At 39.9% G+C, this 141308-nt stretch overlaps 9 protein-coding genes and 1 long non-coding RNA gene across 13 annotated transcripts; 5 read left to right on the top strand and 5 right to left on the bottom strand.

Moving 5' to 3' along the window:
• Window positions 1-19737: 19737 nt before the first annotated feature.
• Window positions 19738-35898, bottom strand: ltn1 (listerin E3 ubiquitin protein ligase 1). Of its 2 annotated transcripts, none has more exons than XM_031754122.2 (32): window positions 35744-35898; window positions 35359-35565; window positions 34013-34111; window positions 33415-33645; window positions 33280-33332; window positions 32987-33167; window positions 32539-32712; window positions 32190-32380; window positions 31818-31965; window positions 31470-31727; window positions 30966-31277; window positions 30382-30600; window positions 30223-30264; window positions 29910-30099; window positions 29568-29807; window positions 29315-29468; window positions 29026-29176; window positions 28656-28866; window positions 28362-28518; window positions 27984-28088; window positions 27743-27870; window positions 27507-27642; window positions 26885-27029; window positions 26369-26585; window positions 23887-24124; window positions 23651-23728; window positions 23329-23515; window positions 23031-23196; window positions 22394-22614; window positions 21066-21260; window positions 20667-20834; window positions 19738-20540 (listed from the first exon to the last, which is right to left on the bottom strand). In XM_031754122.2, the coding sequence occupies exons 1-32, from the start codon at window positions 35783-35785 to the stop codon at window positions 20478-20480; spliced, it is 5307 nt and encodes a 1768-aa protein (XP_031609982.2). In that variant the 5' UTR covers window positions 35786-35898; the 3' UTR covers window positions 19738-20477. The 2 variants fall into 2 exon arrangements, with proteins under 2 accessions (XP_031609982.2, XP_039474561.1); XM_039618627.1 differs by having other exon boundaries at window positions 32987-33164.
• A 1249-nt stretch (window positions 35899-37147) lies between these two features.
• Window positions 37148-43861, bottom strand: tmem135 (transmembrane protein 135). The gene is made up of 15 exons (XM_039618770.1): window positions 43663-43861; window positions 43196-43323; window positions 42320-42412; window positions 42139-42172; window positions 41978-42043; window positions 41661-41707; window positions 41542-41583; window positions 41313-41441; window positions 41154-41223; window positions 40855-41022; window positions 40662-40725; window positions 40460-40536; window positions 39879-39977; window positions 39704-39771; window positions 37148-38927 (listed from the first exon to the last, which is right to left on the bottom strand). Exons 1-15 carry the CDS (start codon window positions 43798-43800, stop codon window positions 38777-38779), a joined length of 1374 nt encoding a protein of 457 aa, XP_039474704.1. The 5' UTR covers window positions 43801-43861; the 3' UTR covers window positions 37148-38776.
• Window positions 43862-48967: 5106 nt separating this feature from the next.
• LOC116331437 (ferroxidase HEPHL1) lies at window positions 48968-64842 on the top strand. The gene is made up of 20 exons (XM_039618588.1): window positions 48968-49265; window positions 50969-51213; window positions 52777-52989; window positions 53260-53472; window positions 53709-53963; window positions 54670-54838; window positions 56207-56340; window positions 56490-56621; window positions 57062-57267; window positions 57562-57706; window positions 57877-58089; window positions 60575-60791; window positions 60909-61048; window positions 61125-61250; window positions 61342-61448; window positions 61547-61781; window positions 63029-63168; window positions 63302-63455; window positions 63558-63578; window positions 64429-64842. Exons 1-20 carry the CDS (start codon window positions 49090-49092, stop codon window positions 64485-64487), a joined length of 3300 nt encoding a protein of 1099 aa, XP_039474522.1. The 5' UTR covers window positions 48968-49089; the 3' UTR covers window positions 64488-64842.
• Window positions 64843-66581: 1739 nt separating this feature from the next.
• slc43a2b (solute carrier family 43 member 2b) lies at window positions 66582-77448 on the top strand. Its single transcript, XM_039617922.1, has 14 exons — window positions 66582-66630; window positions 67507-67812; window positions 70051-70345; window positions 70490-70545; window positions 70645-70721; window positions 72726-72818; window positions 73156-73289; window positions 73449-73645; window positions 73742-73885; window positions 74634-74766; window positions 74934-75066; window positions 75562-75635; window positions 75750-75873; window positions 75950-77448. Exons 2-14 carry the CDS (start codon window positions 67653-67655, stop codon window positions 76109-76111), a joined length of 1782 nt encoding a protein of 593 aa, XP_039473856.1. The 5' UTR covers window positions 66582-66630; window positions 67507-67652; the 3' UTR covers window positions 76112-77448.
• A 2029-nt stretch (window positions 77449-79477) lies between these two features.
• pitpnab (phosphatidylinositol transfer protein, alpha b) lies at window positions 79478-96596 on the top strand. The gene is made up of 12 exons (XM_031754134.2): window positions 79478-79708; window positions 85561-85591; window positions 89771-89916; window positions 91015-91106; window positions 91748-91755; window positions 92261-92335; window positions 92728-92811; window positions 92940-93017; window positions 93580-93690; window positions 94521-94643; window positions 95569-95651; window positions 96159-96596. The coding sequence occupies exons 1-11, from the start codon at window positions 79692-79694 to the stop codon at window positions 95614-95616; spliced, it is 813 nt and encodes a 270-aa protein (XP_031609994.1). The 5' UTR covers window positions 79478-79691; the 3' UTR covers window positions 95617-95651; window positions 96159-96596.
• Window positions 96597-97757: 1161 nt separating this feature from the next.
• Window positions 97758-101560, bottom strand: LOC120442134. The gene is made up of 3 exons (XR_005614504.1): window positions 101454-101560; window positions 100573-100763; window positions 97758-97785 (listed from the first exon to the last, which is right to left on the bottom strand). It is a non-coding gene; the product is annotated as an uncharacterized LOC120442134 (long non-coding RNA).
• Window positions 100721-109249, top strand: inpp5kb (inositol polyphosphate-5-phosphatase Kb). The gene is made up of 13 exons (XM_031754139.2): window positions 100721-100803; window positions 102228-102270; window positions 104570-104674; window positions 104790-104898; window positions 105266-105382; window positions 105697-105872; window positions 105967-106078; window positions 106153-106262; window positions 107384-107597; window positions 107680-107817; window positions 107919-108002; window positions 108091-108195; window positions 108415-109249. Exons 2-13 carry the CDS (start codon window positions 102236-102238, stop codon window positions 108481-108483), a joined length of 1374 nt encoding a protein of 457 aa, XP_031609999.2. The 5' UTR covers window positions 100721-100803; window positions 102228-102235; the 3' UTR covers window positions 108484-109249.
• A 1889-nt stretch (window positions 109250-111138) lies between these two features.
• nle1 (notchless homolog 1 (Drosophila)) lies at window positions 111139-118143 on the top strand. Of its 2 annotated transcripts, none has more exons than XM_031754135.2 (13): window positions 111139-111240; window positions 111775-111931; window positions 112068-112288; window positions 112464-112543; window positions 112633-112709; window positions 112796-112893; window positions 113703-113895; window positions 115687-115822; window positions 116190-116236; window positions 116321-116523; window positions 116660-116819; window positions 116903-116973; window positions 117119-118143. In XM_031754135.2, the coding sequence occupies exons 2-13, from the start codon at window positions 111794-111796 to the stop codon at window positions 117129-117131; spliced, it is 1437 nt and encodes a 478-aa protein (XP_031609995.2). In that variant the 5' UTR covers window positions 111139-111240; window positions 111775-111793; the 3' UTR covers window positions 117132-118143. The 2 variants fall into 2 exon arrangements, with proteins under 2 accessions (XP_031609995.2, XP_039474650.1); XM_039618716.1 differs by lacking the exon at window positions 111139-111240 and adding an exon at window positions 111274-111444.
• Window positions 118144-119212: 1069 nt separating this feature from the next.
• Window positions 119213-123869, bottom strand: slc25a1a (solute carrier family 25 member 1a). 2 transcript variants are annotated; one of them, XM_031754114.2, is made up of 9 exons: window positions 123467-123869; window positions 122946-123053; window positions 122770-122869; window positions 121944-122082; window positions 121779-121863; window positions 121576-121680; window positions 121342-121457; window positions 121188-121261; window positions 119213-121071 (listed from the first exon to the last, which is right to left on the bottom strand). In XM_031754114.2, exons 1-9 carry the CDS (start codon window positions 123696-123698, stop codon window positions 120957-120959), a joined length of 1074 nt encoding a protein of 357 aa, XP_031609974.1. In that variant the 5' UTR covers window positions 123699-123869; the 3' UTR covers window positions 119213-120956. The 2 variants fall into 2 exon arrangements, with proteins under 2 accessions (XP_031609974.1, XP_039474651.1); XM_039618717.1 differs by lacking the exons at window positions 122770-122869; window positions 123467-123869 and adding an exon at window positions 123162-123190.
• A 699-nt stretch (window positions 123870-124568) lies between these two features.
• LOC116331470 (F-box only protein 39) lies at window positions 124569-132334 on the bottom strand. The gene is made up of 6 exons (XM_031754159.2): window positions 131749-132334; window positions 127006-127177; window positions 126041-126349; window positions 125603-125827; window positions 124865-125041; window positions 124569-124773 (listed from the first exon to the last, which is right to left on the bottom strand). Exons 1-6 carry the CDS (start codon window positions 132192-132194, stop codon window positions 124648-124650), a joined length of 1455 nt encoding a protein of 484 aa, XP_031610019.2. The 5' UTR covers window positions 132195-132334; the 3' UTR covers window positions 124569-124647.
• Window positions 132335-141308: the final 8974 nt, after the last annotated feature.

Below are 141308 nucleotides of genomic sequence, written 5' to 3'. Positions count from 1 at the left end.
AGCGATAGCTTTGTGTGTTTGTGTGGGTAGCGTGTAGTACATGTGCAACTTCTTGCAAATAAATGCAACTGAGTTATGACCTTATTTGGATTAACAGGAAGGCTTTGTTGTATAGCAAGGGCTTTATTAATTCATGAAACTATCATGCTGTCACTCTCCCTCCTGAGGTGATTAATATGTCTGTAACAGAAGAGAAGTGAATTCCCTCAGGAAAAATATGCACTATGAATCCTCTTTATCATTTATCTATTCTGTGTATTTGTATAGCATGATAAATCAATTTCCATTATACTCCTAGTCACACAAAGCTGTACTTTGTACAATGGATGACCTGCCACATTATTCCATACAGGGTATGTAGTCATATTAAGGAGTAACTATATTCAATAAACATTGCTGTTTTTCCTTGTAACATATTTGGACAAGAAAACATCTTTAAATCATCATTTCAAAATAACATTAATAGTTGTTATATTCTTGTATGAAATACAAGTAACATTTCCACCACTGTCCTTTACAGCTATGATACAATGAAGTCTGTTCTGGAAAAACTGCATTTTCTCTGCAAGTCTACTGTTTTTTGTGACCACATAACTCTATATTTGTGTTGTCTATCCAGAACACATTCTACCAAAAAGATCTGATCTTTGCCTTTATCTTCATCTGCAAACTGTAGTTCTGATGTTCTTTATGGGCAGCAAAGGCTTTTTTGTTTCTGGCAAGCCTCCCATGCAGGTCAAATTTGTGCTATCCCCTTTATGATTGTAGATATAGTTGCTTTGACTCCAGCAGCTGCAGAGTTGCAAGCAGATCCAGTGACTCTGTTTTGCAGAAAACAGTCCTGGGCAAATTGATGTTTGTTTGAAATCCATACACATGGCAGAAACTGCATTTAGACAGGGTCAGCATTGAACCTTGAAGCAGACAGGCCACAGCAGCAGAGGACCACACCTGGTGTCACTCCTGTCAGCTAAGCACAATTCCCACAGCTTGCCAAAACTAGACAAAAGAAGACTGGAAAAATGTTGCCTGGTCTGATGAGTCTCAATGGCCATAGGGCAACTTCAAGCTGTTATTTCCAAGAAGCAATGTTGCAACAAAGAAATATCGACAAAACACAAATTTCCTTACTTTTTGTGCTAAGTTTATTTTCTTTCCATCATTTAAACACCGGAGCCTAACTGAGTGTTGTTGCTGACCATGTCCATCCCTTTACGACAACAGCGTACTCATCTTGGGATGGCTGCTTCCAGAAAGAGCCCACAGAATTTCTCTGAGAAATGTTTCCACCATCTTGTGGATTTTGAGGTGTTTTCATACCTGCTGTGTTTAGTCTGTTTAAATCAAGCTCTGTTTCATCGGAGCGCTTGTTGCATTTGATGTGAACAGTAATCGCTCTCGGCTGCAGACCAAAACAAGGCCCTTTTAGAGGAGGCAGTCTCAATCCAGTTCAAATTAAACTCCAGGGCAGTTTGTTTATGGTGTAAACGTGATCCGAGCTTGATCTGACCCAACTACCACTGTATGTTGCAAGTTTCAACAGCAACACATGCTTTGCCGGGGTGGCTGTAGCTCAGGTGGCAGAGCAGGTTAGCCACTAATCAGAAAGTCAGTGGTTCGATCCCAGGCTGCCTCCTGGCTGCATGCCAAATATCCTTGGGCAAGATACTAACCCCATGTTTGCCTACTGGTGGTGGTCAGAGGGCCCGGTGGCGCCAGTGTCCGGCAGCCTCGCCTCTGTCAGTGCGCCCCAGGGCAGCTGTGGTTACAATGCCAATGGGTGAATGACTAAATGTAGTGTAAAGCGCTTCGGGGTCCTTAGGGACTGAGTAAAGCGCTATACAAATGCAGGCCATTTACCATTTTGTTTTCTGAGAAATTGTCTGTAGAGGCTAGCAATTAGTAGTGAAATGAACTTAAAGTTCTCCAATAGTCTAGAACACACCACTTTCTAAGAATTACGTTCTCACGTGGTCTGTAGTGACACATTTTGGTTTGCTTGGGCATAGCCTGCCTATGTCTTCACTAAAACCTCTGTAACTTTGGTCTGTTTCACTTCAGCACCATCAGATAATGCCCATATGTTGATTTGTTATTTTCTGGAGTTTATTGTCCACCACTGCATATTTTCAAAAGGGTCATATGGTATAAATTTTATTTTAAATGTAGCTGAGGAAAAAATTTTATTTTTCTGTTACTTTGCAGGATAGTATTTGCTGTAATATTTACATTTGATGAAGTCACACAAGTGTTAGCTTTATAGTGATATCAATGTTGTTTACACAAAGTTTCTAAGGTGCAGAAACTTTGTCTTGTGTAAACTATGAATTTTCAAGCAGGAACAACCATGACCCTTAGAGTTTAAGAGGTATCTAAACTATTTAAGAGGTATTTAATAGGCATCTTTCAACATTATGACAGCATTAAAGAACATACAGAATTATCTTAAAATTAAGTGAAATTTAAATAAAATATTTGAATTTTTGGAGTAGATACAAATCCACACCGGTCTTAGTCACTCAAAAAGAATGTAGCACATTTTTTCCCTGATTTTATTCGGTAAAGCAGGGTTCATGTCCTTCATGTTCTTTCCAGCGCTGATTTTACTTCACAGCACTAAGACATGCCAGATAGCACTTCAGCATAACCCTGTATGAGAACCAAATAGATGCTCATGCAAACTATACAGAGCAAAGGCAAGACTGAATAAGTGGAGGAGAGATATACAGATAGAGATGAATGAATGAGGTGAAGGGCTAAAAAATATCTTTCTCTGATGGGGTGTCAAAATCACTTTCCACTGATGTCCCTCTTAACCCTGAATGTGTCAGCGTGCACGCACATGCGCACTGACACATTTCCATACACATACACAAGCACAGCTATTCATTTTCTTGAACCATCTGGTTGGAGTGTTTAAAGCCAGTTTAGTGAGACCAGCACGGATAGAGAGAAGTGAGGGAGAGGGGGAGCAAGGTAACACAGGGGTGAAGCAAGTGAAAAAACTCCAAGGAATGAGTGAAAGTGTCTTTTTTGGTCTTGTTGTCAATCATTCCACAGCTTTAAAATTCAAAACCAGTCTGGATTAAACAAGTACAGTGAGTTTTGGTAAGCTACAATACAAAAAAAATAGCATCTAAATATTTTGTGCTCAGCCTCTGGAGGAAAACATTACACCCCGAGGCAGCGTGTGCCCACAGGGGGCTGCTGTTCATTTTTTAAAAGTGCAGCTATTATGGTCAGACAAATATCTGTGTCAGCCTACAAAGAGTAAAACGGTGCATTTTGAATTAATGCAAAAGAATTATTGATTACCGTGCCATATACCATTCAAGAAACACACACAAATGAGCAGCTTTATCATGGGCCCATTCAGGAGATGTCCAATTTCCCCTCACTAGTCAATGATAAGCATTCTCCTTGCCTGTCACTCAGGACTTAGACTGATTCCCTCTCAGCCCATGAGCCCAATTTAGACTCCAGAAGAATCTATCACACAGCGATGTTATCTGCAAGTAACCCAATCTCCCCATCATCCCTCGATCTGTCTTTCTCTCCATGTCTCTCCCCACCTAGCCGCTCTTTTCTTTCTCTGTTGCTACTAATCCAGCTTGTACCCTTAACTGTTTCCCTCCTCTGTCTTTCATCTCCTGCCGTTCCAGAGGACCTCACAAACTAATCAAGCGTGGAGAGAACTCCCACTTTGCATACAGAACGTATACTCCCATGACAAGGGATAGCGAAGAAAAATGTCTACATCCCTTACATATGAAGCCTTTCAGCAACGTGATGGATGAGTTGCATTTAGCTTCAGCAAACTTTTGAGACATTTCACTGATATGATTTGATTAATGGCCGGGCGAAGACGTCCACTACAAGAGTGAATCTATTGAGGAGGGAAATTCCCTCCAGAAGATCTCAGATGAAACACTTAATGGCTGGTTCTGTCAATCAGCCCCTCAAACATACTGAGTCAAAGCATAGCGAGAAGATTTATGTTATCTTCCAAACAATGACACCACAGAGAATGCATCTCTTAGTAGAAATTACAAAACATGTTTTTAGTATAGTCAGTATCGTAAATGGCGATTGCCTGGTGGCGTGCTGCTTTTCTAATGGGCTTTAGAGAAATAACAAAGGAGAAAAAAAGGAAACCATAGGTAGTAGAGCCTGGAGACTCTGAACCCAAACAAGCCTGCATCACCTGTCAGCACTAAAAGTGTAGACAAGATATTAAAATCCTTAATTATGAAAATTAGGTGTAATTTCAGCTTTGATGTTGCAGTGCAAAGACCCTAATTAAACTATCTCTTAGGGTCAAACGTCTTCTTATCATCAAGGGATAGAAAATTCCTCGGGGATTGCGACCTGGGAGTAAATCTTTCAGTAAGAACCAGATGTTTCGGTAAGTCAGAGTTGCATCCTAATTTGTTGGAAAAATGTGTCTGTCAGTGGAGAAGAAGCCACATAGGAAGTCATTACATATGAGTCCCTTGTGCTACTACACTGTTTTTACTATATCATATTTATGATTTTATATCACATGATTATAACTTAAGTTCTCATAATAAGGCATCATGAGCTCAAATTAATTGTTTATTTAGTGATAATTTTGAGGGGAAAAAAATCTTTATGAAACAGAAATTCATTATCGGAAAGATCGAAAGTAATGATTATGAAACACTAACTCATGTATATGAATAGGAGCCTTTTACTATGACGCAAAAAGTCACAGTTATTAGATAATATCATGTAATAATGGGGTACTGTACAAAATTATGAGAAATTATGTTGTTATTAAAAAACATTAATGCAGCTCAGTTGCAGTGTATTTCTAACAGGACAAGAGACACTTGTGCAAAGAGTACAAAACTAAGAGTGCAGTAATTTTCCTTACTAAGTATCCTAAGTCAGGCCGTCTGATGGAAGGCAAGCACACCAGAAAAACTCTGAATCATCCACATCATTAAACTTACACTCTGCTCAGCTCTGCATATTTAGGGTCTCATTAAAGGTATGGTTTGACATCAGGTTTGATGTCAGTGCAGTTTCCTGCTGCATCAACATTTTGGGTTTTTTGTTTTTTTTACAGTTTTATTTATTTTTTTAGTTTTTTTATTGTTGTTTGTTGTGGGGGGCGTTTGGGGTTGTTTATGTGTTGAAGTCTGCCACTGAAGCCCAAACCAGGAGTCATTAGACAATTTTCAAAATTACTGTGTTGTTCTCTGCCACTGAATGCAGCAATTATGCTTCTGCTGATTGATTTTTCTTTTTGTTAAAAGCATAAAAGACACCAAAGAACACAGTTTATATATTGCAAAAACAAATTACAGTTGAACTAGTAGATGTAATAGTAAACTAATTTTTCTTTATAAGGCATAGTTTGAGAATGTCTGTTTTTCTTTAAATAAATCTAATTATTATTAAGTGAGAGGGTGACAGTTCTTTTTTTTAATATAAACTTGAAGCTACAGTTCACTTTACATGTCAGAGTTTCTGCAAATGATAGGAAAAAAATGTGTTTTGCTGCTTTTTGCCATTCTGAAGTTGCATTTAAAAGGAAATCTATTGATCTGGATTTGTAGACTAGAGTTTTTGAAAGATTTCAGGTTACATAAGAAAAAGATAAAAGAAGAGCTGTAGAAGTCAATGGTATAGTTATTGACCTTAAGCTTCAATCCATGCATTTAAATGGCTTTCTCTTTGTCAACTAAGTTTTTTTCATTTCTTTAACATGCTGTATCTTTCAGTAGAGTTGAATGGCCTCTGATGCTTTCCTCAGTGTTCTAATAGGTCACCTATAGACAGGTAGATATATAACTCTCTCTTTATATATAGGTATATGTATACGTAAATGTCAAGCAGCATTTTCAGTGGAAGACGTTAATTCAGAAATCCATGCACCTCCTTTATTAGTGGTAACTTGTGAGGCCTTGGCATTGTTGTCTGTATTTTTCTTTTAAATAGGGCCAGTGAAAACACAATTTAGTTAAAAGCAAGTGTTGCTATGCTGTAAGCATAAACTCACTTAGCTTCAAATGCTGGAGAAAGATTTCTTGTGGTAGTCCTCCACTAATCCTGCAACCCAATCTTACAGACAAACTACAGTTGTACCACTGCTAATAAAACAGCAAATTAGAGCAATTTCTTACTGTGAGTTCAATACCGAATTTAAGGTACATTATAGCAACTAGCTGCAAATAAATGGCTTATTGTTAGTTTATTGAAAATTTACTGCTAGTTGACTGTAAAAATGACAGCAAGGTATATCAGCATGTTTTGTGTATAGCAGAAATCTAACAATATCATTATTGTGTGCGCTAATGCTATTGTCACGTTTTGATGTATGACATGATTGCATGAATAAGTACATTCTAGTAATGTGTAGCACATCCTGGATTTTATGAGTCTCAGATTTGAGTTGAGGGTTTAAGCAGTAGGGCAAGATTATTTTAGTGACAAAAACAGATAGGCCATTCAAAATGATTAACATAAAACGCAAAAGCTTATTTTGTATTTTTGATGATTGCAATAATATTGAGTTCTTGTTTTTTGTTTCATCTATATCTCCTGATTTATGAGTCGTTTCCTGTTGTAGTCTTGTCCTCGGTGTTTTACTTTCAGTTATGCAAGTGCGTTAGTCTCTCCCCGTGTTCCATGTTCTAATTGTCATGCTTGTGTTGTCATGTCTACGCCTCTCTGTGTTTCCTGTTTTATTTTGAAGAGTCTAGTGTTTCCATGTTCAGTGTGTTTTGTTTCACTACTCCCTGAGGTGTCATGTTCATTTGTGTCAGCTGTCTCCCCAGTTGTTTCCACTTTCCTCATTACCCTTCTGTGTATTTAAGTCCTCTGTCTTCCTCTGTTCAGTGTCGGGCCATCTGTTTGTCTTCACATCAAAGTCACGTTAGTAGAATTTCTGCTTCCAACTGTTCAGGCTCTGATTACATTTTTGCATGTTCCCATTCAGTTTCATGTTCTTGTCTTTTGTCATCGTTTTCATAGTTAGTATTAGTTTTCCCAGTCGAGGTTTTAGTTTAGTTCCGCTTTTGTTTTCGCCTTGCCTCGTTTTTCCGTTTTTTGTATCAGCCATGAAAAAAGCTCGTTTTTTGTTTAAATATCAGTTCTTTTCTCCCATGTCTGCTTTTGGGTGCGCTTCATAAACACACTGGTGATCCCTGTCGTGACAAAATCAGTGAAAAATATAAAAGCAGTAAAGCAAGACAATTTCAAAATCATTTGGACATAAATTAAAAATAGTTATTTCGATTTAATTTAATTTTAATTTGTAATTAAAATTTTAATTATCTAGTTTAATAAAATGGAGTGGAAATAAGAAAAGTCTTTAGCCTTGATTTAAAAGAATCAAGAGTTGCTACTCGTCTGCAGTAATACTATGCAATATGTATTGTCACATATTTTAAAAATATATGTGACTACAGACTCCTATATCTCAGTTCCCAATACAAATGTATGAGGGGAACAAGCCTTGTGCTTACATAATGAACATGCATGCATCCTTTGCCTTAGGTTGTGAACTGGTTCTACAACTTGTTAAAAGCAATACCGCTGCAAACCTGAGGGGATTATTTATATGTAAGGCTTGTAAAGCCACATTAAACTTTGCAAAATCTGTTCTTCCTTTAATGTTCTTCCATGTGAAGCAGCACGTCTTGTATTATTCTTAGAAGTCTCGCATGTATTGCTTACAAAGACTGTGAAACAGATATCCATCAAACATGTCCTTGCAAAAGTCACATCTTGGCCTGCCATCACCAAACAAACGACTGCTTTGCCTTCATCCACCTCTCTTCCTCTACTAACTCTACATAGATCTGTATCTACTTTGGGGAAAAAGGCCATCTTAGCATGTCATGTTTTTTAATATCCCCCCCAGTGCCCCCTATAAATATTTATTAAAGATGTACCATTAAGATGTGCCAAAAAGGACCTGTGCCAGACTGTAAGCAAACACCTTTTGTTTAACTTTTGAAACGTATTTCTAGCTTAGAAGCCAAACTGCAAACGCTATAAGGGAGCAACCATGCTCCAGCATCATGGAAAGACATTTGGAAACCCTTGCAGCAATAAGCCTGGACACGGCTCCCTTCAGTGTAACATTTTTCAAAATCCTGAAACAGTGTGAGCAGACAAAGCAATGTCGGATTTAGAAGTAGTACAATAAAGTTCATAGACAAATAGTTAGAGGATGTACTGTAATTCCAGAATGGTTTGAATATAAATACTTTTAGAGTTTACTTAAAATTGGAGACTCGACATAAATTCTAGATAAAAATACAACTTGAAATTTTTTTAAATAATTTAACAATATATTTTACTACAACTGTGTTCAGACACTGATTAATGATTTATAATTTCTCCTGATGAGACTAAAGACCAGTTACCTTAAATTTAAAACTTTCTGTAAATTGTTACTTCAAACAAAGCTTCAGGGGAATACTGTAAATGCCTAAATATCTGAATGACTGATATGACAGAGATACTTTACACCAATGTATTTTTATGGGCTGTACCATCTTTGTCCTCTTTCTTTCTTTCCCCTCTCTTCACTTTTTTGCCTGTTTCTTGCCTTTCCCCACTCACACCACATCACATCTCCATTTGGCTGCTGTACTTTCTGTCCTGCTTCATTCTCCCTCCAAGGCCCAGCCTGGCCCACTTTAGATCAGCTGCCAAAGTGAAAGTATGTTTCAGTTTGCCTTTGCACCCTTGTGCCTGTGTGCGTTGCATGTATTGTGTGCCAACAGTGCGTTTATAAGCTACAATTTTCAGCTCAACCCTGATTAGGTTACACAGACTACCGTGGATGTTAAAATTATTAGAAAAAGTGTAGTTCTGTGTCCACTGCGAGGAAAAAATAGATTGATTAATTAATTTTTATTTTTTTTTAAACTGAAATTTTCAGCATCTGCAGCGACTCTGATATCATAGGTTCCACTGTTTTGGGAGGGGAAGGTTTGAAAGTACAAAAAAAGAACTCAAAGTAGCAGGCAGATGATTTCTGTATAATCTGCACATCAATACACATTATGCACAGTGCAGGGGAGGTATCCAAATGCAAATGAATATGCAACCCGAGTAAAACCTAAATGTAAATCAAAAAGCATAGAACATTACTTAAAATCAATAGAGATCAAAAGGGCATGGCATCAGACATATCTCCGGGCTAAGTGGAAAACTGCATATAAAATAAGTACCAAATATAATCGAAAGGACCTGCAAGATGTCCTGTCTTCTGCACAACTTGAGCGTTTTTAGCTGCGTGACTGTAATGCATGAGGTTTGAACTGCCATATGGTTAAATTAGCGGGGAGTTTGCCTCCCTGTTCTTCTTTTTCTGGAAATCTGGCAACGTATCAACGAATGGGTGAAAATTCTTCAAAGTGAGCTTGATTTTCTGTGCAGTCAAGCAATTAACTAATCAACACACTGGCTGCTTTCATTCTCTCAGTGTTGTAAGCAGATACCATTATATCATATTTAGAAATGAGAACAAATTTGTTTGCTATTTGTTTGATTTGTGCTATAAATGTAATTTACGCACATAGAGGGGAATGGGGAATGTTTCTATAACTGAACTGAACTGAAGCATCAAACATGCTTTTGCTCATTTGACTGTGCTAGCAATAAGAGATACTATACAAGGATGCATTACTTTTACCAGTGTTTTTAAGTGTTTGCTACATAGTAAAATCAGTTGACCCCCTACTCACCTGGAACACTCACCTTTGCATGGCTGGCGACTGAATCGTGCTCCAGGGTATCTTTACTCCAGACACTTTTAAAAAATGTGAGGGGGGAGTAAGGCTGGGAGGTAATTTTAATGTCCAGATCAAACTTCTTTCAATCTTTCAGCATGATGAATACTAATGATGAGACTGCAGGCAAGCCTTAGATGTGTTTTATAGCCCTCCCGATGCCTGTAAAAGTAGTCGAAGAGAAAAAATGATTACCTCATTCTCCATCTGTCTGAGGGACATGCAAATTAGAGTGGTCAAAGGAAGGTCGCAGGAGGGGGTCAAAACATTGTACAAGAGTGAAGTGAAGGAAATTGTGCCCTCGTCATGTCTATAAAAACATCTCATGCCTATTCTTTGAGTCAAGTTTCAAGCTTAGAGCAGAACCACAGTCACCTCAGGTCATTTCGTGTTCAAGTCGCTACATAAAGTCTGTATCGGGTTTTGACTGTTTCAGCTCCAATAAACAGTAGTTCAGGGGCTGAATCATGCAATGCTGACATTTCAAAAACAACACATTTATAGGACTATATCTTCTAAAATCGAGACGGAAAGAGGAAACTAAAACTAAAACAGGTAATATAGCAAGTGATTACAAGCAGGAGTGTGCATATGCTTTTCATCAGAATTATAAAGCCGTATTTACACTTTATATGGTTTTATAAATCTCAGTCACTGTGGACGTGGACACATTTGCAAACCTGATTTCTACTCCCACAGTTGCAAATCGTGAATACACTCATTTTACCAGGTGCACCTTGCTAGTATCTGGTTGAACCACTTTTGGCTTTCAGAACTACCTTGAGACCAGAATTTGAGATCTGTAGCCTGGACAACTAATGCAAGGCATGATGGATCCATGCTTTCATGTTGTTTACAAATTCCAACCCTACCATCTGAATGTTGCAGAAGAAATTATCAGAGAGGCAATATTTGTTTTTGCCTGTATCCTCAGTTTCCTGTTCTTAGGTGATAAGTGTGGCACCGGGTGTGGTCTTCTGCTGCTGTAGCAGATATCCTACAAGGTTTGTGCATTTTGTGCATTCACAGATGCTCTTCTGCATATCTTGTTTGTAACAGGTGGTTATTTTAGTTGCTACGGCCTTTGTATCAGCTCAAAACAGTACGGCTATTCTCCCAGGACCTCTGACATCAACAAAGGCATTTTCACCCAGAGAACTACAGATCAATGGATATTTGAAGAATCATTGATGGATGGCCCTCATGTACTTTAAATAAAAGTCCAAATGGACAAATTCAATAGGTGCCCGTCATCACCTTTTACAAACATTCATCTCTTCCAACAATAAAAAACAAACCTTTTTTTATTGCCTTACTAAGTGCATGCTGGCTGGACAAGATCTAATCAAGATCGGACGCTTTGCACAAAATCTAATCATGTCAAAATTAACTGATATAATTCTGACATGATCAGAAAAAGAAGAATTATGAAGTTGCACTTTAAATACTCTCAGTGTGCTCGCTCTGTTGGATAGACTCCGCCTAGAGTGATAAAAATTACTCAGTCTTTGGTTCATATCCATGCATACAGAAATAATATGGCTATAATGTAAGAATGGTGTTCTTATTCTACGTACTGTGTGTGTGTTTTCATATAATGAGAGTGAAAGGAGATAAAGTAAGAGTATCCGCTTCAGCCGGTGTTCATGCATTCATTCATGCAGAGTTTGTCTGTGCATGCTTACATGTGAATTTGATGATGTACGTCTTTGTGTCTTCTGCATGGAAATCAACAATAACATTATAACCCAGGGGAGCCTATTAAGAGTAGACCTCTCCAGCGTGGCTGTGTGTGTTTAAAAATAGGAGCCATGTGTTAGAGTGATGGGTGAACTTCCCCGGCTCACTCAGGGGGACTCAATTAAAATGAGCAATTTTTTTCCCCACTTCCCTAACCCACAGTACGAGGACTCAGGTGCTGCCTTCAAGCATGGCATTTGTGTGAAGGGGTATGTATTTCAGTGTACTTGTATTACTCACACTGGGTTAGTGGTATATGGCCACATTATAATAACTAAACTTCACCATTAAGACTTAAACTTTAATGTAAGGGCAGGTTTAGGTTAATCTCTAATCATCTTAATTTAAGTTTGCAAATTAAGTATTTCTAACCAGACGTGATGCATTGCCATATTCTTGTTTTGAATGATGCCCTCAGAAATTTCTAAAACTGAATAAGAAAGACTCAAAAGGTGCCACAGTTGAATCCAAAAAAGGTGCAGTAAGCCTGTTTCACCATCCCATACCATCCCACATGCTTTATTGGTTGTACTATGATCCCTTAACAGTGTGTGGTGTGCTATCACAGTGGGACAGCTGTGAAGCCATGTCACTGGAGCATACTGCCACAGTGGCACCATGTTAATTCGACTGTCAGCGTGTTCATTATAATACCAGAGAAAATGGGACGGAGGGGCAGGGACACACTCTGTTCTGGTAAAATCCAACCTGGTGTAGTAGCATGGTTGCTTAAATACAGCACATTACAGTAATGACAGGGTTTCTTATCTTCAATATTGCACAGAGAAACGGCACATGATTACTGGCAGTCAAACAGAGGAGGGAAAAATCTGAATGACTACAAATTAATTCCCCACGTTGCCTTGTGCGGATGTGTGTTTTTGCACAGTCCAAACGAAATTTTGACTGTTTTCTAGACCATGTGAAGCTAAACGTAATCATAATAGTATTGGTTGACTGTTTTACATGAAGGCTGCACAAAATCCATATAAAACACTGGTAAGTGTCATGCTATGCTGTTTTCGTTTCACTAAGTAATGGTTGACAGTTAGCCTTCAAAACAGCATGGCCTCTTTGTGTTTAGTCAGCTAAACTAAAGGGGAAAAGAAGAGTTTTAATTAGTATTTTTTATGTTACTGACAATTTATGCAAAATCCATACAAAGTCAAATGTTTTTTGATCAAAATATTCAATTTGGTTTTTGTCATGGTGCTAAAACCTCATGTTAACAATGCCCATTGCATTGTTTTATCCATGGTAGCTCAGTATTATGGTAATATGGTGATATGCATGATTGAGTTCTTCATGTTATTGCAGTGCAGCAAATACAAAAAGCCCACAGCTCACAGAGAATTGTAAATAAAACAAACTATACCTTGGTATTGATACGTCTTGGCTCTGTAGGACTTGAACCCTCACTGCGTCGGTCCTATCAGCTGCTAAACTGTGCACTGTAAGGAAGCATTTAATGACCTTGTCTGTGCCGTGCCAAAAGACCTTTGGATTATTTATTCCTTGCCATGTCTTTAAAAAGAAAGATTTAACCCTCTGTTATACTGGATTACATAAAATATTTTAATCTATTGGATTGTTACCTTAAGTACTCAACTTTCCAAAATGAAAATGTTATTTTTCCGCATGGCTCATCAACTGCAACAGCAACAGTGCTGTGCTGTAGTAAATATAAGGTTTACAGTATATAACTGTTAGTTTAGTGGTTTTATTTTTGTTTGTTTGGGGGGGTTTTTAACCATCAAACTGTTATTTTAGTGTTTCTGCTGTTGCCTTTTAATATTTGTTGTGCACATTCAGTAAGCAGTTTTGTCTTATGGTTTTTAGGCTGTTGTTGCTATGTTTTAGCTATAGTTTTATTGCAATGCTCCATAGTCTTTGCACCACATAATTATATTGGTGCTGCATTCAGCATGTGAGCAGTTTATACTAATCGATGAATGTGTTTAATCGCTGCTCATCGCAACATGACTGAAATGTTTTAACCCCGTTCTTGATCACACAAACACTGGAAACCTCATTGCAGACACAAACACAAGTTGATCAATTGTAAATAACATTTGTAACATAAGAAAACAGCTAGTAGCTTGCTGGTAATATTTTCAAAGAGTTTGCATGTACTTTACTGTTCGCTGCAAAGTTCTCTGTATTTTTACAGCAGGTTGCTCCACTCTAGAAATGGCTTCCGTATTTATGCTGCTGATGCAGGCAGAGGTATAAGACTGTTCATTTGGAGATAGACCCGTACAGCAACCAGCGGGACTCCACTTTGCAGCTCTCACACTTGAGACTCAAATGGCATTACTAACTCTGTAATCTAATCATTGGCCAGTGTAGTAATGTGGTCCACAGCACAAGCCCCGGGAAACTCCTGGGCATACAACCAATTAATTAAGTTAATTGCATGGTTCGCTTAATTGATTACCTTGTTATTTTTGCTAGCCTTGATAAGGCTCCATTGCACAGTGAGATAATGTAGACATAATGTGAGTATTAGCCCATAGGCAGCACTGGTTTCAGGTATCTCTTTCTCTCTGCTCTCCGTGCTCTCCAGTCTGTCAGTGAAATACCAAAGTGTGCTAGTTGTGCAGTGAATGAGTAATTGATGTCAAATTATCATTGCATTATCATAAGCATAATTCGTTTTATTTATTAGCCATTAGCTCAATACAGCCAGTGCAACAGAAAAATGATAAGCCGGGTGTGAGTGTGCATGACTGCTGCTGACTGATGCCAGCAGGACTCAGCTATGCTAATGTCACTAAGACAAAGGTTGTGTAATAAAACACAAGAGGGGTAAATTATGTTTCAGATCAACAATTATCTTAATAATGATAGTTCCGAAATAACACATCTAAGACTCAAGTGTTACAAATTAGCCGTTTCTCTCAGACAGAGAAAACAAGAGCTACAGTGGCGTGTGTGCATCCTTCAGAGTAAAGGTTGTTAAAGCCAGAGGCATTTATCAGTGGAATGGATTGGCCTCAGATTTGGCCTCAGACAACTGTCATATCAGCACTGCTTTAGGGTAAGGCAACCAGCTTCTCTCTTTTCCTCTCTACTCCTTATCCCCGACTCCCTGCTCCAGTTCTCCATTATCTTGTAGCTTCTTCTCTCTGTCTTCCCTGTCTGTCTTGTCCTAATCTCCCACTCCGCCCTTCTGCTCACTCATCTCCATGCCTTTCTCCATCTCGCACTGTTCCTCCCTCCTCCCTCTCTCTCCTCTGGTCTCTCGTCTGCTGTGTGTATGAGGGATGACTCTTCCTCCTGGCCTGATTATATTAGCTCCCTGGCTTCACTCTTTTCTGACAGCTCTGACCTTGTAAGAACTGAAGAGTAAGATGTCCACTTTTACAGCTGTAAAAAGCTGCACTATTACTTTTTTCTTCTTCTATACCTTCCAGTTTTACACTGGAAGATAGCTGCACATAAACACATCATCATCGGAGGGATCATTAAGAAAGGGGCTGCCAGCACCAAAACATCTCACTTCAAAACTCCATCTATTTATATCCAAAGGAGCGCAGCTGGAGGTGAGGGGTGGGGGATTCGAGATGTTTTTTTCTTAACTTCCTTTGTACAAAACTTTGCTTTAATGTCCCATAATGGCTTGCTGAATTAGTAGCACCATCTACCTCACAAGCACACCTTATACGCGTCTTATAAAAACCAATTACCATACCCCATCATGCTCCATGGCACCACTAAATGAACTCATTAAATACACCTAGGATTACAAATCAAAGTAATTGCCAATTAGGATTTACTTAATTGTTAAAAAAAAAAAAAGTCAAGAATTTGATGCTTTCTCACTCAGTTTGCGGCAGTGCATCAGGTTATATCACACTGTGTACTTGTTTATCGGCCAGGCCATTCTGATGATTTATAGAGACGAGTACAACTAGCCGGGATCAAATTGTGATATACTCACAGCAGTAAATGCCACAGCTGAGGCGGACGGAGACAGGTAGTGCTGTAACTAAAAAAAGGTAAACTCATGACTCTATCTCTGAATTGTATCAGGACAACCAATGCCAAGGTGAGCTCCAACTTTTGTTTGAGTTTCGAGCGTTTCTGAGATCTGTCTTCTGAGCTGAAAATGAAATGGCAGCACTGTGAGTCTGGAGGCTACTTTAGTTCAGGGCTGCTTTGAGCTAATTCCTAATGTCAGAAGGCTACGATGACAATATAGCAGCAGGTGATTAGCTGAGGGCTCATCAAGTAAATATTTATCATGTTCACCATCTTATCTTAACACAAGGAGGAGTTAGAGGTGGTGGAAATATCTGTATTTTTTTTTTTTTTTTTTTTTTTTAAGCTGTTAAAATACTTTAAGGTGCCAGCATCAAATTTCATATTATCCAGGAGCTGGAGACCTGCAGGTTTTCAGTAAAAATAGCAGCTTATGGTGACACTAGAGTAAAAAAAATTCCTGGGACCTCTACAAGTCCTTAAGATTCACATCTGCTGGCTATGGATGTCTGTAGAAAATTTCATGCAAATGGATCCCATAGAAATTTGAGTCTGGAACTAAGCTGCAGATCCCCTGCCAACACTGCCCTCCCCAGTCTGGATGATTAAAACAGGCGCTAATTGTGGGATTTAAATGCAGAACTATATTTTGGAGTTTTCTGTGTTTTCTGGTGCACTGTCTGTGGGGTATGGTAAATGTCTTGTTACTCTGCAGCATGATCTATCTAAATGCCTTGGGCTCAGCTATGGAAACACCAGCCTCTCTTTAAAAAAGTGTGGCCATTTAAATAGAACACTAAATCAAATTTTGCCACAGGGAATGGAAGCCTATTTTCTTACCCCCCATCACTATATATAGAACATTTGTACAATATATGGACATGCCTGTGGGTTTCTCTCAATATAGAGATCGGTAGGTGAATTTTTGCTGCTTAATTGCTTCCTTTGCACCGAGTCACAAAGAGCAGAGTAGATCCATCCCTAGCCTACTGCTTCAGAAAACAATAGCGCTGCAGAAGGGGCTGAGCAATTGCCCATTTAGCTCGTGTGCAGGAGTTAACACATGCAACCTAAAATATTCAAGAAGTACCACTCATGCGTTTGTCCTAGTTGCATCTAAGAGGATTTGGCCATGCTCACATTCCTTTTAGGGTTCTCTTGGGCTGTTACTTGTAGACTCGGGGCCCTACTTTGTGGTTGGTTGACTGAAGCTGCATGTAGAAGGTTTACTGATGGGGCAAACAGCACACAGGCGGTCGTATTTGTTGGCACACATGTGCTTCTTGACTGTGAATGTCAGTGCTTATCAGAGTAATCATGGGAAAGATAAGAATAGCAAATATATGTTTTCAGTAGTCATACAAATAGATTATCCAGGCACAACGATCGAAACCAGTTATATATATTTTTTCCTAGTAAAACAACATCATGTCATGATATATTCCATGTCTCTGTAATTCTTTACCTTTTCTCTTATCAGTTTAGTCTCAAGACATAGATTCGTTTTAAATCTACTCACAGTGCTTCTGGATCACAGCCAGTCTTTTGAAAACAGCAATTTCAGTCACCCGGTCTTTGCGGTCCTCCACTGCTGCTATAACATGGCAGCAGTAATAGAAAACTATAAAAGGCCTGTGCGCGATGACAGAGTAATAACAGTAGATTTAAATTGTGGCAGAACAGGCAAGCCTCTCCCAGGCATAATGACTAATACAAATGCATGTCTATGAGCCAATAGACTGAGGTCAATAATCATTGCTTTTTTTAAACTTCATTATATGAACACAAAATGTTAAGGCAAACCACTTTGGTTCAGCCTAAATGAACCCCAGAAATTCCCAGGATTAGGTCCAAATATATATAATTTGCTGTACGATGGGGAACATGGGAGAGAGCTACACAGAGAGATGAAGAAGGTGAGGACATGCAGATGCCAATGAAATTACTGTTTGGGATTAATTTCAATAAAACTAATATGAGTAGAGTCATACTGACTGTGATATGTGTACGTGTAAGATACACACACACACACACACACACACACACACACACACACACACACACACACACACACACACACACACACACACACACACACACACACACACACACACACACACACACACACACACACACACACACACACACACACACACTAATTCAAAGCCATTTCCAGAGCTGAGCAGTTGCCTGCAGTGTTGCGGAGTGGTGTGACTGTGATGGGTCAAGCCTCCTACAAATGGTTTGGAATCCTAATAGTCTCAAAAATGGGTCAGAGAGAGCTAAATGAGAGCTAACTAGGCCTGGCTAATTATGAAGTAACCAAGTCTACATTGATCAAGCTCAAAGGCCAGAGAGGCCACTGAACTGACTTGTTGTAGACAGGGTTTCTTCTAATTAGCTTGCACTAGTACAGCAGTTTCATGCAAGTGGGTCAGTGTACGAGGACAGCAAACGAATGGATGGATGGCATCAAAAGCTCTTTTAGTGTTTAGACGAGAGATGCATGTGACATCTGATCTATTGTCTCGATCTAAGGTTTCCCAATAATCTGTAGAAGCAGATTAGAAACAATTAACCTCTGCAACTGTCCTATTCAAAAGCTGCTAGCATTGTGACTTAAAATATGAATCAAATTCATTAGAGTAATTAAAGATAGTAGGGTAATAATCCCTCTGTGATCTCTTTTTAATTTCCCCTTTTAAATTTCACATTAATTATTTGGATGAAATGAAAAACTATTTGTTTGAAAAGTAACTTGAGACAGAACATTTTACAACAGAAATTTGATCCTTCATAGGTAATTTAATCTCCCTAGACAGACCCAGAACAATAATCCCTTTTCTTCTAGGTTAATATGGCCACATTTCCTCAAATAGCACCTCTTAAGTCACAGGACGTCAGCCGGTCTTTGTGATAATACTGCCATCTTCCGGTGAGGATTGACCTGGTTCTGGTTTGAACAAGCTTCAAACAGAACTGTATTGTAGCTCATAACATTTGCCCCACTGCTTAATCAACCAGATAATGAGCAATAAGATTTGAGGCTGTTGGTGTGAGTGTTTCTGTCAAAACTCAGGAGGGAGGGGGGGGGGGGTGTGGTATAAATATTTATCCATGGCAAACAGATCAATAGCTATTAAAAAGGTCAAGGGCAGATGATGATGGATGCTGGCTGTAGGTTATCGATAAATTCTGGCTGCTATAATGAATTACAAATCCACACATGCCTGCGCACACGCATAGACAGCAGACCAAATGATAGGGATTAATTCATTGATCATGCTTAATCTGTCATAATTAATTCCATAGGAACAACTGTGATGAGAGCAAGCCTCCATTAAACAGATAAATTATTCAACATGAGGAGGAGGTGGGCCCAAGATAAATGAGCTTGGGAGACTTGTGCAGCAGTCGCAGGCTGAGGCTAATTACAATCTTTTCTGGGAAACTAGCACAGGTTACTTACAGTTATAAATGCATGGGTATAAAATACTATACAAGTGTAACTAGAAGCTAAGGTTCACATAACAGTTCATGGAAGCATACGCGTGTCATTTAAGCTGACTTTAAATAAGGTTTTCAGGTGATGCATGCCATAAATATCACCCTTGTTAACCTATATACTTTAGACACTTCTCTTTAGCAGGTAGTGGCCCAAGTCAGTATCACATCTCTTACCATATGTTAAGTCATGGGTTTATCCTTTAAGCCATACATTTTTACAGTTTGTTCCTCCTGTGAACATATTGTCTTCAGTTACAGAATCAAGCCCTGGGCTCTGCACTTTCCTAGCTAACAAGAAAAGTGATTTTATAGATGATGACTGCAACAATACACCAGAGGTATAAAACTTTGTAGATTCAAGAGTAAAAGTCTGTGCATGCAAAAGGTGAAGAAATACAAGGGCAGTCTTTTTTTTTTTACCTTTATGAATCCCCGCATATGCACTCTCCTCTATTGCATGACTCAGTCATCAGAAAAACTGATATATTTATTTATCATTCTCCACCTGGTCTTTGTCTGTAACATCCTGGGAGACTTCAAGGCCAGCCTTTTGTGTTCATATACAAAAGCAACTTGCTATACGGTATACATCACCGTGAATACTGATGTAACAAGCATAAACTTTTGACAGTAAAAACAATATAATTTTCTATGTGGAACACAGCTTAAGAGTTTTTTTTCCTGTGTCTATTCTTTGTTCAGCTCTGCTGCATTGAATCGAAGGCACGCATTAATCAAATTGTATTTTATTTACTTTCAATCACCATTTACAGCTTTATGCAGGCACAGGGTGGACACATACCATTAAGTTGCACTATATTTTAGAGTAATCGTGTTCATATTAAAAACCACCTCAATGAAGCTCTCGTTCATGCGTTTCAGAGATGAAATGCATGAAACCAAATCACACATCATCTTTGTACACTCCTAAATATTAGGAAAAATTGGTGAAAGTCATCCTAGCCATTGTAATCCTTCAACTAAATCTCTCTTTTTTATTTTTTACGTTTACAGACCTACTAATTAAAACAGCTGCTTCTTAATGAAGGAAGCACGACCAGCTCTCATTTTTCAACTTTGCAACTTTTTTTGTTGCACACCTGATTTTTAAAGATGGAACAAATCAGACTACAGAAAAAAATTGAAAAATCAGTGCAACACCAGCAGGGAGCGGCTGATGCTGGATATATACAGTACAGTAATGCACTGGGATAAACAAAGCAAACGAACCAACTGTACTGTGAATACAGACAGAAACGTTCTGAAATTATAATTAGAACTAGATTCTGGTGGATTTTACATTCGATTTCCGCATTATTTTTTGATCCAAACGAGGCCGTTCATTTCACTGATCTAATAAGTTCGACCTTAAGTTTGAGTTTTGTAATAACCTTCACATAATCACTGTCAATCCAGCTGCGGCTCATTAAAAGAACAGTCGTCTTTTCAGCCAAGGTCATCAGACTGCGTTTAAAAAAAGGTCTCTCTGCAGAGTGGACAGGTGGACTTGTTGCTGGAAGTGAACCATTTGTACTGTAGCAGGAAGAAGAAAAAAACTTTTGTTACTAATAGACAGACAGGCTGCAGTTCATGGTCAGTGATCTCTATAAAGACTGATAAAAGATAAATGAATATTTATAAAATATATCGATATCTCACCAAACACGCAGAGTGGAACTTCTTTTTGCATGTGCGGCAAGCCTTCTTCGGCAGAGAGTAGTTGGATCCATGGATAACGGAGAAGCAGATCATGCAGTCCTCTATTCCCTCAAAACGCTTATCCACATTGTTCTTCCACAAAGCCAGACCCTCCATTATACTGCCATTCTAAAAGAGCACATATAATTACATTTTCTCAGTGGTTTTGTATTCTTTTTCTTAGCTGTCATCTGAAAAGAAAGTATCTGCACAGCCCTGTAGTGCCAGCACTGGCCTTTCTACTCAACAAACTTTACTTTACCAGGATATAATACAAACAACAAGGGTTGAAAAACAGCCAACCAACTTATTACAGAAGCTTCTTGCATATATACTTTTTGTTTGTTTCTTTTTGTGTACCTGATGTGTTAGGTAGGTGCTCAGCTGTAGCATCCAGTTCCTCCACTGCTGTACGGCAACACCCACACGCCTCCCACTCTCCACAGCGATAGAACCCAAAGGGTAGTTCTGTGGAAGCTGAATCACCAACTCAATGAAGATATCATCCACAGAATAGGTGGCAATCACCTCCCGTGCTGCTGAGCGGGCCTTGACCTGGGGCAAAAAGAAAAGAAAGAAAAAAGCACATTTTCACCGTTTTCACTGGGGGTCTTTCAGTTAAACAATCAGCCACCTGCTATATAATTAAATGCCAGGATCCTACTTAATGAACTGAATGCATTATTGTCAAGTGAGAGTTCATTAAATTCGATTTAACAGAAACTATTGTTTGTGCATCATTATACTGCAAATGTGAGGCAGGTGTAGTACTGCAGGATTTGTTCATCTTCAGTGTTTATTACTACAAAAACCTTTTACCACAGGCTAAGAAGAAGGCATCTGCAGATTTCGACAAGATCACGTAAGTAACTGCAAACGGTTCAGTGCAGAGAAGATGAGGAATTTCACATAGTAAAAGAAAAGAAAAAAAAAAGCCCAGAAGCCAGCTCAGAAAAGTTAAACATCTGGACTGTAAACTGCAGAAATGCCATCGTTTACTACGCCTCTTCCCGAAGTAGGGTTGCGACCCAAGGGAGCTGCTGGTTATTGTTTCATTATTTTTTTGTATTTTTCTGAAAATGCCAGAGAACAATCTAAAAAAAAAAAAAGTTATTATGTGTGAATACATTTTCCTATTTAAAATGTAAGACGAGTGGGCTATTTCAGCTACACTAGTGTGTTCAGCTCATATACTCGGTCCCAGGCTGTGTGGCTGAGTTTCATTGATTCTGATTTCTATGATTCCTTCATGTTAACTTTGTGATGTTAAAAATCGAAAACACGAGAAGCAGTGTGTCAACAGCGGCTTCATAAAAGCCATTTAAAATGAAGAGAAGAGGTCTCGATGTGTTTTTGGCAGTGAGGATGTGAATAACGAAAGCTTAAAAATGAACAAAGTAGACAGAGAAAGTCATTCTCCGCAGTGGAGGAAACACTCATCGTATGCTATTATTGCATTTTAAACGACACAATTTATAAAAAGCTGAAAGGGCATATTAGAATTATATTAGAGTTCTGCAATTTTTTTTTTTTATACCAATTAATTGCACAAGGTTTCAGATTGTAACTTGAATAGAAAAAAGAAATCTGTACCAACAAGACAACTAGGCAGAAGATGACAGATTTGGTGCTCAAACTAACTTGGAAATTTTAAGCTCTTTAGCTAAGTAATAACTAAGTAAACTTACAGTCATGCTGTCAAACATTTGAGTGCTGGTGTGGACAGATGAGATTTCCTGGGCTGAGAGAACAGGACTGATGTATTTAATCGTGAACTTCTCCACAGCTGCGCTCACTCTCTTCTCCTGGCTATTCCACCACAGTCGAACCATGGCAGGCAGGTCTTGCACTGTGCTGTAGTACACACTGCAAGCCAGGTGAGGGAGCTCCCACTCAACACTGTCACACTCTACAGGGAAGAAGAACAGGAGGTGATATTTAAATCTCAGGTTTAAGTACAAAAAAAGGCTACATATGCGCTCAAGAGAAAGGTTGAGAACTCCTTTGAAACTCCCCTATAAGCCGTGGTTACAATAGGGATGAGGGAAGTGAGAAATCGATACACAAACTGGCTTTGGTGATACAATACCAGTGTATCGTGGTAAACAGAGAGCAAAGCGCAAAGGTGCTGATTTTCCCGTTATGAACAATCCTAACCCTTGTTTTTCAATGGCCACTGAATTAACCGATGGGAGATACTGTGGAAACAACGGTTTACTGACAGTCACTGGTCAACACATTCACTTGTGAACCAGCACTGAAGTCTTGGTAATTCTAATGGGTTAAACTTTGTCTCGTAACTGTAGGTGTGTATATGTTGCTTACTGTCAACAGCCAGATTCAGGCTCTCTGTGAAGAAGGTTTTGGTCTCCCTTGCCTCTGCCTCCTGGCCTGGATAGGCCGGGTTCTCGGGCATCAGTTTGAAGACGTGGAGAAGGAGTTTGTTAAGGGAGCAGCTTCTCTTAAGGTATTGGGCATAATTGGCACGCAGCTGCAGAAATTATTAAGACAAGTTAATATTTTGAAAAATACCCTCATCAAATCTCATTCTCACCACAGAACTAATACGGCTTGCTCATATTCTGTCAGACAGTTAAATTTAAAATTCCATCTTGTGACTCACATGGGACGGTGAGGATTTGAAAAAAGTGAGAAGGAGCTTCCAGGACAGCAAGTATCCTAGTATGCAGGAGTACTCCACACTGAGAGGTTGGACCACTGCAAACTCTCCCACCTGAATGCCAGACAGGATGTTATCACACAGCTCTTCACAGGTTGACAGGATGGCCATCAGAGATGCTGGAGGAGACCTGAACACAAGATCTAACTGTAAGAATCGCTTAAAAATTGACCTAAAACAAAACCCGACAATATTTTGTATATGACAAAGAAAGTGGAAAAGCAACCATTGCATCTGTGCAACAAGACGATCCCAAATGACTTACAGGCATGGCTCATCTCTGTCGTCCTCAGATTTATTGTTGTCGCCTTCTCGATCACACTCAGGCAGCTGAGGCATGACCCTGCATTGACAAGAAGAAAGTACATTCATTTTTTATACCTTACCGTATACGTGAGGGGACTATGTGCAAACGCCTGCAGGCGCTTCAGTTTTCAGGACAAATACAACACTGTAATTATGACCCACCATGAGGGCAGTTTAACTTAACAAAATCCTCACTTTTCTAATATGTGGTAGACGGCGATCTGAAGAGGTCTGGCCTTAAACAGGAGCAGAGGACAGAAAGTGTTGAGGAGTGTTTGGAGAGGCTCTGGCAGGTTCGTCTTCTGGTCCGCTATGAAGCGCGGTGGCAGCGAGTTTTGGGTTAGCTGCTGCACAGGTACATGCGTCAGTGCAACACCGACTGACTGCAGTACTGCCAAAGGGAACACGGGGTCATCTGGTTCAGCAAAGGCCTCTGAATAACATAACAAAGAGAATGATTAGAGTACTACATACAGGACTACGTAATGTTTTAGCATGTACATCATCTTCCGTAACCATATAATAGAGAGATACGTTTTTTTGGTATTAAAAAAAACAATTACTTGCACTCATTATGCACTTGTCCATATGTAAATAACCGACATTAAATATCACACATGCTATAATACTGCATCCACAGATATATTAAATGGTATACAGAAATTAAAACATCTACATATAAATGAATCTAATGACAGTGAGTTAATTCCACTAAATTTGAAGTCCTTTACTGTCAGGAGCTAAAACATCTGTCTTCTTCTTCAACCGATCCACTTTATTTGATTTGGCACAGATTTTGCCTCTTCAGATGAAACCCTCTGAGGGACTCGTGTCTGCTCTAGGTCTCAAACCAGGGATCTTTCACACATTAGGCAAACATGTTAACCACTACACCATGAAGCCACTGAGGAGATTAAAAAAACCTCTGGAGATTCATATTGCACACTGTCTGCCACCTGTTTTTACTTTAAACTTCACACATGACAAGTAGGGTTCCACTCTCTGCATTCCTATCGATTTAAAAAGTGTGGTTGTTTGCAGTGAGACTAGTTATGACATATCTGCATTTTACCTTTACTTTGAACAAATTAAGTTTCAAATAAAAGTGCTTGTGGGACAGAAAGAAAAAGAGATTTGTATAATGGTTTAAAAAAGTGTTTGCCCACTTCCTGATATCCTATTTTTTGTATGTTTGTCCCACTTAAACGCTTCAGTTCATCAAACAAATTTAATATTAGACAAAGACAACATGAGTAAACACAAAATGCAGTTTTTAAGTAAAGGTGTTTATTATCGGTGGGGTGGGGTTGATTACTGCCACACCTGTTCTCAATCAAGAAATCACTTAAATGGGACCTACCTGACAAAGTGGAGCACAACAAAAGATCCTCAAAAGCTAAACATTATTTGAGACCACAGTGAGAGCCATTATCAACAAATGGCAAAAACATGGACAGCGGTGAACCTTCTCTGGGTGGCTGGCTGACCTCAATTACCCCAAGAGCACAATGACGACTCGTCCAAGAGGTCACAAAAGACCCAGAACAACATCCAAAGAACTGCAGGCCTCACTCGGCTCAGTTAAGGTGAGTGTTCATGACTCCACCATAAGAAAGAGACTGGGAATGTCCTGCATGGCAGAGTTCCAAGACAAAACCTACTGCTGAGCAAAAGAAACATAAAGGCTCATCTCAGTTTTACCAGACGATTCCCAAGACTTTTGGGAAAATACTGACGAGACAAAAGTTGAACTTTCTGGAAGGTGTGTGTCCCATTACATCTGGCGTAAAAGTAACACAGCAATTCAGAAAAGGACATCACACCAACAGTAAAAAATGGTGGTGGTAGTGTGATGGTCTGGGGCTGTTTTGCTGCCTGAGGACCTGAAAGACTTTCTGTGGTAAATGGAACCATCAATTCTGCTGTCTACCAAAACATCCTGAAGGAGAACATCCGGCCATCTGTTTGTGACCTCAAGCTGAAGCGCACTTCGACTGTGATCCAAAACACACCAGCAAGTCCACCTCTGAATGGCTTAAGAAAAACAAAATGAAGACTTTGGAGTGGCCTAGACAAAATCGACGACCTTAAAAAGGCAGTTCATGCTCGAAAACCCTCCAATGTTTCTGAATTACAACAATTCTGCAAAGATGAGTGGGTCAAAATTCCGCACAGCACTGTAAAAGACTCATTGCCAGTTATCACAAAAGCTTGATTACAGTTGTTGCTGCTAAGGGTGGCCCAACCAGTTATTAGGTTTAATCAGCTCATTTATTCACACAGGGCCACGTAGGTTTGGATTTGTTTGCCCTTAAAATGCCTTAATTTAGAAACTGCACTTTGTGTTAACCTGTGTTATCTTTGTCTAATATTTAAATGTGTTTAATAATCTGAAACATTTAAATGTGACATACATATAAAAGAAGAGGAACTCAGGAAGAGGGTCAAACACTTTCACATCACTCTCTGCTCTTGCTGATAATGTTTGTCCAACTTTAGAGTCGTGACTGAGGTATCAACTTTCTTCCACAATTTCTGACTGAATCTCTGGATCAAAAATGTACTATTCAGTTACACAGAGGATATGTGCTATCTGATGTTTAGCAAAATTGAAAAAAAAAACAAACCCCAGCAACTAAGAATGTGTTACTGTTTGTAAAATAATATCCACACATACCTGTGATACTGACAGGCAGCAGTAACAGCAGGTTGTAGATTCCCTCTACAAAGAAATCTGTCCATTCGCCAGCCAGTTCTGGTGGCAGCTTGTCTGCTATATTGGACGAAGATAATGTTGTGAAGAACTCATTCAGCTTCACTATCAATCCAGCGTTCTCGCACACAAACAGCTGCACCCATGGGTTCCATAGACTTCCAACATTCTCACTGGCAGTCTGAGATTGAAAGCAAGCAAATAAAGTCGAAGACTGTGAGAAATAAACATTCTGGGAGTAGCAAAGACTAACAATTTAAATACAGTGACAACAAAAAAAACAGCCGTTTTCACAGATAAACTCAAAACAATGTTTGGGACTCTGCAGTGCGAAGACAGCTGGGGGATAATCCGTTTAATGCCTGATCGTACCGATTTGGACGTTTCTGTTTTCGCATGATGCTCTGCGGGTTAAAGTTTAGAAGGATTTTTAACTGCGGTGTATGTGTGAAAAAGGCTCATCTATGAGATACATCTCACCTCCAACCATGCCAACATAGAGCACAGCAGGAAGTCCCACTGGTTTCCCCCTAGAATTGCTGGACAGCGAGTCACCAGCCAGGACAGGAACCGCATGATCTCCACACTAAGGTTCAACTGCTCTGAAGTTGCTTTGGACAGGTCACTAAAACAAGTGAAATAGAAAAAAGCAGTCAAAACCAGTAGAAAATACACCAGTAAGCCACACAATTTAAAACCAATTGTAACCGTTTTTAACTTTATTGAAGAATATACCATTCTTTAAAAGAATTGACCAAATCTGGTATAAACTATATCTAATTTAATCTTACCTTATCTTATAATAGGACTTGTTTTCCAGCATATTTTACAGATACCAGTGGTTCAAGGGGTATGTGTCAAATTAACATTCACGTGAATCATCTCGTTTAGCAGGTACAAACCACATTTTACCAAGAACCCCCTATAAGACTTTAGCATTTTGGAACTGCTCATTTGCTTCTTACTTTATCCCATGACCCCTGGAATACGATAACCAATGTTATGAACTTCAGCTGTCGAGGGTTTTGATATTGTGCCTAATCAGTGTACACAAACTTTGTGTTTCGAGAGATTAAATAAACAGCTTATGCAGTTACATTACCAGCTAAAGAGGAACCAGTCCTCCCTGCTGTTCCTCCATTCCATCACAGTGGCCAGGATAGCCTGCACAACCATGTCCTCTACTTCTGTGCTGGCATTCAGACAGCACAGCAGCACTGCCAGACACCCATACACATCTGAGACACACAGGCACAATTATTATTCACTCCTTCAAGCACAAAATAACTATGTGTGCATTTGTATAATTTGTGTGTATATTCATATGTGTGTTCTTACTTTCATCCTCCTGCCAGTTGACTAATCCAGCAGTAGCCAAAGCTACAAGACTCTCCCTGTCTTCATTGCTCATACTGGGGCAGAGTACCTGGAGCGTGTTCAGTTTGCTTTGAGACACTGGGAACAAACTGGTCAAACACAGAAAATTATGAATATGCAACACAGCTACAAGAGCAGCCACATGACAGCTCTGAGTGTGAAATCCGTGAATTTAAACAATTTTAACTGATCAATTGCTGACCTGTTTGCACTACCATAAAGCTTCCTCACTGCTGCACCTTCCAAGCTGTTGCTGTGGATGTAGTTTTCTAGAGTCAGAGACCACAGACCTCCCTCTGTCACTGACCTAAATGGCAACAAGGCAATTAAAAAAAATAAATAAATAAATGACTGAATGGTGTTTAAAATTACTGCCTAGAAAGTGAGATGTGAATCAAAGACAGAGCTAATAACATAAATGCGATATTTCCAGTACAGCTGAAAACTCAATAAATCAATGTTACCCATGCCTTCAATATGTATAAAAGCTTCTGTTTATACAGAATTTTACGACACAGGTCGGTCTTGCCAAGTACTAAATGAATCTGTTCTTTGTCAGGAATTAGTGAGTAAATATCACCTCGTGTAGAGAGTCTCCAGCAGGGTTTTAATTGGAACCCGGCCATGAAGCCCTTCTGAGAGGCCCCAGTCAGTCAGCATGTTGTGATATGTCGACACCATCGTAGGGCTGTAGTTTAACTCCTTACACCACTGCAGAGCGTAAAGCAGTTCTGAAACTAAAAGGGCACCAAAAAATGGATTAAACATTACAGTCTGTCAAATAAAAAATACATCATGTAGTCTCGAAATAAAAACAAAACAAAAAACTAAGTTGAGGGAAAACTGTAGCTCATGTTCTGTTCAATTTGTCTACCTGTGTGTGTAAGGTTTTGTTGAAGTGAAGGACTTTCTGCCTCACTCTGGCCACCATGTGTGAATGCAGCACTGTGTGCCACCTTCCCTAAAAGAGCACAGGCACAAAGGTGGGCTGGCAGCTTGTTCAACTCCCTGAACTTCCACATGTCCATGGAGGGTTTTTCACAAACGTCTCGCAAACGACTAGACAGTAAAGGGCTTTTGATCCACTGAAGATACAGAGAATAGGAGTAGAACTATGCATTAGTATCAAATGTTTAATTGCAGGCTTTAATTCAAACAAATTTTTTCCGCTAAAATTATTTGCCCATTGTTTGGCAGCGCCCAAATTATCCTTTTAGTAAAGGTGATACATTGGTGTTACTGACCTGAGGAGGTAAGGCCTGCCTGATTCTTGTCCACTCTGTCTGGCTGGGCATCAAGAGGGTAAAGAACTGGATGATGATGGAGGACGCCTGATCACAGACGGAGATGATCGACTCCACCATGCTTTGTACGGCCAAACCTAGAACCTGTATGCTGTAACAAAATAACAGCAGGAAATTTTTATTACAACAAGACAGGAAAAGATTCTTCAAGTATGCATCACATGCAATAAACAGGTCAGAATTTGTTCAATTACAGATCAATTTATTTTTTTAAGAAGCATTTCCTTACCCTTTCATATCAAGTGGTGTGGCAAGCAGCTGCTTCCTCACCCAAACAGCTGCACTGTGCAGGAAGCCGCCTTCTTTGACCTCATATTCACAGTGTTGGACCAATGACTGGACCCCAGCCACGCACACTTTCTTCAGTTTATGTAAAAGTGAGTCTATCAAAACAATATCACGACAAATAAGTTTTGTTTTGTTTGTTTTTAAATCATACCTGTCAAGTATGCATGAGGCTTGTGCACTGTGCAAATACCCACCAGATAAGTGAGTGTGCGCCTGATCTTGAGCAGTGAGCTGGAAGACAGTGAACAAGAGCTCCTCAGCGGAGACAAGAAGAAGGCAGTCTTGTACAGAAGAGAAGAACGTGGAAGCCACATCACAAATGAAGGAGATGAGTGGCTCCATGTTGCCTTTATCTGATAGGCTTTTGGTCTCAGATAGAGTGGCGTGGAGTTTCTCCAAGATTTTCTCCATGTACACCTCTCCGATCAGAGACTCTGCATATGTAAAACAGACAGAACACGTGATTTTTGAGTAAAACAAGCAAACAAAAAAGTCTTTTTTTTTTTTTTTGTAAAAATGTTTGATTTTGTGTTCACCATTGTTGTGATGCTGAGAGAGGACCAGGCTGATAAGCGTCCAACTGTGGCCGCTTGTAGACGAGATGGAGTCGCAAGAGCTGCTCCCCACCTTGCAGAGCTCTTCAGTCAATCCCAGGAGTTGTTCACCCAGAACCGAACCTTTTAGCCAATCACTGCAGCTCTTCAGAGTCTCTGGATCCGTACATGCCTGACAGGAAAGATAGCAAAGCAGCACAGACAGTTCCAGCATCATAAATTTGATATATACGTAGGGAACAAGCTGAAGAAAAAAAAAAAAAAGGAAAGAAATGAGTGAGTGAGTAGTACATACCCTCTGAATAATCTGCAGGATAATTCCCCATGACAGACCCATCTAGAAACCAGAGTGAAGAGTGAAAATATTAGCACAGGAAAAAAGTTTGAGATGAATCTCCAGCAAATGTGGGATCCTGATGAAGACTCAACATGAAGTTTCACATCTGCATCTCACCGTGGTGATATGGTTGAGGATGCGGTTGGTCTCCTGCCCACTGCAGCAGTAAAGCGAGCTGAAGACCATCTCCACCAGGTGTTCGGTGTCAGTGCGCCCCTTTTCAGCCAGCCACCCCACCACCCGCTCCAACAGGAACTGCACTGCTGGATTATTCATAATCCCCTCATCCCTCTGCTTCTCGTCTTTTGTCATTTTGTCATCCAATTCAACCAATGTCTAAGAGAAGCACAGTTAGGGTGAAAAAATGAAACCTTCAATGAGCTATAAGAGCTGGTAAGGATGAAATCATTTTCACTATTGAATCCAACGGGTCATACAAGGGTTCTTTCACATTTAAGACTTCATTAAAATTACAGATAATTAACGTTACCGTCAGCAGTTTTGCAAATCATGACACCTATTTGTAAAAACAATGTTTTCACAGATTTTGCAATTAAGAAGACAAATTCATTGGGTGTAAAAAAAAATAAATAATGATTAGCAGAACACAACCACTAAAAATCAAAGGAAGGAATAAATGATTGGCATTAAAATACAATTCTCTGCAATTAAAATAAAAAATAAAAAAACAAATGACTTACACTGAAAACTCTGGGGGTGTGGAAAGAGCGCATAAGATGGGAGAGGAAAACAAGATGTCTCTCTGAGTTTTTCTCATTCACATGCACCAGGCACAGCTGTGCCAGCTGGCACACTACATCTTCAAAATGCTGCGTCTGTAGGGACCCAAATGCTTTCTCATTCACAAGCTCTGACACCGCCTGCGCAAGCTTCTCAGCGCCATCCCCCTCAACTCCAGTTTTCTCATTTTCTTCTGGTTTAGAAAAACACAACCTGACAGATTTCTTCTTCTGTGTTTGCTTTTTGTTTACCCTCTCAGGATAACGCATCACCTGGAGAAATACGGGAGAGAATAGATTTGTTTTGGCGTCACTTTATCTGTTACCCAATGACCTTTTTTTCCTTTTCTTTTTTTGACATAAATTGCTCTGACAGTCATATTGATCTCCTGCATCCTCAGTGCCAAAATTGGCATTTCTGTGGAGAATACATTTGAGCAAGAGACTTTTCAAAAGTAAGCTTACATGCAGCAAGGTGGCTATCCCTTCCAAAGCCTGTGGATCTGCCTCCTCGTTGTCAACATAACGCACACAGAGAAGACCAAGGTCCTCCCAGAAGTCTGTCAGAAGTCTTTGAAAGACATCCTTGCTGTCACTGGCTTCACCTTCCCTTTGTAAACCTACCCTCTTCTCCCAGGAAATGAGCATTTCAGTGACCGAAAGGAAGAGAGGACCATTCTGAAGGGAAGGATTTCTGAGAGCATTTTCAAGTAGGGGTAGAAGCTACAAAAAGGCAAAAACAAATGTAAGAAAGATGCCAACCTCGCTAGATTTACCATTATGGGAAAAGCGTGCATGACTGAGTGGCTCCACCTGCTGTGAAGTGAGCATGGTCCTTATTTTCCCCTGGTCTTCCACATCCTCTGCATTTTGTAATATGCAGTATCTCAAGCACTCAACAAAAGATGTCACTATCGCTGCACTTTCTGATGGGCTTGTTACTGCACGCTCACTAGAAAGACTGACACAAACACACAATTGAGGTTATATAGTGCAAAAGATTATTAAGTTACATGAAGAGTAATAAGAATATTATTGATCAAATGACTTGCTAAAGAATTCAAGTAATACATTTACTTTCTGTGTGTATTAATGTATTAATTTGACCTGTACAATTTTCTCATTCAACATATTACATGCATACATTTTAAAATACAGATAGAAATATACACATAAACTAATTACCCTTGTGCGAATGTAGTGAAGAACATGGTGAAGAAGTCCATCTTTGGATCAGTGACCTCTGGGGGCAGTTTACTGAGAAGCGGCATCAGATTCGGGTGTAAAGCTTTAGCCATGCCTTTGCCGCCCTCTTTTAACAGAGCCCAAAGTTTGGGCAAGAAGCCTTTCTTGGCATTCACATGTGTCCAGCAATCCTAAACCACACACAGACAAAACAACAACAAAATAAAACACATCTACTTGTTGTTGCTTAGCATAATGTCTTCTTGCACTACTGTTTCACTTCATTTTAATAAAAAAAATCCAACTGTATTATCATTATTGCATGGTCATGTTTTAAACATGAGCTTACAGGGATTGTAGACACAACGTGGAGAACAGCCTCCCACACGGGGGGCAGCACTACAGGATCCGTGTCGTCGATACTGAGGAGGACGGCGGGACAGAGACGCGCTGCTTCAGCCTGGACGAGTCCTGGTGTGAACTCACACAGAGCACACACCATCTCAAAAAACGCCCCCCTCACCTGCAGTTGTAATTTTTACAACAGTATATTAGATATGTAATACGTGGCTTCTAGCAGTACAAACAGGTGTGATGCAACTTCTCATAGTTGCTTATTCAGTTCAGATTTAGCCAAAACGTGCAAACAAACAGTAAAAGAAATTAATGTCATGGTGCATTTAAAGCTTTCTGTTGGCATGTGACAGCCCAGCAAAAAACACCTTGTTTGTTTGTTTTGAGGGTTTGTTTTTTGCACACTACAAATACCATTCAAATCAGGCTGACTCAGCTAGTACCTGTGGAGTCTTGTGTTTGCCATATTTCCAAAACTTTCCAGAATTAACAAGATGTGCTAGTCCTGTCTCCAGGGCCGCCCTGTCATCCTGAAGCAGCAGAGAGAGAAGTCTCTTCACCCCCAACAGAGAACTGGTCAGCATGCGCATATATTTGGCTTCCCTCTCCTCCTCCGTCAAACTTCTAGAGAACAAGGAAAAATCAGTGCCTCAGCAAAGACAGAATACATTATCATCGTGGCGCACAGTGAGAGGGACAAACAGAGGCGCTATAATGAGATGAAATCTTAGCATACTGGGAATCACTCAGTGTGTCGGCCGTTTCCTTCAACAAAACATCTTGAAGTACCTGCAATGTAAAAACAACAATTGCACGTTAAATTCAGCTAAAGCGAAAAATTGTCAACACTGATGCCACCGCTTCTACTCACATTAAGGATCTCATCCTTGCAGAAGCTGATAGCTTCAGGCTGTTTTGTGGGTGAGAAAGCAGCCTGGAAGGCCTGGAACGCAGCTGAGGCTGCAGGTGTGTAGGTGTCGCACTGGGACAGAATCCAGTGACCCATCAAACTTTTCAGAAATGGTGCCAAGCTGCGACGCACTTTTAGCACCAGCTGCTCAAAAGCCTGTTGGGTAGCCTCCCTAATGCGTCGATCATGATCCTGACAGACATTGTGAAGACAAAACTTTTTTTAATATAGACACACCCTAAGAACAAACAAACACATATTTAAATCTCATATAAAACGTTCTCCTAGTGCAGTTTTAGGCAGCCACTTAGTGAGAAATACTTTTACACATTTTCATAATTACACATTGGTAAAAATGGGATAATTGAATTGATTGATATGAAATCTGAGGTAGCGTGAAATCTACAACTGTTGAGCTGGTTGGAGGGTTTTGTTATGCACTAAAGATGATTGATTTTTCCAGAATAGTTGAAATTAATAGTAATAATAATAACAATAGAAATAATAATATGAAAACTAATCGGTCACATCGTGATTTCCCAATAAATGTCCAGCTCACCACTGATATTTTGCAGTAAATCCTTGGCCAGTATGGTAGGATCCCTTTTACAACATCGGCATCCCGTTCCTGACACATGGACCCAAAATCCTGCACAGCCTGAGAAGATTACACATAATCACCAGACAAATTTGGACAAAAAACAAAGTATCTAACAGTCATGTCCACACAGTATTTTATGGTACTGTTTGTAACATATGTGTGGGTATGTGTGCTTTTGTAGCTTTTTGCATAGCGATTATGACAAGTCAACTCAAGTCAAAGTTTGTTTCTATAGCACATTTCAAACAATCTCAGCTTTTATACTTAATATACACTATACACAACAGTCACTAAACCAACAATAAATATGCACTAAAAAACAATCAAATTAAACAAAGTAAGTAAGACTGTGATTGCATTATAAAAAAGACAGTGTACCCTGCTCTTCTAAAACTGAAAGCAAGTGAGAATAGGTAGGTTTTTAATCAGTCTGTTCAGACTGGGCAGCTCTTACGTGAAAAGATAAGTTCTTCCAAAGGTCACAAGCCATGACTGAAAAGCTAAGTAAGATGGCATCAAAACCACTGAGACTTTTTAAAACTTAGATCCTGAAAAGTGGATCCTGATATGTGTGCAAGCCAGTTTAAGGAGGCTAATACAGGTGTAATGTCATCACGTCATTTCTTTCCTGTCGAGAGTAAGCTGCTGCAATTTGTGTTTCAGTTAGATCCATAAGCATTTCAACAATTGTTAAGTTTTTGTAAGTGACCTCTGTACACAAACAAAGTAGAGTTTAAGTCAAACAACTAAGACATGATTGAAACACAAACTTGCTGCTTTAATTCAAAAGGTTAATCAAAAGTACAGAATTCTCTGTTTAAAAAAGGTAACTATGTTTACATACAGTTCAACTGTTTTCAGAGACGACTCAAATGTAATTGGACAATTGAATCACAAGTAGTTTCCTGGCTGGGTGAGGAAAGTTTCGTCAGTATGGAGATTTGGAGTTCATTGTAAGTGTTAAACTTTTATTTGGTGGCTGTTCACTGAAACTCTCAGTGTTTCATATGCATATATAAACATGTCTGTGAAGGTTCTCAGTCATCCAGGTCATCGTAGTCAAAGGAGTTTGCAAAGAAAAGCGTCTGGACTTCTTTAAGTTGCTTGAGGTGAAACGTTTTCAAGCAACTTAAAGAAGTCCAGACGCTTTTCTTTGCAAACTCCTTTGACCATATATAAACATATGCTAAACTCTCAGCATATGTTTTGCGTAATATGACTTATTTACATTGAAATCATGACGGGGTTTGTGTCTGGCATCAAGCAGAAGAACAGTTAAACTTACAGCTGGGGTTTAAACTCACCTTAAGTCTGGTGACAACATCCCTCTTCGACAATTTTCTGAGCACCAGGCGGAAATCTGCATCTACCAGGTTGTCTATGTCTTCCGCGCCGTGGACAGCTGGAACGTAACTCAGCTCCGAGGCGACGGTCGAGCCAAAGCCCACAAACGCTGGGATTACGCCACCTTCCCGAGTCAGGACCTCAGCAGCTCGGCCGCTGCTGGACGGCTAGTGGCGGGACAGAAAAAAACGAAGTGTGGTTAGCTACATCTATCAAACATCCCAGACAGCTATGCCACGCGTTGTGATAACCAGAAGTTTACATTAGCTCGTTTTCGGCTTTGTTGTTAGCAATTTTAGCTTTTGTCTTTAACACTCTGCCCTACAGACAGTGGGAGCAACTCACCCGAACATTTCCTTTAGTTCGCTGTTTATTCTTACCCCCCATGGCTGTGTATTAATCTTTAAAGTGTATATTTCCTATGATAACTCTGTAGTTACTACAGCTGACAGCATTTCATTACACAGACCTAACGCCAGTGGTCACGCTCGTGTTCCGGAAGTCTTGACTTCCTGTTTACATCTTTCAAAGTAAAGCTAAGTGGCAAAGTTTTAGAAATCTGCCTTTGGGGGGTTTGATGATAACTATTGGCACTGGCTTTCCTAACAAAGACTATTATCAGGGCTTGTTGTCACAGGATCTTTGCATTTTTGTAGTCAATAGATAATATGTACTTGAAAATGTACTTGTGACAAACTAGTTGCAGGAATTTGCAAAGATAAGACTGACATTTCCCTCATCAGTGCATCAGTGTAAAATTAAGTTTTACAGAAGCTGTTTCATGGCTCTTGGGATTGCTGTACACTTTTGAAAGTTGATTTGGAACAATGCTCATCTACAGAATTGAGTGGTCACATTTTTTATCTCCTCCCCCTGTATGCATCATTGTTGTTGTGTATTTAAAACCGAGCTAAGAATTCTTTTTTTTTGAAAACAGAAAATGTAAGTATGGGGCTAGATCTTGGAGCATTTTACTATAGCCACTACGTAATCATGGGTCATGTGTACGACTTTTTGTTGCTATCATAGATTTTTACTCTTCTTTGGTTTTGTGAGTGTATTAACAAAACCCTTATGATGATTGTGGTGTTTTGTTGTTCTAAAAAAATGTTTTTAATTAAGAAATAATATGCATGTACTAGTTTGCATATAATCCTAATCTTAATTTTTTTTTTAAAATATTTTAGTATAAAGTCATACAGTAGGTTTGCTTGGATTCTAAAATATTTTAAGTTTGCACTTATCATGTGACATCGTTTGGGAATTAACGTTAACGTTTTAAGAATTTAAACAAATTTTAATTTATATTTTAAAACACTGCTACACACATAGTAGCAGTAGCAGGCACATTCTCATAAAACAAAAGAGCACTTGAAATCGCTTGTGCTTACTTCCGTTAATTCTTTCTTCTTCTTCAGCTGAAACACTGCGGGCATCTTTGCTGCCCTCCACAGACAAAGTGCAGACTGTGCAAGACTTTACAAATAAACGGTGTTTTTCGAATTTTAGACGAGGATGTTGCAAGAGAAGAGCTCATTTAAATGTCCCCTGCATGATATTTGGAAATTTTATATTGTCTGCTTGGTAGATTTGATAAATGTAAATTGGGATGTGATACACTGCACTGGTATGAATTTTTTCCTGATTACTGTTAAAATATACAGTAAAGTATTTACTCTGATATGATACTGATATGATGTAATTTGTGATGTACACTCAAACTTTACGTAGTATCCTTGACTCTTTATTTAATTTTATTAACTGTAAAACATGTGTTCATTTATCAGTAAAACATGCAAATGCCACTCTTTAGTAAATGCAATCTTTTCCTGCAGACACATTATATCTTTCCAAACACAATAATAAATACATAAATCAAAACCAAAACCAAATTGAGCTGAGTGTTTCTTTTTATTTACAGAACACAGCAGCCTTAAGGAAATGCTCCAAATTCATCAGTTTACACAGTCAATCAAAGTGGAATTTTAGTGACAGGGTTCAACTTGGAATTTCCAGTAAATTTAGATTAAAATTCCCAATTCAGAGCCTGAGGATGTAAATCCAAGTACCCAAACTTATTAAACCGAGTCAAACTTACAATCACTGCAAAGCTAACTGCAATAGTCAGTCCACTGAACAAACAATCTCTTTAGACTGTAGCATAATTACATGTAACATTCAATACATTTAAATAACCCCACCTTTTAAAATATGAGGTGGAGGTGTGTTCATAGACAATTTGCACATTCCAAACAAGTTTAAAGTGATCACATTGCATGTGTTCATTTCCCTCCCTACAACAACTGAACTAATAATTTGGTTTCTTATGTGCAAGCAAAGAGTCTCAGTGCAATTCACAAGTGAACTTACTCTGCTTCAATTAACGCTGTCAGTGTGAATGGATTTATTTTCCACCTGTGACTTTTAGTAAATGTAAATTGCAGTGAGATTTATTGCTACATCAATTTGACCGCAAATAACTCCTAAAATTGCCAAGTATCTCTTAAGGTGGATAAATTAATTGAAATAAATACTATCTACTGTAGTTTAAACAACTGGCTAAAATGGTACCTCTGTGTTTTGTATTGGAGGATCTACAACTCCCACTGCTACTATGGATAACTGATTGATAAGGCTACATTATTATATGTCCCCCTGCCTTTAAACACACATTCAGAAATGTTCAGGGTGTAAAATTCTTCCCGCATTCTTCCTGCTTTTAAATCAGTGTCAAAACACATCGTTGTGGCTACTCCAACAGGAGTTGTGAGGTTTAATCTCTGTGAATACAACCACTCGAACAGCACAAAAATCAGAACAAACTGAATGGTAACTTGCCAAAATCCAGATTGTGATTAAAGGATAAAAGGAATGTGGTTCAAACCCTACGCAATCATTTTTATTTTCAAAAGCATTTAGTTATTGAAGGAACTGTCCCAGCTGCTAGATCACTACGTCGTGTCAAATACAAACTGATAATCTAGCAAAATCTGTTGTTCGTTCAGATCATTTGTGTTGTTTTTCATTTTCATTAGGACTAACAAATCTTCTTATTAATGTCCATGTCAATTCTGACAAAAATGACAGAGCTAAAATGAAATTGTACATTTCACTTTTTTCAAACAAGTGACCTGTAAAGTTCAGTCTTTGTCAGTAAGTGAGCTTCTACAGCTCAACAATTAACACTCAAGAAACCCTGCTTTGAACAGAACTTGGGTGCAATCCGAAGCATATCATTTTCATAACACATCACTACTTCTGCAGCATCACACCTTTAAAAAAAACAAAACAACAAAAAAAAAAAACCCTCAAGTTCCTCAGAGAGAACATGTTAGTTTTATGTTGAGGTAACCCCAAAGTCAATCTGTTGGTCCCAAATCATCCAAGTTGGATGTCACCTCCCGGTAGAAGCACTGCCTTGCTGGGCACCGTTGTGTAACGGGGGTCCAGTTTGGGCACAAAGCCTTTAAAGTCTCTGGAAGCCTGAGTCCCAAACATGTCTAGCACCTGTCGGTTCATCAGAGCAAACCTAGAAAATCAGAGAGAGAAAAGACCCTGTACAGTTTTATTGAAGACAACACTAACTAAGCTGATGTTGAATAAAAGTGACAACTGATCTAAAATATTGTTTGTTTATATGAGATTCCTGCAAAGTAACTTTGATATCTTCTTGTATGGTTTGGATCAAAGCCTGATTAACAACAAGCACTCCAAGTACACAGGCCTCTGCAAGGCAGCTCAATCTCTATAGAGATAGTAGAACTGTCATTTTCATATATTCATTTTGTTTTCATTGGTATTTTTAAATGTACTTTAAGAAGTTTGTAGTGCAGCAAAAATCAGATAAGGGTAGCATGACAAAGGTTTACTTTAAATATACAAACATTTTGTAGGAGTAGGTAATCGATAACAGGTATTGATTGGTAAATAACTGGACATGAATAACTTGAGTTTCTTATTTATTATTACACTACATTACATTTATAACTAACTAGCCAGCTTATTCTCTTTCTCTCCACAATTCTTTGCATGCATCTCATGTATCTCATACTGGGGTCAACTTGAAAGAAAAGCAGATGAGAAATATAAAAGTGAGGTCAGAGGTCAAATGTGACATGATATTTGGATGCAAACTGTAATGTGATATTAAGGAATCCCCACACACCAGTATAATTTCTGAAATGTTGCCAATACAAACGAATTCAGTAAAATTGTAAGCATATTTTTAAAGACATTTATTTGACCTTGAAGAAGCGGTCAGAGGTTCAAAGTAAGATGACATTTACAATGTCCATACGTCCATACCTGCCCTGAGTTAAACGCAGCAGGAACTTCCAGTACGTTGGCCTGAGGTTCTGCACTTCCATCACAGCCTGTGTAGAAGCCATACATCAAGCATTATATCCTTGTTCAGCTTTAAAAAAGAAAAAACAAATTGTGTGAAGCATATGTATGTGAGTAAGAATGCATGTTTACTTACAGCATGGAAGCAGATCGCAGTGGAGATGGCATATATGATTGTGTCTGCATGTGGAATGTAAGGTAACCGGCCAGCCTCAATGCCCTTGAAGTAGATAGTCTAAAGAGAGGGATACATATGCCAGACATGTATAACATACTACTAGCATGTTGTATATGTTAAGTGTATTTCTTGCAGTTTCTGAAACATGTTTACGTGGCTGTACTTGTCAGTGATTACTACATAAAACCAGGCAGAGATATCTGAATAATGATAAAAATGTGGTATTTATCAATAAAGCATTAATTCTGTTTTTTATATTAATGCAGGTTTATTATTACATTTACACTTTAGTTCAAAGACAATACATCAGGTATAAGGACCCTTTTTTTTGTCCATCCAGCTGTCAGCTGTCATAGGGCGAGAGGCGGGGTACACCCTGGACAGGTCGCCAGTCTGTCGCAGGGCCAACACACAGGGACAGACAACCATGCGCACTCACATTCATTCGCACATTCACACCTAGTGACAATTTGGATTATCCAATTAACCTATCCCCACAAGCTTTTTTTTGTTTGTATGATTTTTGTGTTTGTTTTTACCTCCACCAGCTTAGAAAAGAGATACATGGATATTGTTGTGCTTTTGTAGAAGAACATTGAAACTCCAGCCAGGAAGCCTTGAGGAAAAAGAGAGATGGAGAAATATATGAGAAAAGAAGTTAATCAGCAAAGGCACAACAAAATCCCGAGGAGGATCACTCTGCAGGAATTTTATGTGACAGGTTACATCATCCTGTCTCACCAGCTATAAGCGCATGGAGTTCATCATCAATGTTACGCATCCAGCGCAGCAAGCAGCTTGTTCCCTGAGTGAAAGAGAAGCACAATATACAACAACGTGGCAAGGTTAGACAAGAAAAAGACAGGAAATCAAATGTGTAAGCAGGAAAGGAACATAATAAAGATACTAATAGAAAACAAATCGGCACATCTACCTTATAGATACTGACGAAGGAGCCTAGAAAAACCCCAAGCTGGAAGTTCTCTTTGTTGTAGAAGAGGGAGGGAAGCCGGGAGGGTTTCGAAAACATCTGTCTGAATGCTGATGGCACTTTAAGTAAACACTGAATCACGTAGCCAACACTGAACATCCTGACAAAACCCTACGGTGACAAATGATAACAAATCTTAATCAAGTATCATTATTTAAGTTGTAAATGAATGAGCATTATGAGAACATCACAAAGGATTGGGATCACACAAAAACTAACTTCTTGGGGAGAGGGAGACTTACTTTGACGCAGTAGGAAATGCAGTTGTCATTATAATGTTTGCAACATCTGTGTCTTGGTCCCCGTTTGCATCTGGATTTGAAAAAAAAAGAAAAAGAAAAATAGTTCATGTAAGCCACAATCCAACACACTGCCATGTTGTCGGGTGTGTTTTCTCTCACATCGATTCGAGCAGTTTTCTGGTGGAGGATAGAAGAGTCTTTTTTCTAGAGTCAGGCCTTTCTGCTGATGGCTGTGAATCATCAGCCAGCACAGAGTGTGTTGGGATCTCTTCTTTCCCAATGATGAATCTAAGACAGAAAACACACACCACTTCTGTAAACTTTTATCTATAAACCTTTTTCATCAGCAGTGAAAATGAAGGCTTCAATAGAAACGGGAACGGCTTACTTCAATGCGGAGGATGCAAAGCCTTTGAGACCATCTTTACTCCTATAGTATAAAACAAAATTCAGCTTAAACTTAAAACATTAACACTTGCAACAATGCGTTCACTGTGCTGCTCTGACCTGAAGAAGAACATAAAGAGTGATGAAGTAATGCAGAACAACAGCACCTAATGGGAAGCAGAGAGAGAAAAAGAATCAAACATATGACTCATTTCACCACTGTGCAATCTGGTCAGAACTATAAAGCAAGTCATAAATGCTTCTTTTTGGATCAGTTGACACTTTTTACTGAAGTCTGTTCAGTTTTCACCACTGGAGTTTCCTGTAGTTGCATTATTAGACTCATAATCCAACAAAAAAAGAGAGAGAATCTTTTAATTTACATGATCTAAACCTAACTCTGAAAACCACCTTATAGCCCCGCCCTTTGACCTTACCTCGCCATGTTTAATGGGTTTGACGATGCCTCGTGTCACTGCCATGCGAAACAAAGTCTCAGTGGCCTGAGAACAAAATTACGCTATTAAAAATGTGGAAAAAGCAGACCCATTGCAGAGTTCACATACAACTACTAATATTCGAAAGAAGCAGCCCTTACAAGATTTGCCATGTATATTGTCAGCAGCCCTCTCCTGTGAGAATGAAAAAGAAAGAGGCGGGTTTTCAACAAAGACATGCTTGATAGAACCCAAAAAGTAAACTCTATGTGAATGAAACATGTTTGAATCTAGGAGAGACGAGAAAAAAACATACTGAAACGTAACAGACGGGTATCTCACCTGCTCTTCCGCTCCAGCAGGATGGCAATATAAGAGGCTGGCAGTGCTGAGCCAAACCCAACAGACCAGGAGTAGAAGCCTCCCAAAAGTCTCCTGCAGTTAAAATACACTGCATTATTTCACTTCCTTTTTTTTCCCAGCTGGAACGTTTCAGTGAAGACAATCGCACACTGTCAGCATGAGATTTTGTCAGCTCTTCCGTCTTTCATTTTTCCATGATGAGGAAAGTATTATCCAAGTATTTAAAATGTGCACTTATTGACACGATAGATGAAGACAATCCGAGCTGATACTGTAGTCATACACTACTTTCTGCAATCCCTTATCCACAAGGGGTTGCCACAGCAGTGCCAGCTCCTTGTGAATAAGCAGATATCTCTGTATGTTTGATTGCCCTTTCTGATGTAACACCCAAGGGATTTGTGTCTCCTCCTGGAATCAAACCAGGGACCTTTAGCTTATTAGGCGAACCTTGACACTATAGAGCCACCTTTTACTTTACTCTAAATGGGACAGAAATTTACAAAATTTTTATTTTTAAAAAAATGTTTTCTTAAACTAGCAAACAAGACCATAAAGTTAATAGTGGGGTTATTTTATCATAGATGTCCACACAGGGTGACCCTAATGTAAACATGACCATGGTGGCCAGGACATGAAGCTCACACATTCAGATGCTGACAGGTTAAAGGAAAGGAGGCACACATGGAAGAAGCTAAAGTGACTTCAGCAGGTGTGGTTCACAGAACATGACCGCTCAGTTTATCCATATATCATACTGTATACATTTCACTTTCGTTTTCACTGATAAAAATAATGGCAGTGCAGCTTAGTGCTTAGTTTGTGTTTACATACTCTCGACATGGGTTCACTGACCTGAGAATGCAGAAGAAAACGATGAAGAGACCCCCATTGGTGGTCAGGAAAGAGGTAGACCAAAAGATCTCTGGGATAAGCCTTTTTAAATAGTAATCCTTCTTCCTTCTCCTTAGAACTGCTGCTATCTGCAAAGCACAGTGAGTTACTGCACACTGGAGATCCAAGACAAATGCAGTTCCAACTCTGCTAAAGTTTACACTTACAGTCGTGACGAGTGCCCAGAGGGCAATGAAATTTACAAAGGGGAACCTGGCTGAAGTTGCATGACATGTTTTTGCTCCTTTATCTGATCGGCCAAATGTACAACTTGGACTTCGTACCTAAGTGTAACACTAGCGACGTGCCAGCTTATCTTTAGAGGTTTTCTGCGAACTGCTAAGCCATTTTACTTTAGTTAGCTCGCTAACTTTAGCTATTTAGCTAGCCTCAAAGTCTACAGTTATATTTCAGGTCAAACGTCTTACCAGGTAAAGAGGGGCGTATATTTTGAAGGACACCTCCAGAGCACTCCTAGTCACATCGGCAGCAGACTGCACACACGACGGGCTCCAAGTGTGACCGATTTCGTAGCAGTTATGCGGTATTTTGCTGAGAGCAGCCATGTCTGTGCACAGTGACAGCAGGAAGGTGGTAGGCTGGCGAGGATGTCGTGCGCGTTCGCTGAAAGGGGCGCGGTCACGAGGATGAGCTGTGCACGCGCCCAGCGCTGATCAATCAGAATCAGAATCAGAAAGACTTTATTTATCCCCAAGGGGCAATTAACATACAACAGCACAGCATGACGTTGAAGATAAGGACAATAAGAACAGGCAAAATTACACAGTTTTAAAAATAAAGTGACTGAAAGGTGAATAAATAACTGTAAGAGAGTAAAAGTGAGTAAAGTGTCGACAGTATAAAAAGAGTGTAGTTTATGTTTATGGGTGTGGGAAATGGTCTTATCGGCTGGAGTTAAAAAGCAGGGTGGCTTTGGGTCCTGCAGGAAGTACAGCGGAGGCGTTGCCCAGAGGGGAGCCATTGAAATGCGGGGTGAAGAATGTGAGAGGGGTCATTGATGATTTTGGCTGCCTGTCTAAGGGCCTGTTGGCTGAAAACCTGTGCCAGAGTTCTGACAGGCAGGCCAATGATTTTAGAGCACACTGATGCAGTGTGCTCTAAAGATGGTTCCCAGGTATTTGTACTCCTGAACTACCTCCACTGGCTTCCCATGGATGGTAGTGGTGACTGAAGCAGCCAGATCCCTCTGCCTACTGGAGAAGGTCACCACCATGTCTTTGGTTTTGCTCACATTCAGTTCAAGTTTGGAGCTGTCACACCACTAGGGATGGGTATTGATAAGATTTTCACGATTCCGATTCCATTTTCGATTCTGTTTAACGATTCGATTCTTTATCAATTCTCTCATCGATTCTTATTTTTTTTAAAAGAGAACACTAAGGTCGATTAGCTTAGAACTTTGTTTTATATCTTCTCTTTGAACAAGATAGAAATTTAGGAGTAACATGGCCTTACGAACCCAACAGTGAGATCTTAAGAGATCCACAGCCTACGGCTCTTCAATGGGGTGTTACAGGGTCCCCAGGAAAAAAAATTGTAAATGTAAAATAATAAAATAAATATTCTTCTGTAGCAATAACAAATTATAACATAAATTATTCTGTAGCAATTACACAAGAATATCCAGTAATGTCCCTGCCTACAATTAAACACATTCACTTACCGAAAATCGGGAGCATCTGCTGTGGCAAATGGGTGCAAGCCTTTGACCACAAACTTAGTCACTGCTCGGTGACATTCGTCTATCCTGGCCTGAAAGGAGATGCTATCGGTAGACTGCAGCGAGAACTGCCAGCCAGACTCTGTCTGTCTCTCTCATCATGGTCACCTAAATGTAGCGCACAGTAATGGCAGGTTTTGTAATAAGGCAGATCGCGCTAACATAATATGCACTGTTAGTTGATTATTTACCTGCCGCATTAACGGGAGAGGACGTGCAAATGTTACCGCTGCTGCTGGGTTGAGATTCACGAGTCCGGAGCAGAATTAAAAACACGACATTCATTTAAGGTTATCGCGTGTTTTGTGAGCAAATGCTTTTGCATATTCGTAGTGTTTCCTTCCTTAAATGAAATATCTATTGAGCGTTTGAGCCGCTTAGGCGCCCTGCCAGGTAAATGACGCTCCGCAACGTGGTGACGTCATTCGGGGTGACTGGAATTGATAAGGGAATCGTTTGCAAAAATGGCAAACAATTCCAAGGAATTGAAACAGTGGGAACCGGTTCTCAACAAGAACCGGGTTTCGATACCCATCCCTACACACCACTCTACAAACTCCTGCAGAGCGGGCCCATGGTGTTGTGAGGGGCCTGACAGCAGTGACAGGAGAACTGTGTCGTCAGCATATTTCACCAGGTGACAGCAGGGGGGAGAGCCACAGCCCTGGGGGAGTCAGTGGTGGTGGGACGGAGACCGGAAAGAGAGTTAGCAGAAGAGTCCTCTTTACAAAGGTGCAGTAACAGTTGCAAGATGTTTATAGGTAGCCTGTTACAGGCAAGTCTTGCATCCAGCGACTAACCCAGATATGCCGAATCATTTCTTTGTTTCCATCAGTGTAAACACACAAGTTATGGTTCAATTTTCAATTCAGCTTTATTTATATAGCGCCAAATTGCAACAACATTAGCCTTGAAGCACTTTACAATACAGAGAAAACACCAAGAATCACACTATCCCTTATGAGGAAGCACTTGGTCACAGTGGGAAGGAAAAACTCCCTTTTAACAGGAAGAAACCTCCAGCAGAGACAGCCACCTGCTACGACTGGTTGGGGGTGAACAGAGGAAGACACAAGTGGACCACCACCAAAGAGCCACCACTAATATCATCCCACATTCTCACAGAAGCATGCACTAAAATGAAAACCTTACTAGAGCTATACCTACATGCTTAAATCTGTCCTACGCTCTGACATTTAGAGTATGTATGCATGTACACACTATTAAGATTTTCCTCACTTCTTTTCATTAGTTTAGTAGTAGTCAGTGTTGGTCAAGTTACTTGAAAAAAGTAATTAGTAACTAATTACTGATTACTTCTCCAAAAAAGTTACTTTACTGACTACTTATTTTCAAAAATAATTAGTTACTTAGTTACTTAGTTGTAGTATAGTTGAAAAGACTCTAAATGTGTTGTGTTTGGGCATTGTAACATTATAATAAAGTCTCATCAACAAGAAAGCAGAATTCAGAAATGTAGAAATTAGCCAGGTGACCTGAAGGTCACCTGGAGGTCCCTATTGCAAATTAGAAGCACAGAATGGAATAATTACGTGACTGCAGAGATATGTTTTGCTCCTTTAAGTACCAGCTTTTTTCCAGTAGAGGCACAACTTCGTGCACCTATGGACTTTGGATCAACACGGTCTGGAAAATTTTGTAAAATCAATCAAAACTTATATCTTTCTAGAAAAATACTGATATGCTTTACAGTTATATGCAAGAAACTGTCATGTATTTTTGACTGTTTTACATTCTGAACATTATCCCAATTTAATCACAGTGGAAATGCTAAAACATTCATTGTTGTGTAAATTCCATGTTGCTATTAGTCTTTACAAAAAACCCCCCAATGAACTGGAAACCGAATCTTTATCTTTTCAAAAATTTGAGCTACCTGAAGGTATCCAGTATAATATTTTTTGTTCTCTTTTCTTTCTCCTCCATTAAACTCATACTCTGCAGTTCTCTGTCCCATGACTATAGTTATGGTCTGCAAATTGACAGCATCTCACTGCACTGTGTACAGTATGGAGAAAGTGATGGAAATGTTACAGAACAGGTATTCTTTGTTTAAAAACAAAATTAAATAGAAAATTAAATAGAAAACTTATATGGTACATCATCTAAAACTAAAGCCTGACCTCTACATATAGATACATTATATAGTCCACCAAGCTTCATGTATCTCCTTGTACTGTCCCAACTAGGTCAGCAGGTGTCATTCTTGCCTCCTAAATTATGACTCAAAATTTCATGTTAGAGTATGTAAGGTTGTGTTGAAGGGAATGAGCTCAGTATGAGCTGGCTTTAAGAATTTCCACTTGTTAAAATGCAGGAGTGGCACAGTATTTCTACATATAAGAAAACCCCTTTAAACCTTAGTGAAATAATGTGATGTGCTCTTTATATCAGCATGAAACACAGTGTTATATTAGCTCATGAAGGTTATGTTGTGGTTCCTATAATCATTTGTTAACACAAACCATTCAGGACTATTATAAGAGGAGTTTCTGTTTTGTTTTGTTTTTATTGCACTTAACACTGATCTATGAATCATTTGAGCATAAAAAGCATGAACCAATATTGTGTCTACACCAAACATACAACTTAGTATCATAAATTACATCTATCTTTAGGCACTTTGTTGCGAGCAGCATGGTGCAAAAATGCATAGTTTGCTCCTATTTTAACTGAATCTGTCAAACATTTTAGTGATAAAACAGCTTAACAGGCATAAAATAGTATTTTTTTTATTATCTACAGCACATGAACAGTATCCGAAACTAATGTCCTTAGGAAATAAGAAAAAATCCTGCAAAGACCTGACACAGAACCTGAGAGATGCATTTGGTCTAGTGTTCACGGTAAAACTATGATACTGGAAATTCCTGCATAAAATATCAAAAGTAAAAATAATTACTCTGCAGAAAAAAAGTTCCCCATCAGGATTAAATGGATTAATATTATTGCTGCATATGTTTAAGGTGGTGCTTATTGTAAATACTTTATACTATGCTTAAAGTCCAGCATCATATTCTATAAATTACATGTTTGCAGTGGCTGTCTTGTGAGGCCCACATCTTGGAAAAAACAAACAAACAAACAAACAGTTGTTCGTGAGTTCAGAAACACTTACCTGTTGTTCCTTGATAATGTACCAAAGGAGTTACCAACGTTTTCACACTTTTCTACATTTCTACATCACACACATTGGGCAAGGTAGATAGCAAGTGGAAAATCATGTGTTACTATGATAAATCACTTAATCTTGTTTACTTGCTAATGCTACCTGTGATTCCACACCTAGCACAGGTCATGACTGATCCTAACAGCAACTTGCTTCTCACCCTCCCATTTATACCACGAAAGTCTAGAGGTTTGTCCACAATGCACATGCACAAACCAGCAGAAAAAAGCTGCTGGCCTCTATGTTTGTCCTGGTCAATGGAAGAAGGATAATAGAGTCAGCTACAGTTCCTTATGAGTTGGAAACAAGCCAAGCTTTCAGGGCAATAGCCAACTGCAGCCACAAGATGGCAGTAATGTAAAGGATCGATGCGAATAATCGATGCCTATTTTACATCTTACTAGATAAGAATAAAAAGATGGGGGTGTTAGGTTGCAGTTGTCAGTTGTATTATAGCTTGACATTTAACTTGTGTACTATACTACTAAAAGCTGCTATTTCATCAGTCTACTGTAGGATCAAGGTAATTCTAAAATCAGAAACAAACGAAACTGTAAACACAGATCAAAAGTACTTTAAATGAAGCTGAAAAGTCAAATTAAAAATCCACAGTGCTTGACATTGCATTTTTGTGTAAGTGGATCAATTACCCTAGTTTCCCAGCAGGCCGTTTCAATTACATCCAGAAAAAAAATAATTGACTTGGGAATACTTACTGGTTCTTATCCCTGCTCATCAGATACTACTGGAGGCGTAGCCTCTGGGTGAATAGACTAACTGTTTTGCTTTGAGTTTCGTAAGCGCTGCGGTCCAGACGGACATTCACACTCACATGGAAGAGTGAAAGAAGGTTACCACTTGTTCCTGTACCAGCAAAACCCGCTGATCACTTTGGACAGCATTTAAGACTGCTATCGGCTGAATATGGCACGGACTTTGGAGTTGTTTGCAACTTGTTTGCTGATTTTTCTTCTTTCATTGGGAGCGAACGGGGAGCGCGGCAGGGAGAGAGTTTATTATGTGGGGATCATTGAGGACTTGTGGGATTACGCACCAAGTGGAAAAAACCTGCTTAACGGGAAAAACATCGAAGACGATGAGTGAGTTGACATTCTGAAAAGTATGCTCAGATAGTGGCGGCACTAATTGCTTGTAAATATTCACTTTTATTTTTAGCGCCTTTATATAATGTCTGAGATCACTCACAAGTAGAAAGTCATTATAACTCACGTGGGAATAAAAATAGACTGCGAATGAAAAGACAGTTTAGAGATATAAAAAAGTTTTAGTGCAAAACTTGTGGATTATGTCGCGTGCTCGGGGTGTGACAGTGTCTAGACTTTGTGTGCTTTGCTGGCAGTCTAACGGATGTGCAGGAAAGATGACAATGACTAACAGCGAATTACTGTCTCCTCTCATTAGATTAGAGGCTTCCTTTACTGTGTATCTATCTGCCATGTGTCTTTATGTGCAGCCAATCACCAAAAAGGACGCACAGAGATCCTGTCTGACAGAAGCATTTGTATCACACCATGGTTATAAATTTAATGAGAGATGTGACAATGAGACTGTGTGACCCTTGCATTTCACAGTTTTCAATTTCTAGAAAAAAAACAAACATGCAAAATAATACTGTTAATGCGACTTGTAATTACATCACATGTAGCCATTTACAACTCACAACATTTGTCTGTGTTTCTGCTGTTATAGTTCAGGAACCAATACCTAATAATCAAAAATCATTTTATTATATTAAAACAGAGGATATTAGACTGGACACATTAGCAAATTTTTCATGAAATGAAGGAATTCCCATGGGTGTTGCGCAATGATTGAAACAAATTTTGTCCTTCCTGTCAGAGAGATAAATAACTGTGAAGCATAAGAGACTTGCTTCATTCTTACACAATGCCTGACATTCCTAAATTTAACTAAATCTCTAGACTTGCTAAAAACATTCTCAAAGTGTACAGGCTGTACTTAAACTGTCTCAAGATCAAGCTGTTTAATCACTGCAGGGAATGTTTATCTTTGTTAGATATCATATTGTCTTTTCACTCCCATTTCACTGCAAACTGAAATCATAAGAAGCTTTAAGATGTTTCTTCCTGCCATTTGTATCCCATCATTTAAAATGTGGTATTGCGTCAAATCAGCTTGACATGCGTTTGCATGGCATTAGATTAATAAAGCCATATGTCGTTTTGTAAGACAGTGAAGGGGAAACGAATAAGCAGTGTTGGAAGAATGTTATTTTGCTCTGTTCAGGTTCTGACTGAAACAGCGGTAATCAGACAGGCATCAAGGTTTTCAGTGAAACTCATTTGAGAATCTGTTTAAGATAATCTTACTTCCAAAAGTGCATCAGCTACAGTTTCAACAACCTGTTATTAGTTCCCCAAAACATGTTATTAAAATAATGATATGTCTAATTGTTAAAGACCTGCAACCACATGCAATTTGTTCAGTGGCTTTGCATCTATTCTTACACCAAGTGAGACCTAGTCCTTGTTTGGTCTACAATGAAATTCTAGCCGTTAGACAATAATCAAAATTGTATAAACTAAAACATCTATCAAAGGCTTTTGTGAAAACCTAGAAAGGCAATGCACTTACTTTTGCTATATTTGTATAAGTTTGATTGAAAGCTGGTGTTGCAGTGTGGAACTTGACGTTGACCCTAACAAATACAAATGCAAGAAAAGTATTTTTCTTGTCTGCCCCAGACACACTCTCGGAATTCTGTATAATCGCTCCACTGTGTGTCTCACATTCTTATTGTTTCCTTTTCAAACTTTCTCAGGCATGCATCAGTATTCCTACAAAGAGGGCTCCACCGAATTGGAAGTATTTACAAGAAAGCTGTGTTCAAAGAGTATACAGATGCTTCATACAGTCGCCTGTCTCCTCGACCTGATTGGCTGGGCTTCCTGGGACCCATACTGCGTGCTGAGGTTGATGACACTATTGTTGTCCACTTAAAGAACTTTGCAACCAGGAACTACTCTATGCATCCCCATGGGGTTTTCTATGAGAAGGATACAGAAGGTAAAATGTCCCATAATGAACACACTGACAGAAAAAATTGACAGAAAAATTCATGGTGTGGTTCATGGTGAAGGTTTCGAAGTGTCATTTATTCATACTGAATGATGCGGATTGTTGCTGTATTGAAAATTTGTAATAAGAACTGAATAATGTAACTTTTTAAAAATCCGAAATGGCTTGCAGTTACGAAACGGCTAACATTGTTTATGAAGTTCCAAGAAGGCGTGGCACTGTTCTCCTAAAGCATTTCCTTTAAGTGGACAAACAGTATCATCAACACCATTGTACTAGTTTTTTATATTATTCAATAACAAAAAGTATTTGACCAGAAGACACTGGGGGACATCGAAATGAAAAATAGTAGGGATAGGTGTAACATAGACAGAGTGACTCAGTTTACGCATGAGTAATTGTGGAAAAAGAACAAAAAGTGGCACACCACAATTCCAGAAAATGAGTGACTGCTATGGCAGATGTTTTATAAAGATATGTCTCTTAGGTTTTCTGAACTTTACAGCTCTCTGTTATGCAAGAAGTTTGTACGCCACCCACCCCCACCCCAATCATGTGAAGAGGACATCCTGCCAAAGTACATTTGAGAGCCTTGTGGAAACTGAGACTATAGCCGCAGTCCTTTTTTACTTAAAATAGAGAATGGTTATTGTTATGCTTTGTGTCATGGTTTAAAATCGGCAATTTTATTAAACATAAGGAAGGTTAAGTGGCATCTTTTTGTTCAAACTGGAACTTGGGCAGAAAGATAATGAGATCACATGTGAGTGGTGTCAGCACATAAAGATACTGAGAACTGAGAAAGCAGTTCATTCTGTTAAACCTTGTCCCGATATTCAAACTGTATCAAAGATCAGTGCTCTCGTGACTTCTCATTTATGCTTTGTTTTCATACACACTGCCATAGAAACTAAAGGCTTTCCAGAAAGTAAGAAAAAACCCCAGAAAAAATCAATACTACCTTGACTTTTGAAACCTGCTTTAAATAACATCCTTCTAAATCTTTTCTAATATTTTCTACAACATTCCTATTGAGATTATAAAGTATAATATCTCTGCTCGGCTGCTTTCTGAACAGAGTGATCTCTTTGTAAACATTGACAACATCTCCCACCCCATGCAGGAGACTCTGACAGCACTGAGCAGCTCCTTCAGTGGCAGGCTGCGGCACCCACAGTGTGGGACGGAGAGATTTCGCAGGTCTTTCCTCCCCACTGCTGCCAGACTCTACAACAAAGACTTCAACTGATCAAACACACACATACACATGTGCAATAGCAATAACACTAAGTGCAATACTCTTTCTGGCATCGTTGTATTATACCCATATTGTATATAGCATTTGTATTCTATTTTATTCTATTGTATATGGTATTTTATTTTATTCTATTCTATTCTATTGTGTACAGTATCTTATTGATATCTTATTCCAGTGTTTTTCTCTAATTTTTCTATGCAACTTTGCACTGTCCACTGCTGTAACAAAACAAATTTCCCACGCGTGGGACTAATAAAGGTTATCTTATCTTATCTTTTCCATTCGTGTTCCAGGAGCACTCTATCCAGACGGGACATCAAGCAAGTTGAAGAAAGATGACTGTGTCCCTCCAGGAGGCAGCTATACCTACCGCTGGGAGGTCAAACCTGAGTTTGGTCCCACAGATGATGATGCCAACTGCCTGACCTGGGTCTACCACTCTCATATTGACGCCCCCAGGGACATCTCGTCAGGACTTATTGGGGCGCTGCTCACTTGCAAGAAAGGTACAAATATATTTGATTGTATGTTTGGTGTGTCTCATACAGTGTTTTGCCTGCCATATGCAGCTTTTTGTATGCATAAGTTGTATGTTAAATCAAATGTATTTCTACATCCTGAGCCTGTAGTCTCATTCAGAAATAGCATTTGTAAAAATAACAGTAAAAAATTGCTTTACTTGAAAAACTGCCAACGAAGGATTGCCGTGAAAATCGCACACAGTGGGACACCAGAAGGAAACAAAGATTACGCATGCTCCTTTTCTTTGAGTGCAGGAGCCTTGAAGGAGACTAATGAACTAAATGCAGCCGAGGGAGACTCTGTCGTAAAGTCCGCCCGCAGTGATGTCGACCAGGATGTTTTCTTAATGTTCAGTGTGGTGGACGAAAACATGAGTTGGTACTTGAAAAACAACATTGAGAGATGTCTTGATCCAGAAACAGTTGACCCAGAAGACCCAGACTTTAAGGAGTCCAACCTTATGCACGGTGAGAGAGAGATATTTGAAGTCTTCTAGGATCATTTAATACTGAACTAACTGCACACATTCAGTTGGACCAAACCAGCTGATGCAACTCAGCAGTCTGCATCATATAGTTTAAAATGTGTTCACGGTGAATTCACTTCAAGTTTCTAATTCTGACAACAAAGGCTGTAAGACAGGTTTTTGATGGCTAAATGTCTCTTTGTCCTCTCATTGTGTGTGTTTTTCTCTGTGTGACAGCTATTAATGGATACATGTTTGGTAACCTGCCTGGAATCGAGTTATGTCAGCACCGTGCGGTAGCCTGGCATTTGTTTGGCATGGGTAATGAGGTAGATATTCATTCTGCGTTTTTCCATGGGAATACCCTGCTGGACCGTGGTCACCGCACTGACGTCCTTAGCCTGTTCCCAGCCACGTTCGCAACAGCTAAGATGGTCCCAAAAGCAAATGGAAAGTGGCTGCTGGCCTGCCAGGTTAATGACCACTTGCAGGGTAGGATACTTGACCTTTAACCTATGTGTCACCTTTGACCTCCTGCTACAGGACTTTGCTGACAAAGGAAATACCATTTTCATGGGGGTGCTGCTGTTTTGTCAAAGCCTGAGCATTCCCACAGCAGAGATTAGCATTTCTACTCTGAGCCTGCCTGGACTTGTAAAACACTTTCTAGAGCTCGGCTGAATTTAAAAGCTGAAGGGTATGAGCAGACATTTTATTATTTGTTATTATTTTCAGGCTGCCCAAAATCTAGTGAACATAACATTGAGAGAGTCATACAACAACTACCGCTAATTCCTGTGAAGAACTATTACTTCTTATAAGGCTGTGCCTTTTATAATGGCTTTCTCTTGTTCCTGACCCTTTGAAAAGAAAGTAACATTACTGTTTCATAAACCTATTTAGGCTGCAAATCACACAACTGACAGTTGTAGATCCGCTCAGATTTTGAGAATAAACCCAATTTCCTAAAAGATAAGGAAGTTAAACATTTAAAATGAACTCTGGAATGTTTTTATCATTTTATAGACAGTTACTGTAGCCTGGACCCCTGCTCAAAGGTCTACATCACAGCGAGTTTTTACTTATCTAAATTATGGTTTGTGTGTGTGTGTGTGTGTGTGTGTGTGTGTGTGTGTGTGTGTGTGTGTGTGTGTGTGTGTGTGTGTGTGTGTGTGTGTGTGTGTGTGTGCTGTTCCAGCTGGGATGCAGGTCTTTTATGAAGTGAGGTCGTGTGACAATGAGGCCGGATTCATGCTGACAGGTGGAGTTGTAAGGAATTACTACCTGGCGGCAGAGAAAGTCCTGTGGAACTATGCTCCCTCAGGAAGGGATTTGATTAACAACGTATCCCTTACTGAAGCAGATAGGTGAGCAACATATTGCAAAATGCAGTCTAAATAATGCCACAAAATGTCTGTGAAGGTTCTCAGTCATCCAGGTCATCGTAGTCAAAGGAGTTTGCAAAGAAAAGCGTCTGGACTTCTTTAAGTTGCTTGAAGACGTTTCACCTCTCATCCGAGAAGCTTCTTCAATTCTAAGGTCAAATGGCCGAGAGTCCCAGATTTAAACCCAGTGGGAGTATCCCCCCAAGGATGGACAAAGGACCCCCTGGTGATCCTCTAATCACATGCGCCATGGTGTGAAAGTGGACTCTCGGCCATTTGACCTTAGAACTGAAGAAGCTTCTCGGATGAGAGGTGAAACGTCTTCAAGCAACTTAAAGAAGTCCAGACGCTTTTCTTTGCAAACTCCTTTGACTAACGCCACAAAAGTTTATTCTGTTCTCTGGACAACGCTATGTCCAGATGAACAGAATCAACTTTGGGGGATTTACTTACCTGGATGATTGAGCGTGCATCAAGACAGTCTAAATAATGGTTTACGTGTACCTCAAAATAAAAGTTGATTTATTATTTAGCCCAAAAAACTCAAGAGGAGACACACCATCAGTCAAACCAACATAGTTCCATGCCAGGTTTCCCCCAAAACACACTCAAGATACCTTTACGGGTTCTTGTCTCTCTATCTCTGTCAGTACTCCTAACTCTAAAATGGGGCTTGACTTTCTGTGTGCATGCCCCCTGGAAGGGGCTGATTATACAGTACATGTGATGCTCATTCATGTTGTGTGGTCTGGTTTGAGCGACCAATTCCAGAGCATGGGTCACAGCCCCCAGGTGGAGTATGACGGTAATGCAGGTGAACAATGTGATTCTGTGTGCAACAAGTAAAAAGAAAAGTTTAAAACCTTGTAATGAAGTTTGAAAGTATCAAAACAATTTATATATAATCAAATCTTTACACTTACACACATATTTACGCACTGAAAAGCACGTCATCTTTCATAACTTGCATGGAGAGTTGAAATGTAGTGACGGCTCCTAGGTGACAAAAGGAAATCTTTTAATAGAGAGTCAGAGTCATGTGTAAAGGTGCAGGCAGGTGGTAGACTTTCAAAGATTTCAAATCAGATAATAGAATTCTCAAGTTTGGGAATAGTTTGTAAAGATTCAACAGTGTAGATGATCATGCAGTAACCCATCTGTTATTATTATCTGGTATTTCTTGCTGGCCTGACACCAATTTATGTTCTAAGTAAGTATGTAAGGTCTAAGTAAGCCATTTCCCATCACTTTTACATCTATTGTCACATATTTACTGCAACCCACATCCTTCTCATTTACAGTTTTTGCTTCGTTTTCTTCCTCCAACTATCCCATCTCTTTCTTTTGTAGTCCATCAGATATATTTTTTGGCAGAGATGAAGGAAGGCTCGGTGGTCAATACATAAAAGTGATATACAAAGAGTACACAGATGATACCTTCACTACTGAGAAATCAGCTGACCTTGGACATTTAGGAATATTGGGTAAGTCCTCCCTTTCTTCACCATGTTCTGAATAAAAGTCAACCATTCTCTCTTGTTACATGTTTCCTGATACACTTTTACCAAATTCATCAAGTTCACTAAGTCTCAAGTTCTCTTATCTGATTGGTGTTCCTCTTCTATTCATTCAGGTCCAGTCCTGAGGGCAGAGGAGGGTGACACTCTCAGAGTGACATTCCTCAATAAAGGTGATAGAAACTACAGCATCCAGCCTCATGGCCTTCATTATGATAAACACTCTCAGGGAAGCAGCTATGAGGATGGTGAGGAAGCAACGATACAAACACAAATAATACTGGCACAGTTAACCCAGCAACTCAAGGAGCTGACATATCCTGTAATTCTTAGGGGACACTACTCATTCTCTAAAAACACAAGCTGAAAGTAATGATTAACTGTTGAGACTGACCAGAGCATAAATTTGGATTACTGATACTTTAAAAATAGTTACTGCAAAAAATGACTATATCTCTACAACTTAAATAAAAAATGTAAATAATCACAAAAAGTAAGAAATAAAAGCTGTACATGAACTTGTTCATGATCAAACAAAGTGCAGGTTGTTTGATTAATACCTATGATATTTTTTTAAGGTGTTAAGCATAGTGAAAAGAGAATCACAGTGCCTTTTGACTGCTGGTTGTACAGACAGCAAGTTAGAGTAAACCAAATTGTTTGTACTTCTTTGTCTGCAACACTGCAGGTGTTGAAAAGCCAGGCTCCCATGTTGGTCCAGGTGAGAACTTTACTTACACCTGGCAGGTCCTGGAAGGCCCATCATCATCTGATTCTTCCTGCATCCCTTATCTCTACTACTCTGCCACCGATCCTGCCAAAGACACTAATTCTGGACTAGTTGGACCTCTTCTTGTATGCAAGAGAGGAGCGCTTTTGGACGACGGCAGACAGGTGCTGCTTTGGTTATCTATTCAGACACGCTCTCATGTTAAAAAAAAACAAAAAACAAAAAACTTTAAGGAACCTCTGAGTTAATAGTTAATAGCTAAAATCAAAATAGCACTCGCCTTTTGTTTGACAAGCTGTTGGGGATTATCACATTTATTAGAACTTTAACAATACAAGATGGCTTTAAGTGTCATTTTAAAGTGCTTTTTAAATTCTGTGTGATGTTATCTTAAAATCGAAAGAGCAGCACTTTAAGAGCCTTACTGATTCTGTAATTTTGTCTCGATTGTCTAACAGAAGGATGTAGATAAGGAGTTCTTCCTTCTTTTTTCTGTCATGGATGAAAACATGAGCTGGTATTTGGATGAGAACATTGAGAAGTTTGGCAGCAGTGAGACTGATCCAGAGCACGAGGACTTTGAAGAGAGCAACATGATGCATGGTAATCAGTCTGTTTGGTGAAAGCAGCTGAATAGATATTACCTTACCTATTTATCTGAAAAGCTATTGAATCAGTGTTGATTCTAACTCAGATTTTGTTATATTTGAGACCCGGTTCAGGTGTGTCTTTGTATTTATTTCATATTTTTTTTTATCTTATTTTCATTTCAGCTGTAAATGGACGCATGTATGGGAACCTTCTTGGACTGGAGATGTGTTCAGGGGACAAAGTCAGATGGTACACCTTTGGGTTAGGTACAGAAGTGGACATCCATGGCGTGTATTTTGAGGGAAACACTTTCAACAAACAAAGCACAACCCGGGACACTCTCAACATTTTCCCTCACACCACTGTAGCTGTCGACATGAAGCCTGACACTCCTGGTTAGTCTCACACACACACACACATGCACACACACCTACACACACACACACACACACACTGACAAAAACATGGTTATACAGTACAAACAGGAAGTTATCCAGAGAATCTGGTTCACATTGTCCTCATGTATGTTTGAGGCTCTTATCTGAGTTCTGCTAAAGGGAAATACCACAATGAATGATGTTGGAGTATATCTAGATTTCTTTAACAGCTCCTCCTCTGTTTTTTTTAATTATTAGCTATGCCATTTACTTTGTTCCACACTAGACATTCCATTACCTTTAGGAAACGTGTTACTTACCTCTGCTCTTTTCAATTTCAATTATCATCATAACCCTAATGGTAAATGCTCATTCACGTAAATATGTATGTTTTTTTGTATATATATATATATATATATATATATATATATATATATATATATATATGTATGTACAAAAACAAAAAACAAACATATATATATATATTTACGTTAATGAGCATTTACCATTAAGGTTATGATGAGATATATATATATATATATATATATATATATATATATATATATATATATATATATATATATATATATATATATATATATATATATATATATATATATATATATATATATATATATATATATATATATATATATATATATATATATATATATATATATAATTATTATTATTTATCCCAGTTTGGAAATTATATCCTTAAATACAAATGGAAATTTCGCAGTCCATAAAAATGCTATATGGTTATATATGACAAAGGGGAGTATGGATAGGTAGCTAAGTTAGCACTATAGATCTAAATAGTGGTATGTAGCATAAAAATAGAATATTAGAATTTCACTTATCAAAAAAAACAAAGCAAAGATCTAGATTCACAAAATATGCAGCATCTGTATGATCATATTGTACAGACATTTGCAAAACAAGGAAAACCCCAAGGAAGCTAAGCTTTGCAAAAAAAGGTGCAAACAACATCTTTTTTCCTGCAGTGGTAATCACTGGCAGTTTATTATTGCGTTGTTTTGTCACATGCTTTTCTTCAGCGTGACTCAAAATACATGCAGTCAAACTGACAGGAAACATAAGCTAGGTGCCATTTTTTTGTACTCTGTGTGTTTATATCTATCATGCCATGAAAAAGTACTTTTCTTCCTTCCTGGTTTCTTATTTTTTTGCATTTCATCAAACATATTTTAATAATTATTTTAAAAAAAAATAAAAATAGATAATAATAACTCAAGTAAATATAATATTTCAGTTTTTCAATGATGATTTCATTAATTGATTGAGAGAAGTTATCCAAACCTATAGCCCTGTGTAGAAAGTAATGATCCCTGAGTTAAAGCTGAGTTCATTTTCACATGTTACACTCATGCCTGATTAATGCAAGACCTGTTGAATCAAGAAATCACGTAAACAGAACCTGTCTGCACAAGTGAAGTAGGCTAAAAGATCTCAAAAAGTAACACTTAAAGCCCCAGTGTAAAGAAAAAAGCTGAGAGACAAAATCATTGAGGTCTGTTGGTCTGGAACAGGTTATAAAGCAATTTAAATATAAAGTCTTTAGTATTCTGGTGAACCACTGTGAGAGCCATTATCCACAAAAAGAGAAAATCTGAACAGTGGGGAACCTTCCGAAAACTGTGTCTGCCGTGACCAAAACTACTTACTCCAAGAGTTACTCCTCGATGGCTTTTCCAGGATGTCACAAAAGAACCCAGAGAACATTTAAAGAACTGCAGGCCTCACTTGCTCCGATTAAGGTCAGTGCTGATGATTCAACAATAAGAAAGACACTAGGCAAAAAGGCAAAAAGTCACTGCTGACCAAAGAGAACACAAAGGCACATCTCCCATTTGTCAGATAACATCCTGATCATCCCAGAGACTTTGGGGAAAGTATTCTGTGGACTGATGAGACAAAATGACTTCACACCAACAGTCAAACATGCTCTTGGTAGTGTGATGGTCTGGAGCTGCTTTTCTGCTTCCGGACCTGGGCGTCTTGTCATAATTGAACCATGGAGACATGAATTCTGCCAATTCTCTATCAAAAATCCATAACGGCAATGCCCGGCCATCAGTCCATTCCCCTAAGCTCAAGCCCACTCGGCTTATGCAGCAATCCAAAACGCACCAGCAAGTTCAAAGCACAATGAAGGTTTTGGAGTGGCCAAGTAAGTGACTTAAATCAGGTCGAGATACTTTGACTTGACTTTAAACACACTGTTCGTGCTTGAAAACCGTCCGATGTGGCTGAATTAAAAAACTTCTGCATAGAAGAGTGGGCTGGAATTCCTCCACAGTGATGTGAAAGACTTATTGTAAGTTATTGCAAACATTTGATTGCAGTTCATTCTGCATAGAGCGACACAATCAGTTATTAAGTTTGCCTTTTTCACGTGGGGCCCTTTTTTCACAGCACTGTATATCCATGAATGTGTCCGAATCCTTAACCTTTTCTTGTTTGTTGTTTCTCCAAACAGGTGTGTATGAGGTGAGCTGCACAGTAATAGACCACTACTCAGGTGGCATGAGGCAGCAGTATAAAGTTAATCAGTGCCCAGGAAAAAAAGTAAATCACAAATACACAAAGCTGAACAAGACTGTGCGATATTTCATCAGTGCTGAGGAAATAGAGTGGGACTATTCACCTAAGAGAGACTGGGAGCTGGAGAAACACCATAGCACACCAAAGGACAGGTGTGTGAGGGAGATAATTGCAGGATGATGCGTTTCATTGTTGAAGCCACAACCTGTAATTTATGCCATAACTTATTACTGTTTGTTAATAGAAGCAAATTGCTACTTGTCTCCCAGTCCAGGCAACATATTTGTGGGAAAAGGAAAGAACAGAATTGGCTCACGCTATAAGAAGGTGGTGTATAAAGAATATACTGATGACACCTTCAGTGTTCAGAAGAAAAGGCAGCCTGACCAGCAGCATTTGGAAATTCTAGGTAAGCTTAACTGTTCTTTATTTGGTTTTTACTAAGAGAAGAATGAAGATGACATCTGTTTTATTTTCTCCTGTAGGGCCAATTATCAAAGCAGAAGTAGGAGAGCAGATTGTGATTATATTCAAGAACAATGCCACCCGACCATACTCGATAACCACACGTGGCATTAGGGCCAGCGGTGGACACATTCCTGTCGAACCCGGTGAGAAATTAATTTTTAAAGGGGCTTACAAAATGCTGGCTTTTTTAAGAAGCAGTAGGATTCATACTTTATATGTTCTCTGAACCTTCAGGCCACTTTATCGAAGTAACTTGGGATGTTCCTCAAAGCTCTGGTCCAGGGGTCACGGATCCTAACTGTATCTCTTATATCTACTACTCCACTGTTGACTTTGTTATGGTAAAAATAGAAGCACATCATTTACAGGGCAACTTGAATATTTAAGCAGGAGTTGAAGTATTAGATTACATTCTGACAAGGTGTTTGTTTATGTTCAGGATCTGTACAGCGGCCTTCTGGGGCCTCTGGTGATATGCAGGCCTGGGACTCTGAAGCGTGGGGAGGGTCCCGATAGGGAGAGGAGTGACGTGGAGAGGGAGTTTGCACTGCTCTTTATGGTGCATGATGAAAACAAGTCCTGGTATTTGAGAGACAACATCAGAACGTACCTTGGCCTCAACCCTGAGAACTTCACTTCAGATGAAGAGTTTGAGGAGAGTAACAAGATGCACGGTAAGAAGAGTGAACGGGGGAGGCACAAAAAGTAAAACTGTCTAATTGGCCAAAGAATTAAACATGAATATCTTAAAACTGCACACACACAAAAATAGTCTGAAAGCAGGTCGACTGAGCATTTTTCAAAAAAATATATCTGGAAAGGCATTTGGTATATGAAGCTAAAATTTCACAGCACTCATTATACTTGTTCAAACTTTGGACCATAAAATTTTTAGGCAAATTGGAGCTCGAGCAGATCAGAGATCGAGCAGGCTTGTGTTGTTGAAGATTGAATGAATCAATATTTCAATTTCCAGTGTATAAAACTTGCAAAATTTGCTGAGCATTGCTTACAACAACACAACACACTTTACACTTTACTTTACTTTACTTTACCTTCTGCTCTCATCTTCCTTTCCTGGCCTGTCTTTCTTACATCTTTTTTAATCTCTCATATTGACATCTCTGCACATTGATGTTTAGTCAGAGACACATTTTGTGAGAGAAACAGTTTGTTTCGTGTCTGTTGAGCTGTTTGAAAAGTTGCTTCTGAAATCTGAAGCGTTATTCCATTTATGCTCACTCCTCTTCTACTTTGCAATTGCTTAAGTTCGGCAATTGCAAATTTACATCTGTAGCGTGAAGGCATCGTAGGGATGTCATTGTTTTCTTGTTACTGAGGAAGTATCTCCATGCTGCCACTGAAAGGCATGCCAGCCTGCAGCTCGTGAAAAATAAACTCAACCAGTAGTAACATGCATTAACCTGTCTACTTACTCAATAAATGACGGTGCTTGAATGATGTTTTGGATCTTTGCTGGATTGCTTTTCTGGCCCACTTTAACCCCTGGCTATATCACAAAATAGGCAAATCTGGGTAAAGTTAGGGCACGGTGTAGAAGTGCCAATAAAATTCTTCGTGAGCAGAGTTAAAGAACACACAGTTTCAAGTTTCAAATGCAAATTATATAAGATAAAATAAAATACATATAACATATAATAACAAGCAAATCCCCAAATTAAGCCTACAAACATCAATGTACATCATATCATCTAAAGTTGATCCAGCAGGAAGCAGGAACATTCCACTTCTCTTTATCAGAGAGTAGAGAGTGAGGTTAAATTAAATAAAGTCCTGTACTGGATACAAAATCAGTCCTTTGTTCCTCAGCTTACCTTTGATGAGTGTGTTTGCTTTTAAATTGTCCTGTTTCTCTTGTGCGCCTTATCTCTGATTCTGTGTGTGAATGTGTCTGCTGCAGGAATTAATGGGAAGCTATATGGGAACCTCCATGGATTGGAGATGACTCAGGGCCAGAAGGTTGACTGGTATCTCATTGGAATGGGCAACGAAGTGGACATGCACACTGTTCACTTTCATGCAGAGACCTTTACTTACAAGGTTTGTTTGTGCTTTGTTAGTGGTCACTCGTAGCGAGAAGACCATTTTTTCTTCACACCGAAAGAATCATATCTCCGTTCATATTTCCTCTTCTCTGTTCCCCTTTTTTTTGCACCACTCCTATGTGTGCCAGACGGACCTTGTGCACCGTGCAGACGTCTTTGATCTGTTCCCTGGGACCTTCCAGACTGTGGAGATGGTGGCTGGAAACCCAGGGACATGGTTGCTCCACTGTCATGTGACTGACCATATCCATGCTGGCATGGAGACCACTTTCACCATCAAAGGTTGGTCAGTGTAAAGGATCTGCGGGGCAGTCTCTCATGTTAATACACTGTCACCTGTTAATTAGAAATGAGTTTAACATTTCGCTCGTTTGTTTTGTTCAGTTCCAGAAAACTCCTCGCATGGTAAGATCTGTTTTTTTCACGTAAAAATTGTTACTGGGTGGAAGATTTCACTATTGTGTCACTTTAACTTTATGTCAAATAGAGCCTAAAAATAATGCAACTTAATTTTGTAGGATACATGACTGAAAAATGAAATTCACACAGAATATTGAATTTCTTTAACAACTTTTGTATTATGTCACTATTACTGTTTCAAAGGACTGCATTGCATTACAATAACTATGATGTCATTGTCACAAAAATACACTTTAACACACTGGATTGCTATTTATACTTTTAAAGATTGTAGATTGTTTTTTAAATGTATTATGTGTCTGAATATATTCCTGATTCTGTATCCTGTGCCTGGAATTACATACCAGACATGCATAAACACTGGAATATTTCTTGAAGAGCAGTGGCCTTTTTTATTTGGTGTGGTTACTACCACAGCATATCATTCATCTGTCCTCTGCAGCACACCATCAGTCACAAGTACCGCAGGACAAAGCATTTCCTCTGTGTCCTCTTACTGTTATGTAATTCATGGAGAATGTTTTTAAAGTTTATCTGTCTTTGCTCTGTTTGTATTGGGTAAAGCAAAACAGTCATTTGCGTCAGGCATCCTTGTGGCACTGTTGATGCAGTGCTGCTCAGGAATTTTTGACTAAGCGTAAATGTTGATAAGGCGGGTGTTACGTTAGTTTATGTGTTAGTGTTCCCTTTTTCAAAGATCAAACATATGCATTTCTAGAAAACTGTTACGTGCAGCCCATAACGGGGAAGATTAATAGATTTTGGGGTAATGTTGTAATGCTTTTTCTGGCTTCCCTTATCTCTCACTTATATTTCTTTTCTTTTACACCACCAGGAACTAAAAGCTCCATAAAGATGCTGCTCTCGCTGTTTGTTCTACTGGCTATAGGTTAATGATGAGGGAGCCTGACAACAGATTATACGTGTGGATTATAACTGTGGTCACTGATGCACTTATAAAACACGGAGTTGCTGTCACTTATGTGTTTGATTGACACCATGTACATAAATATCAAGCATGGCCCAGGCCAGTCAAATTATATGTACCACTTTACAATCATGTATAATGTTCAATATGACTTTATGCATTAGGATGAAGGAAACAAAGCATTTTACAGTTGGGATTTGTTTCTGTTGCTGCTTTCTGTCATATTCCACTATGTTGGCTTGGATTTTTTTGTTTGTTTTTTTGCTACCAAATACTGGATTTCAAGTATGAATGTGCAATAAAAAACATTTTTCAGCTGCATTGTGGCATGCGTCAGTGTGAGTAATTCATATTCTTGTGCTATCACAACAGTGCTGGGTTTGGATGTGGAACAATCTGTCCCACTAGACACCCACAGATTTCTTTTCTAGATGTGAACACTTGAGGAGAGTATTTTTTAAGACAAGCTATACTTATTTATGCTTAGAAATGAGTACTAATGAGTAGAAATTTCAGAGAGAGTAAAGATTTATTGTAGAATAAACAGTACTCATGGTCTGCCATACCACAGACGAGTAAAAGAGTGTAAGCAAAGCAGTCACAATACATTTATCTATAATAGCAGAATTTTTATGAACCTGAAAGGTGACAAAATGGAACAAATTCCCCAAATTTGACTCATTTTACTGTTTTTTAGCTAAGCTTGAGCTTTGCATATGGACCGTGAACCGGGATGCCTGTGCCAGGATCACTAAAAGCCACAAGATGGCGTTAATTCTATTAGAAAACAGCAAGTTCTCATTGTGTGTGCCACAATTTAAAAGATACCAGATATTTTTGTGGTTTTTACCTTAAGATTAACAGTTAAACATACAGATTCGGCCCCTTGTTGAGACAGTAAACAATATCTAAATGATTAGAGTATTTGACACAAATGTAATGTGTGTGAAGCAAGCAGGTCAATAAATGGTTTTGATAAGGCTTGGAAAAACAGTGCACTTGTGATTAAATGTACTTGATGTGACTGTAAAGAGTTTGTCAATAACTGTAAAGTAAGGCTGGGCAACTCCACCTTGTGATGGGCCTGCTGATATTCAAACAGACTGATTAGAGCTGAAAATTAGAGATGAGAGATCCCATTAGTTTAACTGTTTTGCAGATGAAAGGTTAAAAGAGTGCTCTCAGTGTGAGATACTGAAGACTGTAACAACACAAAGTAGCACATCAGTGTTTAGGCAGATATGGTCACAGTGGTCACTGAATCATTGAGTTGCCTATTGATTAGAGCTGAACCACAGTCCACTGCAGGGGGACAAACTCAAGTGTCCAACCTGAAAAACAGGTTTGCTGATATAACTCTGACATATTCGGTGTAAACACGTGTTAACTTGCTGTAACCAGATCAGTTTTTTCATTTAACCGTGTGCTTAAAATTAGAGTCAATATTAAAAATGAAGCAGCGGGTACATCCTGTACAGGAAATAAAAACTGCAGATCATTTAAAGTGTTATGTGTACAAAAACACTCAATACAAGACTTGCTCAAGAGGGTTTTGGTCAGTTATGCTGAAGCTTTAGTTAAATCAACTTTAAAGATTTAAGACTTTAAGTTTAACTTTTACTGTTGCTGAATTTTAACATAGACTTCAATGCAGGATTCTTCTTTCATGTTTTCTTTTCTCTAATTTCTCAGATTAACATAAGTAAACAGGTGGCATAAATACTGAAATAGGGGAAGTCTGCTCTTATTCTTTATCAACTGATGCAGACAACCGTCATATCTCCTGTCATTTCCTGTAAAATCTGTTTATTTAGACACAGTTTTGTTCTTTTTTCTTCGTGATTCATCGCATTATATTAAAGAAAACTAATAGCTTTAGACCCACAATTATTAAAATTATATAACTATCTGGTGACAAAACTGTCAACAAAATAAAGGCTGGTTGGAGTGCAGACATACTGCAGGGTAATTGCAGGGTAATGTCAATAGGGGGCGCTATGTGAGGGCCACGCGGGTATATAAAAGTGGATTTTCACAGAAACCAGGTTACTCAAAGCCTACCACAAGGCATCACTTTGAAGCTGGAAGGAGCAGCTCTGAGCCGCAGTGGTAAGAAATTAAGACTCCCTGAACATGTCAAAGCAGATCTGTAATTTGCTTTGAAGTTTGCTATGGAGAGTGGATGACTGAAACAGGAGTGGGAAAGTGATTTCATTTTTTAATTAAATGAAACATTCAACAACATCAGCTACTACAATTAAATGATTTCCAGGAGTGTATTCTCGTTTGATTTGGTCATTTTTATTGAGGCGTACAACTAACTCTGCAGCTCTGCAAGTAGTTTTATTCTACTAGCTGAACAGACAGTGTGTGTGTGTGTGTGTGTGTGTGTGTGTGTGTGTGTGTGTGTGTGTGTGTGTGTGTGTGTGACAGAGAGAAAGGCTGGCTGTTCCCGTTGATTTGTTTATTGTTTGTCTGGCTGTGGATGTGCCACACTAATTGCAGAGAAAAGCTGCGGTTGGATGGGCATGAGGGGCCATGGGGTTGAGAGGGCAGTAAGAGAATCCCATTTTCTGTGTATGTCCAGTTTAGACCAGTTTGCTTTTTCCAGAAATCAGCAGAAAGTCCACTGTGGGTGCATGTATTATAAGTGCCTGTAATGTAATGTAAGGTCTTCATCTCATGATGTCATAATCTTCCTACAATGACAAAAGTTAATCATTCACCACTTAATGTTAGTTGGTTTAGAGCTTAGCGTCTTCTCTGTATCTAACTAACACAGACACTTTAAATTAATCAGAAAAGTGCCACAAACAAACAGCAGAGATTTCCATGCAGTGCAGCCAGCCTTCCTCTGCTGGGTTCGAAGTTAAGTGATCGATCTTGTGATCCTGTAAAAAGAAGTGAACCTTTCTTTCTGTCTGTCACAGTGATAGGCTAACTGTAAGACCTCCCCCCCCTCCTCTTGCGCTTTTCTCTTCACAGATAAGTGAGCTGTGATCCTTCATCCTGAGCGTCAGTCAGGGAGGTTCTTTCTGCACTTCCAGCTACATCCTCTTTCTCCCTCTCTCTTTCTTTGTCCTCTAAATTTCTCCCCTCTTGCTCCTTGCTTCTGTCTTTAACTTTCAACCATGGCTCCAACCCTGGCCACAGCATTTGCCAGGCGCTGGTGGATGGCAGTGACTGCTATCATTGAGAATCTCCTCTTTTCTGCTGTGCTGCTGGGATGGGGATCGCTCCTCATCATGCTCAAGTCAGAGGGCTTCTACTCATACCTTTGCAGCGAGGAGGGTAAGTCGAAACTGTTGTGTTTTATAATTACCAAAATAGTTATGACGAAGCCTTGTAAAAAAAAATAAAGAAAAAAAGGGCAATTGGATTTTTGACTTAGTTTTTGGAAAGCACTATGTCTTTTTTCTTTATGTGCGCTGAAATATCCCAATAAAATAAGGATTAAGTGATAGACAGCAATGGTGATCTTAAGTTAGGAGCAAGGTATTATTCAACAGATGTAATACGACACTACTGTTTTCTGGCCTCTTCCATTCTTTAGGAAGAATGAGGGGTTTTTCTCTCAACTGTCATAACCTGTTTTAAGGACTCAGGAAATTAAACCTGATCAGGCAAATTAAATAAAGAGCAGTGTAACAGGTAGGTCAGTTGGTCTAAAGTGAAAGTATAAAAGGTTTTATGGTGCAGTAGACTTGTTGAGAGTCAACTGATAGACCAGTGATGGACTGATCAGTTGATCCTTTTACCTGAGTCTGTATTGTTTAAAGCTTGTTCTCTTTATGTCAAGAGTCCCACACTATGACAAAAGTTACACCAGGTACTTTGTGTTGTTAAGAACAAAGGTTGGATTGATGCACTCAGCCTAAGTGACCCCGGTGTGGTCTTTTAAAAGAGAATAAACAAGGGGAATGTGAAGGAGGACCCCAGGTGATACTGTGTGGCGTGATAGAGGCCTGATAGAGGTGAACATGTTAGTATCCACACTAAGTGGAGCATTTATAACATGCAGGAGGATGTTTTACTCACCTCTGCACCAGTGGCTAATATTAACATTCAGTCATAAAACTTGGCTGAAGGCTGTCCTATACACATTTACCGGCAAAGTAACAACACTTTATAGGGTAGTGCAAATGTTTTAGCTGTGAAGCTGTGCACGCTCAAGTAACAGTTGGGCAATAACTTCCTGGAGAACTGCCACAGTCATCTTATCTTGTTCTGATGACATAAGAGAAGAAAAAAAAAAGGAGAACAGCAGCAAGCACCAGCTCAGCTTTTTTCAAACATGTGACGTGACTGAGGAACAAAGTAATCAGCAGGAAGCATTTATAGCTGGTAATAAGTGAGTTTAAAGTTCAGTGACAAAGGGCAGAGAGGGTGAGATAGCTAAAGTGATGAGCAGTAGAAATCTAGCCAGGAAACCGTAAAAAATAGAATGGCGAAATGGAAAGATAATGGCCCTGCAAAGACTGGCACAAGAAGCACATATTTGGCATTTCAAATATATAGACTGCACTTTGTGCTTTGTGTTTCGTAATAAACATTTTATGAATTTTAATTATGAAATACAAGATCACTTCAAATGAAATAAAGCAACAGACATCAATGCATTTATAAGCTGCCTTTTCTCGTTTTGGGTGCAGTGTTAGTGCAGGGTTCAGTGTTAGCTTGGTGCCAACATCTTAATGCCTTTTCTAGCCTTTATAAGTCATTTTGCACCAGGATGCCCAGTCAAACATTTTGCTATACATGCTACAGAGACACAGTGTTGGGTATTAACTGCATGTTCAGCAATGTAGTTTGCCAATCAGCTGCTCCCGTCAGCATTGCGTCCCAGTGATTCAAAGGGTATGAGATGCTGATCTGTCTTCTTGGGGAAGACTTTGGCACTTGGTCATGAAGTGCGTCACAGTGTTTCACGTTGGGATGCCACACACACACGTTTTCCTCCCAGAGATAACCGGTGCCTGATAGCACTGGAAGAGCGTGATCTGGAAAGCTAATGCTAAGAAGGTTCAAAGCTGCAGCTCCCCTCACTTCATCACCTGGACGTCTTCTGGACTTTTGTACTTGTTCACATTATCTCCTTGCAGGTCCTGATAATGATGTGAAGTTTATTGCAAGTGCTAGCTTATCACGTTTTGTTCATATCATTCCAAAGTAGCAATAAAATCAAATTGCATCCCATATTATAATCTTTAGGGGCAGTTTTTTATTTCATGCTGAGGTTCACAATTCATCTAACTGGCTGTGCACATGTCATTGCTATGTATTGATCTATTAGAGATATAGGTAAACTATCTCCCAGAAGAGAACCTAAAAATTTCCTGATTATCCACTACACTGCATCTTAGTTGGGTGGTGTTTGTTTTTTCGCAGCATTATCCAAAAAAAGCCTAACTTCTAAGGGAAAAGGGCACATTGTGTCAGCCTGAAACATCCAAACTCATTGAATATCTTCCACTTGCATCATTCCTATAAAACTTATTATATTCTTCCAACTTTTATCTCGATCCTCAGGTAACAGCTCCAACTACAATCTGTCCCAGTCTCATTCAGCACAGGCGTCTGATGAGTACACTTACGACTATGAAAGTGAGGCTGGTGTGGTGGGTTTGGGAGACGGTGTCGAGATGAGGCCCCTGGTCCCTATGGATGGGCCCCTGAAGATGAACGGCTGGCTGATCTGTAAAGAACAGGATGAGATGCTGAACTTGGCTTTCACAGTGGGCTCCTTCCTCCTCTCAGCCATCACGCTGCCATTGGGGATTGTCATGGATAAATATGGGCCTCGCAAACTGCGACTGCTGGGAAGGTAAGCAAAGAAGGGAAGAAACTATCCAGGCTTACTGTGATGTAACATATGGAAAAAATACACGTGTAGTCATAAACAGAGTTTTAAAAAGAACAGCTTTAGTTAGCTTGTTATCAGAAGTGTGACACAATCATATATTTTCAGCACCTGCTTTGGATTGTCCTGTCTACTCATCGCTTATGGAGCCTACAAACCAAATGGTGAGTTCATATGAACAACAGTCTTTTTTGCACTGTAACATTTCCAGCACTGTATGGATTTTGAATTATATATATATATATATTTACTTTTTTTTGCAGAACTCTCCATCCTTATCTTCATTGCTCTTACTTTCAATGGCTTCGGGGGCATGTGCATGACCTTCACCTCTCTCACAGTAAGTGTGCACACTGATGTGTGCTTTATAATCCTTGTTCCATAGAGTCCTTGCACCTGCTGCAAGATGTTTGTCCAGATGTATGTTTCTATCTACACAGCTCTTTGTCTTACTCGCTCTGTTATAATAGCCTGTTGGCTCCCTGCCTTCTTGTCTGGCATTCCACCCTGTCTCCTGTTTAGTTTCCTTTTTTTTTACTTTGCCTTTTTTCTAATGTTGAACTACAAGTTCCTAGGGATTACCCGGCCAAGTGTCAGATAGCAGGGAAGGGAGTTGATTAGAGGGAGAGAAAGTGCGACAGCATGGCTCATTATCACTTTCCGCTGCATCTATTATTGTGCTTCACAAAGGACATGAAGGAGGAATCAAGAATTTCTCCTATTATCCCTTCTTTCTCTGTTCTTGCAAAGACTTAATGGACTTGCTGCACTAGAACCTAAACACAGAAATTCCCATTTTAAAAAAATAAGCAGCATCACTCTTGGAAGTCTAAAACTTCAGTTAAGAGCCTAATTCCTGAAGTCATATCCTTCGATGTAGTTCATCAAATTTCACAGATACCTTTGGAGCAAAGAAAAAGCCTTTATGCCCGAAACAGTTTAAATGTAATCAGCCCTACAGGCAAGGATACAAAAGCCGAGATAAACAGTCTAAAGATCATCATTTATTTGCATTCTTGTCCTACAATTATCCACCCCGCGTCTTCTCTGGCCTTGACATCAGTTCAGCCTGCAGTGACTCACATGGGAGTCCAGTTCTCTACCATGGTGATGCTGTTCACTGGAGAGGGCCTCTGCTCCACTAAATCTCCCAGTGAAACATCCCAATTCTATACCAGTACTGACTCTTGCTGTTACATCTCTCATTTCTCTTGTTGTATTTGTTGTATCTCTCATTAGTTGCTGCCATGGCCATTCATGTCAGTGTTATAGTAAAACCTTGATTTAAAGAATTGTTTTTCTCCCTTTACTGTCAGTCTCCAGAGGTGGTTCATAAAAAGATGTGTTCCCCTCACACCAAGTTTCACTTCATCTCCTCAGCAGCTCAATTTACAAGAAAGCCTCAGTGTCGGGTTAATCATTAGACACAACCCTGTTCTTTGACTGCTTGTCCGTGACTTCTCCGCAGACCTTAAAGCACTCGTTCTCAGCTGAGGGATGTTGGGTAACACTCAGCTGCCCTCAGTGGCCACTACTGGCTCAATGCCAATGTCAGCTTACCTTCCCCACTCTAGGTTTCATCCAGCAGTTGCTAGTGCACAGCACCTTTAGTCATTTAAACTCAATGAGATGAGTTTTCAAGTTATTCCTGATGAAAGTGTTGGGAAATCCCGGTAACCTGGGTGCACATGCCTTCTCAATTTAGCACTCAAACACTACCGCATACCTCTTCCTTAGCTTTCCCCGCTCTTATGTAATTGAATGAGCTTGTTGTTGTTCAGTCTCCTGAAAACAGAACGGCTTGTGAATGCCTTTGTATTCGGATGCTTTGTCACCCGCTGTCTCCCGTTTTGACTTCCAAATCCATTTTTCTTTTTAAGGAAAAGTATATTAAAGACCTCAAATGTCACCTCACCTCAGCCGACCCGTCCGATTGTTTCAGCTGTAAAGAACTCATCAGCAGTGTCGTATGTTGGACAGCTGTGTGTGTTATGTGATGCTGTTTTATATTTACATACACTGAGGTGGGCTGGTTTCATGTCACAATTTCTCTGATGTTCGCGCCATGGTGCCAAGTCTGCTTACTAATTGGGTCTTACTGTAAACTGTGACCCCATTGTCAGTAGGTACCAGCCTCATAGTGCCCCAATCTGCACCCACACCCCCTACCTCCACCCCCTCCCAAACTAAACTAAGTGCAGCTGCACAACAGTTGAGCTCCCCATTTTTTCCTTTAGATAACTGAATATATCTCATCTCAGTTGCAAACTAATGCAAAAAGAGAACAAAAACACTGTGAAGCTCAAGGCCTCTTTCCCTGTTTCTTCATTCGTTTCTCTTCTAGCTACCAAACATGTTTGGGGACCTCCGTTCAACCTTCATCGCCCTGATGATCGGCTCCTACGCATCCTCTGCTGTCACTTTTCCTGGCGTCAAGGTAACAAACACTGAAGGCTACGTATTTTCTCCTGGCACCTTAATCTTGGCAATGAAGGCACTTGCCAAAATCTAGAACTGGTCCACAGATGGATTATCAGAAGTATTAGGAGAACTGGTTCTAATTCTCAGGATGGGTTAAAAGCAAGGAGTGGGTTTTCCTGCCAGTTAGTACAGGATAACTTTGTCTAACCCAATTAACAAAGTGCACCGTAAGAATCATGTGAGAACTTAGTATTCCCAGACAGGTTTGGTCCAAGAACTGTGAAAATAACTGTCTTCTCTATGTCTTTTTTTGCACTGTACTTTGTATTTATTGGCCCTTGTTTTGGACACAGGTGATCTATGACTTTGGCATACCATTCATCACTATTCTGGTGGTGTGGGCCGCCTGTGCAGGACTGGTCTTCATGAACTGCTTCTTCAACTGGCCACTGGAACCATTCCCAGGCCCAGAAGATATGGACTACACGTTAGTAACACACATGCAAATTGATTACGTTTTAATTGTTCAATTCCCCCATGGTCCCATCTCTTTTCCACTTTTCTCTGTTACCCTTAGCATAATCCCCTCTACTCCCATTCTTGTTATCCAGTCTTGTAATCCCTCTCTCATCCTTTGCTTCCTCAGCGTGAAGATCAAGTTCAGCTGGCTTGGCTTCGACCATAAAATCACAGGTCAGCAGTTCTACAAGCAAGTGACCACAGTGGGCCGTCGTCTGAGCGTGGGCACCAACACAAAGCAAAAGGACCTGACTACCAAAGATGGAAACAATCTTTGTCTCTCTACTATGGACCTGGAAATGGAGTGCAAGCCACAAGAAGAATGTAAGACTGCAGTATTATAAACCTGAACCTATGTATGCACTTTTTACTTAAATCCATTTAATTTACCCTTCTTCATTTTTCGTCTCTCCTCTGCAGCCCAGTCATTCTTTAAAACTATCATCACCCCAATTTTCCTGCTCAGTCTAGTGACCATGTCTATGACTCAGCTTCGTCTTTTGTTCTACATGGGAGCCATGAACAGTGTCCTGGAGTCACTCACCGATGGAGACCTCAACACAGGTCAGTTTCTCAACTTTTCTTTGCTTGAAGTTTGCACTCATACATAAACATCAATGCTTTTGCTGTTTCTTTCTCAACATATATGAATCATAACTTGAAAGCAGTTTGGCTTACTTGTTTTAATTGGATTTTCAGTGGAAAGAATGGAAGTTGGTAAGATAAGAAGTCTTCTGTATCAGTAGATTACTAAACCATTCGACTGTTACATTTCAAGGTGAAAACACTTATAATTTAGAAACGCATCACAGCAGTGATTAGTACTATTCAATGCTGTGAATAGTACTATTCACAGCATTGAATAGCACCTTTTTTAATAGCTAGTTATTTTATTTCATCAGTTGACCTTGGCTGTTGTTTTGATCTTTCATTCTGCTTTAATCTGCACGGAATGACCATTTACTGTACTTATTAACTAACTTTGCCCGTTAGCAGCAAAGGGTGCACGCCATATGAGCAGTTTCACGTGATGCAGTTTCCGTGTATCATTACTCCTTTAGCCCATAGAAATAACCCACACAACCTTACCCCCTCCTAATAATAACATTTTATTGACTTTTTTTTAAATTGACATTTCCCCTGCATCAACCATTGTTCCACTCAATATAGCACTAATACTAGGTGCTAAATATTAACTATACTGTCATATTAACCAAGTCAGTATAGGTATATTCTTTCAAACACTGTCATTGTATTTTAAACTTTCTCCTTATCCTTTTATATTGTATGCTCATCCTGATCTCTTTTTCAGTGAGTTTGTACTCTTCCATCTTTGGGGTGCTGCAGCTACTTTGCCTGATGACCACCCCTGTGATTGGTCAGATTATGGACTGGAAGCTGAAGGACTGTGATGACGGACAGGAAGACAAGGAACCCTTAAACAAGTATGTCAAATATTAGTAATCCTTTGCAATGCAGGACAACCCCACTTTGTTAAATTCTCAACATTTCTAGACACAGAATGTGATTAATATAGCCAAAAGCAAAGGTTATTGTGACATCTGTGACTGAAAAATGACCTCTCCTCCTTCTTTCTGATTCAAACCTGAAGAGGAGAAACAAAGACCAAGCGCAGAGACAGAAAGATTCAGAAGGTGACCAATGCACTGCGAGCATTCTTGCTCACAAACTTGCTTTTGGTTGGATTTGGGATCACCTGCTTAGTGCCTAATCTCCCCCTGCAGGTGAGTAGTCCAGCTTGAGTTTACCAACATTGTTCACACTTAACACTAGATGTAAATTGCAATCTCCGTTGACTGCAGTTTATAGTACACTGCACAGTACAGTTAGACTTTTAGGTGTTTATGTTTACTTTCTTGCAAAACAAAGTGAAAACAAAACACCTTTACTGTTTAGCTTAGCTTAGCAGAAATTCTAGAAATAGATGGAAAAGTTATCCTGGCTTTATTTAAGAATGATCAAATCAAATGAGCAGCTATGAAATAGCTGCTCATTTGATTTTTAATAGCTGAGACCAGCTAGCCAAGATCAGCCATACTTAGTTGTTAGCTAAGTGTTAATAACTAAGACTAGCTAACAGCTAAGATTAACCAGTCTTAGCTGTTAGCTAAGTAAGAGTAAATAGATAAGAGTAGCTAATCTTTTAATCTAATAGACTTGATGATTGATCTTCTGAAATGATAATGAATAAAAATTCTTATACTTTTATCTTTCCCTAGATTGTGTCATTTATCTTACACACGGTGGTGAGAGGATTCATCCACTCTGCTGTTGGTGGCCTTTATGCTGCTGTGTAAGTCTCACACATGCATACACACACACACACATATTATCTTAGTCTTCTATATGTGGATGCAGCTTCACACTAAGATGCTAAAGATGCCTCCCGTGTCTTGTGTGTCCTCAGGTATCCCTCGTCACTGTTTGGAAGTCTAACAGGGATGCAGTCTCTGGTCAGTGCTGTGTTTGCTCTGCTGCAGCAGCCACTGTTTTTGGCTATGATGGGACCACTGGGTGGAGATCCACTCTGGGTATGGATATGCATACACATGAACACAATCAGAGATTCAGCCCTCGGGCATGGCTAATTCTTGTACTGTCCTCCAGGTCAATGTTGGACTCCTTGTACTAAGCATGCTGGGCTTCTTGCTGCCTCTCTACCTGATCTGGTACCGACGGACTCTCTACAAAGAGCAGCAGCTGAAGGATGACAATGCTAAGATCTACATCAAAATCAACGGCTCTGAAATCCCAGAGGCCTTTGTCTAGAGAAAAGCAAACATAGGAAAACAAAAGAAGGGATGAAGAAGATTTTGAGAAACATGGGCAATCACATGAACACAAGAAGCTGGTTGTAAAAGGAAAACTGAAATGTTAAATATCACAATGACACATAATGTTTTTGTACTTCTCTATACATTACACAAACCAACGGACTTATATGCCCATTTTCCAAATGCTACAAAGATAAATAAACCTAAGGATATAAACACAGAGGGCGAAAAGAAGAACAAGAGAGAGAAAAGACTGTGAAAGGAAAGAGGCAACAGCCTCTGTATTCCCCCAAATCCTTCTCTGACGTCTTTTTGCATCCCCTCCCCAATGAGCCGCACACTAGTGCAGCTCACTCCTAAGACTGCTTTCAGTATTTCTCACACGACCATAAAAAGGATGATTCTTCCTCTGTGAAGCCCACGCGTCATTCAGAAAACCAGAATCTGTTTTTCTTTTCTTTTGTTTTTGTCATACTTTGACTTAAAATCAGCAAAGTACCACCTTTCTGTTCACCTGCTGGATTTTTGCTGTACAGTAGATTTTGATTCAGTGCTGTTAAGGAGTAACAGAAAGGGGAGAAGAGCCTTTTTGCTGATGTTTCTCAAGCGAGTAGTAAAGACAGTCAGGACAATAATTACAGAGGTGGATTTTTGTTTTCTTAAAGCTAACATCTGATTACAGTACAACTGTAGCTTAGCGCATCGTGTAGTATTGATGAATGTCAGTATTTTGAAGGTTGTAATCTATTAGGACATGAGCCAATCTGTGGTGTGTTTGTAGACTATTTATTTTACTCTTTGACTTTAGTTTTTCTATTTATAATTTAAATTTAGGGTGCATTTCGATGTTGAATATAACTGAAGGTTCATCACACATATCAGTGAAAACAGCTTTTCACATTACCATTTACACATCGATGTCAATACAAATAAAAAAATGAATAAATTAGTTACAGTTCAGATGCCTTACCTTAAAGTCAGTATTTGGTCCAGTCTGTCCGCCTACTCTTGAGAGAAATACAGCACTTTTACCCTTCTTTCAAAGCTCAGTTTGACAGTTCCCCTTCATCTCTTCAGCAATAGTTCTGCTTAGCCTTAAATTTTCCTGCCTTCGTATTTCTATTTATTTTATTTTACACTCAAATTTCTTGGCATATTTAAGTTGCTCTCTGCTGACAACTACTTCTGTGTCTGATTGTATACTGTGCTGTTTGCATAGAGCTCCTCCTGTCATGATGTAGGGATGTTTTATTGTGCAAGTTTGTTTAATATGAAAAAATCTGCCGAGGTTAATAAAGACTCTTGCTTTTTTTCACTTTTTATCAGACTGTACCCAGTGTCTGCGTGTAATTCTCATCTGGTTGCAGAAGTTTTCTTTTCTACCTTGAAATCTGTTCTATCCACATTAAGGATGAGAAATGAAATGACCACTGTGGTCAATTTTGGGATTTTTTTCTGAGGCAATTTGTTTGGTTGATTGGTTGGTTGGTTGGTTGTGGAATCTTTAAATGCAAGATGAAAGTCGTCTGATGAAGTACTTTCATCACCACCTTTCATCAAACTTACAGCCTTGCAATCAATTGCTATTCCAGAACATATTTATTGAGACTGGTTGGAGATTGGTTTTTGATTGTTCTGCAACCAGCCAGCAGGGGTCAGCATTAGGAGCATATTCCTGCACTGGAGCCAGCACCAGAGGAAGTGGGCTGGGTAGATTTCAGCTCTTAGTCCTTATAAACCCTTAATTACAGTTATGTTGCATTAGATTTGGATATACATCCTAAGATTTAAAAGTAAATAGGCTATCTTAAATATTTAAACCAAATCAAAACATAGATACAGTTCCACAAACCAGCTGACATAATTTAAGGTTTTAAATTAGCCTTTGTGCACAAAAGTGCCCAAACATTTCCAAACACTGAATAATTTTCACATCTCACTGAGAGGAGTTCTGAGCAGTTTTCTCACCAGATGTTCCCGCCATACTCTCACTAAATGTTTCCCTTAACCAGGTCTGGCAGCACTCGGCTCTGACACCTGATACTACACTCTAGCAGATGGTTGTCACTTGACACCTCAGCTCCTCTCATCACCTGCACGTCACTCACATCTGGGAACTCAGTGTAAAGAAGGCGGTGGACTCCCAGATAGATAGATAGATAGATAGATAGATAGATAGATAGATAGATAGATAGATAGATAGATAGATAGATAGATAGATAGATAGATAGATATTACAGGAGGTAAAGGCAATCCCAAAATGACACAGGAATGAGTGGATGCTGGCAGACTGTTACAGATGCGCTATAAATACAGAGGCACTCCATCGTTACATAATTTTAGACTCACATATTCGCAATCACATCCCGGTCTTCGGGATGAGGGACTGCATGGATTAGGGATCTGTAATGCCTTGCTTGAAACGTGTGGTCCGAACGCCTCCGGGGTCCTTGAGTGAATTACAGATCAGCCTGTAATTCATGTGAGTTGTCATCGAGTGGGTGTGGAAAAGGATAATCACATCAGATGCAAGGACTCTGTTGGAAAGGGTTTAGAGCTGACGCACCGTGCGTCTGTGCCAGCGGTGATCTCCGTGTCATACTCTGATGATGGTGAATAACTACGCTTCTACGTCATCGCTGTCACGATGACGCAGAGTGTTGCACACTCTTTAGAAAAACGGTTCAGTGAACCTCATTTTGCCCGAATGCCAACATGAGGGTTTTTCATTTTTGTTATTTGTTATTCGTTTTGATTTTTCATTACTATTATTATTGCGTTAAATCTACCGTATATCTTCTTTTACCGTGTCTTATGCAATTTTTGATTGGATTTATCATAATTTCATTAACTGCTTTGGGGTCTGCTGTCTTGGTTGCTAGCACAAAACACATTTCCACCCAATAAAATCAAATATGTGTTATTTTACTCACACATACGACTCGCACCTGGTGAATTTCCGCTGTTTGTGCAGTGCGCACTTACAGGACAGGGAGGAGAGCTGAATAAAGACAGGTGTGTGGGGTGGGGCATGTTGTCTTCTAGGGGCACCAGACAAAACCCTATTCAGGGGTCAGTGATGCTTTACTAGTTTGTGTGAATAAACTTGGCACGGGTCCCGCGTGATCTTTGTTAAAATATTTATTGCGACGTTTTATGGTTTTTAGTCCGCTTAAATTACCATGCAGCTGGTTTCCTGAGGGTTGACTAACTTTTGTGTTTTTTTTGTTTCAAACACTACCCTATAATTTGTTGGTGTCTGTGAGATGTGTTCTGTGGAGTTGTGGCGGCTCGGTGGCACCACCGCAGACCACTCCCATGACGAACCATCGCTTTCTGTGTGTTGTGTTCTCTGCACAGGCCTCGGTGCTCTGCGCGTAACAGCAACGCCGCTCCGCGGCCCCGATCAGGAAGTGAATTTGAAGAAAATAAGCGACTGTGGAGGTAGAATGACATAGGGAGCGGGAGGTGGAAGAGAAGCAAGCGGAGAAAGAAGCGACTAACAGAGGGAAGAATCGACCCGCTTTCTGGACCTGTATTGGGCTGTTATCCCGGGATATACTGCACACACAAAAATGCTTATAAAGGAATAGTAAGTAGGTGTGTGTGCAAGTGAGAGAGAGTGTGTGTTAGAAAAGATAACGTGTGCGCGTTTGCCTGTCTCCCCGTCTCCTTTCACACCGCTGACATTGTGGCCAGTCGCCCGACCGGGGAATTGCAATAGTGCGGCCAGGGTGATGTCGAAACCCCGCACCTGCTCGGTGTCCGTGATCATTTTTCATGCATGCAACACTCTCGCCACCCTGAAGTATTCGCGGAATAAACTGAGAGGGAAATTTAGCGGCAGCTGTAGTTGCATCAGCAGCCGGCGTGGCTGTGCCCTTCACATCCTGCATCACAAGCCATCAGCTGAAATCGGGAGGCTTTCACTGTGGTGGCGAACAGAGTAATTCCCTCCGCTGTAGTGCTAAAATGACGGATGCTCGAGAGGAGCGGTGGTGCTGAGGGAGAAATGGCTGGCGTAAGCCGCGTCGTGCCGTGCCAGCGTCCATCCCTGTTAGCCGCTGTGGCCATGTTATTGATGCGCGGTGAAGGTGAAACGACCGATGAAGCATTCCAGCATTTGCATCTAGAGGAATGGAGACAGTGAGATGGAGAATGACCCAAGGTGGATGGTTGATAAAGGAGCAGGAGCGGTGGGAGTGGGCAGGTAGAGGAGGTGGGCGCAAAGCTTGGGGGAGAAAAGGGCAAATGGCGAGGTTTTAATGCACCAGTTAGATGTTGGAGAATGTGGCTGCTGGGCCGAAAGGATGCAATGGCACAATGTGGTTTTGTGGCTTGAAATGGGAAAAAAATTAATTGACAAATTGTTTGAATGCGTTTTTGCGGGCCTCTGTGTAACTGACTGAGGCCTGCTCACTCTTAGCTGGTGGTTAAAATAAGGGTTAGGCCGATGAATGGCAGATGAACTGGGCTGATATTGTCCTTCAAATGGAGAAAACCTGCACGTTTTAATAATCATTGTCACACAGACAGGATATTGTTCCTTTTTTTCTTTGCTGGTGTCAGTGTGCAGTGTGTATATTAGGTTTTTTGTTCCAGGAAGCTGATGTACACCTGTTTAAAAAAAGACACAAAAAAGAACGATGTGTGCTTCCTTTAGGTGTTCTGTCTTTTAGTAGTTTCAATGAAATCCATCACCTTTTAAATAAAAAAATCCAAATACATTTGTGCTTTTTTCATATTTTTTATCATAAACATGTTTAATGCAATTTTGTGGCAAGGTCAGACCTGAACTGTGTGGCAGAAATATCTAAAAAATTCTGATCAGAGTCTTTCTGTCACTGGTTATTGTCTTGATTTGCCATCACATCGCTCTACATTTAATCAATAAATGGCCCAGCACAAAAAGCACAGGATCAGAGTGATGGCATGCCTAAAGATCTGAAGTGATTAGGGAGGCTCTGGGCCTCAGCAGCCAGCCTGGAAATTAATTAAATCAGTCACGATTAAATTCTAAATGTATTTACGCACTGTCAACACTCAAAGATGCTTGTACATGCACATCCACACACAGAGTTACGCACGCCAAGATACCATCATGAGGGTCAGGAGAAAAAGAACAGATCCATGTCCAGTTTCTTTAGACTCAGTGCTCCTCACCTGAACCACTGACCTACATCACTCATGATCTACTTTTCTTCAGCTTAAGCACTTTGGCAGGTGTACATGCATGTAGGACCTGCTTTAGATTTTAAAAACCTGATTAGATCAAAGGAATAGAAGCAGGAAGACGGAGGGGAAAAAGATAAAGAGGAAAAGAAGAAAAGATGAGCAATACAGGATGGGTGTTTGTTTTCTAAAGCAACAAAGTGACACCTGATCTTCCTGTCAAGACCATTAGACCAAGGAGACTTGCAGAGAGTAAGAGAAATATACACTCACCGGCCATTTTGTTAGGTACACATTGCTAGTACCAGGCTGGACTCCCCTTTTGCTGTTAGATCAAGGTGCTAGAAAATCTTCTCAGATATTTGGTCCATATGGACAAGCTAGCATCTAGGGAAAATCGATACATTAGAGTACTGCAATATTGTATCAGTACACCAAATATTTATATTTTAATACGTTACAACACTCACAGAATACAGAAACATAACATTAGCCAAGAAAACTTGCATTAAACCCACTCAACCAAAAAACCATCCAACACTGGACACTCCTATTTCAGAGCAAGCTAAATGCTCAGTCACATGAATAAAAAATAAGACAGTAATCTCTTTGTGAAAAAATTAATGGCTGCTTGGTGATTGTATTGGATTTTTTAACATCTTGTGACCAATTGCAGCTTGTGGTAACTAAATGGTTATCCAGGTGTGTAAAGTGTTGCATGATCATGTTTGATTGCAAAGAGATTGCAGAGGTTGCCTGATTGGAGGCAGCTTTTCTGCAAACAGTTGCGGTCTAACTTAGATTAACTGCAACCACTCTCAGAGAGATTGCTGAAGGTATGCAAATAGTTGCTTTCTAAATTATAAATGCAGACAGATTGCCAGCATGTTGCCATCAGTCTGAATGAATCTTTGTCAGTGAGTATAACTTGAGGGGACTCGACTCAACTGGATATCAGCTGGTTGTATTCTGGTTATTGTTCTGTAGAACATGAAGGCTGCTGAGAGCAAGTATAGTGAGTTAAAGGTGAATTTTTAAATATAAATATCAACAGATATGTGACTTTATATTATTTATCACACCTAATTGCTGTATTATCAGAATCAAATTGAATTTAGTTGCCAACTTGTCTCCATTTAATCTCAGACTGGTAGCAGACTGACTCCATCTTATGGCCGGTTTTAGTGACAGTGTTGGTGTGCTTGACAATCTCATTTTGCAGAAAAAAATAACTGAAAAGAGATAAGCTTATCTTACTGGATAAAACAGATATTGACAAGGTTTAACTCTGAGGACATAATTTGCATTTAAAAAGGTGATAAATCATGACGTATGTTATTGGGATACTCAGTGTATCGCAAAATGTTAAAAATCACAGTTATATCTTGTTGCAAGTGAAGTATTATGACAATAGTGTACTATGGGGTGTCTGGTGAGTCCAGCCTATAATAGCATCATACTGGAGATTTGTCAGATGGTCAGGTTGGCTGTGGTGTTTGAATAATGTTCAGATCGTACTCAAATGTGCTAATAAAACATCCCCCGCAACATTACACCACTCATTTGAAGCATTGGATGGATGGATCCATGCTATCATTTTGTTTACACCAAATTCTGACCATCCCATCCAAATGTTGCAGCAGAAATTGAGATTCATTAGACCAGGTAACATTTTTCCAAGCTTATATTGTCCAATTTTGATTAGCCTATGTGAATTTTTCTTAATTTGAGTGGCTGTAGCGCTTTAGTATTAGACATGAGAGACAAATAACAAATGGTTATTTGAGTTAGTGTTGCCTTCCCATCAGCTCAAAGCAGTCTGGCCATATTCCTCTGACCTCTGACATTACTACCCCCCCACCCCCACCCCACAGAGAACTGCTGCTCACTGCATATTTTCTCTTTTTCGGACTACTCTCTGTAAACCCAAGAGATGGTAGTAGGGCAAATTCCCAGTATATAGTACTTTCTGAAATACTCAGACCAGCCCCTCTGACACTAACAACAGCGCCACATTCTAACTTACTTCTTTCCCTTTTAATTTGATCTTCAACAGGTCGCCTTGAATGCGTCCACATTCTTAACTGCATCGAGTAATTGCCCTGTGCCTGGGTGATGAGATATTTGCATTAACAAACAGTTGAAGAGGTGTATCTAACAAAATGGCCAGGGAGTGTAGAACAAGCATTAAGACAACTACATTTCGGAGTTTTTTACTCCGACGGTTAGATTTTAATATTTGCCTTAGCCGCGCAGATATTTCTTTCATCATTTAAAAAGAGATGAGCAGTAATAATTTTAATGCCTCAGAAAAAAACCCCCAATGTAACTGCAAATCTTGTAAACAAAAACAGAACTTATATTGGTAAATTCAAATCTCAAATGTTGTCATTTGACTTTAGGGCCAGTCCCTGCCTTCTTTGCAGCATCTGGTCTACCGGTCAGTGTTTGGCTGGGACTCAGAGCCAGATTACACTCAGTGGCGAATGGGATGTAGGATTAAGTGAATTTGGGCATACCTCACACACTCGCAGAACAATCAACAAAGCTGCATACTGTACATGTGCATTCTGTGGTCTGGGATGCAGGAGGCGGTGCAGCATGTTTAAGCTGCTGCTTTATTGTGTGCAATGTAACAGAGCCCAGATGTTGTGTGTGTTCTTGCATGTTTGTGCAAAATGAGTTTTTGCTAAGATGTTGAATTCTGAATGTGTGTGGACATCTGTGTAACTGTTAGCGTTGATGAACTCTAAAGTTTTATTTTTCCATACACATCGATGTGCCAGAGTTCTCTAATTGTTGTGACTGTATTCATTATTCTTCATTGTAACCAATCTTTTTTTTTTTTAAATCAATATAAAATCCAAGAATGGGGTTATTTCATCAAAACAACAGTCCAAAGTTACATGCGGATTAATAAATTAGCATAAAACTATGAAGTAGATTAGTAGATTATAGAATAGATTACCATGATAAAAATAGTAGATTTCTCAGTATAATATTTGTGTAATGGTTTGCATAGTTTGTTTAATGCAACATGCTATCTCAGCACTCCTAGTTGGATGTTTTATCATTATCTTTCATATATGTCATTTTATCAATATGAGTGAAATGCAGATTTTGCAGGACAAGTTTATTGGTGATGTGTGTATGTGGCCGTGTGTTGGGCTTCTGCATTTCCCCAGTGCCTGTAGTGATACAACAGAAAAAATTAGACACAGCAGTTATTGGAAAAGGCAAAACAAAAACAGCAGATGAACCAACAAATGCCGCTTGTATGAGAGAAATCTGATGTCTGTTTATGCAAGTCAATTTGACTGTTTTCATTCACATAGCTCGTATAAACATTCAAGCATTTTTTTGTAACTAAGCAACAGCAAAAAGATCATGCATTGTTTTTTCATGGTTCAGTGGTACGAGGGTCACATTTAAATACATTAAATTTATACTAAATGGAACTTTTAATATTTTTATTTTTTCCAAATGTCTCATATCCATGCACACAAGGATAGATTTGTTAGATTTGTCATTTACTTCATCTTAAAGAATAACTTCTGAACAACACGTGTTATATGATGAATTGAAGTTTAGCTGCTGTCACACTGCACATCCAGATAAAGGCTATTATCCTTTGCTGACACGGCACAACGAAAAGGGTGTGTATTTGAGAAAAATTGGCATTCCAATAAATATTAAGCTGAATAGTTAAAGATGGCCGCTCATGCTGAGAGAGCACAGAGGAAGTTCATTTCCCGCCAAAGGCATAAGAAAACACCTTTCTGGGGATTTGTACTCAGACGAGTTCAGTGTGCTTTACAGGGGCAGTTAAAAAAAACTCAACATAGAGATTCTGACAAACTTGAATTGTTCCATTGTAGCATGAAAATAGCAAAAGATTTGACTTCACAATAGCAAAATTGTCTATTTCCTATGAGAAATCCCTATGAGGAAAGCTGTGGTGACAGTGGGGAGGAAGAACTCACTTTTAAAATAAAGAGCCCACTGGCAGAAACAGACTCAGGGGCATGTTGGAGACTTAAACTTCAACTGTTACATCACAACCAAACACATTTTGAGTTTTTAGCGCATTAAAAGAAGCATCTTAAACAGTTTAAACAGAATCATTTGGATTTTTATGTCTTTTCTTGTTCATCATATTCGGTGTGAATGGAACTGTGCTGCGTGTCTGCCCATTGTTCATACATTACAAGCATGAGTTCAGTTTTAGTGTAACGTTTTGAGTAATTTCACGTATTCTTCCCTCTTTTCCAGTCGAGTGATTCTTCCTATTTCCGTGGAAGAGGTAAGTGCTATCTCAGTATATTTCAATGTGTGTAAGTGTCTCCGTGTGTTAGCGAGATTTGCTCAAGGCTCAGCCTATGTTATCTGAATTTTTTTTTTTTTTTTTTTTAGCTCTGTTTACTCAGAAGCTGTATCATTAAAGCTCCTCTCCTTCGGATTGCTTTGTGTGTTTACATTTTTGATGCCCACATGTTCTAACACATTTTTCATATATCCACACACATCCAGCCTGCATAGGAAAATCCAGCTTAAGAGAATCTCTTATCTTAGATAGACCATTGAATCCACACAGTATTTCACTGTCCTTACACTCTGTGTCTGTGTCCATCTGTCGCGTCTTGTCATCACTTCCATTGCAGTCTGCCTGTATATTCAGGCCTGCATTGTAAATGAGTCACCTGAAACTGCTTCCATGACATCACGCTTACCCCCCACCTCCTTTTTCCTCAGCCTTTATATTTTTGGAAAATTAAAGCAGTCTAATCTACTTTTGGTAGAGACCTATGACTAATACTGCGCATTTACGACAAAATATTAAAATACATTTAAATCACTTAATCTTACTGTAGCTTAAAGCATCGGTGTGAAGCGCCAGTGCGTGCTCAGACGCTGCAGTGTGCCACATAAATGCCAGATCAGTCACGGGAATTCAAGAATTCAAATCTGAGACTTGACCAAATCTTCTGTTTCATATTTTCGTTTAAAATCAAAACCACGAAGCAGTGGAGTGAGAAATAAGTAACACTGATTTCCTCCGAAGGCGTTTTCAGATTTAAATGTTTCTTCTCTTAACTGTGTCTGTTTGTAGACATTATCTTATTATCTCCAATTATATCTCTTAATAATCAGGCAGATTTCCTCTAAAGCACAAGAAGTGGACACTGTGTCACAAACAGATGCTGAAAAAGTACTGAAAAGGAAATATTTGAGTTAAATGTGACAAACCTAATCCTAAAGACAGTTAACCAACAGTCCCTTGAATCACATCCCTCGAGCATGTCTGTTTCCTTCTCTAAATTCAGACTCTCTGAAGCAGCAGTCTTCAGTTATTTGGCATTTCACTCAGTGAAACAGGGTTTTTTTTTCAGTGAGACTGTACTGACTGTCAGAGCCTGGTGGTGGTAAAACCTCCCTGAAGAATTTTGCTGAAATTGAATTTCCTGTCTGTTAACTTCTTGCCAAGGGGCACCGTTTAAGATAAAGCTTATCAGTACTTTATTTGCATGAAAAGTAGAAAGTTCTGGCATAACTGGACAAAAACTGATCCCACAAGGCAAGGTCGAGTTATAATTGTCCAACGCTGTTACCCAGGAGGCTTTGCTGTTCCTGCATCCCGTTTTTTCAGTGGATAGCTACAGTATCCGTGCCTGTTCAGAGGGAACCGTCTCCAATGTCCATTTGGCTTTCCAGTTTTTTTGGTTTGTTAGTTTTTTTCTCAGCAGATGTGTCATTGAATAAACTCTAAGAAGCAATCATGGTCACGCTCACCGCTTATTTAGAAAATGTAATCGTTTGCATATTTCAAGAAGGTCAATTAAACCTCTGTGGCTCATTTCATCTTCTTTTTATTGCTGCTGCTGTTGCAGAGTAATCCTTTTTTCCAGATGAACAAAACCAACTTTCTGAAATCTAAAACATCTGGCAGTCACAACTCATCACTATGTTTTTGCAATGAACAGAGTGATCTGTGGGTACAGATGTGCAACCTGTCCAAAATGCAGCAGCACACCTTTTAACTGGTACTAGAAGGTTTGATTCTATTGCCCCGATCCTTGCTGACCTACATTGGCTGCCAATCAAATATCAGATTGATTTTAAGATTTTATTGCTTACATTCAAAATCGTAAATAATATTGCACCTTGCTGTTTAACTGAACTTCTCAGCCTAGGTCCCGGCTGAAAACCAGAGGTGATCGTGCCTTTGCCATTGCTGCACCCAACCTCTGGAACAGTCTTCAGGCTGATATTCGCACATCGGAATCTATTCAATCTTTTAAAACACAATTGAAAACATATTTATTTGATCTTGCATTTCTGGTTAGTTAGTGATTTATCGGTTGTACACTTTGTACTTTTATCGCATTTGTATGTAATTTTAACCAACTGTGTTACTGGGATTTTCCAGTTGATATTGATGTTGATTTTACCTAACTTTTACACTAGGAGTGAAATATTTGTCTTAACATAGTACTCCCGGGTTAATTAGTGCTTTGTTTCGTCTGGAAAAGTATTTGTACTCTACTATCATACCCATATGTGATTAATTTTATTTCATATTTTACTATTGAGAAGTACTTTGGTGTACCTCTGGTCTTTAAATGTGCTATATAAATGAAGTTGTATTGTATTGTACCTAAAGATAAGATAAGATAAGATAAGATAAGATAAGATAACTCTTTATTGTCATTGCACAGTCATACATAGTACAATAGTACAATGAAATTGGAAAACTGTCCTACGTCGGCACTACATATAACACAACACGACACGATACGACACATCACAACGCAACACAAACAACACAACACAGTATATTAACTTAGTAATAAAAAAAGAAGAAGAAGTGTATGTGTATTGCACACTGTTATTATTGCACATTAATTATTATTGCACCTTGTTATAAATATAAATATTATTATTGTTATTGTTTTAAACATTGTTACCTCCCCCCCAAAAAAGGTAACAATAGCCAATCAGGTCAGCTATTTGCATTGATTAGGGCTATTGCCCTGTTGTAAAAGCTGTCCTTGAGTCTGTTTGTCCGGGACCTCAGCAGCCTGAACCTCCTGCCAGACAGCAGCAGCTTAAACACCCGATGTCCTGGTGAATCCACCCCCCACATACTGGTCTAGTTACCTTCAGCAGAACTAGTGCTGTGAGATGAACCTAACTTATGTTTAAACATTTGGCTTCAATTCACCATCCCCGTTCATTTCATAGTTCCTGCTCTAATTATACGAGGTATCTAAAATTACTACCTAAGGCATGACTTCCCTAAGGCCTCTCACTGGACTACCAACACTAAATTTCAGAGAAGGCTCATCTTTGAGTTACATAATTTACAGAAGACAGACAAATCATTTGATAAGGGAGAAAACTGAAAGTTGTTGACTATATAAAAATGTAATATAAAGTGTAATGTTTTAATGTTAAAAAGTCCAGCTAATTTACAAGTAAATTTACTATTTACAACCTTTAGAGCCAGACAGAGGCAGGAATTTTGCTGTTGATTTACTGTATACCAACATTCACTGCCTGAAAGTGAAGTGAGATCTTGTGTACCATGCTCACTTGAGGTTCGTGGAGGGACAGGAGAGCATTAGATTACCACTTGACTCCATCGTGAGATGTTCTGTCAAGCTTAGTTATTTCTGTGCGCTATAAATGTATGTATATGTATAAAAACGTGCCGTGGCAGGAGCAGCATATTTCTTCAGCCTAAGCATGAGTTTTAGTTGAGATTACTGAAGATTGTCAAATCCTCTTTGTTCCCTGCTTGCCAGGTTTTGCTGACCGCAAGAGAAACTTGCATTGTGTGTAAACACATAATCAGCGTTTTCATCATTTGATTTTAGTGAATGACACAGAAGGGCGGGAAGTCAAACCCGCAAACGGTTGAATACAAAGAACAACTTTTATATGTCTCCTGTTAAAAGGAAAGAATACATAATAAATCAGTTTATCCCATCGTTGCGATGTTGTAAGCATGTCTGCGTTATGGTCCAGCTTTGTGCAGAGGTTATATGTGGATTAGAGGTGATTAAGAAATGAAAGAGCCATTGTCCTGCGCTTAAACAATCACATGCACACTTGGGATCAGGGAGAGGGGGATGAGATGAAGACAGAGGCGTGAGACTGAGAAGTCGTGAAAGAGAAAAACAGTCGGGTGCAACATAAAAGTAGACAGGATGAAAATAAAATGTGGAGAGCAAGCATAAGTATATGGGAGAGATTATGAGAATTCAGAAACAAGGAGAGGAATATGGAGCAATCAAGGAAAAGATCAGAAGAAAAAGATGAAATGCACATGAAAAAATACACCTGTGTTTCACTGTGAAAGCGCACTCATCTGGGTAATAATACATTGTAACTTCAGCAGAGGAAGTAGCTTTTTATTTGTCCCTTTAAGCCACGTTTTTACATCAATCCAACTATTTTTATATATTTTTGTTTTTTCCAGTACCAGGTTGGCCAGCTATACTCTGTGGCTGAGGCCAGTAAGAATGAGACGGGTGGAGGAGAAGGAGTGGAGGTGCTAAAAAATGAACCCTATGAAAAAGATGGAGAGAAGGGACAGTACACACACAAAATATACCATTTGCAGAGGTAAGTATTTGTACAACAGGTTTGCAGTTCCAGACGATGCAGAAGAAGTTCATAGAAAGTCTGCTGCATCCGATTCATTCATTTTTCTATTTCATATATTTCTAAGTCTATTATCCCGTTACTTCAAAGTCTTAATTATATTTACTTCAGCTTCATTATATAAAGCAGCAGTTAACAACAAGGACACCATCAAGAGCCCTAATAATCTGATGATCCCCTATGAGCAAACTCTTGGTGACAGTGGAGAGGAAAAATTCCCTTTTAGAAGGAAGAGCCGTCTGGAAGAACCAGACTTAGGGATCGATTGGAGGGGAAAGAGAATACATAAAACAGTAGCACAGCATAGCATGCAAAGTGGCAAATAAACACTTGGGCAGTGGAGACATAATCAGTAAATTATAGCAACACTAAGCACTTCCCACCCCAGAGAATATTTCTCGTGAATCCCAAGTGGGAGCTGGTTTCACAGGAGAGAAGCCTGATAGCTGAAGGCTCTGCTTCTTATTCTACTATAGTAAACCTGTACTCTGACACTGGGATGCTTTACTGGGATAATGTTTTACTATGAGGTCTTTAACATTTGGCATGATCATTCAGAACTTAGTTTGTTTATCCTTTAGCAGCAAAGCAAAAACAGAAGGAGAAATTTGATCTCTCATTCCAGTCCATGTTAGCACTGTGGCTGCAGTGTTTTGGATCAGCTGAAGGCTTTCCAAGAAGCTTTTAGGAAAACCTGATAGTAAGGTTAAGTTTCTGGACTGTTTGCTCACCTACAAAGATCTAATATGCTGATAGCACTCTGATGTGTGTACAGTAAGCTACCAAAAGCAGCCACGTGTAGTTTCTGCCTATCAAGGTTTTACTGCTTCTGTTGCTTTAGATCTTTATAGTTGGCATTCATATGTATTATAGCTATTTATGTTTATACTGAAAAGCTAAATCTAAAGTTTAATATAAAGGACTTGGTCAGGTAAAGGAAGGTTTTGCTGTGATGCTTAAGACCTCCAGTATGAGAACCTATAATAAAGTTAAATAACTGAAATAAAAATGCTTTAAAATTAACTAGGCTTGTTTTCTCTTCACTCCTCTGCCCTGCAGTAAAGTGCCATCATTCGTCAGAATGTTGGCTCCAGCTTCAGCTCTCAATATCCACGAGAAAGCCTGGAACGCGTACCCATACTGTCGCACAGGTACGACACACATACACTCAGAGACACTTTATACCAGCACACAAAATGCTCAAGCTCTGTGCAAACAAGTGTTTTTTTGGTAATATTCACCACATAAAATACAGATTCAGTTTGTGACATATATCAGAATCACGTGTTTTTGTAGCTCGGGGATGCCTCGCTCAGCGGATTTTATTTGTAAAAGAAATATATCTTTTTTTTTCTTTTTTTGCTTGTTTAATAGGGGTTTAAGATAACTGATTTAAATAATGGCGGTACACATTCAACCACACACTCTTGCTAACGGTGTGTCTCTGGGTCTTTGTCACCTTGAAAGAGTAGCTGAATAATTTACTGTATGCCCAGAGAGAAGAGCCGTGCAATCACTCGAGCCTTTCAGGCTGAGATCACACACAGCCTGCCAGTTGCCAGACAGCCATCTGTCATACAAACACACAGAACAGGCAAAGGCACAACCTGTACCTACACACACACACACACTGACAACTGTTGTTTAACAAGTCCTCGTGACATCTGTACATTGTCCAATACTGTTAATGCGTATTGGTGATGTTTCGTAGCGTTTTCAAATGTTCCTCAACTCAACTATTCTTGTGTTTCTCTCTGTCTGCTCCTGCACTGTCTGCCATCGGGCTCTGCAGTCATCACTGTAAGTATGCGTGTTTACTTTGGAAATCGTGTGTGTTGACACAAAAGACACCTCAAACCTTGATGCTGAGAGAGAGAGAGCGAGTTAACCTGAAAGTTGAGAAAGAAATGCGATCTATTTCAGTGGCGAAGCAGCAGGCGTAGTCAGACACCATTACTTTGTGTGTGCTTCATGTATTACTCAAGCTATGGGGACCTAAATCTGTTCACACAATGTGGAGATGTGTTTTTCTATTGGGGGGGGGGGGGGGCTGCCTATTACAGAAATCATTAAAAACGCAAGGTTAAGTTTAGAAATGTTTAATTATGATTAAGGTGATTAGGGTTACAGTAAGTTAATGTAATGTCTTCTTAAGTCCTGGATACACAGCTGCATGCGCTGGTGTGTGTGTATATGAGAACAGGAGTTAGGTGATATTTTAAGGTCCTTTGCTTGCTTGCTTACATATTTTCCTGAAGAATTACTCTTCCTGTTTCACTCAATTTTACTTGTGTTTTCTCTGCAGAATGAGTATATGAAAGATAACTTCTTGATCAAGATTGAGACATGGCACAAACCTGACATGGGACACCTTGAAAATGTAATTATTAATGGCGATAATGACCTTTGGTGCTACATGCAGCAAGTTGAATGTCCATATTTTGAGTGGAAATAATGCAGACGGCCCAAAATGGGTTGGGTTTTTTTTACAAAATGCTTATCGGTGGTGAGGTTTGTGAAAACACAACCAGCAGGTTTGTAACCTGCTGGTTATGTTTTCTCTTGTTTAGTGGTTTCCTAATCAAAATCTGCTTTATAATTCTTATTTGAAATCCAAATTGCATCCCCCTTTTGTAGGTGCTCATAATTACTGGGACGGTGCTACTATACATGCATAAATGTAAATGTTATGTTATTAAAAAGGTATTTTATTGCCTGGATAATCTTGCCTTCAGATACAATATCTAGTTGTGCTCTCTGTCTCTGTTTCAGGTACACGGTTTGGATGCAGAAACCTGGAAGAAAGTGGATGTAGTCTATATTGATATTGCAGACAGAAGCCAAGTGGAACCAAAGGTAAAAATGTCACTTTAAAATCAATGCAGAGACCATCACAGCATCTAGCTTTCATACTTACGTGTGACCTTATACATGTTGTTTATTGTGGGGCGTTTTCTTGGGGGGGTTTTGCCATTTTTCTTCAGGACTACAAGCCTGAAGAAGATCCTTGCAAGTTCAAGTCAGTGAAGACAGCACGAGGACCTCTAGGACCAGACTGGAAGGTGCAGCTTTTTGTTGTAAACATCTCAGTAGGCAGAGACACATTTTACAACCACTTTAATGTTAATCACTGATGTGCAAAATACAAAATATATTTGCACTGATACTTGTTGCTTAGCAACTATGATGTTTAGCCAGTGATGCTTGATCTGTGCAGAACAAAATTTGGTCATAATGCAGCATTATAATGTAGCCATAGCTACTTCTAAGGACACTAGGGTCCTGTCTTTTATCAGTTTTTCCTGAGTGATTTTATTCAGTTGAATGGTTTTAGAAGCCAGGGACGAGCTTTCATACAGCCCTTATTTACAGTTAGTATATATTCTAGTGGGTTTTTTATTCAATATTTTTAGTTTGAGAGCCTTTTTGTTATTGTCAAAAGGTGTTGGAGAAAATCAGGAGAAGTGATGACCTCTGGATTTCTAAAACCTTATTTATAGTCCTCAGTGTATCTTTATTGATTAAATATTAGTTGGATAGAGGCAAAGGTCCAGACATACAGATGTTATGCCTGAGGAACATTTGGTAACACAAAAAAAAATGTGTTTATTTATGTACTTGCAGAAGGAACTTCCTAACAAGAAAGACTGCCCACACATGTGTGCCTACAAGCTGGTCACTGTCAAATTCAAGTGGTGGGGCCTGCAAAATAAAGTGGAGAATTTCATTCAAAAGGTTTGTTGGGAGGTTTTTTGTTTTGTTTGCTTTTTACTTTATTATTAGTTTGACATCCAGGAAGCTACAGGTCATGGCCTGCTACTGAGGAGGGTTTATTGATAAGAAATTCATTTACATTGTTTATCCTGCGGGACATATCCTTTTTTTGCCTTCCTTGACAATATCTGTTAATGGCTGTTGCACCACGGTGTGTTATCCTTTGCACACATACAGTAAATCCTGACTGCTTGAGGTAGTAATGGAAAAAGGCACCACTCACTATCATGTCTTCACGCATGCTCATTCATCCAGGTAAATAAATCCCAAAAGATTGATTCTGTTCACCTTGATGAAGCGTTTTCAGTGGGAGGAATGGTACTCCGTGAATTGTACTTATGGCCATTGATCCATGGTCACTGATCAGTGATCAATGGTCTTTGATCAGTGGAATTTGATCAGTGGTTGTTGATCAATGGTCACAATACAATTTGCTTATTAATGATCAAGAAACTGACCTCACAGCCCATTGGTCCTTCAGTGGTACTGGTTTCAGTCATTGTGCAAATGTACTGTTTATAAGATTGAGGAAACCTGCTGTCAGCTGAGACTGAAGAAGTCACTTGAATGAGTGATGAAATGTTTCTCCCAATGAAAACTCTACATCCAGATGAACAGAATCAACCTTTTAGGACTCACTATCATGTTGCACATGTATGGTGCCAGCCTCTCCATGATAAACAGGGTAAAAGATTGGAAACAGAATGAAATTACACATCTCTTATGTTAAGAAATACAGTTCCTTTAATTAATCCATAACTTTTCTCTTTATTGTTTCTGTTGTCTCACAGCAAGAGAAGCGTTTGTTCACTAATTTTCACCGCCAGCTGTTCTGCTGGATTGACAAATGGATTGAACTGAACATGGAAGACATCCGTCGCATGGAGGAGCAGACACGTAGGGAGCTGGATGAGGTAAGCCAGGCAAGATTAAACTGAACTTGATACAGTGTATCTTTTAATGAAGCATCCATATGTTTTCTACCACATACCCACAGTTCCCTTTCCCCTACCACCTCCTGCAATTCTTCTGTGGGGACACAGAGGCGTTCTTAGAACAGCTGAGAGACATGGTCAATCCGGTCTGTCCTGGGTCTGCTGCACAGTTTTCTTCCAAATGGGAAAACACCTTGACTGTCTCTTTTTGTTGTATAGGAACTCTACATCTCTGAGTCCCTCCCAAATGACTGAAAATAACCTCAGAGCTCCTTAGTCTCTCTCGAAGGGTGATCACAGACACCCCTTAAAGCAAGCTAGTTTACGCTGCTTGTGCATTATTCTTTTGCCCACTATCAACCAGTAGATATGTAGCTTTGCAACCATCATCAAAACAACAGACCCCAGCACCCAGCTGCTCTACTGGTGCGGTACCAGATTTGCCTGTCATTCGGTCTCACTCACGAACAAGCCCAAGAGGTACTTGAACCCCTCCACTTAAGATGACACCTTACTCCCAATCTAGAGCAGGAAACCTAATCTTTTCCAACTGAAAACCATGACCTCAGACTTAAAAGTGCTTATTCCCTGCTATTTAACACTTAGTACAGACCAGGTCAAGGCCATGCCACAGTTTGATGAGGCCAACACCATGTAAACACCTTGTTATAAGTAAGGCTATGATTGTAGTCCTTTGCAGACACACACACAGACAAACTACTTCCGAGTCTGTCTGCTTGGAAGATGCAGTTGTTGCAGCAGCTGAACCTCTACATATTTCGCACATGTGTATCTGGTGGCCTTGAAATGTTGTGATTACTAGACACTCGAGGAGAGACAGATGTGTGCACAGACCTAAAGCAAACAATTAAAAATTCCTTGTGTGATTTTTCTTTTTTGTCAGATGAGAGTGAAGGACCCTGTGAAAGGAATGGTTGCTCTAGAGGACTGAGGCTGTATTGGACCGTGAATGCTGCTGCTCATCAGGTGAAATTATTTTTGCCCTTTGTGCGATCGTAAATTATGTGCCTTGATATGTTTGTTTAAATATTGGATTTTTTTTCCCAGTCTAGCTGCTCATTGTAACTTCCCAAATCCAAGGTGATGTGTTCGAATTGTTTACCTTGTTTGACCAGAAACCTTAGAGTATTTTTTTTTCTTCTCTAGTTAAGAAATGAACGAATTAGCAAAACGTTTATCTTGTTTTAAGCTACACTTTATTGTCCGAGAGTCCTTTAAATGATCTCAGATATCAGTTACAGTGTATGCACATTTTTATAAGTAACAACAAATTGCAGGCACAAGAGCAGGCAGGCTTGAAATCTGAGTACATTTGAGAAAAGCATGCAACTAAATCTACATATATATTTAGTTGCATGCTAACTAAATAGTATGTATTTAGGATGCAGCTAACTGCATGCAATTTAATTAGCATGCAATAAACAATAAAGCAGACAATGTAAGTGATGACTGTCTTTCTGTCTTCTCTTTTAGATCAGAATATCCAGACACCAGCGGATTCACATCCTCCTTTTGTCTCAACTGACGCAACATCCGACCGGCCGGTCCAAAACCCACCTCTTGCAGTCCAATTTGGTTTCAGGGACCTGGACCCAGTAAACTTCCAGTTTTCAGCTGATGTTCTCCGTCCTTCCCCCCTTTCACACTCATTTGTACTTTTGGTTTGATTTTTTAATCTAGTGTCCCCATGTTAATTGCTCTGAGGCCTCCAGTAGCAAAATTATAGATCTTGTCAGTCAGTCCTCTCTTTCTGTCTAAATTGTTCTAAACTACAGAGAATAGTGTCATTTATCTCTGCAATTTAGGATTTATTTCTATTTAAGATATCCCAGTAGTGTATATATAAAGTATATCGGAGAGTTGAATAAGTGTACTGAAGTACATATATATGTGTATATACATATAGATATATATATATATATATTAAAAAAAACAAGATTTTTAAAATGATTCAGTACATTTTGTCAGTGGATGTTTATTTTTTTCCAGATCAAGCCAAGCCGTATCTGCTCAGTGCTGTGTTGCTTGTTTGATCCTTTAATTTCTTCTTTTTTGTCATTGTATCTCCTTTTCTCCATTTGTGTCATGCAGTGTTTCCCTTTCTTATTGAAATTGATTTGCAAATCTACAAATCCCAGCTGCAAGGTCGGGATTGTGCTAAGAGTTTTGTGTTATCTCTACTATAAATCTGACCTAACAGATACGATTTTTGCCCCCCTAAATATGTTGACAAGTTCATTAGCTTTTCTGCTGCTTTGTGAATGTGTGTTTGCATATATATGTGTGTGTGTGTGTGTGTGGTTGTGGCAGGGCTTAGTGGTATGTGTCTTTGTAACATTACTAGGTCACCAAGGTTTTCAGCTGTATTTTTCATGCCTCTTTCAGCAGATCCTCCCCAGTTTCATTTGGCTGTTCGGGGTGCTCGAAATTGCCGTAATTGAAGGTTATGTCTGAATACAAGTATACAGTAATGCATATAAATAAAAACACAGAGAGAGCAATAGCTGAGAGGGGTACTGGTAAAATGTGTCACCCTGCAAAATAAAAATATAGAGCAGACAACTGGAACAGTCATAAACAAGTGTAGGCCTGTCTCTTTTTTTATTCTTCTGTTGGTGACCTGTGCTGTCATTCTGCATCAGGTCTTGCCTTGTCATCCGTTGTGTCATCTTCAGTGGATAAATGGTGTTATCCAGCAATAGCAATAACTATCATGACACGCTGGTCTCTCCTTGGTCATTGCAGTTTTAGTAAACTGGAGCGCAAGCCTCAACTCAAGAGGGCTCAAGTTGCATCATTAAATTCCATTTTTATTGTCTTTGCATGGGTTGATTTCTCTTGTGGGATCTGAAGGTTGTTTTTAAATTTGTGTTTTGTTTTGGAGGGGATTTTTCTGGGTGTATGCATGAGTGTGAATGTGTCATGCAGGGTAGCGAGTGTCTTTGTAGAAAGTTGATCCTAGTTAGAAACAAGGAACAAATTAAGCTGCAGCGGGCACTATTTTGTTTTTCTTCTTGCTGGTGTGTGTTTGGCCTCCTTTGCCTTCCTTCCGTCCCGTCATCTACTTCACATCCTGCACATGTTTTAACAGTATGGAAAGCTTAAAGAGAAAGCAACAGATAACGAGACAAGAAAATGATTATGGACATTTTGCACTAACAAGCTAATATTAGTTCATGTAAAATAATTTAGAAACTTTAAAATAACAGATAAATAAAGCCTATTTTTTGTAGTTTATGCACAATCATTACTAAAGTACAATAATACTTACTGAATTTTGCAGTATAAATATCAATTTCGCTATAGGGTTTTTCATTTGCAATTACAAAATAAAAACGTTATCGGTCAAGTACTGTCATCAGTCAAAATGACGTCTGTCCCAAGCATTGCAAGAATTATTTCTTCCATTGACTCTTTAATTAGGATACGTCATTTGCAGAAATTTTTAAAAATGCAAAGGTTTTCTGGCAGATTTCCAGAAGTTACTCTCATGTTAAGCTACATTAATCTAAAGGACTATTACGCTGAATCTGGTTAGATTCAGGTTTTCAGTTTACAGGGAAACGTGGAGCTGAATTGAGTCAACCCTAACCCTAATTAATAAGAAAGGCAAAGCAAATGATTGACAGACATTTGAGCATCATCTTTGAGCCTAATCTAATGTGCACACACATTACTGATGAATTATTAAAAAGGACTGTTCTTAGGATCATTAGCAACCTTGTGAACTATAAATTTTAAAAGAATAATGTTTGATCTTTTTATGTTTGCATATGTCAGATTACTTGAATAAGGCCATCATGGCAAACATTTTTCTGTTGCCTCCTCTTTGACTCCAAAACACTGGCCCTGGATATTCAATCCCTGCACCTCTGTGTCCATCAACCGTCTCACTCAGTGTCTGTGATGGGGCTACCAACTGATTCATGGAGATTTGTGGATGTACTGTATGTACTGACTTTGTAAATAGTAAATAAATTATTGTAGATGAACACATATATATAGATCAGACTGTCCTGCCAAAGCCTACAGCACACCCTCTTGACACTTGATCCTCTTAATTAATCGCTATCTACTCAGCATTACACACCCCACGCTGGCCACAGAATCAGAAAATGTTGAGTTATAGTTGCTGAATTTAGTAGTGATAAGACATTTTGAGGAATATTGTCAACTGTAGTCATAAAAAGGCATTCTTACATATTGTTATAGATGTTTAGGCTGCTCAAGTGAAGCAGCACTTCACATTTGGAGGAAAAAATAAGAAAAGAGCCTATTTACTATTTCCTGTCCTTCATTATTCCCTCACAGGAACCACGTCTCATTGGCAGGACAGTGTATAAATATATATTTTTGTTCTGAATGTTGTACCTCTGTTGTCAGTCTCTGAACTACACTGACTTCTCTCTGCAAAGGAACGGCAGCTTGGGTCACTTCATTGATCCACATAATTAGCTGATGACGTCGGCCCTTCCTGACGCCGGGGCACGAGTTAGACTTTGCCCTCCTGTGGTTAGCAGTGGGGGAATCGAGGGGAAATTATTCTACATTTCGGAGCAGCTTCAACTGGGTGCTGGAGCGTTGGAGCTTAAAGCTACACATGAGAAAGGACAAATATATGTGGTTGTTTGAGAACAGATACTGATGTTTTTAAGAGTCTGAACCTACAAACTTGTGAGAGAATGTGGTTTAACAGAGACAATCTCATAGTTATCTGTTGTTAGATTCCTCGATTTATAATCAGAGTATGAAACCAAATGATTCCATAATAATCCCAAACTGTTTTTAAATCGTTAAATCTCTCTTTCTCTCTTTTGCTTTCTCTCTCTCTCTCTCACTCCTGTTAACTTGTCTCCTGTTTTTCTTTCTTTTATTGTGAATTTGTGCCTTTTTGTCATTTTATCTTCTAATAACACTACTGTACATTGCAGACATAAAGAACTAAATAAAAAGAAACAAAGCAACTGTACATAAGTTTGATGTGGATGCTTTTTTTTTTATCTTTTTAATGGATGTCATAGGTGTGAGATTAATTAAACATGGGAGACCATGTATGTTTCCTAAATGCAAGGGAAAGATGACAGACAGTCAAAAAATGGTTGAAATATAAGCTAAAAAATGAACACTGACTTGTCTTAGCAAAATAAATCAAAACTAATGTAATCAGCAGTTGTTGAAATCATCAAATGTTAATTAAAGCCACAAAGTATGACTTTTGAATATTATTCTTTGGTGCCCCTGGTGGACCCATAAAACACACAGGCAGCAGACACCACACACATACAGACACAAACACTGTAGGCAGGGTAGAATTAATCAGGCTTTTTGTGGCAAAGATTACTTTAAATCCTGATTATGAGGCAGAGGATGGGCCAGGGCTGAGAGCTGCTACACATTTTGTTAGATGGTGATGAGACTACACAGTGTGTGGGTGTTTGAGAGGGAATATTTGAATTTACTAATGAACCATTGAGGATATTTTAGCTTATCAGTAAAAAAAAAACTAAGCTTACTAGTAGAAATATGAACGAAAAATAAATTTCGGTTCTTGAATCTAAAGATCAGAAAGTATTAATCAAGTTTTAAGTCGTGATTTTGTTTGTTTTACAAGTTTTATAAGTTTGTTTTACAGGTGGCTTATTTAGGTCATGCACAGCCATCCTGCAAGACCACAAAAATAACAGAATGAATCCCCGTAATTAAAGCATTACACAGTCAATAAAACAGTAGCATTTTAATGTGTAATGCAGAGCACCTTTCACACTCCATACTGTTAAGAAAATGAAGGATTGTTTCATACAAAGCAGGCTTTAGTGCAACAAATGCCATGCGTCAATAAACAGACATGTCTATTCATAAACACTTTCTCACTGGGTTGTTAACCAACCTGGGATAATAGCTTGATCCGATGTTACGCTTAAGTCCAGCGTGGGCTGTGTGTGGGAATTTGCACCCAGGAGGGGAGCAGCTGAGAACAAAGTGAGGGAACCAAAAACAGTATCAAACAGTCAAACCAGCCTCACCACAGGAAAACAGATTCCCTTTGGACATCTCTGTCATCTGTGCACACAGGGTCTACTGCTTTCCCGGATACCACAAGACAGACACACAGACAAAGGTAATGGTTTAGGTAGACAGAAGGATGCATGTTCTCATAAGGCAAAATCTTAGCAACGTGTTTGATTTACTTTTATTTATTTGTTCTTTCTGCGGTTCATTTTTTACATATATTTCAGCATGGTTTATTTTATTTTTACAGCACACTCGCAGTTGGCGCAAGTATGAATACGGCAATGCAATCTGTTCCTCTTGCAATCAATGCACTGGTCAGTTTAACATACCAAAGTTAGGACTGTGTTACTTTTTCAAGGAGGAGCTTTTAATAAAGGTAAAGAAAACAGAAGTTAGTAACAAAAAACTCATCAATGAAAAACAACCAACTTAATTGATGCATATTTAAAACTGAATAATATTGATAACAAAAGCTGACACTACAATAGAAGAATAAATAAAATAATTTCTGCCTTTTAAAGGGTATTTTTTTTCTTCTTTGATAAAAAAAAATTGCATAATGTCAAAGCCTCGATTATTATATTGTGACAAGTTATTGTGGTTAATATCTTCAGTGATATACAACGAAAATGACTTCGCTAGCTAATTTGGCTAAAGTTCTAAACAGTTAGCTAAGAAATTACATATTTCGCTGTGGGGCTAAATGAAGAGCACAACAAAAATAAAATAGATAAAATGTAAAGACACTGGACTTACATCTGTTATGTGGGTAGTCATAATGCCAGTTTAACAGTAGACTAATATCTATATCTATATGAACTACCATCAACTACTTTGCTAAAAGAGTGTTAGCCATAACAAATATGTTAGCTTGCAGCTTGTTGTGCACACTGTTGCCCCCAAGTGGCCAAATGAAATTCAGTTAAATTTAATTTTATTGATATAGTGTCCAATCACAGCCATCAGCCTAAGGGTTGGTGGTGAAGAAGAAACCAAGAAAAACAACTAATCTAAGCTATCATAACCAAACCACGGTTATTAGACAACTTTGACACAAACAGGACAAGGTGTGGCTGTTACAGTCTAGTCACATGTCCTGGATATTGTTGTTGTTTTCTTTGCTTACTTTAAAACTAGTTCGAAGGCGAGAGCAGCCAACGGCTCCAAATATGCATTCCCCCCAGTATTTATAATTAGCTTTAAAAAGTCAAATACTTTCTACAGCATTTTTGATAAAGTTTTATTTAAAATATGTCCAAAAATAACTCTCAAGTCTTCCTGTGTTTACATTTGATCTTCAGGGCACTGTCACTTTAACATGGCTGAGGCTAACCATGATTAGACGTGATTAAAAAGCAATTTGAGAAATGACTCCGGGGCATCCCTGTCAGGTTTGGCTTTGTCTGTTTAGTTATTTTTGCCTGGCTCTGGTCTATGCTCCCAGCAAACTGACTGTAGTAAGGATAAAGCGCCTGGCATTTCTATTTGCTTACATTTTGCCCAACCCTGTGTTTGTATGTGTGCCTACAGGGGAGAAAATGAACACCGGCAGGGGTGGAAGAGACAAGTGCAGGTAAGAGCAGCACAATTCTGTCTTTGTCTCCTAATGTAAATGAAAGGGTACGAAGTAGGTAGGAACAAAGTCAGACATGGAAATAACTGTGAGGAAAAGCACAGCTCACATGTGGAGATAGTAAAACAAAAGAAAGTAACCCTCCCACCTTGCATTTCATAATCAGTTTCATAATCTTTATCGGTAACTTGTGGCTGCTGGATCTGATTATTAATAGATCTGCGAGAAAACTTAAATAGTATTCTATTCATCATTTCTGACCAGTGAGTCCCTTGATTATCTACTTAATACCTCTGCTTGCTAAAGAATTTGCCCTAAGTCTTTGCATGTGACATTGTTACATGAACTGAAAGGGAGGATTGGGACACCAAGGATTATAAATACTTTTCTTTATTCCTGTCCCCATTTCTTCGTATTTTCCACAGGCATCCAAATATTTTAATATTTCTGATTTACAGCCATTAATAAACCATTCAGCTCCATACACTTATTAACACACACACACAACAATCAGCACATTATTTTTTGGAATTTAATAGCAAAGTGAGTTTACCTTTTAGCTTCAGAAAAGCAAAAACTTGTTTGTCCAGAATCATTTATAGTATAGTGTATAGTTCAGGATCATTTTAAGTCCTGGGTAAGGAAATATCCAGCAGTTTCTAATCGAGTCATTTTGCAAAGAAAAGTGTTTTAGTGGCTAATTAGATGTTAAAATTTTAGGAATTAAATAATTATCTCACTGCACTTATGGTTTTTAAATCTTTAATCCGTTTAAGTATTAGGCAAAAAGCGCCACAGCTGCAGATTGCTTAATGATTGCTTAATATGCTCCCACATCTATTAAGTGTGCTGTAACACTTGTTAATCAGAATGATTTCAGTTTTTGTCCTACTGTGTGTCATAGCTAATAAAGCTGCTTGTAACTCCTCTCTGACCTCTATCCGGTTTACAAAGATAACCTTTCGTCTATATAATAAGAGCCCAGATTTACGCCAGAAGAAGCCAAAGCTGCTATTTTCTCTCGTCACCATTGCATGGGTGTAATTGTGGGTCACATGCATTGTTCTATGTGCTCAGCTGATGAAGAATAGTGGTGGTAAACCTCTTAGAAAAGCTGAAGGTTTGCCCAGGTCTTGTAGCAATACTGATGGAGGATCAGCCTCCTCTTGCACTTTCTTTGACTGCCCACACTCACAGCAAAGCACATGCACGCGTTCACATGCCTGTCTCCTGCCTGCGATTATACTTCAAATCTGACTCACTCTTGCCTGCTTTCCCGAGTCAACCCCACTGCTTTGTCAGTCGCTGCTCCATCGGAGCCAGATCACACAAGACTCTGCCAGAGAAAGGACTCCACCAGCAACCTTCACCCTCGGTGTTTGAGTTGTTCAACTTGGCTATTTTGGAGGACTTTAAAGAAGAACTGCCTGAAGCACATGCAGAGAGAGATTTGACTAACTAGGAATCAGTTCATATTACTCTCAGTCGAGTGGACAAAGGGACCGGTGGCCTCTCGCATCAGATGGCTACAACTATTCCAACCACAAAAGTCTGAGGAGAAGTCAAGCCAAAGGTGTGTCTTCCATAGGATTTTCCCTCTTTCTTTATGTTTATTTTAAGTAGTTACTTTCAATACTGCTGTGCACTGAAGAACCTCCTGACCTTTACTACATCACATACACCGGGAAGACCCTTTTTTAAGGCATAACTTCAAAGATGGAACCTTTAACAGACAGTCCACGTGTGCGCTCGGACAGCACGAGCAGCTCGGCATCTCAGGGCTCAAAGTCAAAGACGGTTCTTCGCCAGCGTTTGTCCCAGCTGCTGACCTGCATCGAGGACATGAGCTCCGACGACGAAGCCAGTGAAGAGGTGTCACGCACGCTGGAAGAAGCATTTCAGCTCTGTGGACGCTTCATTCCCACAGATGCATTCAGGTTGACTTTAACACTTTGGGTTTTTAAAAAGCTTGTAAAAGAAAAATCACTTTAAAACTTTGATTTATCTTGAAGAAACAGGCATACCATAGCAACTAATATAGTTAATAACAAAAAATGCAGAAATGATCAACAGGCTCTTAAGGTGGTATTTGTGAAAATAATATCTGTGGTTCTTAGTGGGTTCCACTTATCTTATAAGATTACAAAGGTGTGTATGTTGGAAAAGTAAATGTTATCAAGGTTTTTTTGTATTTTTACGGTATAAGTGTTGCTATTTTTGAGGAAACAAACTGTTAAGCATGCACAGTGTGTAGCTTTGTAGCATTGTAAATAATATTTGGGAGTTTGTTTCTCACAAGGCTCCACATTGTGACCTGGAATGTGGCCACAGCAGAGCCTCCTGAAGATGCCACCTCTTTGCTGCAACTAGATGCCCAGCCACCTACAGATCTCTATGTGATTGGGTAAGAATAATAATCTATGGTGTATACATACATACATATATATATATATATCACAGCAGTGGAATCAACATTAGACTGTCATTACTTGTCTTTTATTTGTATTTCTGTGTGTTAGCCTTCAGGAGGTAAACGCCACCCCAGTGAGGTTCATCACAGACCTGATATCAGAAGACTCCTGGAGCCATGTCTTCATGGACTCACTGGCACCCAGAGGCTTTGTCAAGGTCAGAGAAGACAGAAGAAGAAAAGGGAGAAACATTCGTCTTTATGTGTATCTTCAATCTGCTGTGTTTTTCTTTCATCCATAAAAGAGACATAAAATATTTTATTACATACATTTTTATACTGTTACAGTTAATCTATTTGAGATTCAAAGAGGAAAAGAAAAAGAAAAGAAACGCTGCATAATCTACAACATTTAATAATTTTATGATTCTTTTTCTTAACTCCTATCATATCTCCCTATTTTTTATTTCTTTTAATTATCTTAATTGTACAGCACCTTGGTCAACAGTTGTTGTTTTAAATGTGCTATATAAATAAATTTCACTTTGACTTTAATACAATCTTGCTGTCTCCATCTGTGTCTAGGTCACATCAGTGAGGATGCAGGGTTTGCTGCTGCTGCTGTTTGCCAAACAGATTCATCTTCCCTACATCAGAAACATCCAGACCACCTACACTCGGACCGGCGTGTTTGGCTACTGGGTAGGAAATTAGAATGGGAGCCCTGGTTATCCCTGAACCTTGTAGACAACCACACTGTTTGCACACCAGGAATCCCATTGGCATCAGATGCTGTAGGGTTTAAACGCACCATGAAAGGTCCATTGTGTTTGCTTAGTGGAATGTGCAGCAGCTTTGACAGAAAGAAATCACAAACAAAGAACACTGAAAGCAGTCAGAACACTGGGATAGAAAACTTGTGTCTAATCCATAATCCAGGTTAAAAGAGATACTTTTTTTTTATAATTAGTCTTCTTCACAGACTGTATTTGTTCTCCTGTGTGTGTCTGTGTTAGGGTAACAAAGGAGGAGTGTCTGTACGCTTTTCCTTCTATGGACACATGCTTTGCTTCCTCAACTGCCACCTAGCTGCTCACATGAACAACGCTCTGCAGCGCGTCGACGAGTTTGAGTACATCCTGGAGATGCAAGACTTTGACATCTATGACACCCCACAAATCCGGGACCACAAGTCAGGATTCCTTCACAGAGGCACACAAACACTATGCATATACGCAACGAGGGCTGCTGTGCAAGTAAAATGTGGCTCTGCGGCTCTTTCACAGAGTGGTGTTCTGGTTTGGTGATCTGAACTTCCGCATCGCAGATCACGGTTTGCACTTTCTCCGCTCATCCATCAACAGCGGCCGGTTAAATTTGCTGTGGGGCAAAGACCAGGTATTGTACTAGTGTGAGGACACACACACACACACAATAACACACACTTGCTCATTATTTTCATTTTCCTGCAGCTCATCATGATGAAGAAGAAGGAAGCTTTCCTGCAGGAATTTGAGGAGGGGCCGTTAAATTTTAAACCCACCTACAAGTTTGACCGTAACTCCGACACCTATGACACCAGGTGACGTGCTAAAAAATCTATATTACACACACATGAATGGCAAATTTTGTAAGCCTTATTTGTGTCCTCGTTTCCATTTTAATTTTGCACAGCGCTCCAAAGACATGGTTGGGTTTAAAGTAAGAATTCTTTTGTGTTTTGCATCCCCCACATTCCTTTATCAGCTTTTGCCACCACATCTTTAGTTGTAGCAACACAAGACACGCTAAATGGAAGCTCAAAGCAGCCATGGCATCTATAAACCTGATTTATAGATGGACATGGTAGCAGCTCTTTCTCCAACTCACATCCATTCTTACACAAACAAGGTGTGTGTCTCTCTGAAAAAGAGCACTGAGGCTCTTCCCTAACCATAAACAGACCCAGGCCCCTGCAGCTCTGTGGCACCACCCTCTTCTTGCTCCTCACGTCTCTCACCTGGGTGCTCCTCTCTGAATGGTTGGGGGCCTGGTTCTGGATGCTAGATCTGCCGAGGTGATTGTCTCAGTCCTGTGTATAGGATAGGCACCTTGAGGGTTACTTAGATATAACCCACATTCACAAAGTGTATGGAGACACTGGCATAAGCGACAAGACTCAAATGGGTTTTGTAAGCATAATAAGACTGATAAATGGCAGACATGTTCTGCATATTCATTAGACCAGAACTCCCTTCTGCACCCAGCACCCCACTGTTTGCACTCCTCCCACTGTTTGTTCCTGTGTAATCCACATTTTGCTTTTCACAGCAAATTAGTGTGTGCATAAGCTGTAATACCCTGTTAAACAGTACTATCTGCTTAGCAGTACCATTAAATGCTACTTAGCATGTAGCCTACATCATTTCTCATATGCATGCTACACTATAGGTATAGCTTTGTACTGCATATGTATGTGTTTAGTTTGCATTCTCTAACAGCACTTATTTTTTCATGAGAATTAGTATGTAGATTTTTATGGATAGACATAAATGGAAATGTGTTAAAAGGTAAGTAATGGAGAAAAAAAATTACATTTTAGATAGAAGTTGTATAATCAACAGTCATGTTCCTTTTGCTCGGCGTGGAGCACCCATAATTTCGATGTACATATACAATGACAATAAAGGGCTATTTTATTCTGTTCGTCTATTCTATTCTCAGTGGAAAGAAGAGGAAGCCGGCATGGACCGACCGGATCCTCTGGCGGATCAAACCCAAGCCCCTGCCATCAGAGGATGATGATGAGAAGGCATCAACTTCCACAGATGAAGAACAGGATGAGTATCCAGTCCTGGTCACCCAGGATAAATACACCAGTGACATGAGCTATGGAGTCAGCGACCACAAGCCTGTCATTGCAACCTTCAGCCTGGAGGTGAGAGCAGATGCACTGCATAGACCTCTGCTTTTTCAAATGCTCTTTAAAAATATTTTCTTTTCTCTTATCTTTCCTGCAGCTGAGAAAAGTCTTTGACACACCACTGGTGCGGGTGTCTCCTGTGGGCATATGGAGCGCAGACCAGGATGCACTTTTGACCTACTCTGTCCTGGAGGACTTTATGTCTTCTACGTGGGACTGGATCGGCCTGTACAAGGTGCTAGGACACAAGTAAAAACAACAAAAATCAATAAATAAATCATTAAAACAGTACATATTATAATTGTGTGTATTCGGACTGACTTTCTTGCCCTTCAGGTGGGATTTAAGACTGCGTCTGACTATGAAACTTTTGTTTGGGTTCGAGAAAAAGAACTGCCAGAGATAAATGAAGTCATACAGGTAAAGTGGAAGTGCAGCGTTTATTGTCATATTAACAAATTCTTTATGAATGCATTATTCATTAACATGCGTGCATGTGTTGTTGCAGATTTCTGTGGATAAAGGTCAGATTCCTCTGTTAGGTGGACAGTACGTTTTGGGGTACTACAGCACAAACATGCAAAGCATCACTGGCCTCAGTGATAGCTTCCAGGTAACTGCTTCACTATCATATCTGTAGTTTTATAGTTAGATATTTTTTAAACTCTTAAACATACAATTTAATGCATCCATGAAAGACTCACTTCACAAATGTAGAATTTTTGTTAATACAGGTGTACCTACATAAGAGGATACTGAGTGCATGCTGTGTTTGGAGAAGGAAGCAAGCATGGCAGTGTGCTTTATTTTGCACTCTCTTTGGTTCTTACAGATCCTGGAGTCTAAGCGTGCTGTCATGGAAGGCCTGGTTCCCGAGGATATCAATGGAGTCAACAAATAAGAACAGATTCTCTGCAGTGCCACGTCTTATTTCTCTCCGCTGCAAAGTCACACAGATCTGAATCAGGCTATAAAATTGCCCCGAGGTTAACTCCTTAATCTACTGGATGAGCGGACTCTGTCATTCATGTTGGCCCCCACAATTTGTCATCATGTTAACTCCAGTTTGTTATTTCCTACTTTGCCTTTAAGGTTCAGGCTCACTCTTGCTGAAACAAGATCTCTAATAAAAAAAACAAACTTTAATGAGTAGCCTCAGTCTATCCACAGAGCCTGTTACAGCAGATATACGGAGAACACATGTCAAACTGCACAACAGCTTGAAAACAGAAACTGCATTTGAGTTTTGTATGTTTTGGCAGCCCATAGTAACCAGTGCAGATTAATACAAAAGGTGCAAAACATCATTGCGTAGAAAAGTGTGCTCTTTTGTTTTATATGTGCTGTCTCGGTGAAGAAAGATGCACCCTGCAATTGAAATTTTAAATTTCTTGCAATGGGTTGTCTGCACAAACTGTTGACTATGAGAATCTTAGAGAGGAACATAACACAGAAAAAGATGGTCAGCTGGTTGATCCAATGAACGATGCAGGAACCTGTAGGATGTGTGCAAATGAACAACTGGCAGGGAGGCGCTGGGAAAATGTATCTGTTATCACAGTGGCTTATCTTTAAAATGTGAATGCAGGTTGTCTGTTTTCCTCTTGATGAAAATGTGTTATATCTCCCACACTGCATACATGAATCATATCAGCAGACTAAAAATATACTGCAAGACAAACTAAATATTTTTTGTGAATTTGTTTATTTAAAAAAAATCCAGTATGTTTTCAGGATTTGGATGTGTGACTAATCAGTGAAAAAAGATGAGCAGTGGGTCACTTTAATTATCAGTAATTAAAGGCCTGGAGGCTTGTAATCTGAGAGTGCTCATATCATTTTGCACTAACCAATATGCAAAGTCAAATTTGCTTTAACCAACAAAGCAATAGTAATAAGCACAACAGTGATTATGGTGATATTGTCCTGAGTGTACTCCAAAGAAAACATGGAACTGTCTACTCTCTGCATTGATAGATAATATATAGAACTGTAGGATACCCATTTATGGCCATCTGAGTGTCATTAAAGATTTTATATATACATCATAGGTAGTAAAATTGGATAAGCTATTTCTCTTAGTATCTAATAAGCCAATCACAAGGCAGCAACTCAGTGCATTTAGGCATGTGGAAATAATCAAGATAGCCTTTTCAATTTCAAACTGATTCATCAGAATGGAGAGAAAAGGTGATTTAAGTGACTTCGAATGTGTCATGATTGTTGGTGCAAGACTTGCTGATAGTCTGTCCGAAAATATTTATCTAGTGCAATTTTCCCACAAAACCTTCTCTAGGGTTTACAGAAAATGGTCCAGACAAGAGAAAATATCCAGTGAGCAGCAATTGTTTGTGTGAAAATGTCTTGTTGATGTCAGATGTCAGAGGAGAATGACCAGAAATTAGGAATTAAAAAAAAAAAACCTAGTTAAAACAAATGTATGCAGAAGAGCATCTCTGAACACGTCAAATCTTGAAACAGACAGGCTACAGCAGCAGAAGACCACACTGGAAAACTAAAGCTGCAGTTTGCACAGCCTGACCAAAATTAGAAAGTCAGACTGGTTTCTTGAACTTGATGATGAGTTCAGTGTACTCAAATGGTTTCCACAGCCACCAGGTCTCAATCCAGCAGTACACCTTTGGATACAGAAGATTCACATCATAAATCTCATTATTATTATTATTATTATTATTATTATTATTATTATTATTATTAACTGTGCCTCACCAGCTGAATTATACTGATACACTTTTTTACTGATACATAAGTTACACTAATTCACATAGTTTGGTACTGAAAAACTGAAACACCCATATCTCTCTTAAGTTATTATAGTGCAAGCTCAGTTTAACTACTAGGATCACCTTGCTTTAGTGGTTCTGCAATTCGACTGCCATGGTAAGCCAGCATTACTTAGGAGGCCAGTGAGTGGATGGATTGTCTTTTTCAGGTCAGATTTTGGGTGGTACCCATCCTGTCTTGCAAAACTGAAAAGAGGTCATTCATCAAACTGTGCAGCTAGTTTTAAAAGCATGAGCCTACTCGAAAAGTGCACAACAAATGGAAATGTGTTGAGGACATCCTGCACTTACAGTCAGCTGCCCTAGTGTGTGGTGAGTTCATTGATCCACTTCTGCACCTGGAGATAATGTCTCTCCTGTTTGTCTCCTGCTTTGCATTTGCAGTTTAACACACAGATGCTTTTCTACTGTCTCAAATCCTGGCTACATTTCTCCGAGTCTACACTACGTGTACAGTCGTAATTATGCATAACGTGTGGGAGTGCAAGCATATTTTTTCATTTATTTATTTATTTATTTAAACTGAATAAATATGGATGTTTTTTGTATCCATTTTTTTCATTTTTGATATATCTAAATAAATATGGAATAAAATATGGAATAAAGTAAAAGTTAGTTGCCTGTCCAGTTCATAAGATAGGAAATTAAAAAGCTCGATCTTACAGAGACGTTATGAAGGTAAAGATGACTGGACTCCGTCTATGGAGAAGGAATGAGCACGGCCACTTCCCATAATTCATTGCGTGAACCGGTTAACTGACGTGATCATTTTGGCTTCTTTACATATCTTTCATTTAAAGGCTCTGCAGTGGTACACACGTGGGAATCTTTATCTTGTCGCTACCACTCTAAAGGTAAGGTTTTAGCGCAGTTGTTTAACACTGTAATGTCGTATAAACTCGGACACGGTTGTGCAAACAAGTCACTGTTATCTTACTGGCCTGGGCTCGGCTATGAAAGTATATAGATGGTTAAAGTGTTGGCTAACGGCAAGCTAGCTTGGTTAGCTTGACAGACTGTAGCAGCTAGCAAAACAGTAAACCAAAGCAAATATTCAGGTTGGACAATTCAGTTGAAGTTTTCGTAATAACTTTTTAAAATGGCTCTGCAACATGCTGCCTGTTGCTTCGTTTGTTTAAATTAAGTTGAATGAACTGATGTTAGACACTGTCTCGTTGAATTTAGCTAGCTGAAAAACTGAGTAGTGCTTTGTAATTAACTACGTTTAGGGGGATGCACAGCAATATCAGCGTCTGTTAGTAATGCAGCACCGCTAAGACTTCCACATTTTGAAACATTGTTTGTCGGTTGTCTATCTGCATTTAGTATTTCTTCGGACCTGTATTTTTGTAGAAATGTTAAACATTTTTAAAATATGGTCTTCTTAGAGGTGGAACTGAATCAGACATGTCGAGTGAGGACGTGGAAAGGCTTTTGATCCAGTTTCAAGACGAGAATGGGGAGATCCTGGGTTCACCTTTTGATGTGCCTTTAGACATCACCCAAGACAAACTACAGCTCGTCTGCAATGCATTGCTTCAGAAGGTAATTATACAACATATACAGTGTATTGTGTAAATGTATAGTCCAGATTGAAATAATCAAATATGATGGTCATGATATCAATTTTGCATTGAATGCTTTTTTTTTTTTTCCTTTTTTTTTTTGTCATCCACTCTAGGAGGAGCCAGTCCCGCTGGCATTTTTTGTGCAAGGGGAGATGGAGGTGGTGTCCAGCCTGGGGACATGCGTTAAGGCTCTTGGGGTTGAAACCGAACAAGTTCTCCCTGTGGTGTACCAGCCTCAAGCTCTGTTCAGGGTTCGGGCTGTGACACGCTGCACCAGCACACTACAGGGACACACTGAGGCCGTCATCTCAGTTGCTTTCAGCCCCACTGGCAAGTGGGTACCTTTAACACAAAGTGAACAGATGTCAGCTTTTCTCTGCCAGTTTGTCATGATCTCTTGTACCTTTTTGGTCGGAGTTGTGTAACAGTATATGAAAATGGAATTATGTTGTGACATCACACCGCTAATTAGATTTAAACATTGATCCATTCGTCTGTTTTTGTTTCAGATATCTGGCGAGTGGTTCAGGCGACACCACAGTGCGCTTCTGGGACTTGACAACCGAGACACCCCACCACACATCCAGGGGTATAAAATAACATCTACAAGGCACCATGATCTGATAATCATTGAACTTCAAGTGACTGATTGCTTTAATACACCACTGTTCATTTTAGGACACACACACTGGGTATTGAGCATCGCCTGGTCACCTGATGGAAAGAAGCTGGCTTCAGGATGCAAGAACAGTCAGGTGTGCTTCAAAAACAAACACATGTTATTCATAATTAGGTTTCAAAGATGCATTCATTAAACCTTTCTATTTTTCTCTTTCTCTAGATATGTCTCTGGGATCCAGTGACGGGTGCGCAGATAGGAAAGACTTTGACAGGACACACCAAATGGATCACTTGGCTCTGCTGGGAACCTCTTCATCTGTGAGCACTTGATCGATTTTTCACTTCCCTGAATTTCTCTGTTATTTGACTGCAGACCTCTCATTCAGACCCATTTTATATACGAAACTTTAAAAAATGTACAGTACTTTTACTCCTTTCTAAAAATTGAGATTTTTAGGGAAAAAAATAGTCTTTTGCTTTTCACATGGACCTGCATGCAGATAAATCCTGTGATTTGTGAACTACAGCTGGACTACAAATAAAAGCAAAACGACTTGAGCTACCAAAAATCTCTTCCCTTGCCTGATAATCTGTAAAAATGCGTTTACAGATATGGCAGTTAGTTGCATAGCAATTACAAAAACACTCCACTGAAATATTGCATTGTGAAATGAAACTGTAACACATGAATTCTGTTTCATAAGAAGCCAAACTTAATTTAAAAGCAGTTTGTAATTTACAGTTATACAAAAGATATTGTAGATCAGCTTTGGACTGTTAAGTTATTCAGCAAGAGGCACATCCTTTGAGTCAGGCAGCCAATATATGTTCAGATATATCTAAACTACTTATTCAACAGCAGGATGGAGAGCGTGTCTGTTTTTAAGGCTGCTGGAAAAACAATATTGTGTTGGAAATATGCTGTAATTGTCAGAGTAGTTTTGGCAAACAAATAAATCACAAGATTTCAGAAATGCCTTGAAGTTACAGACACAAGAAGATAGTTTCCCTTAAATGTGAACTCACTACATTACAACTGTGCAGGTATTGATTATAATTTGATTATCATGTTAGACTAACTTAAACTTTGTGGTCTTACAGTTGTTTTTTATTCTTCTCCCTTTCAGTAATCCAGAGTGTCGGTACTTGGCCAGCAGCTCTAAGGACGGCTCAATACGTATCTGGGACACAGTGTTGGGACGATGTGAGAAGATCCTGACTGGGCACACTCAGTCAGTGACATGTGTGAAATGGGGAGGAGATGGACTTCTGTACACTTCGTCCCAGGACAGGACTGTCAAAGTGTGGAGAGCAAAAGATGTAAGTGCGTGTGTGTGAAATATATGCTATTAAAGGGTTATAAGAGCAATATGGTATGTTTATTTTTAAGTAATATGTTAAACAATATTGGTGTGTATTCTAGTGCATCAAAAATGAGTAATCCAGTCCACTTTTTTATTTAGTTATGGTTTTTCTTTTGTTTTTGTTTTTTTACATAACATACATAAAGAATGTAGGCTAATAATGCTAATATAGACAAATGTTATGGCATCAGCAAGGCATTTTCACCCAGAGAGCTGCTGCTGCCAGCTGTGTGGGGGAAATCCCAGCAGATCTGCAGTTTCTGAAATACTCAGACCAGCCCATCTGGCGCCGACAACCACGTTCAAAGTCACCTTTTTTCTCCCTTATGGTGTTTGGTTTTAACTTCAGCAGGTCATCCTGGCCATGACTTCATGTCTAAATGCCTAAACTCATTGAATTGCTGCTGTGAAGTTGATGAGATATTTGTGGTAACAACCAGTTGAGCATGTGTACCTAACAAAATGGCTGGTTATTAGGGGTGCAACGATACTCGTATCGATATTGAACCGTTCGATACAGTGCTTTCGGTTCGGTACGCATGTGTATCGAACAATACGACATTTTTAATTTATTTTATCAACTTTTCTTCTGACGATGCTGTCTGTGTTGAGAGCTCAGTGGATCTGCGTTCGGCTAGTCCACCTAGGCTGCACTGTCGAGCGCAGATCCACTGAGCGCAGCGCAAGCTAGCAAGACAGAAGCTAAGCTCATTGCAACATGGCAAATTGAACCTCCCCCGCCCGCATTCAGATCTGGCTTTTGGAACTATTTTGGTTTTCATGTGAAGTATGACCCTGAAGGTAAGCGCGTCATGGACAAAAGTAAAACAGTATGTCGGATGTGCCACGCAATGCTCAATTACATGGGTGGGAACTACTGCGTTAGCGCAGTTTGCTTGTTAACGTGTTGACTCCGTCCAGCCCCACGCACGGGTCGATCCGCGGTAGCTCGTTAACGGAGATTTGCCATGTTGTGGTGTTAACGTCATTTCAGATTAACGCTGACAGCACTAGTGGGAACACAATGAATATGACTGCACATTTACGCCGACATCATCCTAGTGCAAAGACAAGTGGAAGCAGACAAAAACAACAAGCACGCATGCTACAAACTTTACCCGAGTCATTTAGACAGCCGTTAGCACATGATTCCCCTTATGGGGACCTGATATGTTTAATATGCTGCTGAGAGTATACCCCAGAAGCGTATAGTATAGCTTTTATTTTGGAAAGAGCCATTTCTCTGTAATAAACTCTCTTTTCCAAAGATGAGGGATTTCTCGATCAGATAGATTTATTTTTTTATTACTTTGTTGTTTCAGCAACATTAAATTTAAAAACTGTACTTTTGAGTTAAAATATACATTTATAATTTTAATAAATGACAAATTAAAGAAGCATGAACATTTTTTTGTATCGAAAAAATATCGAACCGTGACTCCAAAGTATCGAACCGAACCGAACCGTGAATTTTGTGTATCGTTGCACCCCTACTGGTTATTGTATTTCAAGTATATACATACTGTTAACATAAAACAATTGTTGCTCTTAGAAAGCCCTTGTGCAGGTCAGTTGAAAAGTTAAAACCTGACCTTAGATCTGTAAATAGGCTTATTAACAGTATGTTCATGTGTGGCTGAGACACTAAAATATTAATGGCCACAGAGGGGATGAGGATAAGAGCAAAGAGAAATCTGTGAAGAGTGTTTGGATGAAACGTGTGTTTATTTTCATCTCTTTGATGCAGGGTGTCCAATGCAGGACTCTGCAGGGCCACGCCCACTGGGTCAACACCCTGGCTCTCAGCACTGACTATGTCCTGCGTACAGGAGCTTTTGAACCCGCAAATGCCACTGTCAACCCTCAGGATCTCACTGGATCATGTAAGACCCAAAACACTTGCATGTTCTTTAACATTCTGATTTTTAGTAATTGATCATTGCCGTGTATGGTGAGTTGAGGTTGTTTTTTTTGTTTTTTGTTTTTGTTTTGTTTTGGGGTTGTTGTTTTTTTTTTAGCATTTACTTTTTAATAGGTTAGACTCCAGAAAACAAAGTCTCACATATGCACCACACAGTCTGACATTTTGTCATTTAAACTGTTTTTTTTAGTAGCAAAAATGTGTGATATTAGAGTGTTTTGGCAGCACAAATACAGCTAGCATGGCTGCTGTGTGTTTGGTGACCTTTCTGGTCTCATAAAGTTAAAGAGGGTTGTTTTCATATAACAAGTTTTTCTTCTTCTCCCCAGTGGAAGAGCTGAAGGAGAAAGCCTTAGACAGATATAATAAAGTCAGGGTAGGTACCCTTTCTTGAGATTTGTAAAAAGTCACATTTCCTTCCTCCCTGTTTTAGCACCCTGACCTTTATCTTCTGCTGCAGGGCTCAGCTCCAGAGCGCTTGGTTTCCGGCTCAGATGATTTCACCTTGTTCTTGTGGAATCCTGCACAAGACAAAAAGCCTTTGGCCAGGATGACGGGCCACAGCGCTCTGGTCAATGAAGTGCTCTTCTCCCCAGACACCAGGCTTCTTGCCTCTGCCTCCTTCGATAAATCTGTTAAAATCTGGGACGGACGCACTGGAAAGTAAGAGAATCATCATCACAAGGAATAATAAATTAATTTGCAAGTAATACAACTTTTGTCCAGGCGATGGTGCTGTACAGCCAAAGATGTACATCTTAGAGATTATGACTCTACCTGCTTGTCCTTTTGCCCACAGGTACTTAATGTCCCTGCGTGGCCATGTGGCATCAGTGTATCAAATAGCATGGTCAGCAGACAGCAGGCTGCTGGTCAGCGGCAGCAGCGACAGCACGCTTAAAGTGTGGGATATTAAGAGTGGGAAGCTCAACATGGACCTGCCAGGTCATGCTGACGAGGTGGGGGAAGGAAATTTGATATAAATGCTTCCTTTAAAATGCTGATTACTCTTCCTGAATTACCTTGAGTCTTATCTGTATAGGTTTACGCTGTGGACTGGAGTCCTGATGGGCAGAGAGTGGCCAGTGGCGGAAAAGACAAGTGTCTCAGAATGTGAGTTTGATTCCAGAAAACCTCTGTCCATCCATCCATCTGTTTATCAGCGTTTCAACATTTCTGCACACCTAAAACATCTACCTTGCGTTGTTTTGTTTTTTTTGTGTGTTTTTTTTTTTTCTTTCTTTCTCTCTTTCTCTAGATGGAGAAGATAGCCACAGTTCTCTTCTATTTCTGGACTTTGACAAAGGATTGTCACATCATCTCCTTCCAGACAGCTGACAGCTGGAACAAGGGCAGCTAGACTTTATCTAATTACCCATTTGACTTCATAAGTATCTGTCACTAGTGGGAGTGTCAGAGAATGCAAATGCAGTCACAATACAAATGCCCATGTGGGAATATTAACAGTGCAAGAGCTTAAAAGCATTCAGATGAACCAGAATGTAAAATCATCAGCAGCCTCTTAAATTTATTACAAGTAGATTGTAATGTGTAGTATACCCCCCCCCTTTATTATCGTCTCATCTTGGTATACAATTCAGTTTTAGATCAGGCGCTCTGACATGGCTTCAGAAACTTGCTCGGTTGCCATGCACACGTGGTTAAAAGCCAAACAAGGTTGTGCATCTATTGAAACAGATCCTAACACGTGTTTATGGTTTCCTATTTTGGAGCAAGGAACTGCATATTTTCAGGACCACGTTTGCTACTTTGTCACCTTAGGCCTCACTAGATAAACTGTGAGTATCGGGTGGGGGCAGTGAAGCCTTCCTCTGTGATGTAAATGCAGATGGTGCTCGCCGTGCTCCTTCAGCCTTTAATCTCCTGTCAGCAAAGCTGCAATCTGCTGATTTTTCTGCCTCTGTGGTGAAGCCAAGTGTCACCAACTCTGAACTGTTTGAGTCACAGCCCACACTGTGAATGTCAAATTGACTGTTCTTGTTACAGGAATGTAAATATAAATGAGTATATTTATATTAGTTTCCTGATTCCACTCAAGAATCTGCTTGAAGTGTTCATCCACTTTAAGTGGTTGTTTGTTATAAAAGCACTGGTGGAAACCAGCATGTGAAATATATTGATTATTTACTTAAATGGTAAGTCTATTGAGCTCTGTTAGTTATGAACTCCACCGCCAATCATCAAATTTGTTTATAGAATCAAGATTTCCCAAAAATATGTAATGGCAGTTCTTACTGTATAAATAAATATTTTTAACTCTAATCAGTGAAAGCAGCAGTTTTGCCTTCAACAGAACCTTGTGTCAGGTTTTAAACAAACTGTCCTCTGATGTAATAAGGCTGTTGGTTGTTTGCTGGAACTTGAAATTATTCAAACTACTGTGCTAGTGATTCACTGTTTACAATTATGACTGTTGATAAAAATATAAACAGTTGGATATTGTTGGGATTCAGCAGTGAAGGATGTTAACCTGGTTAACAAGCATTTTGCTGCTTGGATTCTTTCACCTGAACTTTAACACGTGCCAACTCCACATCTGAAAATCATTTTTGTGTGGCACATTCAAGTATTGGATGACAATGATGACCGGACTGGAACAGTGATTCCTTTTGGCATTTAAGAAATCAGTTTATTCTCAAGTGAGGCCAAATTTAAGGAAGGTGTTTTTGTTGGTCCTGAAATCTGTGAATAAATGTTTGAGGAGGAGTTCAAAAGGAAACTAAAGCCAACTGAATCAGCAGCAGGTTTTCCAGAATTTTCTTGGCAATCACTGAGCAGAGGTTTATACTGAGCTGGTGGATAACATCCTGAAAGCTTATCAGCTAATGAGTGCCGGCGTTACTGAAGGGGCACTTTTTACGTTCTCAACTTTTTCCACCAAATCTCTCTGATCAGCACGGGGAAAGATTTCATCAAGATATAAAAGTGATGGAAGCTGATATCAGGGAAATTTTAATCCTGAGCATGATGGGTAACTGCTGTTGGTTCTTGCAAAGTGAGATGAATGTGCAGTACAAACGGAAAAGCAAGTGCCTCAAACATGTTTCAGCACTCTGACCTCATATTATTTTGAGCTGGCAGAAATCTGCTTAAACACGACTCTGGTATCATCTTGTGGTTTGTTTTTAAAAAAAATGGATCAAAGCATCTTTAGTGGGAAATTAAAACCCAGAAATTGTGCTGATATTTTGAACTGTCGAAACATCACAAATTGGACAAGCTTTCTGTAATTATTTAAAATAAGTAGATGAAGATCTGGTCTGAAGTTCCCAGTAGCAAACATTTCTTTTTTTTTGGTAGACCAGAGTAATCAAACTCACTCCCTCAGGCGTAATAATCACAAGTTTATTAGTAATATCTGGTTATATGGATCATACATGAGCATTGATGGTTTTCAACAAAAACACCAAACCTTTAATGTGCCCAGCAGGGATCAACGATGACTGCCAAATCTCAAATGCTGTTTCCCCTACGTATGAAAAGCAGTAAACCTTAAACACAAAGTCCAAACAGTTTTTAAAAAAAAGTGCATTAATAAGTGAAAACGGTGGTAGAGACCTAAACAAACAACATTTTGCTGCTCATGGTTTAAAGATTTTCTGCTATTGAGGACGTTATGCTAGAGATCCTGCTGAAGCAGCTTGGCAAAGAGGACAAAGGCTTCTGTGGTGCCACCAGGTCAATCAAATCTGAGCCTCCCCCATTGATTGAGCTTCTGACACATTACTGTGGAAGTTTCAGGTGCTGTAGATGTGATATGAAAAAAGAATCTGTTTACTACATGTTGCAGATTAAAAATGATAAATTTCGCCAATATTTTGAAAACTTGTAGTACTGAAGTAAATTCGAGGAGCTAATTAGCAATTTTAGCAGTCTTTAGCTTTTGAGATGCTTGACCTTCAGTTAAAGAATCTTAAAATTGCTTAATGTCCAATTAGTCCTTTTGATGAGTGAATCCATAAGCAGAACAGCTGAAGATTGAAGACTATTAAAGTAATATGGCTTATTTTCAGCTTGGCACAACCTTTCTTCCCCCCATGCTTCACGCCAACATTTGCTTGAAAATGATTCAGACTGAGGGTCAGAATAAAGCAATACGGGTCAAATGTTCCCAAATGAAGCCTTCATGTCCTGCTGTAGAGAATTCAAAGCTTTAAGAATCTTACCAGATTAGCAACCAAAAGCTCACCAAATCCCCGTGTAAAGACTACGCTACATACAGATTTGTTTCCTACATCACCAGATTAATCATCACTTCTGACAGGTTGAGACCCTGAAATGATCCGCTGGAGAAGCACAGGCTCCAGACCAGTTTGTGCAGCCTTGAGCAGCCTGCGAGTCACTGTCAGTGTGTTAGACTGATGCCACATTAACATACATGCAGCAACTTTGTACACAGCAGCGGCCGTAAAATGTTCATCTCAGAGTTCATCACAGAGACACAGAAAAGATATCCTGTGACTGTTACAGTGCGATGATGCCACAAGCACAGCAGGGTAAGCAACAGCAACACTATGATGTGTTAAAGCATCACCCTCTCTCTCGTTCTCTGCTCAGTATAGTAAGTACTCAGTGAGTCAAAAGACACATTAATGGTTTTGTTACAAAGTGTTCACTCTACAACATGTAAGGTAACAACAGTCATCAAAAGCTAAAACAGTGGTCATGTGTTTTCTTCCCTTTTGTTCCCCTTCAAAATTTGGACCTTTGGGTCGAAACGTTTCCATTTGTTTCATCATGTTTTGTGATGATGAGATTCACAAAACCGAGCCTACAAGTTAGGTCAGGTGCACCGAGCACGTCCTCCCCTCATCTCCTTCGTCTCGCGCTTCAAAATCAAATAATCTCCTGTTAGTCTGACATTGAACTGTTTAGTGCAACTAACGACTCTGCTTTTCCTTTTCAGTCACTTTGTTTAGAGTCTTTTAATTTATTTAGAATGTGTAACAGTGTGGAGACTGGCTGAGACGACATGTCATCTGCTCGTGGCAATAAAATTGATCAAGAACGAGATTAGAGGTGTTTAGTTGTGCGTAGCATGAGGCACTGGTCTGTGCTCCCCCCACCTCTCCCGTCTACTGGGTCTTCCACACGTTGTTAAGCAGTTTGACCACCTCCTCATAGATGACGAAGACTATGGCCACATCCAAGCACACACGGCCAAGCCTGGGAACTGTCCCTTTATAAAACCTGCAGGAGGACGACAACAAGGTGAGATGAGGTTAGATGGCTTGTCTGCAGAAGTAAGATTTTTTTTTTTTTTTAAACAAAGACCAAGCTAGAAAAGGAGGATATCAGTTACTGACGCTTGCGGTCCTTCTTGTTTCAAGATCTGGAAGGCACAGTCCATTGTGTTTTTGTAGCGGTGAGCCTCCAAACCCTACAAACCAGTAAAACAATGGTTTTCAAAAAGATAACCAGACGACAGCAAGAAAATCATTACAACTTATGCTTCCCTACCTGCATCCTGGTCTTAACTACATCCAGAGGCGTATTTCCAAAAACGCTAGCTGCTCCTGCTGTTGCTCCAAACATGGCTGTGACGATTGGGTGCATTTCTTTCCTGGAATCATCCCCTTAGAGGTCAAATCCAAACATGCATTCATGTCAAAACCGGGGAACCCATCAGTCAACTGTGACCGCTCTAACAGGCAGGACGCTTGCAAGATATTGGAGCAAAGCACGCTTTCTCACCTTTGTACCAATTGCGAAGTGCGTTCATGACATAAAATCGGATGGCCTGATTCGTTCCTTGTTTAAGCACGGTTGCTGTTAGGCCTTGATACGTCCCCCTCACGCCTGAACGGGTTAAAACAGTTTGACTCATTGTGAAACGCAAGCACACGTGCACATCTGTAGTTACAACCACTCGGCTGCTTTAGATTTCCTTCTCTTACCTTGCTCTCTGATAATTTCGCTGACTCCATGAAAGAAGCCTCTGTAGCGAGGCCGGAGGGAGCACTGGTCGTGGATCAGCTTCACCTGCAAGATTTCATAAGACCAGTTTACTCACTGATGGCCCAACAGACCCCAAAGTGTGACTACACGCTCCTCCGACGAACCTTGAGCGTCTCCATGGGGCAGACCACTATTATTGCCTCTGTTATTCCGGCCCCCAAACCACACAAGAGGCTCCGTGTGTTGTCTAGCCGCCCTGTCGCATCTCGCATTGGATTGCTGAGCATTTCAAACGTGCCAAACCTGTAAGAAAGATTGGTTGATTGAACGGGTCACCACCAGAGCAATACTGGCAAAAGCTATCAAAACAAATAATGCAGCTGGTTTGAAATGCAGTTTATCTATTCAGTTCAATTCAGTTTCATTTATACAGTGCCAAATCACAACAACAGCTGCCTCAAGGCAGGTAAGGTAAAGACCCTACAATTATAGAGAAAAGCCCAACAATCAGGTGATCCCTGTGAGCAACCACTTTGGTGACAGTGGGAAGGAAAAACTTTCTTTTAACAGGAATAAACATCCGGCAGAACCAGGATTAGAGAGAGGCAGTCATCTGCTGCTACTGGTTGGGGGTGAGGGGGGAGACAGGACAAAAATGCTATCTAGAGTGAGTGTACGCTGCTGCTTTTTTTGTGGTCTTTTTTAATGTTTAAAAGCCCAAACAGTTTGAAAAACATAGATGCTGGTTAGCTAAGTACTAAGAAATGCTGTTTCACTGATTCAACATCAGTCAGCTGCTTCATCAGTTTCAAGTTTGCAACCCTGCTCATCTGTGATTCTGCAAAACAAAAGGATGCAAGAGGCCCAAGTGCTTCTCTATCACAGCCGCCCTTCTTTTTTTTTTCTTCCTTTTGAATTGTTTCAAGTTTTTTTTTTTTGTCACATAAAATCTTTATATTAAACTACTCTATATGATGCATGCATCTTCACCTGACTGCAGACTTGGGTATTGAGCCATACAGCAGGGAGCTGAGACCTCTATACAACCCCCTGAGCCCATGGTCTTGCACAGTCAGCTTCACGCAGTCACCTGCAAGTACACAGCATGCCCACGAGTGAGTAGACCAGCACAAGACCACCTTCACATGTATGTCCCAGTGACCTACCAATCCCTCTGTATCGCGGCGGGTTTACTCTTGCATCTAGCTGCAGCTGGGTCTTGACATACTCTGTAGGGAAGGTGATACAGATCTCGATTCCTCCTGCGATGCCACCTGAATGAGGAGACAAGGGGAGAGGGAGAATCGCTGCTGTTGATGTTTGTTGACTCACTGTGCACAACTATTCTTGAATGTTCTTAGGGCAGCAAAGGGGGGAGAGACCTTGCCAGCATTTTCTACTTCCGCATGAAAGAAAAAAAACAAAAAGATGAGATGGTTCTGCAGCACAATCCCTTCAGCATCCCTTACATCATTTTTAGATTACCTCAGAGGTGCATTAAAGACTAACACTAACGTGCAGCTACATCATGCAGTAGCATCACTGCAGTTTTGACCCAGTTCTGCATGGTCAGCCTTAATGGGCGACAGATTGAGATTAGTCTGCGCTGTTTGTGTGTGTGGAAAGCACTAAGCGGCTATGAGAGAAGGGGTGGGGATCTGCCGGCTGAATAGGTCGTAAAATCAACCTGCGAGGATGGCCTTTCCGGGATGCGTTATTTTCCTCCCTCCGATCGCGGCAGCCGCAAGGTTCCTCCTAGCCGCGTACGACCGCTGGTGTGCCGGCACAGAGCCCAGCCCCGCCGCCGGACGCTGGGATGGAGGCTGCCGATCCGGAGCCGAGCTCTGGCATCCTCTCCTCACACCGCAGCTCTCGCAAGGCCCCTCACACACCGAAAACGGCTTGAGCAGCGAGGACATTTTTCTTTCTCGATTTTACGACGGTCCCACTCAGACAATATCAGAAAACAACAACAGCAGCAGCATGGGAAAGGCGTAGCAATGTGGCGGCAGGCAGAACATCAATATTCAAACAGCGGTCAGGTGATTGGACAGACCATCGGCTGATCCGCCGCGCTGCCTAATGTCATTATTTGGTCACGTGATGTACAGGGGGCGGGGGCTTTTTGGCGACCAATGAAGTGCAGGATGCTGTTTGCCTGATGTGCGGAGATAAATTTATATCATCTGACTATAAGCCTCCACTGAATAAATTATTGAATATAATATAGAATCTGAAAGAAGGGTGAATTAACATTAGTGTACAGATAAATACAGATATGGTGCTTGATGTTTCAAGTAACCAAATTAAAATACCCCAGCATTTAGATAATGTTACATTAGCCCACATCCTTTTTTTAATGTACGAGCGCTATACGTAATAATAATGAGGTGAGGTGTCGTGGCACAGATAATGATAATGACAGAAAAAAATTAAATGAATATGACTGAAAGCCCACAATACACTTGACTTCATGTGCAGTTAGGCGTGAGCTGTGTAACCAAGAGTTTGGTATGTTGCTGTTGCCTCTTAACTCCTGTTCCCTTAAATAGAGCTCTCCCACACACACATATGCATGCATGCACACACGTGCACACTCTGCTTCCCTCATCACCCTTCGCAGAGAAAGTAGGTCAGTGTTTCCATGCACACCCACCACTGCCACTCACACCACCCCTGAGAAAAACAGGCAAGAGACAGAGAGAGGGAGTGAGAGACAGCTAGTGGGGGGGGGGGGCAATCCACATAAAAATGGCCAGTTATTACCCTTTTGGTTTGATTATTTGCAACAAAGATGCTTTTTATGCTTCACTCATTTATTTATTTTTTTGTTTGTCCTTTCCTGGTCGACAAATCCCCGTGAAAGTGTTATTCAAACGGGTAAGTTATTGCAGAAAAACACAGATCAGGTGGAAGATGAAGGTAGGAAGACAGCATTTTCTCCAGTGCTTCTTCCTCCTCTCCAGCGTCTTCATTAAAGCTGCAGATTCTTACCTGCAAGACAAAATGTTTAAAAGCATTATTGTGAGTGTGTGTATCTTTATTGTGTGTGCAGAGTCAGGTTGACATTGCTGTTTCGTCTTACGTGGATCTCCTTGAGGGAGCTCCTTTGAGTTAAAGTCATGTCTAGCAGCCTCGCAACAGTTCGGATTTCCAAGAATGCACAGATGCTCAGCTTCACCAGACGCTCACACACTTTAACCAGCTCCAACAGCTCCTCATCCAAAGATTCACCGAAGTTGTTTAAGTCCAGGTTTAGATGCTGCAAGATAATGATTTTGATTCAGTAACTAGGTTCATGTTAAGCCAGTTCTCCATCAGGCAACTGCTGTTCTTTAATTCAACGCCTAGTTCTTTAAACATAGTGTGTTACTAAAGACTGTCTCAGCCAATTTCTTGTAAAGTTTGTGGGACGAGGCCATATGCCCTTCAGTTCCCTCTTCTTGAAGCATCATTTACACAGTATGCATGTGTTGTATCACATTAAATGATTTCGCAGAGAAAGGCACCAGCCAGCCAGTGGATTTGAACCTTCTTGGGGAATGTTTAAAAATCTAGTAACAATCCCATCAATAATCCACAATAAATGCCATAAACAATGACCAATAGGCAATGTTATTCCTGGTTGCAGATGTAATGACATTGCTTGTGGACATAAGTTGAGAGTTGAGAGAACTTCAGAGCCTCTCCAGATCAAATTCAAATGAGCTGATGTAATATATATAGCATACAGTAATGTGCTGATTGTAATGAGCAGGCATTCATTTTAACATATCATATCTACACTCTGAACTCTCTAATGCTGCCTGCTCAGCACCCTGACCTGAAGGGTGTGTCTGTACTGAGGCAGTATGTCGCTGAGGAGAGGCTTGGGACTCCAGTCTTCGTTGGGCGAGTAGAAAGCAGACATGCAGTATTCACTCAGGGGAATCTCGGGCAGCAGCATCCTCGCGAGCCGATCATTGTTGACGACTTGGTTCACTGAAATCTTGACTTTGAGGTCTGGGCAGCTTGATGCCAAAGTTGCCCATGAGCTGCCACAAACCAGCTTGACAGACAAAAAGAAGCAGAGATGGAAATTAGACCTGTGGGGGTATTTTAAACCCTGTCTTCCTACCCAGGATCTATACATCTGCCATTACAATGTGTCCAACCACAGAAGCAGTGAATCTGTTTTTTGTTGGAAATAACAGCTACATCATTCTCACATCCCCACACAATAATAAAATAAGGCCACTGGAAAGGTTAGTTTCATGCTTACCTGTTGATGGGGTTCTTTAAGACAGCAGTGCAGTGAAAATGTTTGCAGGGTGTTGTCATCTCTGCGGGACTTTCGCCTCCCTCCCCCGTGTCTTTGCTGGAGGGCCATTAGCAGCTCATCTGACAGACAGGAGTAACTCAGCCTCAGATCGGTGAGACACTGCAACTGGCTCAGGTTGTCAGGCACGCTGGAGTTGAGGTAGACGTTCACCGAACCAGAAAAGAATGCTTCCAAATCCAAAGAGGAAATATAGCACCGGGGGTAGAAGCGCGTTTCATAATGTGACAAGGCAGAAAGCAGCTCCAAACCCTAGAAGTTAAAGGTTCAGAAACCATATAAAGCTTAAGAAGACCACAATCAGTATAATAATCAATCTAGCCTAGACAGCAAACATTGCCCAGTGAGAGGTCTTAAACTTTAAACTATCAGAAATCCATTTAGGAAGTAATAAGGAGTGTTACAGCTCCACTGAGCTTGATATTTAGGAGTTTGTGATTGATGTGAACCCAAAAGTCAATATTTTTAGCTTGTGGCTGTCTGGCAGGAGAGGCTTTAAACACAGAAATTTTGCCCTAAACTTCTGCATACTGCAGCTTTATATGGAGACCTGCAAACTGGTGACTAAAATTGTGGCATTTATTATAAAACATTAAGGTAAGAATCAAGCATCACAAAGAAGATATTTGATTTGAATTAGCATATTAAACTACTTAGCTTCAATTCAGTTCAGTAATATGGTCTTATGTCTCTGAATTTAAACATCTTTTAGTAACTTTTCACAAAAATCTAAGTTTATATTAATATGAAGACTGATTTATTGACACACACAATATTTTGGCTCCAGTTCTCAGCTGATGAGATCTGTTCTGTGTTTTAAATAACTCTAGCACTGTAGTGGAGAGCTGGAAGTTGGGTGGTGACATATAGCTGTTGAAACATTATCTTAGGATGTGTGCTGTAGTCACCTGATGGATGCAGTTTCGCATCCCGCTCAGACAAATGGAGTTGAGTTTTGAGCTGCCTCTCTGGAGGAATGAAATCAGGCAGCCCACCATTGAGGCTCTGAGGCTTGTAGTCCAAGCGCTTCTGTCCAGCTCCAGGTTCATGACAGCTAGCGAGCGCAGTGGGGCCTTCACCCTGTGGAGGTCGCAATGATAATGTGGTGTCGCGGAAATAAGATATAACCGGGGACGGTTACTAAAGTAGTGACAACGCCACCTGGGGGAGGGCGCTACAACCCCAGGAAAGATTTCTCTAGCCAATGAGAAGATTGTATTGGCTACCAAAGCCCACAGACTCGTTCGTTATTTAAAGGCAGAGGTGAGACAAAGGAGTTTATAATGCAAAGTTTATTAAGAAAAACTACTAAAACATAACTAAAAGATTAAAAAGGCACCTAGGGTAGCAGGGGTAAGAGAGTAAAATAAATTAAAACCCTTTATTACCAAACAATAATTAAAACAACATACTCCCTGCCACAATGCTACCCTAAAACAAGCACAATATATTAAAAGCAGCAACTAAACAAAATGGTGGAGACCGGCCACTTGAGGAGGCAACCTACAGGGAGGAGTGCCCAAGGGTGCCACCAATTACTCACCCGTGTGATTTCACAGCAAACCTCACTCACACTAAACTCTAAAGGGTGCAATCTGCCTATGCCCGGTGTGTACACTCGCATGCATCGGGAGGGATTCCACCTCACGTGCCTAGCCTCTGAACAAGCGGCCGCACCTCCACTAAAGCAATAAAGGAAAAGATAAAACATTAAACAATCAATAAAAGATCTACATAAAACCACATCCCAAATCACTATACTTTATAAAAGTAGTGCATAACAAACAAAACGGCATCTGACAAGACAGCAGCAGTATAATATACACCTGCAACAAAAGAGGAAAACAGTAGTCAAAAGTCCACCCTACTATGCCACAGTATAATAAACAAAAGTCGCACTTACCACTCTCTAAGGGCAACTGAGTAGCTTTCCCTAAGAGATATGTGGAGCTCAACTGCCTAGTGCTGCAGCCACCTTAGATTGCCAAGACTGCCAAATGCCTTCTCCCAGTAGTGAAGCGCAGCTGTTTCTTATAGCCAGGTAATTGTCGGCTGAAAGGTGTGGATGTCAGTGGTGCGTTTAGGGACATCATGTAACATCCCAACCCAAAAATCTACTTCACTACAATCTACCCCGAGATTTGAATCGTCGTCCCGACGATTGACACTCACTGCCAAGGTCTAAACAGGGTAACTGTAGTAGGCACAGGTGCCTGTGAGTTCACGGCCTCTATTGCTCTACTTCCTGCTGCCTGGGGCAAATGGTGCGGATTTGGGTGCATCCCAGCATTACCACGATTAGTCCTGCGTAAAGGGGCTATATCGTTATGAACACCAGCCATAACTGGCAGCTGGTCAGGGCAGGCCGACCTCGCGGAGGACGTTGAGGGTTCTAGCTCATCTGACCTACGAGGGCTAGGAGTCTCTGGTCTTTGTTGGCAACTGCTTGGGGCTGGAATAGGTTCAGAGACCAATAAAAACCACTCGCCACCGTGCATCGGTTCTTCTACAGGGGCAGTAGTATACATGGACCCATTTTGGTGAGGGGCCTTTAGCACTTTATACGCCAATGAACTCATAGCACCCTTACTTTTATCACAACCTCCGAGTCCAACTTTCTTCAGATAGACCAACTGACCTTCTCGCAGGGGAGCATCCTTAGCTTGCTGGTCGTGGCGCTTCTTACGCCAATCAGCTACAGGGATTTGCTTCGGTTGGGTTGGTGCATCTTGAGCCGACTGGCATCGCTCACACTCCTGGCACCACCGTTGGACGTCTCTATACATCCCTACCCAGTAGCACCATTGAGAAACCACATCTACCGTGCTCCGAACACCCTGATGACCATGCTCCTGGCACACATGTTGCAAAACTTGACCCTGAAGGGACTTTGGCAGCAATACCTGCAGTGTCTCTCCTCTCCTTGGATGACAGACCTTCCGATATAACACCCCATTCCGCCCCACTAGCCTACTCCATTGCCTGACCAACCCGAGGGCCAGCCTTGAAGTGCGACCACGCTCCTTAGCGTCAGGGCCCCGCCTCCGCCTCCAAAAGGGCAGAAACTCCCGGATCACGGGGTCAGTCTCCTGCAACATACGAAGGTCAGACAATGCGTACCCAGAGAGGGGTGAAGTGATGGTTTTGACAGCGGGGGTTACTGGTTTCCTACCAGTTACTGGTTTCCCACCAGTAACCTGCGGCAACGGGTCAGGTAATACAAACTCTGAGCCTAGGATGCCCCCACCTGAATCTCGGCTCAATGGTTCAGGGGGTGGAAGTTTTCCTGCATGGAAGAACAAACGACATTACTCAAACTGGCTTGCGTTGCTGTACCAGCTGACTGCACAGGCATGACTGTGGGCTCACCAGGGCACTCCCTGGCAAAATGCCCAACCTTCTGGCACCGTCTGCAAATGACAGCCTTATTACGTGAGGCAGGATATGGTGTGGAAGCACTATTCAAAGCAGCAAGACTCTTTGCGAGCTGATTCAACTGCTCTTGCTGACTTTTAAGAATCTCTTTTAACTCCCGTATTTCAGAGGCATAGGGTGCAATACCTGCCGGACTACCTCTAAAAGGGACCTCCTGGACAGTGTGTTGGAAGCCTAGCGCCGGGGAACCGAGTAACTTCTATCCCTCCCGCCCCCTGGCATACCTCCACGCTCCCATAATATAGCCTCATGACGAACATCCATCAAGGTGGCAGTAGGGTGGCTGCGGACATACTGTTTTAATTCTCTACGTAAGAAACAATCAAGCACATTTTCAACAAATTGGTCTCTAAGCAACACATCTTTGTTCAGCAGAACATGAGGGGACTGTTTCGCAACTCTGTCCATGAGGCACATAAGAGCATGCGAAAACTCTTGCAATGTTTCTCCCTCCTGCTGTCGTCTTGAAAAGAACTCTTCCTGCAGAGAAACATATGACTTAGTACAGCCATACAGTTCCTGTAAAATAGTCAAAATCTTTTCGGGATCGTCTTTCTCCTCTGGAAGCCGATATTTAATCTCTTCTCTGGGCTCGCCTTCTAGATGATCATAGATGAAAAGGGCTTGGTCGGCTGGTGAAAGATGTCGTGCCCTCAAACAGGCCTGCACCTCTTCCACCCATTCGGCAATACCTATACCAGTCTTACCGTTGAACCATGGGCACTTCCTCTCCCGAGGAATATAAATCAGTCTCTCAGTCGCGGGAGCTGAAACAGCAGAATGCCCATTGGTGGATGAACCTGTAGCAGCAGCACTGGTGCCAGGTTGCTCGATCCTCGCTCTTGCTGCATCCGCCGATTTTCTGCTTGCAGCTGAGCTACCAAGTCTCGTAACTGTGTGAGCTCTTCCTCCATAATAAACCAGAGTATTTAAATATCACTTTATAAAAACCAGAAGTCCGTCCCGACGCTGCCACTGCTGCTGTCTTGCCGCTGCACTACAATAACCAAACAGATTTAACCCCCAAAAAAACAAAACAACATGCAACAGATCTCTGCCTGAAAATATCCTGTCGACAACGCCAGATTGTGGTGTCGCGGAAATAAGATATAACCGGGGACGGTTACTAAAGTAGTGACAACGCCACCTGGGGGAGGGCGCTACAACCCCAGGAAAGATTTCTCTAGCCAATGAGAAGATTGTATTGGCTACCAAAGCCCACAGACTCGTTATTTAAAGGCAGAGGTGAGACAAAGGGAGTTTATAATGCAAAGTTTATTAAGAAAAACTACTAAAACATAACTAAAAGATTAAAAAGGCACCTAGGGTAGCAGGGGTAAGAGAGTAAAATAAATTAAAACCCTTTATTACCAAACAATAATTAAAACAACATACTCCCTGCCACAATGCTACCCTAAAACAAGCACAATATATTAAAAAGCAGCAACTAAACAAAATGGTGGAGACCGGCCACTTGAGGAGGCAACCTACAGGGAGGAGTGCCCAAGGGTGCCACCAATTACTCACCCGTGTGATTTCACAGCAAACCTCACTCACACTAAACTCTAAAGGGTGCAATCTGCCTATGCCCGGTGTGTACACTCGCATGCATCGGGGAGGGGATTCCACCTCACGTGCCTAGCCTCTGAACAAGCGGCCGCACCTCCACTAAAGCAATAAAGGAAAAGATAAAACATTAAACAATCAATAAAAGATCTACATAAAACCACATCCCAAATCACTATACTTTATAAAAGTAGTGCATAACAAACAAAACGGCATCTGACAAGACAGCAGCAGTATAATATACACCTGCAACAAAAGAGGAAAACAGTAGTCAAAAGTCCACCCTACTATGCCACAGTATAATAAACAAAAGTCGCACTTACCACTCTCTAAGGGCAACTGAGTAGCTTTCCCTAAGAGATATGTGGAGCTCAACTGCCTAGTGCTGCAGCCACCTTAGATTGCCAAGACTGCCAAATGCCTTCTCCCAGTAGTGAAGCGCAGCTGTTTCTTATAGCCAGGTAATTGTCGGCTGAAAGGTGTGGATGTCAGTGGTGCGTTTAGGGACATCATGTAACATCCCAACCCAAAATCTACTTCACTACAATCATAAGGTTGCAGTGTGAGTTTTTACTTATATTGCACAGGGTAACAGAGTGGGGCCCTGATTTGTGTAAAACCACGAGTTGATTCAGACAGGCCTCTTTTACCTGATGAGCTCAGAAAACAGTCGAGTGATGGCTCCCTTCAGTCTCAGGGCTGACTGGGTTTTCCTTGGAGGACACACAGTCACCTCCAACCTCTCCAGGTAGGCGCCCAGATGGCTCACATAGGCAATGGCAGAGGAGTAATGTGGCTTCCTGAATTTGGAAATCCGACCACTAAAGTGAAAATGGCGGTGGCGCCAGAGAGAAGGTGAGCGCATGATGTTGTGCCACTGATGACAAACAAGAGCTGCAGTTTTGCGATCCCGGTCTGGCAGAAAACTGAATACACGCTCCAAGCACAGGCGAGGAAGTGACAGCCACATGATTTTCCTGTCTAAGATGCAGTCACAGCTGTCATCACTGAAATATTCTCCTGTCTCTGGATCACTGTATTCCTGATCAATGCCATAATTCTCTTCTCCCCCAATGCTCTCCTCTAGGTTTTCCATGTTTTACAAGATTACAAGATTTCTGCAGCTTGTACTCTCACAGTGGGTTTCAGTGAAAGTAGATGTGTGGGACACAGGCTAAACCCACTGTAGTTTAAAGAAAACATTGAAAAATGTTACATCACTATGTAAGGAATGACAGGGAGACTACCTACAGCCACAAGGAGTCCAACAGCCAATAAGATTCTAGAAGAATCTGGCACAGAATGTTGTGACATCACAAGGAACCAGCTCAGATCTCTGTTCAAGACATTCCAGTCACTCCCTTTAAAACAGTCTGCTTTTATGAAGGTAAATTGTAACTAATCACATTATAATAATTAGTAACTGACTCATTTTCATTTTAACATTAGTTATATGACCTGTTTTCACTGCCCACGCTTATATACTACTGCAGCATCCCATTAAACTTTATATCCTCTCTTTCTGAGTCTGTGTTTTCTCCCCTCACCCACCAACCAGTCAGATGGCTGCCCCTCCTTGAGTCTGGCTCTGCTGGAGTTTTTGCTTGATTGTTGGGGTTTTTCTCTAATACTGCAGTGTCTTTACCTTACAATACAAAACACCACAAAGTGACTGTTGTTCTGAATTAGCCATATGAGTCCATTTGAATTTAACTGAACTGAATAGTTATGGGCAACACAGCATTGGTTAGCACCTTTGCCTCACAGCAAGAAGGTCCTGTTCTCCCCGTGTTTGCTTGGGTTTTCTTCGGGTACTCTGGCTTCCACCCACAGTCCAAAGACGTGCGGTCAATTTAGAATTGGTGATTCTAAATTGACCGCAGACATGAATGTGAGCATGAATGGTTGTCTGTCTTTGTGTTGTGCCCCAACTTGTGCCCTGATGGACATTAGCTATAAGTGACAGATATTCTTTTATCCTGGAGAGGAAAAACAGCACCATGACTGGTTGTAGTGCTTGACCACACACATATAGTAAAGGGTTGACATATTTATATAATACTTTAGCAGGCTAGCTCTCCCTTATCTGCCTGAATTTCACACCAGACCATGTCACAGGCTGACTTAGATTCTCAGATCAGGGGTGTGACACAGATAGCTTCTCTTTAATGTCTTGGTTTGTAAAGTAAACCAAGGTAAAATTGCATAAAAGATGGACTTTGCACCCCAAAAAAAAGCCAATAGATCACATTGTGACAGCAGCTGAATGTGGAAAAACTGAAACTGTAGTCTTTTCTATGGTATTTGTTCACATTGGGGGGGAATTTTGAGCTGTTTTTGAAACTTTTTCATGGGTTGTTATCGATCAGTTTTACTTTTTAGGCTCCCTTGATATCAGATTGGGCTGCATGAGGTCAAAAACCTCAAATGAGTGTGATAAATCAAAGAAAATAAGGAATTTGGGGAAATAAACAAAAGCAGTAAAGATGAAATTTTAAAAAATAGAGAAGTGGAAAGACACACTGAGATATACCCTACTTATAAACACTTATTGACTCATTAAGTCACGTTTAAACCTGTCCTATGCTAATGGTGAATTTATTGCCAGTGTATCCAACAGACAAGACATGTGTATGATAATGCCCCAGATGACTATCCAATAAGAATGTTTTGCCTAAAGATCTAAGTTAAAAATTTTCGTTAAAATAAAATGAGAATGTGAGTGCATCATTGTGCATTCTTTAGTCCATTTCTAACATTATTTATTGAAAAAATAAATGTAAAAGATCTAAACAATCTTAATTTTAACATAGGGATGTAGACCAGGAAAATGAAGCGAATGACTTCACCTTGCTCAATGAACGTCACAGAAATTCAACATTGAGTAAAAATAATAATATATAATACAATAATAAGTGAGGAATAGTGATGACAAAGCTTAAGTGTAAATAGATAGATATTTACTAGCACAAGCAGATACTGCACAACACTAAAACACTAAAAGCTTCCTGAGAATATTCTAATTTAGACAGCAGACACTATTTTTATTAACAAAAAAGAAACATTTTCTTCATCTATTTGTTTGACTTCCTCAGATCTTCAAACAGCAGACACTTTGCCTGTGCAGACAGAAAGAAAGCAGAGTGCCATAAACTGTGGTATCTTTAGTGATGATCTATTTATGTCTATGTGTGCTTAGCTGTGTCTGAGCCAAACCTCGTGCCAGCGTAGTGTGTCAGGGGGCAAGTCCAGATGGCAGTGTGGACAGGTGTGTGTCTGATAGTGCACTTCCTGGTTTCTCTGACCCCAGCAGGGCCCCTCGCTTCCCCACAGTGGGTGACACGGCGAGTGGGACGACCAAGCTACACCAAAGTGTGGCCGAGGGTCTGTTTGGTAGCTCACTTTCTGACCACTAGAGGGCAGCGGTGACAAATGATCAGAGTCGTCCTGCTGCCCAAGAAAAGCAGAGGTCTGCATTACAGTAGAAAAAAGAGCTGTGCACAGTGATTTCAGGCTTAAATTTAATTTGAGTCTTTAAAAATTACACAAAAAAATGCACAGCAATAACAAATCCTCTATTATTTTATATGTGTGTGTTACATTAGAGAAAACTAAATGAATGGGGAATGCATGAAGCATCTTCTCAACGCTCCCTCTAATGTAAAATATATTTTGTCATGAATTTAAAAACCTGTTGTGTAGTTTCAGGGCGATACTCCGAGTCAAGAGACCTCAAGCAGTACCAGCAGGGTTCAGGTGGGCGATCTATAAAAACACAAATGGCAAAGAAAAGCACTTAAGCAGCATTAGCTATAACCCATTTACATTTAAATAGTCTCATACAAGCAAGTGCTTTCTATAAATGCACCCTGCAGGCCCCATGCATCTGTCCGCTGGGTATGTGACCTACTCTGTGTGTTAGAGGGATAAGATAACACAGGAGTGGGGGACAACTCTTCTTCTGTCTGTAGGGAGGATGATGGGAGGCACCCAGTATCGTCCTGGGTGTCTGTGGCTACCAGAGTGCTGTCTGGTAACACTTCTGCACCGCTGCACTGATCGTCTGCACCCTTTATCAAGCACACAAACAAAACGACACGCTAAATGCTCATTTGCTGTTTCATATGAGTTGCACTGACTGTGATGGATAGAGCTTTTGTTTATATTATATTTAATTTATGTGGTTTTGTCACATCTGACCTGGCTGGGCTCTCCATCTCCATCATAGTGTCCTCCGTCAGCCTGGTCTTCCTCCTCTGGTTCCTGGAGGCTTTGTGACTCATCACTGTCCTTGCCACAACTCTGAGTCACTGTTTCAGCCTGAGTAAAAGTTATCCCACTGAAGTTTAAAAGAGAGACAGAAGAATTAAAAGACATGCCCTCCTAACCGCCTGACTACAAGGTTATCAGCCAATCAGTCACCAGCTGCCTTACAAGGGATCAGCCTCTATTGTTACAGTCAGGGCGACCTGATTAGTCGTAAACATTCATTCTCCCCTCGCCTTACCTTTCGATGCTCTGGCCCTTTTCCTCATTCTCTCCCTCCATCCCACCTCACATGTGTCCCTCCCAGGGTCACTGCTGGGTTTTTCCTCTTAATCCCACTGGGTCTTTTTTATTTATTTATTTATTTTAGCTTTTCCCTCTCTTCCACCACTCTGTCTGCCTGCTCTCTCACTGCTCTCATCCCTCCCTCGCTGTGTGTGAAACGGAAACTCCAGGCTTTCAATATTTGATGTGTCTGAATAGCTCACAAGCAGGTTTCTGTAAAGCGTGATCAGGTGATTCTCTGAGTGGTGGAGTCTGCTTTGCCCCAACATCATCATCATATTGTAATGACACCATTCCCCACAAGTAAACAATATAAAATATGTTTATTTTCAAACTTAAGGTCACTATCAATGAATAAATTAGCCGCTATTTGATCTTTGTCCATCTGTATGATTTCTGCTTTGATAAATTATTAACTATGCTTCTCAGATTTGACTTTTTAAAGTGGTCTTGACCAATAGTTCTTCAGGCTTTCTGAAAGTATTTCAGAGCTTTCCCTTGAACATTTCCTGTCTCTTAACACTGACCTATGAATCATTCAAGCATAAAAATGGAATTTAACTCAAGGGATGAACCAGACAATTTAGCATATAACTAATTTTAAATGATATCTATAGGCACTTTGTCACTGGCAGCCTGTTGCAAAAATATAGAAATTTGTTTGAATCTATGAAAAATGTCAAAGATATGTTTGACACACATAAAATAGTATATCTGCACCCACAAGGTGAGAGAAGAGCTATTAGCTGAAAACATGACACATCTCAGGATGGAGTGCAGTGTATCCTAAAAAATGTTGAGGGAACTGGACAAAGTCCCCATCCATCTATTCTCTTCCGCTTATCTTTGTCAGGGTCGGAGGGGGGCTGGAGCCTATCCCAGCTGTCTTAGGGCAGGAGGCAGGGTACACCCTGGACAGGTCGCCAGTCTGTCCCAGGGCTAATCAAAATAGGTGGTAGGCCTAAAATACTGTCTACAGATGAACAGTATCTGGAAGTCATGTGCTTAAGAAATGCGAAGAAATCCAGATCCTCTGTGAGACATACCTGACAGAGGATCTGAGAGACGCATCTGACCCTTCAGTTGATCCATCTACTGTTCAATGAAGCCTTATCAAAAATGGCCTCAGTGGAAGGGTGGCTTTCAAGAAGCCATTCTTAAGGACTAAAAACATGAAAAAAAAGACTGAGGTGTGCCAAATTATACAAGAATTGGATCAAAAATCTGTGGTAACAGGACTTATTGAGTGATGAATCCAAAGGTGGAATTTTTGGTTCCATCAGATGCGGATCCACCATGAAACACCATTCATTTTTCGGTGATCCCAAACACACTGTCAATGCAGTAAAAGCATACAGCCGAACTCAAGGATTGGCCTCCCCAGAACCAAGACCTCATCATTATTTAAGCAGTGTGGGATCATCTTGTTAGAGAACAGAGCAAAAGACAAGCAACATCCAAAGAAGATCTTTGAATATCCTCAAGAATCCTGGAGAACTATTCCTTGAATTACAAGAGAGTTCAGGTTGTGTTGAAGAATAAAGGTTGTCGTGCCAAATACTGGCATTAAAGCTCATACAAACTGTGTTTTCTACAAACTGCCGTACCTATTTCCTATTTTCCCAGCAAAATATAAAGAAAAATGAAGTGAGGCTCAAGAATTTTGCACAGTACTGTACTACTATGACATCACATTTCAGACGGAAACATTTTTCCATGCCATTTGATAGCAGCCACTCTGGTCATTCATGTGTAATTAAGAAGGATTCATTTTGGCAATAGAGTATTTTCACACAGCAGCACCATGACTGCATTGTAAATCACTCAGTCCACCAGCAGATGGAGGAAGAGAATTTCATCTGTGGTTCATAAACCACAGGTAGACCAAAACCACATTATACTAAATCTTGGAATTTCTCCTACACATGTTTGCCTTCAATTTTATCCGTTTTTATCCATATTTAATTTTGTGTCCCCCGGTCCTGGAGTATCTCTTGCATGAGCCTCTGCCTTTTTAGCTTTCAGATTCTGTGGGCTGGCATCTTCATTTGACATGAATTTGCCTTTTTAGAAATTCAAAGTAATCCAGTAAGGTATAAAAAGCAGCACACATGAGTGAAAGCCATTTTCAGCCACCCTTATTAACTACATTATGTGACTTGGGTTTTAATTTCAGGCCTTTTTTGTAAAGCTGTGGAATGTGTGTCCGTGTGCCTGTATGCATGCACTTGTATCTCTCAATTTTGCTTCTCGTATGCCAGCGCTCTCACTTATGTGTGTGTGTCTGTGCGTGTCTTCCTGTAAATGCACGGCAGGTAATGTGAGTGTTTTTCCTGTGTGTGTGTGTGTGTGTGTGTGCGCGCGCGCGTGTGTTTGTGGGAGGAGGGAGACAGGAACATAAGTGGAGATGACTCACCAGTCTTTTGTGACAGTGGTGCAGAGAGAGTGCTTTTCACCCATTTCTCTCCCTTGGGGCTTGCATACAAAACAAGAAATGGAGAGAGGATAAAGAAGAAAAGGAGAGGAAGATTGGGTGTTAGGAAGCATTAGGGGGGATTGGGGGGGGGGGTGTATTTAATTGAAGGAAAAAAACTGGGAGAAGATGGGAAATGAGTGTAGAGAGCTGGACAAAGAGAAGCGAAGAAAAGATGAAAGGAGTGAGCAAAAAAAAAAGACGGGTTGCAGAGATCATAAACAAAGGATGCCGTTTCACGGGAGAGGCACTGGCAGCTCTGCCTTTGTTGTCCTAATGGCTGGTGAAAGCATTGTTGATGGGCCATATTGTGTTCAGCGTAGGTAGTAACAGATGAATCAACAAAATAAAAGGGGGTCACAGTGACAAGATTCAGATTTAATTTGGAAAAAGCATCCAGGTCAGGAGTGTGTTAACCCTTTGAGCAGCTTTCCTGAATATCTGCCTACCTTTAGTTATTTATCGGCAGCTTGCCTACTAGCAAATAATTCTGTCAAACACAAATGAAAGTCATGAAAATTTATTGTGCATGGTGATTCATATTCACAGCATTTTAAGCAATTTTATGATAGCAGTAAGTTTATATTTTGTTTTTCTTCTGCTTTTTATTGCAGCGTTCGGATCCTCGGGACCTAAAAGGCCTGCTTATTGAATTTTAAAACCAGTAAGCTCAAGATGTTTAAAGCTCCGTGCTGTAAAGGTTCAACTAGAGACCATTTAATGCAACAGGTTGATGATCAGATCCGTGAGTGTGGTGGTAACCAATACATTTTAAAAAACCACACACACACACCATAATTATAGCTCTGTTAGAAGGTGCTTAATGGTAACGCATTAAATGTACCATTTCTGCAGCAATGCCCTGATTGAGTCACCATCCCATATTTCCCTCGCGCTGCTGCGCAGGTTTTCAGTAACAACCCGTCAAATATAGAAAGCTGCAGACCTCACCAGGTCAGAAGAGGTATCCCATTAGGCCTTTGTTCTCTCAAACTCTGCAGTCATTCAAAATCACAGTTACAAACGCGGCGACAAAGGGGTCATGTAACAGGATAAACACTAATTAGCGGCATTTCTCGGTTTCAAAAGAGGTGTGGAAATCAGCAGCTTAATGGGAGTTTAAAAAGCAACATGAGGCAGCTCACAGACCTCCAGCAGTTTCACATCATCCCGTGTTCGGATGTGAAGTCATATTGAGAAATGGGAAATAGATGTGCAATGGGAATGCTGGTACAACCTGCAAGTTGACAGCTTTTGTGCCTTTTAACTTAATTAAAGTGGAATATAATCAGCTAAAATCCTTAATTTGTTTTTTACAGTTAGGGCCACAGTTCGGTGGCTAATGAAATTTTTATAGTTTTATAATTCAGCATCTCTACAACCACAGTGGCTCTTAAATCGGATAATCAAGATGTGATGGAAGTGCAGAATTTCAGCTTTAATTCAAGGGGTTTAACAAAGTTTTTGCATGAGATGTTTTTGGATTTGCAGCCAATTTCATACATAGTGCCCCATTTTCAGAGGCTCAAAATTAATTGGATAATTAGGTCTGGTCCCTCCTTATTTAATGTCAAATGAAGCAGACATAATATATGGAGTTGATTCACAGTGTTTAAATTGAGTTTTATAGCCTTTTTTTAACTGTAGTTTAAAATATGAGACCCGAAGAGATGTCTGTGCAAGTGAGGGAGGCCATCATTAGACTAAATAAAATGAGATAAACACATTAGAGAGACAATAACAAACTTAAGGCACGGCTGACTAAACAATCAACAACATTTTTAAAAATGCAGGAATGCAGTGGCTAGCTCAGCAACACCAAAATACCCTAAAAAACACAGAAAACAACTAAAGTGCACGATGATAGAATTATTACCTTTATTAAGAAAAACAACTCAAGGAATTAGAGATGTCATTTTTCAGCTCTGCAATCCAGGGAAATCTCGATGAATAGAAATACAGATGGTTTTACAACATGGTGCAAACCACTGGTTACACTCAAGAACACTTTGGCAAGATTAGAGACCTAAAAGAGCCGGCGCAGTTCTGAAAACAAAATTTTTGGACACATGAAATCAAGATAAAATTGGACAAGAATGGTGGGAAGAGAAAAAGATGGAGAAGGAGGGAATCTCCTCATTATCCAATTGATACTAAATCATCTGTCAGACATGGTCGAGTCAGTGTTATGGCATGAGCATGTGGATCACTAGAAGGACTTTACAGTGCAAATGAGTAATGACCCAAAGGATACTGCAAAAGTCACCCGAGAGTTTCTAAAGGGAAAGAAATAAGATATTCTTCAATGGCCAAGTCAGTCACCTGATCTGAACCCAACAGAATATTGCTTTTTAGTTAATTAATGCAAAACTCAGTGCAGAAAGACCAACCAGCAACAGTAAAGGCCTCGCAGAGCATCTCAACACAGCGTAGGTTCTACACTTCAGACAGTCACTGACTGCAAAGCACTTTTATACGAGTATTAAAAGCAACCCTTATATTTAAAACTGTGTTAGCTTGTTCAACTGTTGTTGAGCCTTTGTAATTCTGTTGTTGTAATTCTTAAACAGTAATGCAAAACCCCTTGAATTAAAGCTGAAAGTCGGCACTTCAGTCACTCATTGATCTTTTGATTTCTGGTGGTGTGTACAGAGGCAAAACTACAAAAAAACTGTGTGTTTGTTTAACAAATTATGGACCTCACTGTAAGTTACACCGGCGAACCAGCACAGCCCCAGTATGAGTATGAGCAACGGGAGAAGAAAAATACATCAAAATAAGGCATAGAAATATTTAATTGGCCCAAGAAGAAAACACAAACCATGTCCTGTTAGCAGCTTACCGTAACCCAGTTAGTATCACTGGTTGTAAAGGGGATTTGGTAATTAAAACACTGTATTACAGCTTAGAGTTTAAACCCTGCACCTCACATACATACGTATAGTGAATTCTGCTTAGCTAATACCACGCTGACATTTTAAGTTAAAGGTGGGATCAAAGTCCGACTGTTATAGAAATTCCAGGAGCGTTATTTAATCAGATTTTGAAGGCTACTCAATATTTATACCACAGCGGCTGACATTTTTCCTCACATTTCTGCTTCTGTGAATGCATGGGCTTCTTGGGGCCATTGCTGATGAATTGTTGTGCTGTCAGACTCTTCCGTGCCAGGAGCTGGATGTATAC

The sequence above is a fragment of the Oreochromis aureus genome, linkage group 10 (genome assembly GCF_013358895.1).
Source record: "Oreochromis aureus strain Israel breed Guangdong linkage group 10, ZZ_aureus, whole genome shotgun sequence".
In the NCBI taxonomy this organism is placed as follows: domain Eukaryota; kingdom Metazoa; phylum Chordata; class Actinopteri; order Cichliformes; family Cichlidae; genus Oreochromis; species Oreochromis aureus.
This window is presented reverse-complemented; position numbering and strand designations above follow the sequence as displayed.

What these genes read in the sequence shown, in the direction of transcription:
- slc43a2b (XM_039617922.1), top strand. Translation starts at nt 67,653, where the DNA reads ATGGCTCCAACCCTGGCCACAGCATTTGCCAGGCGCTGGTGGATGGCA. An exon ending in ATACCTTTGCAGCGAGGAGG is followed by an intron (nt 67,813 to 70,050) that starts GTAAGTCGAAAC and finishes CTCGATCCTCAG; the next exon opens with GTAACAGCTCCAACTACAAT. An exon ending in TGCCTAATCTCCCCCTGCAG is followed by an intron (nt 75,067 to 75,561) that starts GTGAGTAGTCCA and finishes ATCTTTCCCTAG; the next exon opens with ATTGTGTCATTTATCTTACA.
- inpp5kb (XM_031754139.2), top strand. Translation starts at nt 102,236, where the DNA reads ATGAACACCGGCAGGGGTGGAAGAGACAAGTGCAG. An exon ending in TCCGACACCTATGACACCAG is followed by an intron (nt 106,263 to 107,383) that starts GTGACGTGCTAA and finishes TTCTATTCTCAG; the next exon opens with TGGAAAGAAGAGGAAGCCGG. An exon ending in TTGCAACCTTCAGCCTGGAG is followed by an intron (nt 107,598 to 107,679) that starts GTGAGAGCAGAT and finishes TCTTTCCTGCAG; the next exon opens with CTGAGAAAAGTCTTTGACAC.
- LOC116331470 (XM_031754159.2), bottom strand. Translation starts at nt 132,194, where the DNA reads ATGGAAAACCTAGAGGAGAGCATTGGGGGAGAAGAGAATTATGGCATT. An exon ending in TTAAAGAACCCCATCAACAG is followed by an intron (nt 125,828 to 126,040) that starts GTAAGCATGAAA and finishes TTGTCTGTCAAG; the next exon opens with CTGGTTTGTGGCAGCTCATG. An exon ending in GCTCCCTCAAGGAGATCCAC is followed by an intron (nt 124,774 to 124,864) that starts GTAAGACGAAAC and finishes TTTGTCTTGCAG; the next exon opens with GTAAGAATCTGCAGCTTTAA.
- ltn1 (XM_031754122.2), bottom strand. Translation starts at nt 35,785, where the DNA reads ATGGGGGGTAAGAATAAACAGCGAACTAAAGGAAATGTTCGG. An exon ending in CTCTCAGCATCACAACAATG is followed by an intron (nt 29,808 to 29,909) that starts GTGAACACAAAA and finishes TTACATATGCAG; the next exon opens with AGTCTCTGATCGGAGAGGTG. An exon ending in AAATGTTTGACAGCATGACT is followed by an intron (nt 21,261 to 22,393) that starts GTAAGTTTACTT and finishes TTTTTGCCCCAG; the next exon opens with GTCAAGGCCCGCTCAGCAGC.
- slc25a1a (XM_031754114.2), bottom strand. Translation starts at nt 123,698, where the DNA reads ATGTCCTCGCTGCTCAAGCCGTTTTCGGTGTGTGAGGGGCCTTGCGAG. An exon ending in GCCCCATGGAGACGCTCAAG is followed by an intron (nt 121,864 to 121,943) that starts GTTCGTCGGAGG and finishes GAAATCTTGCAG; the next exon opens with GTGAAGCTGATCCACGACCA. An exon ending in TAGTTAAGACCAGGATGCAG is followed by an intron (nt 121,262 to 121,341) that starts GTAGGGAAGCAT and finishes ACTGGTTTGTAG; the next exon opens with GGTTTGGAGGCTCACCGCTA.
- pitpnab (XM_031754134.2), top strand. An exon ending in GAAGCCAAGTGGAACCAAAG is followed by an intron (nt 92,812 to 92,939) that starts GTAAAAATGTCA and finishes ATTTTTCTTCAG; the next exon opens with GACTACAAGCCTGAAGAAGA. An exon ending in TGGAGAATTTCATTCAAAAG is followed by an intron (nt 93,691 to 94,520) that starts GTTTGTTGGGAG and finishes GTTGTCTCACAG; the next exon opens with CAAGAGAAGCGTTTGTTCAC.
- LOC116331437 (XM_039618588.1), top strand. Translation starts at nt 49,090, where the DNA reads ATGGCACGGACTTTGGAGTTGTTTGCAACTTGTTTGCTGATTTTTCTT. An exon ending in TCCCTTACTGAAGCAGATAG is followed by an intron (nt 54,839 to 56,206) that starts GTGAGCAACATA and finishes TTTCTTTTGTAG; the next exon opens with TCCATCAGATATATTTTTTG. An exon ending in CATAGCACACCAAAGGACAG is followed by an intron (nt 60,792 to 60,908) that starts GTGTGTGAGGGA and finishes CTTGTCTCCCAG; the next exon opens with TCCAGGCAACATATTTGTGG.
- tmem135 (XM_039618770.1), bottom strand. Translation starts at nt 43,800, where the DNA reads ATGGCTGCTCTCAGCAAAATACCGCATAACTGCTACGAAATCGGTCAC. An exon ending in CAATATACATGGCAAATCTT is followed by an intron (nt 42,044 to 42,138) that starts GTAAGGGCTGCT and finishes TTTTGTTCTCAG; the next exon opens with GCCACTGAGACTTTGTTTCG. An exon ending in TTTGCATCCTCCGCATTGAA is followed by an intron (nt 41,442 to 41,541) that starts GTAAGCCGTTCC and finishes TTTCTGTCTTAG; the next exon opens with ATTCATCATTGGGAAAGAAG.
- nle1 (XM_031754135.2), top strand. Translation starts at nt 111,794, where the DNA reads ATGTCGAGTGAGGACGTGGAAAGGCTTTTGATCCAGTTTCAAGACGAG. An exon ending in ACCCCACCACACATCCAGGG is followed by an intron (nt 112,544 to 112,632) that starts GTATAAAATAAC and finishes TGTTCATTTTAG; the next exon opens with GACACACACACTGGGTATTG. An exon ending in AAGTGTGGAGAGCAAAAGAT is followed by an intron (nt 113,896 to 115,686) that starts GTAAGTGCGTGT and finishes TCTTTGATGCAG; the next exon opens with GGTGTCCAATGCAGGACTCT.